The sequence below is a fragment of the Danio aesculapii genome, chromosome 7 (genome assembly GCF_903798145.1).
Source record: "Danio aesculapii chromosome 7, fDanAes4.1, whole genome shotgun sequence".
NCBI lineage: Eukaryota > Metazoa > Chordata > Actinopteri > Cypriniformes > Danionidae > Danio > Danio aesculapii.
In genome coordinates, this window is record NC_079441.1 from 4,256,360 (window position 1) to 4,400,538 (window position 144,179).

Consider the following 144,179-nt stretch of genomic DNA (forward strand, 5'->3'; position numbering starts at 1 on the left):
CCAGCAGAAAGAAGCAGACGAAGGTTTGAGAATATTAATAATTCACAGCTTTTTCTGTAACGTCATCTTCAGCTCGGTTTCTGTCTTCGAAGTTTGTCTAAAAAGTTCAATACATTTATGTCCTTAATAGAAAGTAAGTTATTCTGTTTATTTTCCACAGCTGTAATTTTATCCACAGCTGTACTTGAAGACCCCCCCACCATATCTGAAATGAGCGAATGTTCAGAATTACAACAGATGGCGACTAACCTTGATGCAGGTAAAGACAAATCACAGGCCAAATCACAGAATCGAATATTGCATGATTTAGACCGCATCAATGTGGTCACGTGATTGGCCCATGAACATTTCCTGCTTGTTATCAAACTATTTCATAACTGAAACAAGAGTCAATTCCATCATAACTTCATGTTGAAACAGCTCTCATAACATTATTGATCAATATGTGCCTCTTTTTGGATTCTCTGAAGTTACAGAAATTAAAAATGTAGCACAATTAAATACACTGGGACCATTGCTATTGTGTACGTCCCTCAAAATGGTCTATAACAACCCTAATACATATGTATGTGCACTTAAAAAGTCTCTAAAAGTGCTACTCATTTATGTCTTTAATAAAAGCTGAATTATTTTGTGTGTTATCCACAGCTGCACTTGACGACGTCTCTTTATCTGAAATCATCCAATGCTCAGAGTTAAAAGAGGCGGAGCTGCAGATTGAACTCCACACAGGTAAGAGACATTACATCCTTTTAACCAGACAAACTTTGAGGCTGGCTTCAGAAAGCCTGTGGGTAGTTTATTTAGTTTAAAATAGCTTGAACAAGATAGATAGATAGATAGATAGATAGACGATAGATAGACGATAGATAAACGATAGATAAACGATAGATAGATAGATAGATAGATAGATAGAACGATAGATAGATAGATTGATAGATAGATAGATAGATAGATAAACGATAGATAGATAGATAGATAGATAGATAGATAGATAGATAGATAGATAGATAAACGATAGATGGATAAACGATAGATAGATAGATAGATAGATAGATAGATAGATAGACGATAGATAAACGATAGATAGATAGATAGATAGATAGATAGATAGATAGATAGATAGATAGATAGATAGATAGATAGATAGATAGATAGATAGATAGATAGAACGATAGATAGATAGATTGATAGATAGATAGATAAACGATAGATAGATAGATAGATAGATAGATAGATAGATAGATAGATAGATAGATAGATAGATAGATAGATAGATAGATAGATAGAACGATAGATAGATAGATTGATAGATAGATAGATAAACGATAGATAGATAGATAGAGAGATAGATAAACGATAGATGGATAGATAGATAAACGATAGATAGATAAACGATAGATAGATAGATAGATAAACGATAGATGGATAGATAGATAGATAGATAGATAGATAGATAGATAGATAGATAGATAGATAGATAAACGATAGATGGATAAACGATAGATAGAGAGATAGATAAACGATAGATGGATAAACGATAGATAGATAGATAGATAGATAGATAGATAGATAGATAGATAGATAGATAGATAGATAGATAGATAGATAGATAGATAAACGATAGATGGATAAACGATAGATAGATAGATAGATAGATAAACGATAGATGGATAAACGATAGATAGATAGATAGATAGATAGATAGATAGATAGATAGATAGATAGATAGATAGATAGATAGATAGATAGAACGATAGATAGATAGATTGATAGATAGATAGATAAACGATAGATAGATAGATAGAGAGATAGATAAACGATAGATGGATAGATAGATAAACGATAGATAGATAAACGATAGATAGATAGATAGATAAACGATAGATGGATAGATAGATAGATAGATAGATAGATAGATAGATAGATAGATAGATAGATAAACGATAGATGGATAAACGATAGATAGAGAGATAGATAAACGATAGATGGATAAACGATAGATAGATAGATAGATAGATAGATAGATAGATAGATAGATAGATAGATAGATAGATAGATAGATAGATAGATAGATAGATAGATAGATAAACGATAGATGGATAAACGATAGATAGATAGATAGATAGATAAACGATAGATGGATAAACGATAGATAGATAGATAGATAGATAGATAGATAGATAGATAGATAGATAGATAGATAGATAAACGATAGATAAACGAAAGATAGATAGATAGATAGATAGAGAGATGGATGGATGGATGAATAGATAGATGGATGGATGGATTGATAGATAGATGGATGGATGGATTGATAGATCAATTAGCATGTTGTTAGCATGTTTGCAGTATGGATTAGTATGTTGGTAACATAATTCCAGTACAGGTTAGCACGTTATTATCATGATTCCAGTATGAATTAGCATGTTGCTACCATGTCTCCATGTTTTTAGCGTGTTTCCAGTATGTATTAGCATGCAGGTTACAGGTTAGCATGATTCCAGTCTAAATTAGCATGTCTCCAGCATGAATTAGCGTGATTCTAGTATGAATTAACATGTTAGCATGTTTCCAGTACAGGTTAGCATGTTGTTAGCATGTTTCCAGTATGGGTTAGTATGTTATTAGCATTGATTAGCATGTAAGCAGCATGATTCTAGCATGGATTAGCATGTTGTTAGCTTGATTCTAGTATGAATTAGCATGTTGTTAGCATAAATTAGTTAACAATTACTATTACTATTTATTTATATTACAATTACTATTATTAAATTACTCAGTGGTTAGCACTGTTGCCTCACAGCAAGAAGGTCGCTGGTTCGAGTCCCGGCCGGGCCAGTTGGCATTTCTGTGTGGAGTTACACTGTAGGTGAATTGATGAACTAAATTGGCCGTGGTGTACGAGTGTGTGAATGAGTGTGTGTGGGTGTTTCCCGGTACTGTGTTGTGGCTGGAAGGGCATCCGCTGCGTGAAACATATGCTGGAATAGTTGGCGGTTCATTCCGCTGTGGCTGTATAAATCAGAGACTAAGCTGAAGGAGAATGAATGAGTGAATGAGATGGTCCCCATTGACTTCCATTGTAGGGAAATACTGTGCAAGTCAATGGTGAGCAGTCATTCTGGAAGTGACCTCCTCATTTAAGGTTAATGAGTTCAGATCTGCTCCTTCATGCTGTCTATAAAGCCTGCAGATAGATCATTTTCACTATTCATATTTCTTTCCAGAAAAAGCTGTGGAGATGAAGCCCTCTCCTTCTGTGTCTGAACACCAAACCTCCGATCGAAAGCCTGAGGGGGGGAAAGCACATGAAGACAGCTCTTTATCTGAAATCAGCGAATGTTCAGAGTTACAAGAGATGCCGACTGAACTTTATACAGGTAAGACAAATCACAAAAAATGAAGACCACCTGACATGACGAGCCACATATCTGTGTGTGCGCTCTAGTCTAATTACAGGAGTCTGTCACACTTGTTCATTATTACATCTGTTGAAGGATTTCGAATGCAGTCTGTGTCATAAACCATTTCAACAGAGCTGATATGCAGCATTGGTTTATAAGATCAGCTGGCTTTCTTTAAGCAGTGCAGGTTACTGTATGTGATTTATTGACTGAACTCTATCATTTATCCTTCTGTTTTACAGATATCTCATGTATTTATGATCTGTATCGACCTCAAGCATCCTGTGTACAACCTGGGTATTGTATTATATCATTCTATATTGTGTTGTATTGTATTATATTATATTATATTATATTATATTATATTATATTATATTATATTATATTATATTATATTATATTATATTATATTATATTATATTATACCATATTATATTATACTATATTATATTATACTATATTATATTATATTATACTATTATATTATATTATATTATACTATTATATTATATTATATTATACCATATTATATTATACTATATTATATTATACTATATTATATTATACTATTATATTATATTATACTATATTATGTTATATTATATTATATTATATTATACCATATTATATTATATTATACTATTATATTATATTATACTATATTATGTTATATTATATTATATTATATTATACCATATTATATTATATTATACTATTATATTATATTATATTATATTATACTATATTATGTTATATTATATTATATTATACTATACTATATTATATTATATTATATTATACTATATTATATTATACTATATTATATTATATTATACAATTATATTATATTATATTATACAATTATATTATATTATATTATATTATATTATATTATATTATATTATATTATATTATATTATACTATATTACACTATTATATTATATTATATTATATTATATTATACTATTATATTATATTATGTTGTGTTGTATTGTATTGTATTACAGTATATTATATTATATTACATTATATTATATTACAGTATATTATATTATATTAAATTATAATATAATATATTGTGTTGTGTTGTATTGTATTACAGTATATTATATATTACAGTATATTATAGTATATTATATTATAGAATAGTATATTACAGTATATTATTGTATTTTGTATTATAGTATATTATAGTATAGTGTAGTGTAGTATATTATAGTATAGTATATTACAGTATATTGTAGTGTAGTATAGTAAATTATAGTATATTATAGTACAGTATATTACATTATAGTGTAGTATAGTATATTATAGAGTAGTATAGTATATTAGAGTATAGTATTTTGCAGTATATTATAGTGTAGTATAGTATATTACATTATAGTGTAGTGTAGTATATTATAGTATATTACAGTATATTATACTATAGAATAGTATATTACAGTATATTATTGTATTTTGTATTGAAGTATATTATAGTATATTACAGTATATTATAGAATAGTATATTACAGTATTATATTGTATTTTGTATTGTATTATATTATAGTATAGTATATTACAGTATATTATAGTGTAGTATAGTATATTATATTATAGTGTAGTGTAGTATATTATAGTGTAGAGTAGTATAGCATATTAGAGCAGTGGTTCTCAAACTTTTAAACCCGCGACCCCCATTGTAAGATCGTCAAGAACTCGCGACCCCCCACTACCAAAGCATATACAAACAATAAAAATAGCTTTTTTTAAGCTGTTCACAATATTTTAACTATATTTACTATAGATTACAGGGCTCGAAATTAACATTTTTGCTTGTTACCACTGGTGCTTCTAACTTTAAAAATGTAGACGCACCAGCCAAAATTTAGTGGCTCCCACCAATTATCGCACTGTTACTACAAGTTTTATAAACAGATTTAATGCATTTGAAAATCAACACTAATCAAAACTAACAAGCAAAAAAATAAATATGCATGCGTGAGGAAAATATGTCTTAATGAAATCCCGTTATCACAAGAAAAGACATTTTTATAACATAATTGAGTGACCAAAAGATACACGGACGGATATCCCAAAAGATATCCCACAGACTTTACAGTGAATGCTAGTTATTTTCATAGCAGACTTGAAGCCAATGGAGGTCTTTTATCCACTCTTCAATAAGTATAGCTGGTGGATTAACATTCAGCACATGATCAGTAATCAGATGTGCCAATATTTGTAGCTTTAGGTGTTTCTAAGACAAAATCTGTCAGTGTTGTTTTCATTCTCTCGTCTTCAGCGCTTTACATTTTCGCGGTTGTAGCTCCTGTCATCTGAAGACAGGAGGCGTTGACTGAGTGATTGACAGCTGATTTTAACCAATCATTCGTGTTCAGTTCTTAGAGCAGTGGGCCAATAAGAAGAGCGCGAAGGCGGGGCAAGCGTTGAAGGCTTTGTTTACTGCGGCAAGTTGACATGACAACAGTTTTAAACTGTTCCTGAGCGCTGCGTTCCAAGTACAAAGATGCATTCTGCCCGAATGTGTCCTAAATACTTTATGAATCAGTAATATCTTTTTAAAAATCTGAAAATATTAGCTTTCACTTGTAATACTGAAAAATATTTATTATAATCACTGAAAATTACACAATTTTTAAATAACTCTCGCGACCCCTTGAAATTATTCTGCGACCCCCGCAGGGGTCGCGACCCCCAGTTTGGGAACCACTGTATTAGAGTATAGTATATTACAGTATATTATAGTGTAGTAATTTAAAGTATATTATAGTATATTACAGTATACTTTATTATAGTATAGTATATTATAGTATATTACATTATAGTGTAGTATAGTATATTATAGTGTAGTATACTTTATTATAGTATAGTATATTACAGTATATTATAGTACATAACAGTGCATTATAGTATATTATATTATATATTATTATTGTAAATTATAGTAAATTACATAGCATATCCTAGTGTGGTATAGAATATTGTAGTATATTATAGTAAATTATAGTATATTACATTATAGTATATTATAGTGTAGTATAGTATGGTATGTTGTAGTATAGTATATTATAGTATATTACAGTATAGTATATTATAGTATAATATAGTATATTACAGTATAGTATAGTATAGTAGTTAACATGTTTGTATGATGTTTTTTCAGGCTTCCAGACATAGAGGCCATGTTCAGAGAGTATTGGGTTTCAGAACTGAAGACTGATCTGAAGATTGAACCCGATGACCACGAAGAACACTCTCCTTTGGGGTAAAGACACTTTTGATATAATGATAGACTTTAGAAAAGACACAATATGCGAACGGCCCCTAGAAGGCCGCCATCATTTGCGACCTCCAGCAGATGATATTGTCCAGACATGCTGGAGTCACCTGATTTGTTGACAAATGGGTTGCAGATCTATTTCTTGGCCCTTTGTGGGTCCATCACTGGACCTTTTCCTCTTTGCAAAGAAACTTGCCAAAGACATCTGCTTCTTACTCATTTTGCTGCTTGTGGGTTAAATTTGGGCGCTCAAGTGGCCGAGATATAACCGAGAGAATACGGTAATTCTTCAAAGTAAAAGATCCTTCAGATAATAAATAAAACGAAAATATTTAATGAATTCTAGTGCGGCCCATTACCAACTGATCAATGGACCGGGACTGGTACCGGTCCGCGGCCTCAAGGTTGAGGATCACTGATTTAGCAGATGCTTTTGTCCAAAGCCTTTAGACTGTTCTTAGTAGTAATCTAACCAAAAATGTCAATTTTTTTCCTCAGTCTTCCCAATCTAGGCAACACATGCTACATGAACTCAGTCCTGCAGTGCCTCCTGAGTATTCCCCCCTTCCAGGACGATGTGCTTTCCAGCCAGGATGAATGGAGAGATACAGACACGCTGCTCAGGTAACAAGAATAAAGCATGTTCTGGTTTTAATGAGTTAACAAACAAACATGTGTACAGCGCCAGCTCCTAAAACTGAGCTTTTGATTGATCTATTTAATGTCTTGTACATCCACAGAGTCCGATCTGTTGTGTTTTATTAACATCTCCAATCATAAATTTTGTATTGACTTGGGCAACACGGGCTCAATCTGAAAACGTAGTCCCGCGGACGTTTCTTGAGACCGCAAATTAAGTAGCCAGGGGTACGTATGGCTGCTTTTCATTTGTTTTGAACGAACGGCGGTGTGACGCCATTCCTTTTCGCGCTTACCGGCTGACAGCTTACTCCGTGTGGGCGGCTTTCCCGCCACAACAAGTTTGTCCAGTTAGCTCGCCGTGTATGTCGGCGGACTTGAGACGCAGAGAGGAGATGACCACGAGGACGACAGGGTTTGATTCTGGGGAAGAGCGGGTCCAGAAATCAGGGAAGACAAAAACAGAATCTAAAAAATAAAATGAACGAGGGAATAACAGGGTGAGAATGTGGCAAAATCCCAAAATGTAAAAAAAAACAGACGAGGGCTTTTCTTTTTCTGGACGGCTTTTGGAAATCGTTGGTTGGGTTTTAGGGAAGTAAGTGAGTAGGCGGGTCAATCGATAAAATTGGTTGGGTTTAGGGAAGGAGGAGGGTGGGTCTGTCGATTGGTCGGCTGGCCAGTCAGACAGATGTTTGGTCGACAGCAGCCTCTGGTGGGTTCACGCGAGAAACGCGGGCGCAAACGGCACTCGGGAGAGAAATTTGAGATACAAAAAAGCGCACACAGCGGCCTCTCGTGGATTTGCGAAAACAAAAACTTCAAAAATACGTACCTTCCGGGACGTATTTCGTGGGATCCAGAAAAGTCCACGGGACTGCGTTTTCAGAATCAGCCTGGGTTGCACTTTAATTGTATTGACTACACCTAAACCACACCTATAAAAACAATAACTATGGTACAGCTCAGAAAAAAGGACGCTTTATTTATGTGCACATGTTCAGTAGCTGAGCTGTATCCCTTCTAGCCCTAAACCAATCTACCAGGGGTGGAAGCCCCTCCCATTTTGAGGTTTCCCAAAATACTTGTGATATATTCTTGAAATTGTTTATCCCACAGTAATTCCTATTCAATTCTATATAGCTCAGACTAACCCAGTCATCTGTGTCTCTCCAGTGTGTTTTCAGACCTGTTTATGAGCCGGCTGGACAACAGCAACACCAGCCTGAAGATAAGGCTCTTGAGAAAAGTTAAAGGCTACATTGAAAATGACAGTGCGGATTTCATGGGAGACTTCCAGCAGGTGAGCGCACCTTAAACCAGAATCTTCAACTAGTTTTTCATGTTAGTGCCGTTTCACACCTGCTCAAGCCCAGTTTTAAACCTGTTGTGTTTCTCCTCAGGATGCTCATGAGTTCCTCGTGCTGTGCCTGTCCCATCTGAAAGAGGAAGGCCAGATCCTGAAGATGTCCTTTCCCTCGTACATTTGCCCCATAGCCAATATGGAGTTCAAGCTTGAAACGGAGCGCACCTGTGTCAGGTAATGACACCACACTCCTCCATGTGCGTGACGATCTAGCGTTTCATACATGCTTGAGCATTTCTATGAACTTCTTCTCATTGTGGTTTTAGTTGTGGTCTCCGGAAGACATTTACAGAAGACGCAAACTACATCTCGCTGGTCCTCGGCCAGAATGCAAGTGTGTCGGACAGCCTGCAGCAGTACATGAGCGTGAGTGTCAGTGCTAATCTCATTATACTGCATGAATAGCATGTCATTTCTGATAGGTTTTCTTTCTTTTCTTCAGACATCTTCAATTGATTGCATGTGCTGCAATTGTAACGGCACAAAGGCCTCTGTGACCCAGAGGTTTTTGAATTTCCCAAGGTACGACACATTGTTGAACAGCTACTAATCTAACTAAATAACCAAACATGAGCCGGGCTGTAATTTCTGATCATTTGAATCGCTCTACAGAGTTCTGGTTTTCCTGGTGTCACGCTTTGACATCCTGTCTGATTGTAAGCTGAGGAATCCACTGAAGATTACAGAAGAGTTGACGCTGTCCTCTGTTAAAGGTATGCCAGGTGTTTATAGAGCATTCTGAGGGTTGTAAACAAAACAACGGTCCCAACGTTTTTTATATCTATACCTTCGAGAATTCAAAAAGAGCCACATATTGATAAATAATGCTGTGATAGCTGTTTTAACATTATGATTGAATTACCTCTTTTGTATTGTGATGTGAATGTAAACACCTCTACCAGCTTACTCTATTTGCATTCAACGTCAATATCTTTTAATTTATATTCATATTTTGATGGAGCTTCTAGGTTTAGGTTTGTGACAAATTTGCTAATCATTTACAAGTGTATTTGCTGCAATTACGGTCTTATATTAAAGAGTTTCCTGGGAAAGGGAGACAGAAACGTTTTCCCCCAACTGCTGCAAGTATTGTTCCAATACTTGGTGGTTGTGGTCTTCGAATTTGGGAAGTATTTGGGAATTCTGAGACCAATCTGAAGGACAATCTCAGGAAGAAAATGTACCTTTTCTGTTTGCCTTTTGTTCATCAGGAGAGATCAGAGAGCAGCCAAAGTCTGATAAAAAGAGACCAGCGAGCCTTCTGTCATTTCTCCAGAGAATCCTGAAGAAAAAGAACAAAGTTGCACCCCTGATACCCAAAGAAAAGGCAGAGACAGCAAATCATGACATATAGATAGATGGATGGACAGACAGACAGACTGATTAATTGATTTATGGATGGATGCATGGATGGATTTATGGATGGATGGATGGATGGATGGATAGATAACTGTTTAAATGGGATAGATATATGGATGGATGGACAGGTGTGTGGATCGATAAATAGATGTATGCATAGAGGGATGGATAAATGGTAGATAGATAGATAGATAGATAGATAGATAGATAGATAGATAGATAGATAGATAGATAGATAGATAGATAGATAGATAGATAGATAGATAGATAGATAGATAGATAGATAGATAGATAGATGGATGGATGGATGGATGGATGGATGGATGGATGGATGGATGGATGGATGGATAGGTGTGTGGATAGATAAATCGATGTATGCATAGAGGGATGGAAAAATGGTGCATGGATGGATGGATGGATGAATAGGTGTGTGGATAGATAAATGGATGTATGCATAGATGGATGGATAAATATAGATAGATAGATAGATAGATAGATAGATAGATAGATAGATAGATAGATAGATGGATGGATGGATGGATGGATGGATGGATGGATGGATAGATGGATGGATAGATGGATAGGTGTGTGGATAGATAAATGGATGTATGCATAGAGGGATGGAAAAATGGTGCATGGATGGATGGATGGATGAATAGGTGTGTGGATAGATAAATGGATGTATGCATAGATGGATGGATAAATGGTACATAGATAGATGGATAGATGGATGGATGGATGGATGGATAGGTGTGTGGATAGATAAATGGATGTATGCATAGAGGGATGGATAAATGGTGGATGGATGGATGGATAGATAGATAGATGGATGGATGGATGGATGAATGGATAGGTGTGTGGATAGATAAATGGATGTATCCATAGAGGGATGGAAAATGGTAGATAGATAGATAGATAGATAGATAGATAGATAGATAGATAGATAGATAGATAGATAGATAGACGGACGGACGGACGGACGGACGGACGGACGGACGGACGGACGGACGGACAGACAGAGGACAGACAGACAGACAGACAGACAGACAGACAGACAGACAGACAGACAGACAGACAGATAGATAGATAGATAGATAGATAGATAGATAGATAGATAGATAGATAGATAGATAGATAGATAGATAGATAGATAGATAGATAGATAGATAGATAGATAGATGGATGGATGGATGGATGGACAGATAGAGATGGATAGATAACTGTTTAAATTGGATGGATGGATGAATGGATGGACAGGTGTATGGATAAATAAATGGATGTATGCATAGATGGATGGATAAATGGTACATAGATGGAGACTTGAATAATGAGTGGGTAGATTGACAGATGGGTGGATAGATGGATATATGGATGGAGAAATACAAAGATGGGATAGAGAGATGGATAGATCTTCAGTAGATCAATGGATAGATGGGTTGATGCATAGAGTTATGTATAAATGGCACATTAATAGACATGGGTAAATAGATAACAAGAAAAGATTGATAAAGTTTTAAGACTGAATAAGAGTCGTGTATATAGGAGTCTTATTAATAGATAGAAGGTAATAGGGTTAGTTGGATGGATGGATGGATGATTCACAGTTAGATATAGACATATGGGAGATTGATAGATGAGTATGAATGGACAGCAGGCACTTTTCTGTAACATTATGGACCGTTATCTAACACTTGTTTCTCACATCTTATACATGTTTCTTAAACAGGAGGAAGAACCAGTCGACACCAGGGTGGAGTATAGACTCACTGGAGCAGTCTCACACTTGGGACACAAATTGTTTTCTGGTAGGAATTGACCATACATGTTAAATTGTCTCATTTGTTCGTTCATTGACCAGTTGAGGTTCCAGAGTTATACAGTTTCTCTGTTGCAGGACACTACATAAGTCATATTCGTGATCCAAGTGACGATGGATGGCTGCATTGCAGTGACTTTTCTGTCAGCAAAACCAGCTGGGCAGAAGCGTCCAAAGAAATGAAGAGGAACTGCTACATGTTGTTCTACGTCCAGCGGTGATTAAATGCTCTGTGTTTTGAACATTCAGAATGGGCTCTGTGCACAGCTAGAGTTTTAAAGCCAGCAATAAACTTCAGGTTAAAGCTTTATGAGACTATTTTCAGCTTCACAGGGTTGTTTTTACAGCATCGATGTTGTAATGTAATTACAATACATTCAGTTAAACAGAGTTAAGCATTCATTTAGTTGGTCAAGCGTAAACAAGATGAAAGACCGTTGTAACCACTAGCGCCGTCAGTAGCAACAGGCTAGCGCAGAAATTCCATTGAAAATACTGGGGTAAAATAAATGTTCATATTTTAAAGACCTGGCAGGGGGAAATGGATATTAATACAGTGTTCCTTGTCTGATTTGAGTACCACCCCTGCTGAAAAATCCAGCTTAAACCAGCCTAGGCTGGTTGGCTGGTTTTAGCTGGTTGACCAGCCTGGTTTTAGAGGGGTTTTGGCCACTTTCAGGCTGGTTTCCAGCCATTTCCAGACTGGTCTTAGCTGGTCAGGCTGGAAAATGACCAGCTAAATCCAGCTAAAACCAGCTTGACCAGCCTGGTTTAAGCTGGACATAGCTGGTTTTGGCTGGGCTTCCAGCCTGGCAAGGTGGTCAAGCTGTTTTTTTGCTGGTCATTTTCCAGCCTGACCAGCTAAGACCAGGCTGGAAATGGCTGGAAACCAGCCTGAAAGTGGCCAAAACCCCTCTAAAACCAGGCTGGTCAACCAGCTAAAACCAGCCAACCAGCCTAGGCGAGTTTAAGCTGGTTTTTCAGTAGGGACTTCATATCAAATATCTAACAGGCAATGAAGATCACTGATTTTTAAAGAAAACAGATCTTAAACGTGACAATTTTATAATGGAAAGACAGTTCACCGGAAGTCCTGGTGTTACCTGGCTGAGAACTAAAAGTCTGTGTGCATATAACCCATTTAATTCTCACATGGTTCCATCTCTTGCTGTGGGATAAAAACACTGAAATCCTCTGTTTCTGTAGATAAGCAGCAGTTTGTAGCTGACAGTCCTGAAGAGGCGGAGAACAGCAGACTGAGCTTCAGAAGGTCAAGATTCAGAAGATTCTGCCAAAAAAAAAAAAAAACCCTGAGACCTTCAGAACACACATGAAGAGCCTCCTGACCCTCTTATAAAGGAATCACAGTTTGAATGTTTCTCCACCCTTGCTGTGTATGGAGGGTCAGGGAAAAGAAGAATGAAATTCTGGACAGTTTGGAACTGTATGAGTGCAAGGAAATGATGGCAGATTTGATGTGAACTGTAACTTGACCAATCACAATAAAAATAATTTTTCCAATCCTCGCAAACTCTGTCAGTTGTTTACAGAGCTCTGAACGTTCTCCTTCCAGTGCGTCAGCATATTTGAGAGTGTCTGAAGTATTAGGAATGAATTTAAAAAATAAAATGGTATTTAATTACTCGCTTTCCAAAGCCCTGAGGCTTTTATTTATCTTCAGAACACACTCGGTCACTTCAGAATCAACGTGGTTACATGCATTATGGTGGGAGAAGAGCTTTCAGAGTATTAGCATTGTAAAAGAAGCTACTTTTGACATGCATTACACAGACAACCCTAACCAGCGTAGGAGCTATTTTTCGGTTGCAATTCTCTTTCATGACACTAGAGGGTGTATCATGTGTTTGTGCTTTCAGCTCAGAAGGGTGCCCTGAAGAAGGTCAAGCTAATGTGCTTTTAACCATGATTAACTCGGATGTTTTGTATCTGTCGTTTGATGGGAGAAATGGACAGTAAATGTAAAGGAATATCCAACAGCTTTTTGTTTGCATCATCCAGCAACACACAAATTAAAGTCAAAAGGTTTGACTACAATTGGACCTGGATTTTGATTAGGAAATCTGCATCAATGGATCATATTGGAGACTGTAGGACAAGTGGACTGATCTGCAGGAGGACAAGCACATTGATGGCTGGTCTGGAATCAGTGGTTGAATTTGAAAGCCTGTGGATGTTTGTGATGGCAGAATCAAGGTATGAGAACTACCATATAACACTGACTTGACAAATGTGTACATGATGTGAACAAGCACCCTACTGGAAAAAAAAAAACAGATTAAACCAGCCTAGGCTGGTTGGCTGGTTTGAGCTGGTTGACCAGCCTGGTTTTAGAGGGGTTTTGGCCATTTCCAGGCTGGTTTCCAGCCATTTCCAGCCTGGTTTTAGCTGGTCAGGCTGGAAAATGACCAGCTAAAACCAGCTTGACCAGCCTAGCCAGGCTGGGAGCCCAGCCAAAACCAGCTTAAACCAGGCTGGTCAAGCTGGTTTTAGCTAGATTTAGCTGGTCATTTTCCAGCCTGACCAGCTAATACCAGGCTGGAAATGGCTGGAAACCAGCCTGGAAATGGCCAAAACCCGTCTAAAACCAGGCTGGTCAACCAGCTAAAAACCAGCCTAGGATTTTTCAGCAGTGAGCATTTTAAGATCCAAAATGGCAGATAAAGTGAAGCTTTTGGTTATAACTTGGCTTATCCTGGCGAAGTTCAAATGCCAAAACATGAGGTCAATGCTGAATGAAACATTGAAGTTAAAAGAAAATCAAAGTCTGAAAAGGCAGCTCATGTTAAAGGGACACTGAATGATATTTTGACCAGCATTTACAATAAAAGACATGTTAGAAACACCTCTGAGGAGTTTAAAGTTCAATCCAAAGGGGCAAGAAAAACCAAAAAGTCTTTATTAGCATAATTACCAAATGAAGAGGTAGAGAAACCTGAAACATGGTTAAAAGCCAGACCACTAGGTTGAAGAGTTTTCTGCTGTTGTCAATAAAGGGATGGACTAACATCAACAGGACAATCATTGATGGTGAAATCAACCATATTGGTATTTTCCAATTCAGGTATGGAGTCGTACATTAAGCCAACACAGCAATTAAACTAATATCTATTATTATTTTGTACTATTGCCTTGTTCAAATATAGAGGTTGTGTTTTCTGCTAGTCTTTTGCTATTTTTGCCTTCTAAAATGACAGGACGGTTAAGTATTGGCTGGGAGTGAAGTTAAAGAGAGAGGAGGATAGGATCAAGAAGGGTTAAGAAACATGAGCAGATTTATACTGTATGTAACCCTGGACAACAAAACCACATTTAAGCTGGTATATCCAGTTATATGCAGATGACAGTCATCTATGTGTCTGCTTAAACACCTTACCAGGCAGGTGAGCAACTGACCCAGGCTTTACAACCTATTTCAAGATGGTCTGAGCTGCCTCATTTAACGTTAAATGTCAAGAAAACAGTTTCTATGTGCTTCTCTATAAGAAATAGGCTTGTAAGGGATACATTTGAGGTGCTGATTAAAAATAATGTTATTAAAAAAGTGAATTTAAGTGCTTGACATAACTCTAGACGGCAATTTAACATTTGATAGTCATGTTAAAAATACAATGTAAGAAGGTTAAGCCAAGTCTGAACTGTTTTTGTTTTATTAGAAGGTTTTTATCATATCAAACAGTAAAATTATACATGCACACAATGATATTCTTTCACTTGACGTATTGCATTACATCGTGGTCACAAGCTTTTTTTTTAACTACGTTGAAGCCTATTGACGATATGTAAACAAGCAGTTAAAATGATGGACTTAAAGCCTATGTGATGGCCTCACATACAGATATCTATCGCCACACATGCATGAATAGGAAACATGCATTCTGCTGCTAGCATTAGCTTCATGTACATATAATGATACATTTAACACGTTAGAATGGGGAATACAAACTCTACAAAGTGATAATATAAACATGACATGTCCCTGAATATATATAGGTTTGAAAATAAACTTACCTTTAAGGATACACACATTAAATATGAAACCCTGCAACATATTATACATATATTATTATTATATTATTAATATATATATTATCATATATATTATTATATTTGAGACGTCACCAACAAAAGAGATATCGCTATTATTAGCCGTATAAAAATATAGAGATTAATTATGCCGTCCAAATGAGAGAAACAAGCCAATTACAGTCAGCTTTAGCTTTTCACAAGGGGCGTGAGTTGAGCAACGCGTGACGTCACTCAGTTAAAACAGCAACGCCCTTTCATCGTTGTAATTATTTAAATATTTTTCATTTTAACCCCAAGTTTAAATACCGCAAGGTGTATTAAATGTATGCAATATATTTTTACTGTAGAAAAAAATTTATATACCTAGATATATTACATGCTTGATAAGCCCGCGAAATGGCTGGCCGAGGATATAAAAGCTGGGTCAAGGGTCAGCGCTCGCTTTAGAGACGTTATTTTCTGACTGGATGTCCGCCTGAGTATGGAAGGTAAATCCTGCCAATTTTAAATAAATCAAATAAACATTTGAAATGAAAATGAAAATCAGATTAACAATTTCATTTTAAAACACTGTTCGCAAAATATCTGCCAAAATTGAAATCGAAATGAAATTATTTAATTTTCATTTTCATTTTCACTCTGACAACACATCGTCCCTGTCAAATTGATAATTAAAATAAAGTTTCCAATTTAAGATTTAATTTTCACTGCATTTCCGCGTCAAGACTGCCAATATTAAAATGAAAAGCCAAACTGAAAAATAAAATGCAAACACAATTTTTACAAAGCATGTTATTAATGTTCACGCTATAATAGTGACAAAATTCAAATTAAAATGTAAATTTAAGCTTTCCTTTTATTGACACTTTTTCATTTCAGTTTTCATTTACGATTTCATTTTCAACGTCAACCTGTTTGCAAAGCCTATGGTAATTAGTGGGAGGGGCGTATTTAAGTGACGTCGAGTGTTTCTACAGCTCGAGGGGAGAAGCCGCAAAGCCGGGTTTTGACAGCGAGAGTAACTAACGTTACTGTTACGTTTATTAAAAGGAATAAAATGGAAAAAAACGGTAAGCCAGCTTTTAAGAGAAGCAGCTGCTGCATAGGAACAGCAGGAGGAACGACGGACACAGGAAACACAACCGTCAAATATTCGTCCCACAGCAGTCCCTCAGAGTCGCGGGCTTCTTCAGCGGCAAGAGAAACTGTACAGCGTCGTTCCTCCTGCTGTTCCTATGCAGCAGCTGCTTCACTTAAAAGCTGGCTTACCGTTTTTTCCATTTTATTCCTTTTAATAAACGTAACAGTAACGTTAGTTACTCTCGCTGTCAAAACCCGGCTTTGCGGCTTCTCCCCTCGAGCTGTGGAAACACTCGACGTCACTTAAATACGCCCCTCCCACTAATTACCATAGGCTTTGCAAACAGGTTGACGTTGAAAATGAAATCGTAAATGAAAACTGAAATGAAAAAGTGTCAATAAAAGGAAAGCTTAAATTTACATTTTAATTTGAATTTTGTCACTATTATAGCGTGAACATTAATAACATGCTTTGTAAAAATTGTGTTTGCATTTTATTTTTCAGTTTGGCTTTTCATTTTAATATTGGCAGTCTTGACGCGGAAATGCAGTGAAAATTAAATCTTAAATTGGAAACTTTATTTTAATTATCAATTTGACAGGGACGATGTGTTGTCAGAGTGAAAATGAAAATGAAAATTAAATAATTTCATTTCGATTTCAATTTTGGCAGATATTTTGCGAACAGTGTTTTAAAATGAAATTGTTAATCTGATTTTCATTTTCATTTCAAATGTTTATTTGATTTATTTAAAATTGGCAGGATTTACCTTCCATACCTGAGAGGATCGATGCGCTGAGGTAAAGTTTCCATTTCAGTTCCGACAGATAACAATGAGGGAAAAGTTTGTTTTAAATCAATTTAACCACTAAAAGTTGCCTCGTTTTTCAGTGAATCTACCATAATGTTTGCAGAAATCATGGCTTTTAGTCTATTTGCGACCGTCCACTCGACAACACCGTCAAAAGCCGTTAAATACCGTTAAAGGTCAGATGACTCGGTTTTAGACGCCCTATGCCATGTTAATATTAGCGAGATTAAAATAATATTTTATTAATTATCACTTAAAAATATGTAAACCTAGAAATATTACTTGATTGAAAAGACTGGGCGAGATATAAGCTGGTGTCAGGGGTCAGCATGCGCATTTAAGAGTGAAGTGTTTTTTTCTGACTGGATCTCCACATGAGAGGATTGCGCTGAGGTAAAGTTTCCATTTCAGTCCCGACAGATAACATAACAGTGAGGGAAAATGGTCTCAAAGCAATTTAACCACAAAAACCTGCCTCGTTTTTTCAGTGAATGTACTAGAATGTTTGTAGACGTAATGGCTGTGGTCTTTTTGCTACCATAAACACCGTTAAAAGCTGTTAAATGGCATTAGAAGTCTGATGTGATTTGCTTGAAGAGACCAAGTGAGCTCGGATTAGCTTTTTTATTAATTGTTGTTATTCATTATAAGTAACGCGATAGTTTGCAAAATGTATTTTGCATTTCAAATAAAAAAACAATCAAACAAGAAAATCTTGGGTAAAGCCAAAATGGCTATATAAGCTAGAGATTGAACAAAAAAGGAATTTAATTTTTGAAAAGGTGTTTGAGGCTAATATATCAATCGAAACAAGGCTCAAATAAATAAATAAAAAATATTCTTTTACAAAGCTGTAGACTAAATATTTTTGAAGGGATATGGTATTAGAAGAACCTGTCATTGTTAATTTCTGTTATTGAAAATGAACTGTTTTTGCACTTAATGAAATGTTTTAAAAAAAAAGGTTAATTTTATTGGTAATATATTATAATATGTATTATAATATAGCACTTGTTAAGGACTGCTAAAAAAAAGTTGTATTTTGTTGGTTAATGTCTAATCAAATAGCTTATTCAGTTTTTCTATTAGCTTTTTACATTTGAAAAAAACAATTGCACGCGATATTGATAAAATCTTAAAATAAATTATACATTGATTTTCGGTGATAATTAAAATGTGTGAAAATCATGTTTATAATGTATTTATTTGAATATTTAAAGTAATTAAATTTATTTATTATATTTCATTCATTCATTTTCCTTTGGCTTAGTCCCTTTAATAATCCGTGGTCGCCACAGCGGAATGAACCGCCAACTTATCCAGCATATATTTTACACCCATACATTCTAATTCACACACATACACTACGGACAATTTAACATACCCAATTCACCTGTACCGCTTGAGTTTGGACTTGTGGGGGAAACCGGAGCACCTAGAGGAAACTCAGGTGAACGTGGGGAGAACATGCAAACTCCATACAGAAATGCAAACTGACCCAGCTGAGGATCGAACCAGCGACCTTCTTGCTGTAAAGCGAGAGCATTACCCACTGTGCCACCATTTCTTTCTTGTTCATGTTTAGGTTTTAAAGAATTTATGCTTAACCATTACTTTAAGTATTTTTCCCTTAGATTGACAGCAAAGAATCAAGAAGCAAACAGAAAAATAATACCCCTGACATGCACTAATCTGCCCCTAAAGTGGTTAAAAAATTTAGGCACAACAGCCAAAAATATATAAGTTAGGACCACCATTGCTACCAAGCAAAAAGGTTGTGTGTATATGTATATATATATGTATATATATATATATATATATATATATATATATATATATATATATATATATATATATATATATATATATATATATATATATATATATATGCCCAGTGATGGGTTGCGGCTGGAAGGGCATCAGCTGCGTAAAAACGTGCTGGATAAGTTGCCGGTTCATTTTGCTGTGGTGACCCCAGATTAATAACGGGACTAAGCCGAAAAGAAAATGAATGAATAAATAAATAAATAAATATATATATATATATATATATATATATATATATATAATTAAAAAAAAATTGTTACATCACAACTGTAATTAAAAAAAAAATTGTCAGTTGTATTTAAAGAAAAGTTATGCTGAATAAGAAGTGTATGTATACAGTTATATTTGGCTTTTGATACGTTATTTAAAATATGTGGCTAGGAAATTTATATTAACTTATTTTTTTTGGTGTGGCTAGTAAAAAAAGTAGAAAGTAGAAATCTGACCCACTGGCCCGATCAGGCCAGTACAAAAAATCCTCAGTGTTGAACCCGGGTTTTGCGTTAATGTCTGCTAAATACGCACATGTGGTGAACATTTTGCAATGAAAATTGGTCGTGTGTCAATAATTTTATGCATTCTCACAAATGCTCCCAAACATATTTTGAGGTTGCATAGATATAATTTTGGGCGCATATGCGACAAGCGGTTGCAATTTTTTATTTATTTTTTTAGCCCTGTCATCAGATAGAAATCAAGCACAGCAGAAGCAGCATCAAATATATTAAAGTGTTTAAAAAAATATACAGATGTTTAAATATTTTCCACTGGCTCTAAAACAAACAAGTCAAGCTGACATGATTCATTTATACATGTTGAGCTTTTGAATATGCGATCATATAAAATTTCAGGCTCAACCCTCGGCATGTTATTCACTGTGGCGATTTCGTCATAAATGAGGTCAGAACCTATAAAAAATATAGCAATGATGTATAAATGAATAAATTTTTACAATACATGTAAAAATCAATATTTCAATCATAAAAAAATTATTATAAATAATAATAATATTAATATTTAATAATTAAAATGTTCTGAACTCCTCCACACCTTTTTTCTTCTTGTGTCTCAGTAACAGGACCAGTATGATGAGGAGCAGTAAACAAAGACTCAATCCCACAGAAACGCCAATGACCAGAAGAGAAGATGATGATGAAGATGAAGCTAAAGAGAGATGACAGAGCTGTTCATAAAGCACATGCTGTATGATAATATTACCGAGGTAAATAATCTCTCATTATTCCCAGACCTCTGACTGAGATCCAGCTGTGCGGCGACTCTCCTCTCTCTGTTTTACAGTAGTAGAAACCCTCATCAGACTTTGAGACAGTAGTGATGTTCATCTCTCCTGTCTGATTCTGGATCAGTGATCCGTCTTTATAGAAATCAGCTGTGATGATGGAGGAGTTTGTAGATCGATGTAAACAGTGTAGAGTCAGAGTTTCTCCCTCAATCACAGGATCAGCAGAACTCTCCAGAATCACAGCACCATCTACACAACACACATCTGTTTAGTCTGAATATCTCAAAATAACTCAAATGAGCAGTTTTATGGATTTGTTCAACCTAGGCTTGTGGCGGTATTCGGTAATGCGATAAATCACGCTAATGAATATGCACGATATTGTTATCGCGGGCACTTCAAAATACCGTGAAAAATATTAGATCCGAATTTATATTCTTAGAACGCGCCTTAGCTTATTTTCCATCAACCGCTTGAAGAAACACTGCGTATATGCTGCGCAGAACTGATGTAAACAATCCCCACATGTAGAAGCCCTGTGTGCACGCCGCCGCTGCCACCGCACTATAATCCTCACATGAAGAAGAAGCATGGCGGAAGGAGGAACGCTGCCGACAATTTATCCCCCTTCAAAAAGGGTAAAGTCAGAGGTTTGGAAAGATTTTGGGTTCCAAAAAAATGCAGAGGGATTGCTGATCGAAGACGGTTTTGCACATTCACTTTGATATAATTGCTCAAGTTTAATTTTATATTGTGTATTGTTTTATTTATATTTATTTGTATTTAAATGTTTGAAGTACTTTTAGTTAATTAAAAAGTTATTAAAGTTACTAAGTTGACGAAACTGAAGTTTTTTTGTGTTTTTTTACCTGTTTCTCTAGTAAAATATCGTGATAATACCGTATACCGTGATAAAAGCTCAATCAATTAATCGCAGCATGAAAATGTGATACCGGCACATGCCTAGATCAACCTTTTTGCATCCAACTGGACTACTTATTAATCACCAATTTACAAAACATGAAGCGGTTATAAATTTATATTGTCCGATTTTTTTCAGATGTAGTTGGTCTGTGATCAGATGTACAGAAGGTAAATGTGTGTGTAATTGAGATGTGAATGTGTGTAGATGCTGTGATCTTAGTAACAGGACTCGCCATGTACAGTGATGTTCAGAGGATGGCGTTTCTCTCCAGATTCAGACTCACACCAGTAAACTCCAGTGTCAGATGTGCTGAGAGACTGGATTCCACATGTAGATCCTGTTTGTGCTGAACAATCTTGTGTGATTGTGTGTGTGTATCTTCTCACTGTCCATCCAGCAGAGTCACAGCTCAGAGAGAGAGAGTCAGAGGAGAAGTGTTGACTTCTGCTGGGGTCGAGCACCAGACGCACTGAAGCAGAAACACCTGAGGAATAAGAAAATCTCTGCTCATCTGAGATAGGTAATGAAACATAACTTAGATGCAACTTAAAGGTGCAGTAAATGACTATTGAAAAATGCTCTTGAACATGTATTAGATCAAACACCAAAAAACACTTGAGGCCAATCAGCCTAAGATGTGTAAATTTGAAACATGCATAAAAAGGAAAAGCTCATGGGAATAAAACTACATATGAAGAGTTACAATCAGGAAAGAGTTAAAACCTGTGTTCATATTGAAGTTCTCAAGCACTGGAGAAAAGGCCTGAAAACTGACTCAAGGTTTGCTTTGTTTTTATGCGAGATGTGAGTAATGGTGGTGCTGCATTTCACATTACTAAGATGTGCTTAATTTTGCTTGAATATAGTGATGGCCAATTCGCTAACGGGTTGTGCTTTTTAAACCGGATGTTTCAAGTTAACCGGTCGAAACAGGTTAATCAAATCAAACCACCGTTACTGGCATCTCCAGGAGACACTTGTACACAAATTACTAAGAGTAAATTTTACAAATTTACTCGCCTGTGACATGCTTTATTTATTGATGTGTATTCGATTCATTCATGTTTTTAAAAGCGTGAAAGAAAGAGCATGCTGGTGTGTGTGTGTGTGTGTGTGTGTGTGTGTGTGTGTGTGTGTGTGTGTGTGTGTGTGTGTGTGTGTGTGTGTGTGTGTGTGTGTGTGTGTGTGTGTGTGTGTGTGTGTGTGTGTGTGTGCTCGCGTGCGCTGTCCCTCTGAGACTAGCAGAACACACACTGTTTATTCATCTTAAGGTGAGCACCAATAAGGTGGTCAAATATAGGGCTGTCACGGTGAGGACGTTTCTCCTGCTGTAAATCTGGACACTTATTATCACAATAAGCGGTATTACAGGAAATACACAAAATACAGCAATTTTGATTATAAAAATGATTTAATCATTCGAATCGTACAGAAATTGCATTTAAAGCACAGATCAGTGGACAAATATTTTATTTTATCTCTACATCTCATGATGGCAGGTGAGGATGATGATGCTGTTTTTTGCGGTTACTCTTTTTCCTTTGCGGTTGGCTTGACAGTAGCGCAGTATTGCAGTTATCGTGACAGCCCTAGTCAAATACATGCAAAATGTGTTGAAACGCTGGGCTTAGTGATTACTCACATTAACCCCCATTTATCATGAAGAAATAACTGAACATAAAGAGTTAAGAATAAAACTGCATGTGAAAGTGAAAACTTGAACGGAACTGCAGGGATCTTAAAGCAACAGTACACTATATTCCTGCTGCTGAATGTTTTTATTAATGTTTTAATAACTACACATGCTCTGACATCAGCAGGTAGACTAACCTTAGCTTATCTAGTTACAGATAAACTTGCTTAAATGAAAGTGTGAATATGTAGCCCTTAACACATTTAAGCACAGAGTACTTTTGTATAACAGTCGTGGTGCTCCTGTAATTGTAATCCATCGTTGATTATAAAACATTACAGTGTATGTGGCATTACCTACCATACTGTCATACTCAGAAATGTTTAGTGCACACTCAGTGCATTTTTACTGGATCAGAAGGATTTACAGAGATTGAAACGTTATGATTATCAGCTGTTGAATCACACTAGAGGGCACTCCACACATCACCTCTGCCACACACCTAGACTACACTTACCATAATGCTTTGCAAGCACACACCTGATTCTAATTATACACACAGATGCAGGACACACAGATGCAGGACATTACACACACTATATAAGCAGCACTTCCATCATGGCTCAGTCTTGTTTCACTGATGTGTTTATTACTCAGTATTATTCTAATCCTGAGTTTAGGTAGACAATGATATTGAACTCACCCATTACTGAGAGAGAAACATCAGAGCTTAATTGAGATGAGTTTGGTCTTCCAGATCTCTGTCCTTTACACCAGTACTGACCCTGATCAGACTCCGCAGCTCCTCTGATAGTGAGAGTGTCTGTGTTTACAGTGTAATCACCATCAGACTGTAACTTTACACTGTTTCTGTCTGTATACCACTCATATGTCCAGTCAGTGTGATCAGACACAATCACACACTTCAGATTGACTGTCTCTCCAGTGAATACAGGTCTTTCTGGTGTCACAGTCACTGTAGATCTGGGTAAAGCTGAGGAGAAAGACAGAAACATATTTTTATTATCTATTATTATCAATTATTTTTAATTATTTTAGTTCTGATATTTCACTATATCTGCTCTGTTCTTTAGTTGCTGTCATTAGTTTTATCCTCATTGTCTTCAGGTGTTCAATTTACTTAATTTAGTCTTACACTGCAGTGCTGTATTTTATATATACAAAAAACTATACCATGAACGCTCTTATTAATTGTACCATCTTTATAAAGATCTACAAAAGCTTTATTTAAGCTGCTAGCAAATCAAGCTGCCAGCATAATAAAATTCTGTATTTTAATTATAACTTTAATAATAGCTAATAAACATAGAAACCTTAATGTGTGGCCTTCATGGTTCACTTAATTTGATTACCATTCTTACTAAATATGATTCTGATTTTATAGATGATAAATTGTATTTCTATACATGCCAGAGTGTTCCATTTTTGTATTGCAATTTATTATATAATGGCCATATCGCTCAAATGTGCCGTCACTATTTACAGTATGTAATCCAGAATTGCCAGAGAAAACACAAATCCCATGTTAGACGTGAGTGTGTTTAAACCCACAATGTTTTGACTGGATATTAAATCATAGAGTTTTGTGGGATGATGATATTCAACTCACCCTTCACTGAGAGATAAGCAAAGTCTGAATAATCAGTTGATCTTCCATTTTTGAGTCCTCTACAATAGTATTTATCCTGATCAGACTCAGCAGCTCCTCTGATAGTGAGAGTGTTTCGGTTTACAGTGTAATGACCATCAGACGACTTCACATTTATATAGTTTTTATACCATTCATATGTCCAGTCTCTGTGATCAGACTCGATCCCACACTTCAGATTGACTGTCTCTCCAGTGAATACAGCACTGTCTGGTGTCACAGTCACTGTAGGTTTGTGTTCTGTCAAGAAAGACAAAAATAAGGATGAAACATCTTTGTCTACATTTGAAATCTTTGTAATTTTTTTGTACTTCTGAAAAGCTTCAAATATAGACAGAGATAACCCTTTTCCTATTTAGGTGCATAATATTTGTTGTTAATGTACTCTAACCAAAAACCAAAACCACAGTACTAACAGTGTCTAGTCAATAAAGCAGTTTTCCCAGTAAAATTTGAACACAAAGCATCAGCAATGAGACAAATGTGAGATCCTGATGTATCTCTGTACACATAAAATACAACATAATTTACATTTAAATAAAAAATATACTGCAGTACCTTGAGTGAGTCCAGCGTGAAGGATGGAGATCAGCACTAAAAGCAGAAGAAACATCAAAATGATTTCTTTTTCATTCGTCATTTCAGCAGCCAGTGAGCTCACTACTCAATATTTAAGTGCCATATTAAAGTGTTGTTTGTGTTAGTGGTTTGCAGCACGTTTTCGGATACAGTATGTCATCCAAAGACAACCTTTGACAATTATCTTTTACATAAACCTTCATGTATGCCATAGGGTTATATACAGATGGCGTACTTGCCTTAAACATTTGACTCATTCAGCTATAAGCTATAAGTAGCAGCAGCATAGCAGATCTGTGCCGCCAAGATCAAACATGTCAACAATGATATAAATCAAATATATTCATATCAATACTAAATCTCACTGAGAGTTGACAGAACAAAGTCAACTAATGCAGATTTAGCAGTGTTTTACATCACAGGGAGGTCAGGATTCATTAATTACTGAGTCGATTCACTGATTCACTTCTGCTCAGAAGACAGAAGCAGATTTACAACATGAAACAAATGAAACACATGTTAAGATCTGACATCAGTCAGTGAACTGCTGTAACTTTGTGTCTTCAGCTCTTCTTTGCTTATTGTGTTTGTTTTCCATAATTTTGCATGTTGTTATTTCACTGTGAATCTATCTATCTATCTATCTATCTATCTATCTATCTATCTATCTATCTATCTATCTATCTATCTATCTATCTATCTATCTATCTATCTATCTATCTATCTATCTATCTATCTATCTATCTATCTATCTATCTATCTATAAAAATCATGAAACGCTTTCAAACACATTAAAAGCATAAACACTAAAAAAGCTCACAGAACCTTACACCAAATTAGATCTTCTACAGTTCACACTGAGCTGATGATTGATAATAAAGCTTGTTTGGTATGCTGTCTCGGAAGAGAGCCCCTCCCGTTTGTTTGCTAGGCGAGAGGGGAGTTTGAGCTCAGGTAGATCTGGAGAACTCCCCTGCTGTAGTAGCTAATGAACAGATAGTGATTGCTCTTAAGAGATAACTCTTTACTAGGAGCATGTCTATGGTGCCGATTTGGACTAATCAATTAACTTAAGTTGCATGTTTTTTGGCGATGGGAGGACACCGGGGAACCCGGTGGAAACCCATGTGAGCACAGGGAGAACATGCAAACTCCGCTCAGAAACGTCGGCTGGCTTGGTAAGGACTAGAACCAGTGACATTCTTGCTGTGAGGCAACAGTGCTAACCACTGGGCTACCGTGTCACCCATCTAGGAAAGGAGGAGTGGTAGGGGTGGAAGGGGGATTGTTCAAAACGAAGATGGCTGTCAGATGGAACTTAGGGTATTTATAGTGGCTTAGAAATCAACGTTATTAATAAACTTCACAAAGTGTTTGAGATTTACAAACCCTCACTTCCTGTTTGAATGCAGCATCATCAGTTCAACTAAACCCACACTAAAATACACCTTAAATGTACACTTGCATATATGAAAAAAATAGAACTAATAAACAAGGATGTACAGATAAATATGCTTAAACATGGCATGCACATACATACACCCATACTGTGTATATATACACACACACACACACACACACACACACACACACACACACACACATATATATATATATATATATATATATATATATATATATATATATATATATATATATATATATATATATATATATATATATATATATATATATATATATATATATATATATATATATATATATATATATATAAATAAATAAATAAATAAATAAACATGTACACATAAGAATGCATATACAAATACATTCATATTCAACAACATATGGTGATAATCTGTAAAGCATCTATAAAAAAACTATTTCATAATGAATAATTCACCATTTAAACCTGGAAATCTGGTTGCTTTTAAAGTACAGATCCAAAAAGTCTCTCTCTGTTTTAATTTTTTTTTATCCTGTCTCCTCTTGTAGAATTATAAATATGTTCAACACCAACTATTGTTAATGAACTGGGATTGCCGTGACCTTGATTTTTATAATGTAGGGCCATAGGATATTGTGGATTACAGGTACGCATTGCATTTTTATGCTCCGCTAATCTCAATTTTAATTTTCTCTTAGTCATTCCTATATAAAAGCATCCGCACGGACATTCCAGTCGATAAACAACAAATGTAGTATTGCAATTAATAAATGAATTGATTTTAAATTCACGGCCTGATGGTGGATCTCTAAACATGTTCGTCTTAAGTATGTTATCACAATGATTGCAATTACCACATCTGTAGTTTCCTGTTGTTTGACTTAACCAAGTATTAGTCTTCTTAGTGGAGAGATGGCTTCTCACAAGTTTATCTTGAATGGTTGGAGCTTTTCGAAATGCAATAGAGCGGGGACACAGGTAAAACTTCCCTGAGATGGGGATCACTCATAAAAATATTCCAATTATTTTTTTACAATTCTCTTGATTTTATTTTATTCATGCGTTTTGGTCGCATATGCGCCCGCAATTTTATCTATGTGACCTAAAAATATATTTGGGAGCATTTGTGCGACTGCATAAAATTGTTCCCGTGTGACCATTTTGCAGTCACACGGTAAACTGATCACCGCATGCGCAGAATTAGGAGACATTCACGCATTATGCATCTTTGCACCTAAAAACACCAAGCACAGCGCTCAGGAATACTTTAAAACAGTTGACATGTCAACTTGCTGCAGTAAACGAAGCCCGCAATGCCCGCCCCGCCTTTAAGCTTTTCTTATTGGCCCACTGCACTAGAACAGAACGCAGATGGATTGGTTAATATCACAGGGCTTAAAGTATTCCGGCACCATGCCGATGTCTTGAGAATGAAAAAGGAATAAAATACTGAAATTATTATTTTCTACATAATAATAAAAACCACCGCCTCCATGCCTTCATCTTGAGAGACTTTTTTTTTTTTTTGTTTATTCATGACGATTTGTTTTGTATAATGTTGTTCTTATTAGTAGCAGTATTATTTATTATATGCATATTTAAATTTGTTTTATTAAAAACAAGTTTAGATTTGTCCACCTGTCAGGTTTTGGACCTTATGGGCATATCACGTGTGTTTGGATATAACTTATTATTGTTCATTTATTCAATTGCTGGAAATTAGAACTGAATTTAGAAATAGTTTTGAAACAAATCTTTGCGCTTAACAAATGAGATTAATTGTGTAGGCTAATGGATGTCTGTGCGTAGCACACCGTTTCCTTATCCACACGAAAGTGAAAGTAAAGTGGCTGATTGGAGGAGGCTCATTCTTTATCCTCGCACTGTAGATGCTCTGTTTAACTGTTTTCTTGCTAGTGAAGCATTCAGTTTTTCCACTGCAATGTCTGCCATATCAAAAGCAAATGCGCCATGACGTGACACAACTGACTGTTAAAGGGAATTGGAGATGAGACTCTGATTGGTTTATTCTCAAAACACACCTATAACTCATATAGAAAATAAGCTCAACCCTGTTAGACCATGCGCCACAGCGCAAAGCGGATTTTTCTGTCCTTAAAATAACAAAAGTGGATTCTGACATGCTCTTAATGCTTTTGCGCCGGCGTTTTAGACTTTGCACCTAGATGGTTAAAATAGAGCCGTGTGTGTGTGTGTGTGTGTGTGTGCACTATGTTTGAAGGAAGTCTGAGATCATTCATGTGGTTGACGTACTTGTCACCTGCTGTGCTCAAATAAACTAGGTGTGAAAAGGGCTTTAAACCATGAACCAACCTCCACATTTATTAATAATTTTATAATTTTGCAGTTTATCAAACATATTTAGGAAATACAGTGTGATAGTTTTCAATCAATATATTTCACAAAATAGTTAAAACGATGAATATGTTGAAAATAAAGCCTTATGCCATATCTAATGTGTCCACATGCTAATGTGATGAAGGACAGCTGTGGTTTTTCTGCTGAGAACATAAAAATAACTGACTTCATCAAGGATGAGACGACTAATTATAAATAACAGAAACAGTGTCTGGGAAAGACATCAGTGCTGAGAAAAGCTTAAGCACCATTTGTTGACAGCTGCACATTTAATCTAGAAATGCTGGGTTACTCCAACCAAATGTATGTCAAATAGAAAAATTCAATCTCTGGGTTAACAAACGAGGGTTTGTTCATCGTCGTCATCTTTTTTTACTCATTAAAGTTGAAAGAACGCGGTATTTTTAGAGTAATGGGTTCATGTGTCCAATCTAAGATACATTTTAAGACCAACATACTTTTTGGGCCATTTTGAATAATTCGTTTTCACATAAATACGTACTATGTGGACAAACCCAATCCTCGGATCATTTTTACAAATAAATTTAAGTGACACTTTTTTTACCCAGTGTTGGGTTACAACAACCCAGGATGTTTTATAGTACACGTCGTATAAAGCACAAGCCATTAAATGTTGACATCCAGCGGCCTCTATTTTCCACTCACAGCACAGATAAATGGCTGATCTCTGAAGCGCTGTATCTGATCAACACTTCACACATCAGCTCTGAATCTGACTAATAAACACAAGAACATACAGCACAATCATTCTTTCATCTTCAGCTGAATGATTAAAACAGTATTAAAGAGCAGAAGAGTGTAGAATCTGATCAAATACTCATAGAGAAGGAGAGGCAGTGCACTGGAGCCCATCCTGACACACTAATGGACTGTTCTAGCAGAGCGCTGGGTGCTCAATCACACACTTCCTGGGTTTAGCAAGAGTTGAGGGAAGAGGAGAAAAAACTAACTGAAACCAAAATAATTTCTCTCTTTAAAGCAGCAGTTTTCATAAGCGAGTCACTTTTAAAAACTGAAGTGGCCAAGAGCTGCTCATGTGCTGGTCACTGAATCTTTCAAATATAAATATATATGTATATATATATATATATATATATATATATATATATATATATATATATATATATATATATATATATATATATATATATATATATATATATATATATATATATATATATATATAAATATATATATATATATATATATATATATAAATATATATATATATAAATATATATATATATATATATATATATATATATATATATATATATATATATATATATAAATATATATATATATATAGTTTGTCAAAAAATTTGGGGAATCTATAGTTGCATTATTAGTGTTTACATCAGAGAATGTGATCAAACTTATTATTCAAAGTATTATGTCATTGGGAATAGCTTTAATTACTTCAATAAAACCATATTTTATAATTGAATTATAATTCTATAATAACCCATTCTTGACAATATGCTGGTTTACTAATGTCTTATGCAAAACCCAATTCACGCACAATGACTTTCTAATCATTATTATTAACACCGTTCCAAATAAAACACCTCTGTCACATCCATTAACTCATGGTGGCCACTAGAGGACACTTTTTCTGAAATGATTGTCTAGTGTGCATATTTTTTTAGCCGGAAATATCCATATTTCATTAATGTGATCTTATTTCTGTGATTGTATTTGGGCTATTTGTGGTCGATCTTGGGTTAAATTTAGAGCAAATCAGACAGACTCAGGGTTCGTACGGGTGCTGGAAATCCTGGAAAATTGCTTGATTTTTATTTATTTTTTAATAAAGTGTTGTCAAGGTTAGAAAAGTGCTTGGATTTTAGACAAAGTGCTTGAACTTGCTTGAATTTGAAATGGGGTATATGCCCAAGCATGCTAATAGGACTTTTAATTTGCCAGTAACCTGGGTTAATCATTTCCGGTGAAGTGTATACCAATGCAAAATCGGCGCGTTTAAGGTCTGTTTTCTTTAAAAATCTGCAATCTCCACTGGCTGAGTGATATCTGATATAAAGTGGGTCTCAGATTGTACAAGAAGCACTGCATTAAATTACATTTTTCCCCACCATGTCTTTATAATATGAGCATTCATTTTACCCCAGTATATTTAATGGAGCTTCTGCGCTAGCCTGCCGATTCTGACGGGCGCGTGCGCGTAAACGGCTTTTTGTCTCGTTTTACGCTTGAGCAACTAAATGAATGCCAAAGTCTGTTTAACTGATAGAATAACATTACAACATCGATGCTGTAAAAGGAACCGTATAAAATGGAAAAAAACTCAAAATAACAGGTCACCGGAGGTTTATCAGTATGGGAAAAACACTAGCTCGGTATATACCCTTATTGCAGGGCTTGAAATTGCGACCATTTTGGTTGCATATGCCCCTGAAATTTTAGCTATGCAAGCTCAAAATATATTTGGGAGCATTTGTGAGAGTGCAAATTGTTGTATATTCTTGGACTCATAAGGATTTAATTTGTTGCATGAATTTTGAATAGCAATGCATATGAAATGTCATTAACGACTGGTCATGAAAGTTTGGTACTACACCCAAACACAATCTGACTGTAAGCTTATATTTCAACACTTAAAGTTGAAATGTCATATTGTGTTTTTTTAAAATAGCACAATGGATTTAAATATGAAAAATTACATAGAGCATTTATACAGTAAACAGAATTTAGCGTGGTTGTTAGGTCCTGGAAAAGCATAAAAACACACCTTAAAAGTTTGTTAAAAGTGCTGGAATTTGAAGTTGGAAAAGGTGTAAGAACCCTGCAGACTAAATAAAGCTCCACTGTCAACATCTTATTTTGGGCTAAAAAGCAACCTTGAAGGGTCAACGAGATTTAGCCCAAACAGCAACATTTATGGATGTGCTTACCATCAGTTTACTCTGTGTATTTTCATTTTGATTTGCAACAAAAGAGAATCAGAAAATATGCAAAAAAACACCCGAGACATGAACTAATCTGCCCAAAAACATTTTATTATGATCATAGAGATAAAGGTTAAAAGCTTTTTTTTTTTTTTTTTTTTTGCAAACAATATCATAAATTATATATTTATATATATATATATATATATATATATATATATATATATATATATATATATATATATATATATATATATATATATATATATATATATATATATATATATATATATACATCAGAGAGAAATCTCCTACAGCAAAAAGTGTATCAAAATACATTGTGTTAAAAAAAATACAAACATTTATTAAATATTATATTCAACAACAAAATGCCCAAAGACACTATTTAGACTATTGTAAAGCTGAGTTAAGTGCTGCCTGTAGAAAATGTATAAATTTTAGAGACAAATGTATTTGCTGATCTGCGCCTCTGATAATTCAGTGTATTATTGTCATTAGCAGTTTCTGAAGCAAGCGCTTGTGTTCATTTCTTCTGGCATCTGTTTTCCACTCAGAGACCTTTAAAAAGATCATGCAGATTAATGCAGTTAATGCCAATAACACTGATTATTTACAGTTTTACACATGATTAACCACTGATCTTACCTAATAACTGAACTGACTCTAAAAACCAACATGCACAACTAAATGCTTATAAGTTTCTTCCTGAAGGAGTGAGCATAAGTTGCATCAACTTCAGCATCAGCGCCTAAAAAAATATTAGAATAAATAAATTAATTTATTTCTCTATATAACTAATTAGGCTCAGGCTGTGCTGGATCTTTAATATGTATACTTCAGGGATGCTCATTTCGGATAATTTTGCCAACCAACCACCTGCGCTCGTTAACCAAATATTAACTGGTCGGATTAATATTAAATTATTATTGAATAAAAAAAATTGACGTGTCTATTTTTTGTTTAAATGTTGCATTAAATGTTGCATTTTAAAAATATTTTAACATGCGAACAACAGCATAAAGAACACAACAGAACATCTTCATCACCTGCAGCGTTTTCAACAGCATAGAAAAACAGAACAAACTAAATAAAAAGAATTAAATAAATAGTCCTGCCCTAGACATTTTTCATTTAAAGGACATATTTAGATTACAAAACAAAAATAAAAAAAAAAAGTTGTTTTTTTTTAAGATTCGGCATAGGCAATCATGTTTTTTTTTTTTTCTCGTCAAATAAAAATAGCAGGCTACCTCAAATCAATTGCTCAACGGAAAATAGGCCTATGCGTTTAATTAATGCTCCATTCTAATTCTTATATCACAAGCCTCTCAGCATTTTTAATATGACTTTAAGATTAAAGATCATGTCTTAAGCGTCTGGAGGTTCATGTGCGTGCGCTGCGTGTGATAAAAGACAATGACGAGGCTCATATGTTGACTTTGTAAAGTATAGGCTACTATAACGTATGTCAATTTTGTTGTTGACATATTAATTTGCATACATGTTTTATAAGCTGTAAAATGAAAGCATTAGTTTGGTGTAAAGTTATTATGCAGAAATCAAGAAAAGCTATGGATTTGTTTGATTTGTAGATTAAGCTATGCAGGCTATTTTAAAAACTGGTATTTTATATTAACTAATACCTGTAATTTTTCAACTGGAAAAAAGGTTGCTTTGTTAGTTGTAGACTAAATCATCAATAGCCTATTTATTGAGTTTATGATGCAGATCCAGGACTGAGACAATCAGCATCTGCGGATTTATGCAGAATTATTTCAGGAGTATCATAACTAAAACCTTAATACCTGTATATGAAGTAAAAAGTAATACCTTTTTAACTTTTAATGTTTATAATGGAAATCCAATTAGATCCACTTTATTTGGTAACAAAGCAAGTATAATAGATCTACTAAAGGCAGAAAATATTACTTTACAAACTGTATTGTAAATAAATCATAAGAATATTTTCATATTAGTCAATAATATTACTGTAATTTAAAAACGGATTAAATATTAATTAACACACATTTACACAAGTTAATAAATAGACTCAATGATAGGCTAGAAATCTGCGGACTTCTGCGTGCACAGATTCTGTGTGGGCCTAGTTATCATCAATAGCAGCAGATCTGTGTGTTTCTCTCACCTCTGTCTGTGTTTTACTTCACTTCAGAATATAAATTGTCTCCAGACTCGCTGCTCTGCCCTGATAGTGAACAACAGACAGAGAATGAATTAATAAAGAGCGTCCAGACAGAATTCACAGCTCTTCAGTTTTGTTTTTCCACATTTTATTATGTCCTTTATTCCAGTTATTTTTCCACAGTTTCCACACACAACAGCCCATAATAGTAATGTGAAAGAAGTTTGTTTGACATCTTTGCAAGTTTACTAAAAAATCACATACTGCACATGAGTATTCACAGCCTTTACCATGACTCTCAATATTGAGTTTACTGTAGCTGAGCTTCAAACTGCAATAAAAACCAAATACAGGTTGAATTTTTTTAAAAATAAGACATGCTGGTGATTCTTTCAGAAACTTATTTTACTTTTTCCAGTTTATATTTTGTTGTATTTATTATTGTTTCTTTTTTATTGCAGTTTCTGTTGAAAGGTTTAATTTTAAAAGCATTTTGACATGATCTGCTATCAGCTGATGACAGCACGTCAGATCATCTGCTATTTACCGCTGCGTTTCTCCTTAGATTTCAGTTTAATCAGAACATCAGCAAGTCCAAAACCTGAAATAGAAAAACAAGAGCTTGTTCATTAAATCCCACACAGATGCTGTATTGTCGTCGCTGTTATTGCATTTGCAAAGTAAAGTGTGATTTGTGTCAGTCAGTGCTGTTTGTGATCATAGTGTTTTTTTTCTTTGATTTTATTAAATCATCAGTAAACACAAATCATCAAGACTAGATGCAGTGCATTTTACCTTTGCTCTTGGTTTTCTTTTTGTCCTTCATGTTGATCTCTGCATAAATCAAATCACTGGGTCCTGCAGAATTAATATCTGACAGAAAATCAAGCAGGATATTCAGAACATGCTGGAATTATTATACTTCAGAAAGACTAAACAGGAAATCACCTTTGTCCATGTATTTTCTGATTTCTGAGTATGTCACAGTCGACTCTGACTCTGTGTCCGCTGCAGAAATAACAATGAATTAATTAGCTGATAATGTGTAATTGCTTATCAGTATCATTGGTTCATGACTGATGGCTCCATGTGTACGGAAGAGGGTTTTCACCTCTATCCATGGGTTTCTTTTTCTTAACAATGACCTCTGAATATGTCACATCTGACATGGGCTCTAAAACAGCAAGTGAACAAGTGAAGCCAACATGTATAAATGATGTGTTGATGATAATAATTCATATACATGAAGGGAGAGGTATATGTTAATAAATCTGACCAGACTGTAGAGGAAGGTTTTCCAGTTGAGATTCTCCAGATAGAGTTGGAACTTGTTTGGTTTGTTGAATACTGTAGATGTTTTGATCTACAGTAGAAAGTAATATTATTATTTATTAATTTTCATTTGCATATTTCAGATTGTATGCATTCATATTTTTGAAGATATTCTGAACATCTTCACACCTTTTCTCTTCTTGTGTCTCAGCAGCAGAAGCAGTAAAATCAGGAGCAGCAAACAAAGACTCAATCCTACAGAAACGCCAATGACCAGAAGAGGAGAAGATGATGAAGCTGAAGAGAGAAGATGGCAGACCTGTTCATTAACCACGTGCTGCATGATAATATTATAAAGGTAAATAATCTCTCATTATTCCCAGACCTCTGACTGAGATCCAGCTGTGTGGCGACTCTTCTCTCTTTATTTTACAGTAGTAGAAACCCTCATCAGACTTTGAGACAGTAGGGATGCTCATCTCTCCTGTCTGATTCTGGATCAGTGATCTGTCTTTATAGAAATCAGCTGTGAGGATGGAGGAGGTTGTAGATCGATGTAAACAGTGTAGAGTCAGAGTTTCTCCCTCAATCACAGGATCAGCAGAACTCTCCAGAATCACAGCACCATCTACACAACATAACACAACACACATCTGTTTAGTCTCAATATAGGGCTAAACTATTAATGTCAGCAGTGTTGTGTAGTCCAGCGGTGCAATAAGACTATACACACATCCGCATTTGTCACCAATTCAACAAAATGCAAAATAGACTTGATAGTATGTAATCAATCAATCAACTTTCAACATCAGCAGCAGCAACTTTCAAATATCACCATTGTTTGGCCAAATGTTTTTTGGTGTACCTTTGACTGCAGGCTAGAGCAATTTGAGGGAAAAAGAAATCAGTTTAGATGAGTCCTCTGAAGCCATCATTACTGTCTTTGCATTACTCCACATTCACAGTATGGTGAGTTGTTGTACATTATATATATATATATATATATATATATATATATATATATATATATATATATATATATATATATATATATATATATATATATATATATATATATATATATATATATATATATATATGTTTTATTTTGTATTGAACGTTTGGTTTGAGCAGTGTTGGTTGTGCAGTGTCACAGTCACCAGCAGTCTAGCCCATGCATATCTCTGGAGAACTACAAATCTGCCAGTAAAAGAACTACATATCCAGTCATGCACCACTCACACACCTGGCCTAGATCCCCATTATTGCAAACAGACACAGCTGAAGCTGTTCAGGACTTATTTATTTTGAGTTATTTATACATGTCTCAAACACACACACACGCGCACACACGCGCACGTTGCCGAGTCTTGCTTATTGAAAAAGACTCTGGATTGTCCTGTATACATCTGTTTGCCTTTGTGTTGACCGCTGCTTGCCTAACCATTCTGTTTAATAAACCTGTATTTGGATTCACACTTCCTTGTCAGCGTCCACTTCACATTATTAAGACTCGGCCACAAACATGGATCCAGCAGGTATTAAAATCATGCGTCATCGTCAGGAAGCCCGGTGTATAGAGGAGTATGTGGAGGACTTCATCTAGGTAGCCCATTTAACATATTTGGGTGATTTATGCTTTATGATATTTTTTTGTGGTGGTTTATCTCAGCCCCTTTATTCATGTATGCCACTACATGAGCCCCACTGGACAATAGAGTTTTACATTGACTTGGCACTGCAACTCAGTGGGTCCCCCTTCACCGTGGGGGAGGTGTAGGAAACCCCTAAAGGTTTTTGTGAGGAGCAATAAACAGCAAGACTCGCTGGTTATGGGACTTGCTGCTCACACTACTATTATGCTGGCATCTCCTGTACTCCTGTCCCTTGTTCACCAGCCTAGACCACAGCCAGCTCACAAGATGGTCATCTCCAGTTCTCCAGTTGCCAGATGCCCTTCCTGAGTTCCCGGAGAGGGCGCCAGATCCTCCCAAATCCCCCAAATGGTGGGCGGTAGATCCTTCCGAATCCTCTGAATGGCTGGCGCAACATTCTGCCCAATCCCCTGGCTGGCAGGCACCAGATCTTCCTGAATTCCTTGAATTCCGATTGGCCAGGGGTGCCAGATCCTCCTGAGTTCCCTGAATGGCCAGGGGCACCAGATCCTCCCGAATCCCTTGAAGGATGGGTGCAAGATTCTCTTGAATCCCTTGAATGGCCAGAGCCGCCGCCTGAGTTCCATAAATGGCCACCAGAGCTGTGTGACTTCCCAGAGCTGGGTGACTTCTCAGTGTTTCCTGAACCAAAACGTCCTGACCCACTGGAGTTATATGAACTGCCAGTGCCCCCTGAACCAAAGCCTCCTGACCCACTGGAGTTATATGAACTGCTAGTATCCCCTGAACCTAAGCCTCCTGACCCACTGGAGTTATATGAACTGCCAGTGCCCCCTGAACCAAAGCCTCCTGACCCACTGGACTTATATGAACTGCCAGTGCCTCCAGAACCAAAGCCTCCTGACCCACTGGAGTTATATGAACTGCCAGTGCCTCCAGAACCTAAGCCTCCTGATCCACTGGACTTATATGAACTGCCAGTGCCCCCTGAACCAAAGCCTCCTGATCCACTGGAGTTATATGAACTGCCAGTGCCCCCTGAATCAAAGCCTCCTGACCCACTGGAGTTATATGAACTGCTAATACCGCCTGAACTTAGGCCTCCTGATTCACCGGAGTTATATCAACTGTCAGCGTCTCCTGAACCCAAGTCTCCTGACCCATTGTGGTCATATGAACTGCCAGTGCCCCTTGAAACTAAGCCTCCTGATCCACTGGGGTTAGCTGAACTGCCAGTACTTCCTGAACCAGGGCCTCCTGACCCACTGTGGGTGTATCAGCCTTCTGAACCAAACTGTGGGCGCCTGTGCCTGCTGTATCAAAGCTCCTAGACCTACTGCATCTCCATACTTCAGGCCGTCCGCAGCTCCATGCTCCAGGTACACATCCGCTGCTTTACGCTCCAGGTACACCTCCGCTGCATGGTCCTGGCCCTCCGTGCGTCCCCCTTTTCCGCCTCCACTCCACCTCCACTCTCCAGATCACTGGAGAACTACAAATCTGCCAGCAAAAGAACTACATATCCAGTCATGCACCACTCACACACCTGGCCTAGATCCCAATTATTGCATACAGATACAGCTGAAGCTGGTTAGGACTAATTACACAGAGTATTTATATGCCTCTCAAACACACACACACACGTTGCTGAGTCTTGCTAAACTGTACTGACTATTCGCCTGCTTATTGAACACGACTCTGGATTGTCTTGTATACATCTGTTTGCCTTTGTGTTGACCGCTGCTTGCCAAACCATTCTGTTTAATAAACCTGTATTTGGATCCGCACTTCCCTGTCAGCGTCCACTTCACATTACAGGCAGAATGATAGTGTGCTCATTTTATTGGCTAGCAAGATTGTCATTTTAAAGAGGACAGTCAGGCTCTTTCTCTGTGCTTCATATTTGTATTATTGGTGTATTTATATGGCATTCATATTGCAGCCTTTGGCGATATGCTGACCTGAAAGGTTAAAATTGTGATTATGAATCAGTTTAGATTAATCTCAGTCATAATATTATCGTGAAATCTTACTATCTTTAGTTTCCAGTGTAGATATGTGACTATTGAAGCTGATCAAATAGAGTTTTGTTTTAACGGTCATTTAATTTCAGGTTCATCAAGTCAGTCTGTGATTTGGCAGGACTCACCATGTACAGTGATGTTCAGAGGATGGCGTTTCTCTCCAGATTCAGACTCACACCAGTAAACTCCAGTGTCAGATGTGCTGAGAGACTGGATTGCACATGTAGATCCTGTTTGTGCTGAACAATCTTGTGTGTTTGTGTGTGTGTATCTTCTCACTGTCCATCCAGCAGAGTCACAGCTCAGAGAGAGAGAGTCAAAGGAGAAGTGTTGACTTCTGCTGGGGTCGAGCACCAGACGCACTGAAGCAGAAACACCTGAGACAGAGAGCAAACGCAGACAAATATACTGCTGCTGTCACTGACATAAACCTACTGGGACATTTGAGATCAACAACAGCTCTGAAAGCTGATTTCCCTCACCAGTGACCCACAGTGGCTGTGCGTTGCTCTTTTTTGAGGAATAGGCTGGTTCTCCTCTCTCTGCTCTGCACGTATAAACTCCTGTGTGCTGTAGAGCAGCAGGACTGAGAGTGTAAGAGCCTCCAGCTCCTCTGCTGCTGTCTGACAGATGATCAGCATCTCTGAACCAGCTGAACGTCCAGCCTGTAGAGGAGCCTGGAACCTCACAGATCAGAGTCACTGAGTGTCCTTCAGTGAGCCACGGCTGTGGAGACACTCGCACTGCTGCCTGAGCTTCATCTGAACCAAACATGAGGAGTTACAGAGCCATAGAGGAGCAGATACAGACTCTGATAATACTGAACACACACACACACTCACCTGAAGACACAGTCAGAGCAACAGCATCACTGCGCTGAGAGCTTTGAGTGTCCATCTGTCCTGTACAGCTGTATTTACCACGGTGAAAGACCTTAACACGGCTGATCTTCAACTCTTGTGCTGAGCTTTGGCTCACAGTGTTTCTATGTTGGTTATACTGGTTATAATATTGGTTATATCGGCCTGTTTTCTCTATTTGCCATCTGTATGTCCACTCAGTGTTTCCTCCCCACTTTATCTCACATCTGAGAGTGACTGTTTCTCCTCTGAACACATGTTTATCAGGCCGCACCGTCACCACAGCTTTAGGACTCACTGCACAAACACAGATTACTGCGTTTAGTCTTGATTCAGAGTTGTAGAAGTGCTGTAGATACTAGGGGTGGGCGATATGTAAAGAATATCATATCCCGATTTTTTTCTAGGGAAATCACGATTCACAATTTTTATCCCGATTTTTTTTTTTTTTTTTTTTTTTTTTTTTTTTTTTTTTTTTTTTTAAGTTGGTTTTTTAAGAATATTTTGCAAATTACAAAGGTACAATACAACCAAACTAATGTCCCCATATAAAAATATACTCAGCATGTATGTATAAGAATATTTTAATCAAGTGAAGATTTAATGCAAGTGCTATTCTGCAAAGAAAGAACATTCAACAAGACATGCATTACAATTACTGTACCATCAAAATGAACATTTGTTTAACAAATCTAACAAATCTTAGTTTAACAAGTCTAACAAATCAGCTTATTAGACATAGATCCTCAGCAACACCTTCAAAAATGTAAATGGCTTATTTTTTTTACAAAGTTAAATAAAGTTTAAATAAAAATATAACTGTCAATGCAAGTGCACAGACTTTAGCATAACTCCCAAAATAAACATTGGCTTAGAAAAGAAAAATAAACATACAAACAGTAAACTACCTTTTGTACTCTAAGTACCATAGATTTTTGTGCAACATGTTTCAGAACCAAAAAAATAAAATAAAGATACAAAAATATTTCCTGACCTCATTCCTGAGTCTTGTAAACTTAGCAGCTTTGGAACATATACATTTCTAAAGATGACAAAGTATGACAAATCACAATCACAAATTCTTAGAAAGGAAGACCAGCTGATTCACTTTCTCAGGCTTAAGAGATGCCCTTTGGCAGGTGACGATATTGCCACCAGTACTGAAAGCCCTTTCTGAGGGAGCACTTGTGGCTGGAATGCAGAGATACTTTCTAGCAAGCTGGCTAATTCTTGGAAAGTTTGCCTCATGGACTTTCCACCATTCCAGCGGATCCACCTCACTTTCTGCATTTGGCGTGGACAAGTATCCCTTCAATTCTCCTTCTATTGCCTCTTTCACAGATGAGGAAACTGATGTGGTTGCAGATGGACTTGCAACACCTAAGGCTTTTAAAAAGCTGGAAAGTGTTTTCTTTGCTTTCTTGGGTGGTGTCTGATCCTCATCAAGGATTTGTGATGTGGAGGCTGAGGTACTAGATGTAGGCTGCTGATCTGATTTTGGATACTGTATGTGAATGGTCATCAAAGACTCCAGCTCAGCCACAGCTCTGGTTTGTATTCCCTCTACCTTATCTTTGGCAATGAATTGTGTTTTGAATCTGGGATCGAAAAGCGAAGCCATATCCAGCAGGTCATCAGTGGTGGGGTCCTGATATTTGTCAGTGAGGTAATTCAGAATGGTTGTCTTCATTGTTTTTGTTAGTTCAGTGTCTTCATCATTTAGGCTCAAAATGTTGCCTTTCAACATGTGAAGCACTGGCTTGACATAAGATATAAGATATGACCTGAGAGTGCATCTGTAAAGTCTCTCAGTGGACTCAGTGCCTTTTTCACAGACTCCATCATGTCAACATCTTGCCATGATGGGACCAAATGCCTTGCCTTCTTGTCTGCCTTCAGGACCTGAGAAATCGCCTTTTCCTGATCAAGCACTCGCTCAATCATGCTGAACCTTGAACCCCATCGTGTTGGGGACTCAGTGATGAGCTTCTGTTGAGGTAGCTTTAGCTCAGCTTGAGCATTACTTGGTTCCCTCTTTTTCTTCCAGCTGAAGGAGAATGTGCTGACAACTTTCTTGCAGACAGATGTTGCACGTTCAACACGAGGGTCTTTGGCACTTTTTTCTAAAAAAAAGAAGAAAAAAAAAGAACAATGTATCAATTAGATTTAACCTAATGCACAACACAATGTAAAAATATATATAAAATGTTTAAATGTATATAAACATTTCATTTACAAAACATTTACTCATACCAGTGCCAGTGGCGCCCCCAGAAAAATTTCATAGGGGTGGCCAAATGAGGTCACATCAAATCTTGGGGTGGCACACACGAAAAAAATTAATTCAGTGTAATGTTATATTTTTGTCTTAATGTAATAATGTGATTTTAACTAGCAATTAATTACTTCAGTAATTCAGCAATTATAATTCAGCAAGTATATGTGCAAACCTAATAAAAATCAAATCTAGTTTTAAAACACTTTTCAGGCCAGTTATTTTTCACATACTTTTATTGTAAAGCAGTATATGCCATGTCTAAAATGAATGAAGATTAATGAATTAAGTCATTTTGGTGGCTGCATTTTATTGATTTATTGTAATACTGTGAATTTACATAACTAAATTTAAATTAATAATATCAAAGGCAAAATCATATTGGGGTGACCAGAGTTTACACACAACAACCCCTGGCCACCCCTTGGGGGCGCCCCTGACCAGTGCAATTACAGCAAACTAATCTCATGATTTTACTATGTTCAAAGTTCCTAATGTAATTTGCAATGATTTATTATAATAGCTGAATATAATCACTTGAATATCGGAGACCATTATTATTTTTAGTTGCACTTACCGATGGCTAGGTGGAGTCTGTGCCCAAAACACTGCAGACGAGTCCAGCTGTTGAGCTCCAATGCCTTCACCATGTTGGCCCCACTATCTGTCGTCATACAGGTCATGTTTGCTTCTTTCAGTCCCCAACATTCAAGCGCATCCCTAAGACCTTGCGCTATGACCTCGCCTGTGTGGTCTTGTGGAAAATATGTTGTTTCTAGACACGCACTGCACAACTTCCACTCGTGAATAAAGTGAATCGTCAGACTTAAATACGGCTCTGACGTACGGCTAGACCATAAATCAGCCGTTGTAGCGAAAAACTTTACGTTTTGAATTTTATTTTGAATCTTGCTGCGGCACTCTGAATAAAGCTGTGGAATGGCAGTGGAGGAAAAATATTTGCGGCTGGGTATTTCGTAACGTGGATCTACGACTTTGAACAATCTTTTAAAGCCCTCATTTTCCACAGTCTTTATAGGAATCATATATTTGGTCAGGTAAAATGTCACGGCATCAGTTACGTCTTTCCAGCGCTTGCTCGTTCTCTCATACGGAGTTCCTTTGTGATATGTTTCTTTCGTTAGAGTTGTTTGTTTTAAGCCTTGTCGTTTCTGGTTGCTTGGTTGTACCTGGTGATGTACTCGCGTGGGGTCCTTTTAAAATTTGACTCTCCGCATATTCTTTCGGGTGCTTTCTCTTGAGGTGGTTAAAAAGGTTCGTTGTGTTGCTATCCGTCGTGCGAATATTATCATTGCAACATTTGCAAATAACTGTTGTTTGCGCTGTGTCTGTTAGCAAAAATCCGAACCATTTCCATATTACAGAAGTTGAATTTTTTTTTAGCAACCAACTCCGTGTTTCCCTCCATTGTCACCGACTCTGTCTATCGAACTGCAAAGGATATGACGTGTTGTGCACTTTATATGGCGATACAAGGATTCTTCCGAAAAAGTGGATCGTGCAGTAATTTTGATCGTCCACGATCAAATATCGTGTTATCGCACAGCCCTAGTAGATACACAGATATACTGAATCACACACTGGGTTTTCTCTCACCTGTAACATTGAGTGTCAGTTGATCACTGTATTGTGTGTAATAGACTGGTTTTCCTCTTCCAGCTCTACACCAGTACTGGCCTCCATCAGACACTGAATCAATCTTCATACTGTAGGAGTTTGTTTCTGTCGTCTTTATCTCAGAGTCGAGTGTGTTTTTGTACCAGTAAAAGTCCCATCCGGTGGACAGATCAGTGTTACAGGTCAAAGTCACTGTGTTTCCAGTCAGTGCAGCTCCTGCAGAATCTGATCTGAGTTCAGGCTTTGACTTTAAATCTGAAGAAGTACAAGAACAGATTCAGATCCTCAAAATGTGGACGTCAGACATTCCAACATGGCAGCACCCTAGCTCTAAAAGCAGTAAAGCATGGCCTTTTCTTCAAAATCAAGTTTGTTTAATATATTTTCATTAAAGTGGAAATCAATGTACACAATAATGTAAAGTTGACTGAGAGCTTCATTTCCCCTTTTATATGCAGTTCTGGATCTGAACATCGACTGAATGTGAATCACTTCAGATTTCTAATAAGAACAATCTGGTCTAGAATTCTGATACAGAGTATTGAGTCACAATTATTGATGACTGTAGAGATGTGAATATGAAGCCTCACCTGATACAGTCAGAGTAACAGCAGCACTGATGTCTGATCTCTGTGAGTCTGATCTCTCTCCTCTACAGCTGTATTGACCACTGACAGACACAGAATCAGCTCTGAAACTCAACTCTGCTGCTGATGTTGTTCTGTATGGATTGTGAGTGTCTCCATCTTTAATCCAGCTGTATTTGATCCACTGAATGTTTCCTTCTGTCTGTATGTCACATGTGAGAGTGACTCTCTCTCCAGTAAACACTCGCTGATCTGGACTCAGCTTCACTACAGGCTTCTCTGCATTAATACACACGAAATATTGATGAAAACAGACATGTGCTGCAAAATATCTAGTCTAGCTGAGTTTCATTCATTCATTTTCTTTTCAGCTTAGTCCCTTTGTTAATCTGGGGTCGCCACAGTGGAATGAACCGCCAACTTATTCAGCATATGTTTTACACAGCGGATGCCCTTTCAGCTGCAACCCATCACTGGGAATCATCCACACACACTCATTCACACACATGCACTACTGACAATTTAGCTTACCCAATTCACCTGTGCCACATGACTTTGGACCAGCAACCTTCTTTCTGTGAGGCGATTGTGCTACCTACGGCGCCACCGTGATGTCCCTAGCTAAGTTTGAAAAGCTAATGTAAAAAATACATTGAAAAAAATAAATAAATAAGTTGAAAGATTAATATTTTAGACAGTACTAATTCATTTGGGTTGTGGAGCTTCTTGTATTATCCTTCAGTAGTGACATTTGTATTAAACCAAATTAGTTGTAATTTAATATATTTTAACTGTAATATGTGCAATATATTCAGTTATAGAGCGTAATAAAGCTTCTACATCTAATCCAGCATTGGCACAGTAAGTGTGTAAATATAAACAGCATATGTTAAACTAATTATTGCACACTAATCCTGGAATTAAAATACTCCTGTTGTATTGAATTGTTGAATATTATGAAGTAAAACCACAGTTTTTTTGTTTTTAATGATAATAATATTCAGCTCACCCGTCACTGAGAGATAAACAGCAGATCTTGATTGAGATGAGTTTGGTCTTCCTGATCTCTTTCCTTTACACCAGTACTGACCCTGATCAGACTCAGCAGCTCCTCTGATAGTGAGAGTGTCTCTGTTTACAGTGTAATGAGCATCAGACTGTAACTTTACACTGTTTCTGTCTTTATACCACTCATATGTCCAGTCACTGTGATCAGAGTCAATCACACACTTCAGATTGACTGTCTCTCCAGTGAATACAGGTCTGTCTGGTGTCACAGTCACTGTAGATCTGGGTAAAGCTGAGGAGAAAGACAGAAACTTAAAGTAACTCAAACAGCTCCATGAGATATGATGAATGTATTTAGTAAATTCCTCACAATAATGTAGTTTGTGCAATATTTCATCGTAATATTTGCTCTGTTGTTGTCATTAGTTTAGTCCTGTCAGTGTTTTCTGGTCCTCAAGCACCTCTGACTCTCCACAGAAAGCAGAATGAAGAAGGAGAGCTGAAGACCCCAACTACAAGCTGATATGAGGAGCAGCTGAATCTGAATGAGCTTCAACAGACTGAAGACTTCAGCAACTCATTCAACAGCAGCATCTGTAAGTTTCTTCATTATCTAAACTCCTCTTTACTGAGCTAGTCTATTCTCATTATAATCATAAATATAATCTGCAACTAAACTAAATTCAAAGCCTCTAGCACATAATAAAAACATTATAAAAAAACTGTTCTATTACAAAAACAAGCATATTAGTTTACACAGCAAACAACACACAGTTTTACATGTTTGTAGCAGATATCTTCCCAATGATCTATAGCATGGGGAAATGTCTGATTTTGCAGTAACGTGGATAATGACCTTATGAAATGTCCACAGCACAGATACTCAGAAGTGTTTTTCCAGCACCGTATCTGATCTGCATGTTTTATTTGTAATCATGTGTGCATTTATTTAATGTGCTTTAATATTATTGTGTTTAAGCTTGGATTTATTTATAGACAATACGTTTAGTTTCTCTCCATTATACAGAAAGTATTCAGACCCCCTTAAAGATTTCACTCTGTTATATTGCAGTCATTTGCTAAACTTAAGTTCATTTATTCTTCATTATTGTACACAGCAGCCCATACTGACAGAAAAACACAGAGTTGTTGACTTTATTGCAGATTTATTAAACATAACTGAAAATATCACATGGTGTGAAGTATTCAGAGCCTTTGCTCAGTGTTTAGTAGAAGCCCCCCTTTTGATCCAATACAGCTGTGAGTCTTTTTGGGAAAGCTGCAACAAGCCTTTTACACCTGGATTTGGGGATCCTCTGCCATTCCTCCTTGCAGATCCTCTCCAGTTCTGTCAGGTTGGATGGTAAACGTTGGTGGACAGCCATTTAAGATCTCTCCAGAGATGCTGACAGATTCAGTTGTTGTGAAGTCATTCCTTGAATATTTTAGCTGTGTGCTTAGGCTCATTGTCTTGTTTGAAGGTAAACCTTCTGTCCAGTCTGAGGTCCTGAGCACTCTGGAGATGGTTTTTCGTCTAGGATACCCTTGTACTGCCGGATTCATTTTTCCCTCAATTGTAACCAGTCGTCCTGTAATTGTAACCCCATAGCATGATGCTGCCCCCACTCTGCTTCCCTGTTGGGACTGTATTGGACAGGTGATGAGCAGTGCCTGGTTTCTCCACACATACCGCTTAGAATTGAAGCCCAAAAGTTCTGTCTTTTGGTCTCATCAGACCAGAGAATCTTATTTCTCACAATCTTGGAGTCTTTTTGGTGTTTTTTAGAAAACTCCACTGAGGAGAAGCACGTTAGCATCCCTGAGCACGTTGGCATCGAGAGCAACACCGAGTAAGTACATTTAGACCTGTTTTCAGTTGCTGTGTTTGGTTCGAGAACACTTAGACTTATTTCAGCTGGTTGTGTATTGGTTGTTGGACATTTAAAATTGTTTTCAGCTATCTGTGTTTAGTACTAGCAAGCTTTAGCCACTGTTTCCTTTGTTTACTGTAAGAGCTTGTGTGCCGAGCCGGAGGTTTTTCGCGCCCCCGCCGCTGCAATTTCGGGTCTTTTTTAACTTGGAGGCGTGTCCAAACGCCAGGTAAACACTATATATTTGAACACATTAGGTTTAGCTAGCAGGAGAAGCACGTTAGCATCGAGAGCAACACCGAGTAAGTACATTTAGACCTGTTTTCAGTTGCTGTGTTTGGTTCGAGAACACTTAGACTTGTTTCAGCTAGTTGTGTATTGGTTGTTGGACATTTAAAATTGTTTTCAGCTATCTGTGTTTAGTACTAGCAAGCTTTAGCCACTGTTTCCTTTGTTTACTGTAAGAGCTTGTGTGCCGAGCCGAAGGTTTTTCGCGCCCCTGCCGTTGCAATTTCGGGTCTTTTTACTCTCGAGGCGTGTCCAGCTGAACTCAATCAGCAAAGCGCTCGGGGGTGTATATAAGCGACTAGTATCACCGCGGCAGCGGTCGCAGCAGCCTCGTGTGAAGCCCGCCTCGTGTGAAGACCAACGAGTGTAAAGACCATTGACTCTACCTGCGCGACTAAGACCGACGAGTGTAAAGACCATCGACTCTACCTGCGCGACTCCACCGAGCAAAGACACCGACAAAGCACTTGAGTACTTTTTATTACTTTATTGTTTTACGTTATCTCTGCACTCATTATTGTTTTCCTTGCACTTTATTATGTGTTTACTAATTCCTGTTGTTACTAACACTCGCAAAGCACGAAAGGTATGCTGCAGGTGCAACCCTCACAACCTTCGATCAATTCATGTATCCTCTATTTCACAACTCTCTCTCTCTGTGGGCCTCTGGAATTGTCAATCTGCTGATAACAAAGCAGATTTTATTACCTCCATAGCCACTCATTCTGACTTTAGTCTCATGGCTCTAACTGAAACCTGGTTGAGACCGGAGGACACTGCTACACATGCAGCTCTTTCTACTAATTTCTCTCTTTCCCACACTCCTCGTCAGACAGGGAGAGGGGGTGGGACTGGACTACTGATTTCCAAAGAATGGAAATTCACTCAGAGACCATTCCTGCCAAAAATCAGCTCTTTTGAATTCCATGCAATCACCATTATCCACCCCTTCCGCATAAATGTGGTTGTCATCTACCGCCCACCGGGTACATTAGGTCACTTCTTAGATGAACTGGATGTTCTTCTCTCATCTTTTTCTGATTATGACACTCCCTTGTTGGTGCTAGGTGACTTCAACATCCACATTGAAAGACCTCAAGCTGCTGACTTCCAGACTCTGCTTGCATCTTTCGACCTCAAAAGAGCACCTACTTCTGCTACTCACAAATCAGGTAATCAACTAGACCTTATTTACACTCGACATTGCCTCGCTGATCAAACACTAGTAACTCCACTACAAACATCAGATCATTTCCTTCTCTTTCTCAACATCCACATTACTCCTGAGCCGCTACACACTCCAACTCTAGTTGCTTTTCGCAGAAACCTATGCTCTCTCTCACCCAATAGACTATCCACCATTGTTTCTAACTCTCTTCCTCCATCTTGCAAACTCTCTGCACTTGATACGAACAGTGCCACTGATACACTCTACTCCACGCTAACATCATGTCTAGACAGACTATGCCCTCTTACATCCAGACCAACCCGGGCCAGTCCTTCTGCACCCTGGCTCTCTGATGTTCTCCGTGAGCATCGCTCAAAACTACGGGCTGCTGAGAGAAGTTGGCGAAAAACTAAAAATCCTGAACAGCTCATAACATACCAAACTCTTCTGTCTTCTTTCTCGACTGAGGTTTCTTCTGCAAAGCAGACATACTTCCGTCAGAAAGTCAACAGTGCCACCAATCCTCGCTTACTTTTTAAAACATTTTCCTCCCTCCTCTATCCTCCTCCTCCACCCGCATCCTCCACACTCACTACTGATGACTTTGCTACATTCTTTTGCACCAAAACTGCAAAAATCAGTGCTCAATTTGCTGCACCTACAACAAACACGCAAGATACACCACCAACACCACACACACTCACCTCTTTTTCCCAGCTCTCTGAGTCTGAGGTGTCCAATCTCGTGCTATCAAGCCATGCAACCACCTGTCCGCTTGATCCCATTCCCTCTCATCTCCTGCAAGCTATTTCTCCTGCAGTCATACCAACACTGACTCACATAATTAACACATCTCTTGACTCTGGTCTATTCCCTACTTCATTTAAGCAGGCTAGGGTAACCCCACTGCTAAAGAAACCCAACCTGGATCAAACGCTACTTGAAAACTACCGACCGGTATCCCTGCTTCCATTCATGGCCAAGATTTTGGAGAAAGTAGTGTTCAATCAAGTCCTAGACTTTCTTACTCAAAACAACCTCATGGACAACAAGCAATCTGGCTTTAAGAAAGGCCACTCAACTGAGACTGCCCTGCTCTCGGTCGTGGAGGATCTCAGACTGGCTAAAGCAGACTCTACATCATCTGTCCTCATCTTGCTGGATTTATCAGCTGCTTTTGACACTGTAAACCACCAGATCCTGCTATCTACGCTTGAGTCACTGGGCGTTGCAGGCACTGTTATTCAATGGTTCAGTTCCTACCTCTCGGACAGGTCATTCAGGGTGTCGTGGAGGGGCGAGGTGTCCAACCTACAGCATCTAAACACTGGGGTACCTCAGGGCTCTGTTCTTGGGCCACTTTTCTTCTCTATCTACACAACATCTTTAGGAACAGTCATCCAGAAACATGGTTTTTCCTACTACTGCTATGCTGATGACACCCAGCTATACCTCTCTTTTCACCCTGATGATCCCTCGGTTCCAGCTCGCATTTCAGCCTGCCTGTCAGACATTTCACACTGGATGAAAGATCATCATCTCCAGCTTAACCTCACGAAAACGGAAATGCTTGAAGTTTCTGCTAACCCGACTCTTCACCATAACTTTTCAATCCAGATGGATGGAGCAACCATCACTGCATCCAAAATGGTAAAAAGCCTTGGAGTAACGATTGATGACCAACTGAACTTCTCTGACCACATTTCTAGAACTGCTCGATCTTGCAGATTCGCACTCTACAACATCAGAAAGGTCCGACCCTTCCTATCTGAACATACAGCTCAACTCATTGTTCAAGCTCTTGTCCTCTCCAAACTGGACTATTGCAACTCTCTGCTAGCCGGGCTACCAGCTAGTTCTATCAAACCTCTTCAGCTGCTTCAGAACGCAGCAGCACGAGTGGTCTTTGATGAACCCAAAAGAGCACATGTCACTCCGCTACTCACCCGTTTGCACTGGCTGCCAGTTGCTGCCCGCATCAAATTCAAAGCTCTGATGTTTGCTTACAAAGTGACCTCTAGCTGTGCTCCTTCGTATCTGCTCTCACTTCTGCAGATATATGTGCCCTCCAGAAACTTGCGTTCTGTATCACTTTCCCGAACTCTCACATTCAATCTGTCCAGTTGGTGGAATGAACTCCCTAACTACATCAGAACAGCAGAGTCACTTGCTGTCTTCAAGAAACGACTAAAAACGCAACTGTTTAGTCTCCACTTTCCTTTCTAATCTGCAACTGCCTCTCTGGCTATACCTCTGGCTATACCACTAACTGTGCCCTCTCTCTCTCTCTCTCTCTCTCTCTCTCTCTCTCTCTCTCTCTCTCTCTCTCTCTCTCTCTCTCTCTCTCTCAAAAAAAAAAAAAAAAAATTTTTTTTGCTAATGCTTTGCTTAGACTTTTACACACCTGAAACTTGTCTATAGCACTTGTTCACTGTTGCTCTTATAGTTGTGTAAATTGCTTCCTTGTCCTCATTTGTAAGTCGCTTTGGATAAAAGCGTCTGCTAAATGACTAAATGTAAATGTAAATGAGAGGCTTCCATCAGGCCACTCTTCCACAAAGCCCACCAAACTGGTGGCTGCAGTGATGGTTGACTTTCTGCAACTTTCTCCCATCTCCTGACTGCATCTCTGGAGCTTAGCCACAGTGATCTTCGGGTTCTTTACGTCTCTCACCAAGGATGGCCAGCTCTAGGAAGGGTTCTGGTTGTCCCAAACTCCTTCAATTTGAGGATTATGAAGGCCACTGTGCTCTTAGGAACCTTAGGTGCAGCAGAAGTATTTTGTAACCTTGGTCAGATCTGTGCCTTGCTGTAATTCTGTGTCTGAGCTCTTCAGGCAGTTCCTTTGACCTCATGATTCTCATCTGCTCTGACATGCATTGTGCTTACAGCTGTGAGGTCTGATATAGACAGGTGTGTGGCTTTCCTAATCAAGTCCAATCAGTAGAATCAAGCACAACTCGACTCAGATGACGGTGTAGAACCATCTTAAGGGGGATCAGAAGAAATGGACAGCACATGAGTTAAACATATTCGTGTCACAGCAAAGGCCCTGAACACTTAAGAGCATGTGATATTCCAGTTTTATTTTAATAAATCTGCAAAAATGTCAACAATTCTGTGTTTTTCTGTCAATATAGGCTGCTGTGTGTACATTAATGAGGACAATTGAACTTAAATCAGTTTAGCAAATGACTGCAATATAAGAAAGTGAACAATTTAATGGGGTCTGAATACTTTCTGTACCCACTGTAAATCAGTTCAGAGTGACTCAGTGAATCAAATCACATTAAGTATTACATGGACCAATAATCTGTAAACAGCGATTTTTGATTAATTAAATTCAAATAAAGTCATAATCGAACTAAAGAGAAATCGAATTAAGACATGTGGAGTCTGCTGATTTTAGTCTCATTATTGAAGTGCAGTTCAGACCTGTAAACACCTTAATCAAACTATTGCCGTCAGGTAGGACTTTTCGACAGGATAGTCTATACACACATGGCTGTCTGACACTTATCTGCACCTACTGAGTGAGTGAAGACCACAGACACCTGCATCGCCAAATGTGTAGGTTTTTTTTTTCTGTTTATAGTTGCAATATCTCGTTTGTCACGGGGGCATGCATGAAATGTTCCTGAATGAAAGTAAAAGTGCCAAACTGCAGTTAAAGTCCACAAATAAAACTCCAGAGGATACGTGGGTAGCTCGGTGACGCAGTGACGTTAATTTAATTATGCGCTATAACATGTAAAACAGGATCATGAAAGGAACATTCAAAAAGCAACTCCTGTAAACACTTTAGTCTTATTATTGTCTTAATTAGATTAAAGCAAATAATTTGATTACTGATGTCCTTGTAAACGTAGTCACTGAGTTGTTGAGTGTTCCTGTTCACTCACAGGTCTTCTGTCAGTCATGAGTCTGATAATGCAGCTTTTACTCTTATTAATAACTGCACTGTGTGTGAATGAGGCTGTATTCAGCTCTCTAATGCTAGTTAATGAAACAGAAACCTCATTATGTGTTTTGGCCATTCATGTGTTTAAAATCACTTCTCTTGACTGGATGTGAAATCATTTACTCAATTATGGGAAAAATCATAATCACATTCACAAATCGCATCTGAGAACTTTTAGTCTGTAAATAAGATCTATTACAGCTCCACATTTCAGACATTTTACAGATTTCAACATCACGGCATGATGGCAAACTTAAACACACTAGCGAACAGAAAGTCCTCAACATGATTGAAAATACTCCAGTCTTCACTGTAAGAAATGAATTTGATTTGTTTCTTATTAAAGCTACAAAAATCTTTTAGTGAATCTGTGAGGGATTTTGTTTTGTTGTTTGATTAATAATGATAATAATAATAATAATAATAAACACTTTTGGCAGCAGGAACATACTGCAGAGCACGTGCATGTTTATTCTCAACTCCATATATTTGACCATTTAGATGCACAGCTTAAGGTATAAGAAGACTTTACATGTCTGAGTTTCTGGGGTAGGATATTATACAAACCTTTATGTTCATGTTTTTTTTTCTTTTTTTTTCATAATAATTTTGTGGCCAAAATCTAAAATTGATTAATTGCACAGCTCTAAAAGATTTGAAGACAAATAATATTCAACTCACCCTTTACTGAGAGAGAAACAGGGCTTGGATATGTGTAGAATGATCTTATGCGTCCACTACACCAGTACTGACCCTGATCAGACCAATCAGCTCCTCTGATAGTGAGAGTGTCTCTGTTTACAGTGTATTGACCATCAGACTGTAACTTTACTCTGTTTGTGTCTTTATACCACTCAAATGTCCAGTCTCTGTGATCAGACTTAATCACACACTTCAGATTGACTGTCTCTCCAGTGAATACAGCACTGTCTGGTGTCACAGTCACTGTAGATCTGAGTAAAGCTGAGGAGAAACACAGAAACATAAAGTAGATCAAACAGCTTTGTTTAAATAGATCTGTGATGATGAGGTTAATTTGTCGTCTGTGTGTGGACGATGTTAAAAACACAAAGGCAAATATTTATTTTTGAAGATGTTCTCTAAAACCAAGATCAAGAACACTGATCTCTGCACAGTTTCTGTCCTGTAAATCAGGGTTTAATAGGGGGTTTGAGAGGGAACTGCAGGAGGTTGAGTTCATGAAAAATAATGATTGATTGAATGGTAAAATATTTAAAAAAAACAAAAAACTATTCTGCTAACAAACAAAAGTGCACTAGAAAAGCATTGAGGCACACACTGATGATGATGATGATGATGATGATTGTAGAGATGTGAAATCTGTGAATGTGAAGCATCATAATAGAGTCAGAGTAACAGCAGCACTGATGTCTGATCTCTGTGAGTCTGATCTCTCTCCTCTACAGCTGTATTGACCACTGACAGACACAGAATCAGCTCTGAAACTCTACTCTGCTGCTGATGGTGTGTACTGTTTGTATTGATAGGAAGGGTCTCCATCTTTAATCCAGCTGTATCTGATCCACCGAATGTTTCCTCCTGTCTGTATGTCACATGTGAGTGTGACTATCTCTCCAGTGAACACTCGCTGATCTGGACTCACCTTCACTACAGGCTTTGGTCTCTCTGCATTAATATGAGGAAATATTGAGAGTTTCAACAGTGTCATGATCAGAGTTATGAACTCAAAACCAGCTTATGAGATAAAACACTACAGTATATTTAAGTGTTCATTAGCTTGTGGTGTGTGTTATCTACAACAAATAAAATGTTGACTGATCAAGATTAAATCAGTGTTTACACTCATGCCCGGGCTACATGGTCTTTAACTCACATCACACTACTGTCTTGTACAATATTTACATAATTTGGGAACTCATTCATAACGGATATAATACAGCTTTATCAGGGTTTATTTATCACACAGCTTATACAATACAGTTTTGTCGCTCTCCCTGATCACACACACACACACACACACACACACCTATTTTCCTTTTCCTCTTTGCTCACCTATATTACTATTCAGAACCGTCAAACAAAGAAAACACAAACGGCTCTTACAGCTGCTTTAAAGATGTCTAAAATATGAACAAAACATAATTCAGAGACAGATGTGGTATCTTGATGTGTCCCTGTATAAACTACAAAACACAAACTACAACATCATACACACTTCAGATTTACTGCAGTATTTCACAGTACCTCCAGTGTTTTCAGAATCATAATATATATCTTGAGTGAGTCCAGAATGAAGGATGGAGATCAGCACTGAAAGCACAAAGCAGATCATTAAACACATCAGCAGTTAAATCTAGAAGTGTTTTCTGTGTTTTAGCAGTTCAACATTGGAAGATAATCAAAGCTCTGTCATGAAACTCTATTAAGTGCACAGACTGGGGTCTGCTTTAGCTACATGGCTCAGCAGCCAATGAGCTCGCTCTTCATCATTTAAATGCCTCAATAGCTGTTTCCATCCAAAAAATGCGAATGAACTTTATGCGCAAAACTGGATTATCACATTAAAGACGTGCGAATAAAGCAGCGTTTCCATCCAACGTGTCAAAGCCACAAAATCGTCACTTCCTGATTAACTGGCGCCAAATATCAACAGTAAAAACTGAATTTACTGCAGTAGGAGAAGCTGTGTGAAACTTTTCTTCATCTAATAAATGACTTGCGCCTCAGAAGGCAATCCTGACACGCAGTGAACGCGCGGTGGTGTTTGAAGGTGTCAGACGAGGAGCACAGACGCTCTTGATTCTGGAGGTCATTCATAATATAATAACATTAATACTAAACAGTAAGGTGTTTTAGATTGACCAAAACAACAGTTCAGATGGTTTACAGTGTGCTCAGCCTGCTGGTTTGTCCATTTACACACATTTTCATCATCACATGATCTCTTATCACAAAATCACATGACCTTTTTTAATGAGCACACTGAAATTTGTGCGGTAAAAGTGTTTCCATCATAGTTTATGCGCATCTTTTCTTATAGAATAAAAAGTTTATCCTACTCAGTTATGCACATAAGTTTTTATGCACATTTTCTAAATTTATGCGCATCTTGGCGTTTCCATCAACCGGTTTTTATGCACATGGTCAAAATACACATGAAAATAAGTGGATGGAAACATAGCTAGTGCTGTCTGTGTCAGTGGTTTGCAGAACATCCAAAACATCCTCTGACGTAAGTGAAGATTTTTTACTTTTACTTTCATGTATTCAAACATGCAGCAATGTTTCTAAATCTGTGTTCAGAAGCAGCAATTAAGTTTAACTTCGTGCTTCAGTGGTGATATACGGATGTCATACTTTCCTTAAACATTGACATCATTCAGCTGTTTCATGGTGATGTTTCCATCAGCTGTGCTTGTGTGTTTGGCTGTATTCTGCATCAGTGATTATTAAAACATCACACTAATACATGCTGTTGTACAACACCTTCTGTTTGTGTGTTTGTGAGGGACACAAGCGTGGTCTTGGATCCTGTCTTTATATTGTGGAAAGTATCAGACTTCCTCATCTGTTGTGCAGTTAGGAGAGAGAGCGTGTTTAAGGCTGTGGAGGATTTGTTTCTGTTTGTTCTTCTGTTCTAGCTCTGTTTCATCTCGGTTCCTCTGAACACCTTTAATGAGTTTCAGTGAACGTTTAGGCTGATTGTTGCATTGTTTGGTTCATTTAGTTTTTACTCTTGGATCTATTTATATGGTAGTTCTTCACTTTAGAAACGTTAACAAGCGTCTCCTTCACATTGTTTCTGTTTATAGTTTATATGTAAAATGAAGCCTCCGCTTAGTTTGCAGTGATCATGATGCATACGGGTTATTTATCAGTATGTTGTTTGATCTGTAATGTCAGATTATTTATTTAATGTATGAATTGACTATTATTAGCTGTAATTCTCTAAATGAGAAAGGTTGGGTTGTTGGTTTGTTGTGTTATCCGGAGAGCCCCTTTGACATTGTGTATGGAATTATACAAGAGAATTGCAAAGATTTATTTAAAGTGTTCATTCAGCGCAGGTAAATTCTCTGACAGCACGTCTGTAAATATACTGACATTAGCAGATCTCAGTACTCGCTCTGCAGTAATAATCAAAGCAGCAGCAGCAGCGTAGCAGATCTGTGCTGCCAAGACCAAACACAACAACATTGATACTAAATCTCACTCACTAAAACACATGCAGATTAACTACTCCTCTTTATCTTCATCACTTCATCTCCTGCTTCTGCTCTTGATTTTTATTAATTAAAAATAGCTTAATTAATGATCAAAACACTACAGTGCTGCACTGAGATGTGCATCTTTCTGCTGAAGCTTTACTTTAGGAAACATTTCTGATGGTGGAACAGAACAAAAAGACCTTTTGAGAAAATATTTTACTCAGTTTAAACTATTTTAACATGTTATATTTAGTTTTTCCTTATTTATATTTTTACTTTAGAATAAATCAGTATTTGAGATCATGATAATAAAAGAGGGCTAATCTTGCGTTTATGATCCTACAGGACTCAACTATTGAACAAATATATGAACAGCAAAATCCTACAAAACAATTTTGACTCCGCATTATGAATCATAAGGTCTTTCCTATGGGATTCTGATTGCCTTCATTCTGTAGTAACAGTTTGTGGACTGAATGTCTGTCTCTCACATCTCTTAAAATTAATAATTATAACAGCAAACAGACATTATCATGGCAGATATCATGTCATGCACTCCCAGATCTCTTACTTTTCCTGCTCTAAACAGTCTGTGTCTCATATAAAGCACAGTATAAAACACATTATTTCATAGCAAATAAATAAATAAGTAAACAACAGAACAGATATATGTTTTCAAATCCTCCCTTGAAGTGGATGAAGGGGGTCACACACTAGAAGCACCAGCGTCGCACCACGCAGCGACATGCATTTCAGCATTCTAAGCATAGGTTTCTATCAGGGTACACACACCGGCGCTGCAAGTCGGCGGCTGTCCGCGGTGCGCAGCCACGACTCAGGACAATGTTCATATAGGACATCACACACCAGATGACAGTTGACAGTATCGCACACCAGACGCACACATTCACATGCTATTTAAAATGAAAGTAAGATGGCGCTCTGTGGCGCGGCTGAAATATGAACAGTGTCCTGAGTCGTGACTGGGCGCCGCGTACTCCAGATAATAAATTTGATTCTCTTTATTTCTGTAGTCTAGTGAAGTCAGCACACCTAATCATTGAAAGTTAATTAAAAACAGTGATTTAAGTAATATTGGTCATTCAGGCATTTGTTTCTTAAAGATTTCTCATTTGTTTTCTGCTTGATTATTTCAGTCACACATTTCAAGATAACGTTGTTCTCCTATTACGACCAAACAGTTAGACCTGTAAGTTCTTGTGCTTGTGAGATCATTGGTGTTGTTGAAGCACCTGCAGTGCTCATATAAACTAGGTGTGAAGACGTCTATAAACTGCAAACCCACTCTTCATTGTTTTTTATTAAAACAATTTAAGATTTACCATGCTAACAAAGGTCTGACCAGAATATTTCACAAAACAGTGTAAAAGCCATCTGTGTGTGTCTATACTAATATAATAATAATAATATAAAGCAAGCAGAGATTATTATGGCAAATATCAGCACACACTAGGGGTTGCACAGATTTGTCGAGTAGTTAAGTTTTTTGGAGGCGAGGCGGAATCGCCTGAATCCAGGCACAATAGATGCTGCGTTATTCTGTTTTTGCACAGTGCGAAGAAAAAGGCTAAGTAAACATAACACAGCTGCTGTTTAGGCCTAAGTGGCACCATTTTTATTATCTTGTTCCTGTATCTGTAAAAGCTCAAATGTCTTATTTTTACTTTCTGTATCTATTTGAACATGGAGAGAATGTTGTCTATAGACAAACTTTTGCTTTTATAAATAAATGTTCATTTAAAAACGTTTATGATTAACGTATTATTTTACTATCAGAGATGCGCAGATTAAAGCTCACTGAACCTGCTGTTAATATCCACAGTGACCAGAGCCGGCACGTCCATAGAGGCGACCCAGGCGGCAGAATAAAGAGGGCGGCGTCCGCGATAACCCCCCGGCCGGTTCTCTCTTTCGTCTGTGACAATCCCCCCATAGCCCCGTTCCTCGCTGTCGGATGCACAATTACACCCCCCTCTCGTTTTTGCTTTCGGTATGAGGGTATGTGTGGATTTCCTGCAGCTAAATCACAGATTGTGGCGTGTTGCAAAATATTTGTCTTTGTTAAAGGAAAGACACAGAGTTTGTGGTAACTCACATCAGGAGATCTACCACAACTATAAGCTCAACTCTTTACATTTTAAACATCAATGTCATTTTCTCCTACTGCAAGCTGTGCGTTTCATCTCTTTGTTGCCTTTTGACAAAAAAAAAGGATTTCCTGCAGCTAAATCACAGATTATGGCGTGTTGCAAAATATTTGTCTTGTGTTTTATTGATGTGTTTTATTGACCAGCGACTAGTCGACATCGACTCGACTGATAAGTCGTTTTCAGAAAATTTGTCTTCCAAAAGTCGTTTAACCTCTAGCACACACACACACTGTGTGTTGAAGGAAGTCTGAGGTCATTAGTGTTGTTGACGCACTTGTCGGCTGCAGTGCTCATATAAACTAGGTGTGAAGACACCTATAAACTGCAAACCAACTCTTCATTTACAAATGCATCAATATTTTATAAATTTATCAAACCAGTTTAGGAAAAACAGTGCAGGTAGTTTTCAGTCAACTTATTTCAGTAAAGAGAGACAACAGAAATAAATAATCTACAAAATAAACGTATCTTACATCTCCATATGTTAATGTGATGAACCACAACTGTAGTGTTTCTGAGAAGAACATGAAAATAACTCTGTTCATATGCATGCATAAAAATAACGATATGAGCAGCTAATAATAAATAACAGAAACATATCTGAGAAAGGAGAAGTCAGATCAGAGAAAGTCTTGAATATCAACACAACATAAATAAACTTGAATATAACACAAACACAGAACTGCTACATAACTCAAACCAAATTTGTGCAAATTATAGACCAAACCAATCACTGACTTAAACAAACAAACAAACAAACAAACAAACCAAAAGTTTTTAAAAAGAGTTTTTAGAGTGTTTGGTTTCATGTGTCTAATCTGTGAAATTCAGCCAAAGACTAAACTGTTGGGTTGTCGTAAACCAATGCTGGGTCACATATGGACAAACCCAAAATTGGGTTAATTTTAACAATTGAATTTAACTTGGAATTTTAACCCAATGGTTGGGTTTATCCATATTTGACCCAGCTTTGGATTACAACAGCCCAGCATGTTTTAAGTATAAAGCAAAAGCCATCAGATGTTGGCGTCCAGCGGCCTCTATTTTCCACTCACAGCACAGATAAATGGCTGATCTCTGAAGCGCTGTATCTGATCAACACTTCACACATCAGCACTGAATCTGACTAATAAACACAAGAACATACAGCACAATCATTCTTTCATCTTCAGCTGAATGATTAAAACAGTCTTAAAGAGCAGAAGAGTGTAGAATCTGATCAAATACTCACAGAGAAGGAGAGGCAGTGCACTGGAGCCCATCCTGACACACTAATGGACTGTTCTAGCAGAGCGCTGGGTGCTCAATCACACACTTCCTGGGTTTAAACCAAGAGTTGAGGGAGGAGACAATAATGTAGACCAAACCAAGGTCTATCAGTCGTGCTCTTTGAGTGATTCTCTAGTTTAGTCAGCTATTGCAGTGTTTATTGTGTGGTAATTAATTTTGATGCGTCATTTCAGGTTTTGAATGTGTTGTTGGTCACCAGTGTTGTGCAAATTACTTCAAAACTGTAATACATTACAGATGACTTGTTACTGTTATCTAAAAGTAATCCCTTACCTTACAATATTACTGGCTCAGAATTGTAATATGTTACATTACTCTGATATTACTCTTTAGTTACTCTTACTAAAATAACTACAGAATTAGAACTTATCATTATAAAATGACTAAATGTACTGCAGAGCATTTGACATCCAGTAGAAAGCGATATGATCTAGCAGAATTACTGTGACCTATCCAGGCTACTAACAATATAATTGGCTGTGTGAAGGCTCAAGACAATGCAAGAAAGGATGACAGTCAGAATCACGAATGATCTGTTTCAAGTATGGTAGATGTAAAGTGATTATCTGGCAATATCTCTGAACAGCTTGACTATATTCATATTAGACACAACAGGCCTATATATAAACTCCAATGCCATGACAAGATGCAGATTTCTTTTCTTTTCTGATTGTTGCCATTATTTTATTCACTGTAAATTAGGGCTGCCAAAATGAGCGCGTTACCGCATGTGATTAAGTTGAAATATTTATTGCGTTAAAAACAAATGACACAAATAACGCAGTTGCAGTTTTTTTTATTTCCTGTTGTGGCCAATGTGTGTTCAGGGACGACGCGTGCATAGAAGTGACCTAGGCGGCCACCTTGGGCAGCAGAATAGTTAGTGAACCCCCCGGTCTTCACTTTCATCCGCTACACCCCCAACCCCCCCCCCCCTTCCTTACGGTCCTCACTTTCATTCCCGACCGGTGACTTTCGGGTTGAGGGCGGCGTGATTGCCATTTGCCCAGAGCGCCAGTTCAGCTTGCTCCGGCCCTGCGTGTGTTTAACGTGCAAAGAAATTTGGATAAGACCAAGAACATGCTTTTAGAAGGAAAGTTTCAGTATAAAACAATTAATGTGGCATCATCAGGCTATCCAGCGTTTCCTCTAGAGTTTCATGCAATTTCAGGTGTTTCATTTGTAATCTTTAGACTTTAACTGCAGGTCAGCAGTTCACTCTCATTCAGAATATTTCCATTCAGGATGTTTTAATGGAATTTGATACTGCATGGGAAACGGAAAGAAAAACCTTCGCATTTCGGGACTCGCGTGATCCTTTCAGTTAATCAAAAACCGCTGTTTACATGGTAGACTCTTAATCAGTATTATCTTAATCCTAAAAGTGGAGTATTGGTGTCCATCTAAATGTACTGTAGTGAAAGTGGCAAATGAAGTCGCAAGCTGTCAAAGACGGCCCTATTCTCTGCCTTTAAGCTGCTTCCATGCGCCCTCACATTTCATAAGTTTGATCTGTTTCCCCCCCACATGCAACTTTTGTAAAGCGTCTGCTTCACGTTGCTGTGTCAGAATCCTTGCTTCTGAAATACAGCCAGACTTTTAGAACGCTTAGTTCTATAGTTTTGCTCTAGGGTTTAAGACGTAACATTTAAAGGGGGTTAAAATTTGTGGTGAGTTGGTGGCAAAATTTCAACAACAACAACCAAAATACTGCCAAAATAAGTGAATTTATTTACAATAGTGGAAAGGCAAACAGAAAAGAAAAGTATTATTTACAAGATCACACAAAAGAGAATAAATCAACGTATTATGGTTGGGGAAACGAGAATTAAGTGGCGCCAAATAAATGAAAGCAATATAACAAAACGCCCAAATCTAGCTAATATAACCCTCTAAACTATCTAATAGAAAATAAACAAACACAACATCTTCAGCGTTTTCACGCTATATCTAAACCTACTCTTCTAACCAAAAATATGGAGAAAACTTACAGCGGGTGGCGCTCACTTCTAATCTAGTGTGTTTAGACAGTGGAGTTATCTACGTGATGTGAGATGTCACGTGACCTCTAAACTCCTCAAATCCCAGGGAAAGGCTGACGCCAGAGATCAGGGGATTTTCACAAGCACACATACAAGACGGTAACAGCTATGAACACAACAAGAACAAGACCAAAATCAAAACTCTAAACTAACATCAATATCACATCACATAAGCCAAAACACACACAAAAGCAAGCAAACATAAGGCAAGCAAGATAGAGCAAAAGCAGAACGAGCTTCCCCGCTCGCGTCCCTTTAAACTGTGAGCTCCTATTCTGATTGGTAGCTATGTTGATGACGTCACCAGGTGGAATAGAGATTGGCATCTTCAGGGACGAATGGGAAACTGGAATGGGCGTACCTGAGAATTGACAGAGAGAGAGGGAGGGAGCGAGCGAGCAAAAGAGAAAGAGAGAGAGAGAACACACACACACAAGCAAAACATACAGCAATATACATATGACTGTAACAGAAACGATTGTGAGTGTTGATGAATCTGAAGGAATCCCTCACCAGGTCCGCTGTACTGCGCATGTATCTGTGTGTGTTTGTAGTTTACTTAGAGTCCAACATTGAAATCATTATTGTTTGTTATTGGCATTGATTGTTTTGAAATGTAAATGGCACTTACATGCCTGTGTGTTTATTTCTGTAATAAATAGTGTTTCGTGACTAATCATGATTAATTACAAAAAAGTGTGATTAATCACGTTAATTTTAATCATTTGACAGCCCTACATTAAATTCAAGTGGTTCACAACACAAAACTGTCATACACAAAGTGAGCATGATGAACAGCTTTCTCAATATAACCGATTTCCTCTGTTTGTGGACACAATAGCTTGCGAGCTCTCAATTATATGCTGCTCGCGTGCAAAATTTCTTGCGCCTTCTCAGTACTCTGCTCGCTGAGTGAGATTATATGCACACTCACAATGTGCGTCTTGTGTTCCCGCTTCCTTTCCTGCTTTATGATATGATTTATATTGCTCCACTATATATTAACAATAACCAAAATACTAAAATAGACTTGCACATGACATTTTTAACATAATAACTATAGCATTTTTGGCTATATGTTATATGATGAGGTGTTTCAAACACTTAAAGACACAGAGAATAGACGCTGGATGTAAATAACACATTTTATTTTACAAACATTTATTAAACATCCAAAAGATGCACCACACTAATCAAATAAAACAACATGTAAACAAGAATATAACTAACACAAGCAGAAATGTAACTGTGATAGAGAATAGGGAAACACTTGATAAGGTATTCTAGCCTACTGTACTATTCACTCTTCAAATAAATCTCACTATCAATCCCATTTTATCACGTCAACTCAAATTGAACATGTCTCTGCTGTCTTCCACATTGTTGATGAGATTGTGGAGGACATTTTCCCTGTCATTCTCTTCATTTTGAGGAGAAGCTCTTCCACGGGGCCCCTGAACACATATATTGGCATGTACAGTGTGAACAGTTCTATAGTAAAGTACTTCAATTATTCTGTTGTGGTAATACTAGCCATTGCTGTAGTTCTTTTTGTTTTCACAATATAGGGTAAAAAATTCTACAATTCACCACACTTTACTGTAGTAAAACTACACGGTATTTCATTTTATCAGTTCACTATTATTGATACTACAGTATGCGTAAGCATTCATTAACAAGTTGTAAATAATACTAGCCTAAAACATAGGCAGTATACCTGACACCTGAATTATTTTTTATTATAGAATTTACCTTAACCTTTTAGTGTTTAGTGTATTGTTAATAAATAGTGTAGCGATATATAAACCATATCAACATTAGGATAACAATTGAACAGGAGGATCTCTGGAGAGCAAAAGCACTAAAAGAGGAAACACAAGGCACAGGTTGTGAGTCTGCATCATCTGACGGAGCGAGAGCAGATCATTCGCACGTAAGCAGCGAGTGTTTAAAGTGCACGCAAGGAGTTTTGTCCACGAACAGAGGAAACCGAAGCGTTCACTCGCTCGTATTACATGAATGCACTCTCGACTTGTAATATTGCGCTTACGACATTTGTCAGTGAAATAACGCTATATGCACGTACATCCATCTTGCGAATGTACTGTGCGCTGCCATTTTCATCTATTTGCTACTTTTCCGCTGCGCGTTAGGGCTTAACGTTACTGCGAACAGGGCTGAGCCAATAGCTCTGGACCTCGAGCTCAGAGGCTGAAATCATGCCACGTTCAAAGTAAAAAGTTGCAATAGCCAGAGAGAGATTGACAACACACACGTATGTTCACTATGAACAGGTATTTTTTATTTGTTAATGTCTTGTGGGCGAAAAGTTTATTGTATTGAACATGTACCAAGTAAAATATTACTTAAAATGTATTAGTAATGCCTTACACTACTGCGTTACAGGAAAAGCAATACGTTACTGTAATACATTACTTTTGTAACACATTACTCCCAACACTGTTGCTAATCTGCAGCTCTGATAATTCAGTGTATTATTGTCATTAGCAGTTTCTGAAGCAAAGCGAGCGCTGGTGTTCATCTCTTCTGGTGTCTGTTTTCATCACTGCACTCAGAGACCTTTAAAAAGATCATGCAGATTAATGCAGTTAATGCCAATAACACTGATTATTTACAGTTTTACTATCAGGATTAACCACTGATCATCACTTATAACTCTTAAGAACTAGCATACACAACTAAATGCTTACGTGTTTTATCCTTCTGCTTCTGCAGGGTTAAGCATCAGCTTCAGCATCAGCACCTGAAAAATATTATAATAAAAAGTGATACAACTAAGACTCATTTTTATAACTATAAAGTGATTTTATATTTTTATATAGCTAATCAGGCTCTAGCTTATGGAAATATTTCATGCCTAAATAAAATTCACGCATCTGTAATTATAAAATCCTAAAGTGAAACGGAACGTACTCGTAATTTTACAAGGGTACAATTCCAAAATCTGCGATTAGAACAGACAAAGATACAACATTTTTTTGTTTGTTTGTATATGACTGATAAATTTACGACAGGTGTACTTTACAAACACCAAATACAGTTACACCACAGACATAAAGTCCTGATTACAAGTACGAATCAAACAGCGACACTCCACTGTCAAAATTACGTCACCGCTGTCACAGACATTAGTAAACAAGCGAGAGTCATCGATCACAACGGTGCGTTTGCTGGACACTCGAGCTCCCACACACCGTCTCAGGTAACATTTTTGTTATCCCCTCTTTGAGAAATGTCCGTCATGAGCTGTAATAAAGTTTGAGACTTAATGAGGTCCATTTTCGCTGTTTCTTGGACATTTTATAGAATCAAAATTAAGAACGGGCCGAGGATAGTGAGCATAATGTAAGTTAATGTTACAGGCAGCGAGCGCAGAGTCTCTCAGTGAATAATTTTCTCAGAAAAATAATTCCAGAGATTTCATTTAGCATTTGGCATCAAATTCAAAACATATACTCGGGAGATGTGTAGCTTTTAACCTATTACTTTTCCATGTTGCTCCAGGGCTAATTTCATATATTTGTTTATGAAATAATAAAATGTTTTGGGCGGTGCAATTTTTTTTACATTAAAAATGTTCATTTTGAGCAATTATAAACTCTAGATCAGGGGTCACCAATCCCTGCAGGGTTTAGCTCCAACTTGCCTCAACACACCTGGCTGGGTGTTTCAAGTATACCTAGTAAGACCTTGATTAGCTTATTCAGGTGTGTTTGATTAGGGTTGGAGTTAAAAAAAACTGCAGGACACCGGCCCTCCAGGAACAAGTTTGGTGACCCCTGCTCTAGATAATGGATAATAAAGCCCAGAGTGTATAATTTATTGCATAAACTGTGAATGTATTATTCAGCAACTGTTAATATTTTAGTTTGGGAAGGTCATTTTTGAGAAAGTGCCTCTGACCAGGCCTGGATTGGCTAATCGGGAGGACTGAGAAAATTCCTGGTGGGCCGGTCCGTTTTGGCCGCGAGTGCCGGTGTCCCTAGTCGCTTGCACTCTCAGCAGTCGCACTTTTTATTTATTTATTTATATATTTGACCATATTTGACTCTTTTTATTCATTATTTTGCTGCAGCTCCACTCTTTATTTATTTTCTCGCAGCCCCGTGAGCAAAATGCAGCCTGCAGGTTAATGATGATGTAACGTTCATTCAACCGCAAACAGCGGCAGCTTAGTGAATATTAGAATTCGAATAATTAATATTAATGAATATTACACCTGCTCAATGAAAATCTGATAATTCATTACATTAATAAATCTGACATAACTTAATCAGAAATCTAAAAAGGGGAGAAAAAGATTAAGCCCTCAATAGAAAGTAATACTGTGGTTAAAAGAGTCTTGCAGATAACAGTGCAATACTAATTTCTTATTACATTTGCACCAGCATAACAGTGGTTCAGTGGTCAGCACGTTGCATTATGCCACTGCCAACACGAGTTTGAACCTCACCTGAGTATTTTTTTTTTCTTCAATTTTAGTGTTAACACATATAATACTGTTTGGGTTACTTATATAGGTGTACATATCTTATTTTTATTTTTTGTGTGACCACGGAATCTATATTCAGATATTGCAGAAAAGGACATTGTGATGTTTTGAAGAATAGTGTTGGAGATTTAGCTCCACTTTAATGTTCTCATATTTATGAAAACATGAAGTTCTAAAGCAGCTGTGTCCTTGAAAAAGACGTGAGAGTGTCATTAGAAACTGACTTGGAAATGTCCTTAATATAGTCAGTCGTGAACTGAGGTGGGCCGGTCTAATGCTTGAAACTCCAGGGCTGAAAACGAGTCCCACTCCGGCCCTGCCTCTGACGGTGAGGGAAAGAAGGACACCGATATAGTCTCAGAAAACTTGTTACAGAAATCTCATTTTGCATGCTATCTTCATCAAATTTGAAATATAAACTCATGAAATACTTGGCTTTCAAATGATATTTTTTCTAGGACATTACATTAATATATTCCTGTGTTTGTATATAGAAAAACAAATATTTAACACACTTTTTTTTCTCATAATTCATAATGTATAACTTTTTATATTTTTTTAATATGTAACTTCACCTTTTACCACAGTACAGCTCAAAGTGTCTTCTTTCCAATGATACCCAGTTTGTGTTTGTAGCTTACTGGAGTCAGGAACGGTTACTATTTAAAGTTAGGTAGGTGTAAATCCCCAAAATGGAGTGCTGGCCAACAGGTGTATTGATCAGTCACAGTACTTCCTACTTCCAGTAGCTTGACTGACAGAGAATTTAGCCAATGGCCGCATGATTCACTCGACATATGAACATCTACTGGTCGATGGCTGTGATATTGCACTCTTTTTGTCATTGTTGTTCATGCATCCCTGCTGAAAAATCCAGCTTAAACCAGCTTAGGCTGGTTGGCTGGTTTTAGCTGGTTGACCAGCCTGGTTTTAGAGGGGTTTTGCCATTTCCAGGCTGGTTTCCAGCTATTTCCAGCCTGGTCTTAGCTGGTCAGGCTGGAAAATGACCAGCTAAATCCAGCTAAAACCAGCCTGACCAACCTGGTTTAAGCTGGACATAGCTGGTTAAGGCTGGGCTCCCAGCCTGACTAGGCTGGTCAAGCTGGTTTTAGCTGGTCGTCTCCCAGCCTGACCAGCTAAGACCAGGCTGGAAATGGCTGGAAACCAGCCTGGAAGTGGCCAAAACCCCCTTTAAAACCAGCCTGGTCGACCAGCTAAAACCAGCCAACCAGCCTAGGCTGGTTTAAGCTGTTTTTTTCAGTAGGGATTTGCAAAATAAAGTGTGATTGTTGTGTCTGTCAGTGCTCTTAGTGATTTATTAAGTGTTTAATGAAATCAGGATAAGACAAATCATCATGACTAGATGAAGTGTGTGTGTTTTACCTTTGCCCTTGCTTTTCTTTTTGTCCTTCATGTTGATCTTTGCATAATTCAGGTCACTGGGTCCTGCAGTATTAATATCTGACACAGAAAATCAAGCAGGATATTCAGAACATGCTGGAATTATTATACTTCAGAAAGACTAAACAGGAAATCACCTTTGTCCACGTTTACCCTGATTCCTGAATACGTCACATTAGTTGACTCTGGCATGGTGTCCGCGGTAAAAATAATAATAAATTAATTAGCAGATAATGTGTATTATTAGTTTAATTCATCATCAGTGTTATTAGTTTGACTGATGACTCTGTGTGTACAGAGGAGGGTTTTCACCTTTATCCATGGGTTTCTTTCTCCTAACTGTGACCTCTGAATATGTCACATCTGACACGGGCTCTAAAACAAACATGAATAAATGATGTTGATAATAAATTATATAAATAAAGCGACAGGTCAGAGAGATCAAAGGGCGCAGTTTAAACAATATTAGATCAAATTGACTTTTATTGTGTGAACAAAAACATTAAATTAAAAACACATCTATTTGTTAATGAAGCTGACAAGACTAGAGGAAAGTTTTTCAGGTGAGATTCTCCAGATTGAGTTGGAACTGGTTGCTGATTGTTACGGTGCTGATCTACAGTAGAAACTTATCTCATTATTAATGCATTTGCACTTGTCATATTTCTGATTACATGCATTCATATTATTGAACATGTTCTGAACTCCTCCACACCTCTTTTCTTCTTGTGTCTCAGCAGGAGAACCAGTAAGATGAGGAGCAGCGAGAAAACAGTCAATCCCACAGAAACACCAATGACCAGAAGAGGAGGAGATGATGTAGATGAAGATGAAGCTGAAGAGAGAAGATGGCAGAGCTGTTCATAAAGCACATGCTGTATGATAATATTACAGAGGTAAATAATCTCTCATTATTCCCAGACCTCTGACTGGGATTGAGCTGTGCGGCGACTCTCCTCTCTCTGTTTTACAGTAGTAGAAACCCCCATCAGACTTTGAGACAGTAGTGACGTTCATCTCTCCTGTCTGATTCTGGATCAGTGATCCGTCTTTATAGAAATCAGCTGTGAGGAAGGAGGAGATTGTAGATCGATGTAAACAGTGTAGAGTCAGAGTTTCTCCCTCAATCACAGCACCATACACATCACAATACACATCTGTTTAGTCTCAATATAGGACTAAATAACTCATATCAGCAGTTTTATAAATTTATGCAACCTCCTTGTGTCCCACTGGGCTACATGTGCATTAATCACCAATTTCCAAATCATAAAGCATGTGTAAATTTATGTTTGTTTTTGTCATATTTTTCAGATGTAGTCAGTCAGGATCAGATTGAACACCAAAATCAGCCTTAAGATGTGTAAACATTCAAACATACAAAAAAGGAAAAGGTCAAGATATTATACACACAGCTGCAGGACATTACAAACACAATATACAGTTGTATTCAGAATTATTAGCCCCCCTGTTTATTTTTTTCCCTAATTTCTGTTTAACGGAGAGCAGATTTCTTCAACACATTTCTAATTATAATAGTTTTAATAACTCATTTCTAATAACTGATTTATCTTTGTCATGATGACAGTAAATAATATTAGACTAGATATTGTTCAAGACACTTATATACAGCTTAAAGTGACATTTAAAGGCTTAATTAGGTTAACTAGGCAGGTTAGGGTAATTAGGCAAGTTATTTAATCATGGTTTGTTCTGTAGACTAATGGAAGAAAAATTAGCTTAAAGAGGCTAATAATTTTGACCTTAAAATGGTTTTAAAAATATAAAAACTGCTTTTATTATAGCCGAAATAAAACAAAGAAGACTTTCTCCAGAAGAAATAATATTATCAGACATACTGTGAACATTTCCTTCCTCTGTTAAACATCATTTGGGAAATATTTAAAAAAGAAAAAAAAAATCAAAGGGGGGTGAATAATTCTGACTTCAACTGTAAGCAATGCTTGCATTCAATGCTGAGTCTTGCTTCACTGTTGTGTGCATTACACAGTTTTATTCAGTTATGAGTTTATAAAAAACTAATATTGAACTGACCTTTCACTGAGAGAGAAAGGTCTGGGTAAACTAACATTTTATTATCTAATGTTAATGATTTTATCTGATGTTTCACTATTTCTGCTCTGTTCTTTAGTGCCGTCTATAGTTTTGTCCTCATTGTTTTCTGTTCCTCAAACACCTCTGACCCTCATTTACTCAGTTTAATGTTTGTGCTGTAATATTGCTGTGCTGTATTGTAGAGTTAATGCTTAACAGATAATGAATTTGCTATTTGCTAATGCTTAGTAAATGATTCATAGTGTGTCGTTATTATAAAGTGTTACTATACATGTTTTTAGAAAGATCAGAAAAGCTATATTCATGCAGCCAGCATTTTAAATAATGTATTTTAATAATAGACAAACATAGAAACTCAAAAATGTGGCCTTCGTGGTTCACTTTTATGTAATGTGACATTATCATTCCTATTAAATATGATTATGATTTTATAGATGATTTTATGAGTATGAGTGATGAGTTTTATTTCTATACATGACAGATTGTTCTGTTTTTGTATTGCAGTTTATTGTGTAATGGCCATATCACTTAAAGGGCACATAGTTTACCTCTTTTTTCTGATTTAATATTAATATTCTGGTTCTTCTGAGTGTGCCAGTTTAAATTCAGTTTAAAACACAATTCAGATTGTTTTATTATAATGTGTTAAAAAGTGTCATGTTGGGGGCGTGTCCACAGTTCGCTGATTTAGGGGTGTGTTGCTTCACATGTAAATTAGTTTCGGCTTCCCGCCAACGTAACAAGGGGGCGGGGCCATGAGCTCACCCGCTCTGCGTTTGCAACAGAGTCTGACAGGTAGACGGAGAGAGGGAGCTAGAGTGAGAGGTACAGCATTCAGTCGTACATGTACGACTCGGACACAGACAAGGCAGAGAGTACAAAATCATTTGTGTCTTTGTACAGTTTTACAGCCAACTGTGTGCTAGTTTCAAGTGCCGAGCTTGTACACCGAGACTAATAACCACGCACACTGAATTAACTTTGACTGAGGCACCGGATGCGCCGCTCGAAGCCGCGACACGGCACACCAGACACTCTCTGTGGCGCGGCAGAAACATGAAGTGTCCCGAACCGTCGCGCCATGCATTTTTGAATTCTAAACATAGGTTTCTGCAGTGGTCCGCGGCGCCCAGCCGTCGACTTGAGTGTACCCTGATAGAAACCGATGTTTAGAATTCTAAAACGCATGCTAGATAAGATCACAGGGAGCTTCTGGGATCGTGAGAAATGCAAATGGCTGAAGTATAAGGTAGACTCAATGAGAAGTACACATGTTTGCAAACCTACCTAAAGATACAACCAATAATTCTGATCAGAGCGATAATGTGGAGAATATTGATCTTGTGTTGAGCCCAATGAGCCTTGCATCTAAAAATAGAGCTAGCGTGTTCCTTTAGTGATATCGCTTCGACTCACGCTGAAAATGGTGGACATGAATCAACAAACTGAGGATATGATGACGCGCCTGTCAATCAATATTGGTGGGCGGGGGGACCGCTCTCCTACGTCAGGTAGCGGGCGATTTGAAAACAGCTCCAATTGGTCCACCGTTTTTTATGTTGTTAAATTGAAAAAAAAGCACTGGGGGTGCTTAAATCACCCCAATATGACGGTCTATACACCATACATGCACATATGTCTGTCCAAACAGCTTGAAAAGTAGATTTTTTTACCATAGGTGCCCTTTAAAGGTTTCGTCACTACAGGATGTAATGATCCAGAATCACCAGAGAAAACACGCAACCCATATGAGACGTAAGTGTGTTGTATAAAATCACAATCCCTTGACTGGCTATTAAAATTAAAGTTTTGGAGGGCGATGATATTCAACTCACCCTTCACTGAGAGATAAGCAAAGTCTGAATAGTCAGTTGATCTTCCATCCTTGAGTGCTCTACAATAGTATTTACCTTTATCAGACTCAGCAGCTCCTCTGATAGTGAGAGTGTCTGTGTTTACAGTGTAATGACCGTCAGACCACTGTAACTTTATGTAGTTTTTATACCACTCATATGTCCAGTCACTGTGATCAGACTCAATCACACACGTCAGATTGACTGTCTCTCCAGTGAATACAGCACTGGCTGGTGTCACAGTCACTGTAGGTTTGTGTTCTGTCAAGAAAGACAAAATAAAATTAATGAAACAACTCTCTTTCTGATAAAAAAAAAAATAAATAAAAATGACAAAGCTGTTTCTGCAGATCTTTTTTAGGGAAAATACTTTTAAAAGTATTGTCTATCTGAAGCTTTTTAAAAGTACAAGAGCAACCTTTTTCCTTTTTTAGGTACATATTTGTTGTTAAAATATTGATTGTTTATGTATAAAAACTAACTGTTAATAGCTATTAGCTAATAGTTTATTAGTTAAAGTTATTAGTAGTTAATAAATTTATGGTAACTAATAACCTTAACTTTTCCAAACTTGAATTGAATTAAATTGTACTCAATATCAAAACACAGCATCTGTTCAGTAAAGCAGTGTTTCCTAATGTCAGATTGACTGGGAAACTGCAGGAAGTTGAATAACTTAAAAATATTGGAATATAATAGAAATACAATATTTATTCTTGTAGCAATCGTAAATATAGGATTTAATAAAGTAAAACAAACCTTTCTGAAAACTTTCCATAATTACAAATGCTTTCCTAACATCAGAATTGATAATTAAAAGCGTGTATGTTAATGACTTCAAATCATTTGCAAATCAAGTTCACGTGCCTGCAATTAGCATAATCTCCACCTAGAAATTCACTAACTACATGTGGCAGAAAAAGACTCTGACGATATACAATTTGGCTGTACAAATGCGACACGACTGAACCTTTTACCAGCCATTCATTCAAATATCAGCCACTTAATACATATTAAACCTCTTTAATATTAAAAGTACATAGATGCTGCTGCTTTCAGTAGTATGGCAATAAATATCAACTGAAATGGTGTTCAGACTCACATTGGTAGCATTTAACTCCGTATAAAGCACATAATCAGTACCTGAGGTGATCATTGTCAGTAATTTATGCTGCCGCAACATCACATTAAAGATAAACATTTTAACATGGTGTAATGTAATGACTAGCTATTGGTGGAGTGGAGAGACAGTGATAGAGCCAATTTAGTGGATGGGGATGATTGGGAGGCCATGATCGGTAGGGGCCGATGGAGGGAAGATGGCCAGGACACCAGGATTATACTGTTTACCAGAAGTGCCATGGAATTTTTATTGACCTCAGAGAGTCAGGACCTCGGTTCATCAACTTCTCAGTGTTTCCACCGTCATAGATTTTTAAAAGGTCCATTCTACACATTGAAAGTCGAGGAATGTTTATATATTATTGTCCAAGTCATGGAATAGCAGGGATTTTGTCACTGTCACTTTCAATTTTAGCTTCCAAAATGTAATTTTTGTATACAATTTTCTCTATATAATATTTAATCAAATGCAGTCACCAGTCAGTGCCTGTCAAATTGGGCTACACCAGGACAATATACATTTGAAGAGCTTTGGCTTTAAAATGATCCCTTTAAAGACCGCTGTTAATAAGTAGATGACAAAACAGCTAAATGTAAAGTGTATAAAATGTCTGTTGAGCTATTAAATAGGAGAGAAAGAGAACTTTGCAGCCACACAAACAGCAAGTACCTTAAATCCATTGTTTTCATACTGTAGTGGCTAATAAAACTGGAAGTGAAGCACTGGTTTACGTTATATTGTAAATTGATTTCCACTGTAATAAAATTTATATATATATATATATATATATATATATATATATATATATATATAACAAACTCGATTAATGTAAACATTTTGTAATTATTATTTTCACCTGTCCACCTGTCTGTTCGTTGGTTTGTCTTCCCTATTTATTGCCCTTGTGTGTTCTGTCCTGACCCGTCATCATTAATTCGGTGTCCTTGTGTCTTCATGTAGGCTGTCATGAGATTAGTCATGCCTGGTCCTGCCTAGAATTTCGAAGTCTGTATTTTGCCATGTTTTTCCACGACGGGGAGGTTTAAGTTATATTGTTTTCCTTCTATTTAATAAAATAGTTTTCATTTGCTGCAATTGGGTCCTCGCCTCATCTCCTTCAACCCCCAATCCTGACACAAGGCATATTTACTTATCAAATTGATCTCTTAACATCCTGTATGAAGTGCTTAAAAACCTGCCATGTAAAAAACCGTGCCAATCTTACTTTGAACTGAAGCAAGGGGCTGTAGTAGTGAAAAGTGAAAGTACCGGACATTGTTGAGGCCAGGCAGTCAAGTAAGGCAGCGTAGTACAGAGAGTGGACCAAAGTGCATCAAACTAACGGCGATTAATAGAAAAATAGAATAAATATATTTTTATAAACTAGACACAACTTTGATGCTTGTATTTTCAGCAGCTCCACGTCCACAACCTGACACATTGGGTTAAATTAGGCTTTCCAGTCTCCGTGTTCAGTTCACTACTTCCACTGTATCTGTTCACCTGAGGGAACGGAACCAACCCCTGAACGTCAAACAGCGATATTCTAAGTTATATTAATATTGGAAATCCATTTACAAAATAATGTAAACTTAATGACTGCTTCTCTTCCACTTTAAAAGTGAAAACCATTTTAACATTCAAATTACAATATTTTGATACATTGTTATTTTGGCATATTATTTTAATATTATATTTGTAAAGGCACGAGTGTTGCTTGTTTGTTTATCATTTGATGTAATGGAAGTGCTATTTTTAGTCAGTGAAACAGAGAAAAATCATGGAATTTGATGTTTGGCTTAAAGGGAGATTTTTGACATCAATAAAAAATAAAACACTTCAAAAAAAAGTATTAACATGTTATTTTCCCAGTGCATCAAAATAATGTGTAATCAGTTTGACAAGAAAAACACCAGTTTTAGGCTGCATTTACAAGTGTTCGGCATCAGATGTACATTTCTATTGTACTAACTAACATTTGGAAAACACAGAAAATTGTGTCAGAGACGCTTTACGGACAATGTACACAAGAGTTGATTCTGCTTGTGTTTCGTAGATGAGACTCAATGTGTTTGTTTATCCGCATGTTGTGACCATGAACTAACACGGAACTAGATTTACATCCCTGCAATGATCACAAACACCTGTTTCATTATATTTACATTACACAGGGTTTGCAAAAGGTGCTTAAAGTGCTTGAATTTGACTTTTAGATAGATATTCAAGGCCCGGATTACCTGGAAAATGGGCTTGTTTTGTTGAAAAGTGCTTAAGGAGAATTTGTATGCAATTTTCACACCGTAAAAATAAAAATGTTTGCAAACTTTTGTGACAATTTAATGCACAAACTAGCGGTATTCCAAAGCGGTGATTTGACTGACATGAAAAGTGACCAATCACAGTCGACCTTGTCTAGTTTTGCGTGAAACGTAAGGGGCGGGACAAAGGCCATTCTGTGTTACAGTGACAGAAAAAACAACTCAAAAGCAAATGTTTTATTGGACTAATGCTTTTCACTATAGAGATGTCAATCTTATTAGCAGGAGTAATTAAACCGCGGACATGCTTCCTGCCATTTCAACTGTCACGATCACCAGCGATCGTAACTTCATAGATCGCTGGATCTCCTTCACAATAACCTATGGACTACAAATCCGCCATTCATGGACTACATATTCATGCATGCACTCCGTTCACTCCTTCCTCATTTTGACTGATTACACTTGCACCACCTGAGAATTGTCAAAGACAGATTACAAACACTACTTAAGCAGCACACACACTCACTTCCCGTGCTGAGTCTTTTTTTCTGTAAAGTGACAATACAACGCGTTTCTCCTAGTCTTGTTTACCTGTGTTTTGACCCTAGTCTCGTTTATACTTTAGTCCCTGTTTACCGCTTGCTTTCTGACCTCTCGCCTGTGTTTATACTACGATTCTGGACTTCCTTTATACATCTGTTTTCACCTGTGTTGACCTTTGCTTACCTGACTATGAATAAACCTGCACGTGGATCCAAACCTCAGTTGTCTCTGTCACCCCCCGTGTTACATCAACGATCTACACACACGTTTTGCACGTTAGTCACTTCTAAATACAGTCAGTCTGAATGTCGGCACGGGAATGCATGTATTGCGCAATTACTCAGTTCTGCAAATGTCGCGAGTGCTTTATTTAACATGAGAGCGCAGTCATGCACGTTAGCCGCAAAAACAAATATGCAAGCTCTTAAATAGGCTTTCAAATGAACTGCAAGTCCTCTCATCATCGCGTGTGTGCGCACTCAGACTGTATGCAATCGCTATTAAAGTAGACATTATTTATGTCTCCTTGACTAAATTTAGTCAAAAACTATTAAGTATTTAGAATAAGATCGATGCATGACCGATGACGATGCTAACGGACTTATATGGCTGTATAGTGAAGTGAAACTTAGCCTAGCATAACTTTTAGCAAAGATGGAACTTTTTTTATTTCTTTACGACAAAATAATTATGCTGGAAATGTTTCTGTTTGAGGTACTTGTGTGATTTTTATACATAATAGATGTATTCTGATCTGTCTTAAAGCATCAGTAAATTGTGCAGGCATTACAGGTCAAAGCAATCTGTTGTTACATTTATCAAAACAAACAATAAGGCTCTTAAAACACTGCTTCATATAAACAAATGTAGTGTTGTCATATTTCAAACACCTCAAGTGAAACAAAGTCATTTGTTTGATTATTTCCTTACTGACTGTGTACTTGTCTTTTTTTGTAAAATTATTCCAGTTTAAGATCAAGTGTAAAATAAAATCTCCATGTGATGTTATTTGATGCTATTTAAGAAACACATTTGTCATATTGTAAAGACAAGAATGAGCAAATAAGGAAAATAGTGTAAAGTATGTAAATAAAAGGCTCTTTTCATCATATACTTCAATTAAACCTTTCAAAGCTTGAAAATATTGTTTAAAAATGGACACAACTGTCTCTACGGCCTTATAGTATTGTATATTCGCACTCACTGCTTACTTCTATTTTTAAAAAAAATATATTTATTATCTGTATTTTGTCCTGTCTCTGTAATTCTGTTGCACTGTAGTAGCTCTGTCACGAAAACAAATTCCTCGTATGTGTGAACATACCTGGCAATAAAGCTCTTTCTGATTCTGATTATAGAGTATTTGGTAGTTTTGCGAGTGCTATTGAAAAAGCTTAATCGTCATGAAAGAAAAAAATCAACCATATTTTGTTAATGCAAATTCCTATGTAGTTTGTGATTAAACAATAAACCATTCAAACAAGTTTACACTTGAAAAAGGGCCGGAATGAGATTTTTAATTTCCAAAAGTAACTAACTAGTACTGCGAGTAGTTTTTTAAAAGAGTAATTTGAACTTTTACCTAATATTAGTATTGTTTACTAATTTAAATAGTATTTAAATGAGTAAATAGTATTTTTACTCAAGTACAAATTTTCTGTTCTCTTTCCATCTGTTAGAGAACATCAACAACAACAAAAAATTTCAGGACTCCATTTCAGGAGTCTTGGTTTATTATTAATTATTAAGATATTATTCACTAATTATTATATTTTATTAATGTTTTTTTTATTTGTATTAATCAATAGATAATTCCTATGCAGTATTTTTATAAATTGCTGAAAAGACATTTCAGGAGTCTTGGTTTATTATTAATTATTAAGATATTATTCACTAATTATTATATTTTATTAATGTTTTTTTTATTTGTATTAATCAATAGATAATTCCTATGCAGTATTTTTATAAATTGCTGAGAAGACATTTCAGGTGTTTGATATGTTGCGTGTCAGTCTTGGTTTATTATATTATTAATTATTAAGATATTATTCACTAATTATTATATTTTATTAATGTTTTTTTTTTAGTTGTATAAATCAATAGATAATTCCTATGCAATGTTTTTATGGGTTGCTGAAATACATTTCAGGTGTTCAATACGTTGCATGTCAGTCTTGGTTTATTATATTATTAATTATTAAGATATTATTCACTAATTATTATATTTTATTAATGTTTTTTTTTTAGTTGTATAAATCAATAGATAATTCCTATGCAATGTTTTTATGGGTTGCTGAAATACATTTCAGGTGTTCAATACGTTGCATGTCAGTCTTGGTTTATTATATTATTAATTATTAAGATATTATTCACTAATTATTATATTTTATTAATGTTTTTTTTTTATTTGTATTAATCAATAGATAATTCCTATGCAATGTTTTTATGGGTTGCTGAAATACATTTCAGGTGTTCAATACGTTGCATGTCAGTCTTGGTTTATTATATTATTAATTATTAAGATATTATTCACTAATTATTATATTTTATTAATGTTTTTTTTTAATTTGTATTAATCAATAGATAATTCCTATGCAATGTTTTTATGGGTTGCTGAAATACATTTCAGGTGTTCAATACGTTGCATGTCAGTCTTGGTTTATTATATTATTAATTATTAAGATATTATTCACTAATTATTATATTTTATTAATGTTTTTGTATTAATCGATAGATAATTCCTACGCAATGTTTTTATGGGTTGCTGAAATACATTTCAGGTGTTCAATATGTTGCATGTCAGTCTTGAAAATAAAAATAGGTGCTGGAAAAAGTGCTTAAAAGTCCTTGATTTTGATTAGGCTGTGCCTGTATGAACCCTGCATTTCACCTCAGTTGATAAGATTGGATTTTAATTGTCTGCTAAATGCTTAGATGTAAACATAAAATATAAAGTGGAGTTAAGCATGAACACAAAACATCAGCAAAGAGACAAATGTGGTGGTATCTTGATGTATCTCTGTACACAGAAACTACAACATAATTTACATTTAAATAAATATACTGCAGTACCTTGAGTGAGTCCAGCGTGAAGGATGGAGATCAGCACTGAAAGCAGAAGAAACACAGATATGATGCATTTGCATTTATTAAACAGAGTGCAGATCATTGAAACAGAATAAAAGAAAGTATTTTCTGTCACATATATGATCAATTGATAGTTGATCTGTCACAAAACTTTATTGGGTGCACAGACGGATTAATCTAAACCAATCTGCTTCCAGCTACATGGTGCAGGCGTCTGTTTGCTGTTACGTCAGCAGCCAATGAGCTTGCTCCTCAACATTTAAGTGCTGTTGTTTGTGTCAGTGATTTGCAGCACGTGTTGTGGATGTCATCAAACACGTCAACATTGATTTTAGATGCTCCTTTCGGTTAATTCGGTTAAACCAACAACCGCAGCTCGTTAACCGAATATTAACCATTAACATTACATTCATATTTAATAACAAAAAAAATCTCTATTTTGTGTCTGACACATTAAATATTGCATTTTCAAACACTGATTTATTTGAACATGCGAACAGCAGCATGCTGAACATCTTCACACAGCTGCAGTGTTTCCAACAGCATAGAAAAAACAATAAAATAAACAGGCCTGCCGTGGATATTTTCACTTAAATGACTAATTTAGATTACAAAATGAGAACACTGACTGAATCCTTTTTTAGAACCGACAGTCTGTTTGTCCAATCATGTTTTTTTTTTCTTTCCGTCAAATAAAAATAGCAAGCTACCTCAAATAATCGCTCCATGGAAAACATGCATTTAATTAATGCTCCGCTGTAATTCTTATATCACAGACCTCTGTCAACATAGAAGCCTTTAGTTTAAAGATTATGTCCTGAGCGTCTGATTTGACCTTAGCGCTTCTGTTGTTTCATTTCCTCACTTGTGATTCATGCGTGTGATAAGACAATGCCGAGGCACATATGTTGACCTTTTTTTAAAGTATAGCCTATAGACCCTTTTCTTGGTTGCTGCATGGAGGGCGCCAAAGTGATCAGAGCCTTCCGGTAGGGTGCTTAGAACTTCCGTTAAGAATTGTTATCAGCCAGAGCAGCGTTTCTCAACCGGGTGTTTTCAGTGGCTTGGGAAGTGGTTTTGTGATTCAAAACTTTAAAGTTGATAGAAAGACGTGTGTTAAAGCCGTCACACAACAAATTATATGAAATTAACCCGAAAATAACTGAAAGACATTTAGCAAATTATAATTTCGAAATCAGGCATGATCAGACGGTCTATACCTGATGTCGAATTGGACATTCTAGGTTGACACGTTCATATTTATTAAATAACGAAGAATCACCTAAATGTAATAACTGCCAGACTGCTCTCACCATCAAGCATCTTTTGTTGGAACGTAGAAGTTTTAATTTCATTAGACAAAATTTTTATAAGGAGAGCACTTTGATGGATATTTTTAAAAAGGTTCCACCAGGAAGAGTTTTACATTATTTATCAAAACTAGAACTGAAAAATCATATTTAACTTTGAATAAATTTTTTGTAAATTTTATCTATTTATATTTTATATATTTGTCTAAGTAATTTTTTTATATAATACAAATTTGTTTTTATCATGTAATATTTTAATGTATATCCATTTGGCCACGAAATAGCCATAAGTTGCTGATGTGACAATAAATATGTAATAAATAAAGCCGTTATACAGTGCATCCGCATAGTATTCATATCACACACAACACACAATACCTCACTGCATTATAAAGAGCAAACCATGTTACTAGCATGAAACTCACAGGTATGTAAGCCATGCAATTTCCAAAAACGATCAATAAAAGTACGTTACTGATGATTTTCTGCCGGATTTGTATGTTGATTCTAATCGGGAGAAAATTCATTTAGTTAGTTTGTGTTGTGCAGTATTTACCATGTTTTTCTGCTATTTTAAAATGCCATTTTATTTTCACTTTGTGCCGCTCTTTCAACCAATGTGTTATCGGGACAGTACGTGTGTGTGTGTGTGTGTGTGTGTGTGTGTGTGTGTGTGTGTGTGTGTGTGTGTGTCAAACATTTCAGTGAATTACATTTGTTTGGGTTGATTATATAGTTGAAAGAAAGAGAAAATGTTGACTCTAGTGATGATGAGGCTCCAATTAAACTGCACAAGATGCAGTCTGATAACGAAGCAAAAATGCCTCGCAGCAGTTGTTTTCCATCCCATTACATCCCATTTTTAAAATAACCAGTCCAGGGGTTGGCGCTAATCGACAACAGTATTAGTTCAAACGTTAAAAGCCTAAGACCCATGCCAGATTGTTGTTTATTAATTTCTCCTCTGCTTTTATTACTATAAAGCCACATTTGTTGGTAGAGAAATTAATTTCTCTTTTTAACTTGGATTTTAATGTTTGTGGATGGATTCTGGATTTTTTAGTAGGACGTCAGCAGTGTGGCAGAGTCAATGGTGCTCTTTCTAACTTTCAGCATTGTTCCACTGGGTCCCCTCAAGGTTGTTGCCTTTCACCTCTTTTGTTCATTATGTATACTAATGATTGCCGGAGTATGTACGGGAACTGTCATATCATAAAATATGCTGATGATTCGGTGATTGTGAGTCTCCTCCACGATCAGGATTATGGGCATGGTCCTGTTGTGGAAGAATTTACTTCCTGGTGGGATAGATTTTCTCTCCAGTTGAATGTAAATAAAACAAAAGACATGGTGATGGATTACAGGAAGGCTTCTCCTACCCCCAGCATAACAAATATTAAAGGCTTGGACATTACAATTGTGGACACACATAAATATTTAGGGGTTGTTATTGACAATATGTTGACATTTCAACCTAACACTCAGGCTGCCTATAAAAAAAGTTCAACAAAGACTGTTCTTTCTGAGGAAACTGAGATGGTTTCAGGTTTGTACCTCTATGATGACACTGTTTTATAAACAACTTATTGAATCTGTTTTATCCTTCTGCATTGTAGCTTGGTACGGTAATCTAAGTGTGTCAAACAAGAACAGGTTGAGTAGTCTGGTGAAGGTGGCAGGCAAGATCATTGGTTTTAACCAAACTGGTCCAATGGTAATTTACAATACTAGTGTTTTAAAGAGAGCTCAGGGTATCCTATGCACCCCGGATCACCCGTTGTACTCGGTGTTTCAGCTGTTGCCATCAGGACGTCGTTTTAGAGTTCCTATTTGCAGGACAAATGGAGTCAGAAATACTTTTATAATGGTGGCCATTCGGTCATTAAATGAGCCCAGGTGGGAGGGAGATGCACCTTCAATATGATGTATTGGATGTTGTGGGGTAATATTTTATTAATGTGTACATGGAACTTCGCCTGTGTTACGGCACCTTGCTGCAATTTTAGTTTCCCTAAATGGGATAATAAATTTGAGTAAGTAAAAGCAAGTAAAATAGATTAAAACTATTGTATCAAAGCTGTCCGAATGTGACTCTTTATAAGCATCAAGCTACTGACAGGAAGTTCAAAGCATCTTCTTTGCGCACACAAGCAAAAAAGCGTAATGGGTAATTTTGCGTTATAAGAAAAAGGTGTATAGGCTACTGTAGCATATAATATGTATTATTTACATACAGTATTGCATTGAGTTGTGCACTTGTTTTATATTTTATAGTTATAAAAAGAAAACCTCAGTTTGGTGCGGAGTTATAATTATGCAAAAATCAAGCAACTCAATGGATTTGTTTGATTCGTAGATTAGGCTATGAAGGCGATTTTAAAAACGCATCATTTATAAGACCTGACTTCATCAGTGAAGAGACAACTAACTATAATTAACAGAAAAACACATCTGAAAAAAAGTCAACACTGAGTAAAGCTTAAACCATAAGTTTTTGGCAGCTGCAAGTTAAATCTAGAAATGCTGGGTTACTCAAATCAATTTATGTCAAATAGACAAATCTAATAACAAGAGCAGTTGATTTTGTTCGTTGTCGTCTTTTTAAAACATTTTTTACTCATTTAAGTTGAGACAACACAGTATTTTTACAGTGACAGTTTCATGTGTCCAATCAATGAAATTCATAATTCATAAAATCACACTTTTAGGGTCACTTTGAATAATTCATTTCTAATGAATACTTCTAAATGTGGTGAAAGACTAAAATGATGGATTGCCTTAACCCTGTGGCTGGAAACCTGTGGCCCGCGATCCACATGTGGCTCTTCAAAGAAATACATGGCTCCTCCAGCTGTCTCCCTTTAACAATATTTTACACTTGAATGAAATTAAAAATACAATTGTTCTGTGTTGTCTTTAAAAATAGGCAAAATAAAACGTTGCTGCTGCATACTTTATTTTGAATTATTTTAAGTAACTCTTTTTTTTTTTTAAGTAGAAAAATATTAATTTATTTTACATTGGTTTACTTTTCAGAAAAAAAAGATTTATTTATCAGAATTTAAATAAATTGTCCTTTATTTATGGACTTGCTCAACATGTATTTAGTATAAATCAAAAGCCATCAGATGTTGACGTCCAGCGGCCTCTATTTTCCACTCACAGCACAGATAAATGGCTGATCTCTGAAGCGCTGTATCTGATCAACACTTCACACATCAGCACTGAATCTGACTAATAAACACAAGAACATACAGCACAATCATTCTTTCCTCTTCAGCTGAATGATTAAAACAGTATTAAAGAGCAGAAGAGTGTAGAATCTGATCAAATACTCACAGAGAAGGAGAGGCAGTGCACTGGAGCCCATCCTGACACACTAATGGACTGTTCTAGCAGAGCGCTGGGTGCTCAATCACACACTTCCTGGGTTTAAACCAACAGTTGAGGGAAGAGGAGAAAAACTGAAACCAAAATAATTTCTCTCTTTAGACCAGGGGTCTCCAACATTTTTTTTTTATATGTGAGCCACTTTTAAAAACTGAAAGTGGCCAAGAGATACTCATGTCATGGTCATTGTGTGTGTATATATATATATACCACAGTTGGGGTCAGAATTATTAGCCCCCGTTTATTTTTTCTCAACACATTTCTAAATATAATAGTGTTAATAACTCATTTCTAATAACTGATTTATTTTATCTTTGCCATGATGACAGTAAATAATATTAGACTAGATATTCTTCAAGACACTTCAATACAGCTTAAAGTGACAGTTAAAGGCTTAATTAGGTTAATTAGGTTAATTAGGCAGGATATGGTAATTAGGAAAGTTATTGTATAATGATGGTTTGTTCTGTAGTCTATTGAAAAAAATATTTGCTTAAAGGGGCTAATAATATTGACCTTAAAATGGCTTTTAAAAAATTAAACACTGCTTTTATTCTAGCTGAAATAAAACAAATAAGACTTTCTCCAGAAGAAAAAATATTATCAGACATGCTGTGAAAATTTCCTTGCTCTGTTAAACATCAATTGGAGAGAGAAAAAGAGAGAGAGAGAGAGAGATTAAACTTATCAGGTTAGCCTTAGTACCTCACATTATGTTGTTAACCAGCGGTTCTCAGGAACATTCTTGAAGCCCTACAAAACTGCTAATTTTGCCTGTCTCTATAATGAAACGCAACTGATTTATGTCATGGGCTTAATAGTACATAATCTAAGATATGGGCTTGGCAGCATAAACCCACTCACTATGTGAAGACCATATCTTAACAACTACTTCAACCAACTAACAGTTAACAAAAGTCAAAATCAATTAGTTCGTCCAATGAGGCTATTCTACTTTTCTATGTAACTGAATTTAAAAAAAAATTGACTGGTCTCGAAGGAAAGAGAAACAACAATCACTTCAACAGCGACTAATTTTTAAGACTGGTCTATGTAGTTTATGCAAATAGCACCTGAAGTGGGTGTCATTAAAAGGGATCCAGGAATATAGTTGAGAAACACTGATGTAGAATACACATAGTAATATGTGTGTGTGTGTGTGTGTGTGTATATATATATATATATATATATATATATATATATATATATATATATATATATAGATAGATAGATAGATAGATAGATAGATAGATAGATAGATAGATAGATAGATAGATAGATAGATAGATTTTTTTTAAATTCTTACCAATCTTGCTCCACCACATGCCCTCGCAGTCTAGTTTCCTTCCCTATTCCTGGAATTGAGTCACTTAAACATGGCCTTTTCTGCTTCTTTGACTTGTAAGGACTTTTTTTTTCAAGCTGCCTGTGAAACACATGTACACACATTTTTGCACCTGTTATCTTATCCACTACATGCACTACAGGTATGAAGACTACATGCAGTCTTCATACCTTGTCCCTGGGACCACTGAGACACTTTCATGTCTGTAAAATACATATACACGAATTACTTAATATAGAGATAAAACTCCATTTTATTATGTTACTTCGTTGTAGATTTGACACAGAAGTTTAAATTGGGTTAAAGAGTATACATAGTAATAGTATATAGGCCTGCACGATTGTTCGATTTTAAACCTGATTTGAAAAGGTCCGGTTTTCTCCACCGTGTCTATCATGGAGCAGCTGTGATATCTGCACATTATAGAGTGTAACAGTGGCCATTTATCTATCCACGTCACTCATCAGTGAATAACACCAGAGCTGTGCTGACCATGCAGTCCTTTCTGTTGAGTGCGGGAACATAATGACCAATCATAGGCTTTTAAGAACTCTCGACAACGCTCAGAAAGCAAGGGGATAACATTGACATTTATTCATTTGCTATAAATGCTCTTGTTGTTCTGCTTGATACAGTTTTATAATAATAATAATTCATTTTATTCGTAAATGGCGCCTTTCTAGACACCCAAGGTCACCTTACAATTAGCATCAACAGCCATGCTAAAACAAATAATACAACATTTCCAATCAAGCGTTGACCAAACAAGTATAAACACACATCGCGAATATAAAATAACACGATAAAAAATTGTTAAAGGAAAGCCTGCTTAAAAAGATGGGTCTTGATGAGATTTAAATGTGTCCAGACTATCACTGCTCATTAGATCCAGGGGAAGCGAGATCCATAGCCGAGGAGCCATAGAGCTAAAAGATCTGTCTCCCATTGTGCTTAATCGAGTGCAAGGTGGTACCAGGGAGAAGGAGTTGGCTGATCTAAGAGTGCGAGATATGATGTAAATATGAAGTTCGGTGAGATATTGAGGAGCAAGATTATGAAGTGCCTTGAAATTTAGAAGTAATATTTTAGCCAAAATCAATACGAAACTTCACTGGAAGCCAGTGATGCTGATAGAGGAGTGGTGAGACATGCTTGTGAGATGGAGATGACACGAGCTGCATGGTTCTGAATCGGTTGGAGTTTACGGAGAACTTTAGAAGGAAGCCCAGAAAGAAGTGCATGACAGTAGTCAAGACGTGAAGTGACTAATGCGTGGATATGAATAGCTGTGTTATTGGTTGTGAGAGAAGGACAGAGACAGGTGATATTGCGCAAGTGGAAATATGCAGTACATGTGATATCATCGATGTGACCTTTAAATGAGAGTGTGCTATCCAAGATGACACCCAAACTCTTTACCTGCACAGAGGGAGGAATCGTGCTATTATCAACGTCTGTTGTGAAATTATCAGCTTTATTCTAAAGACTTTTAGTGCCGATGAGAAGGGCTTCAGTTTTATTGTTGTTTAATTTAAAAAGTTAGCTGAAAGCCAGATTTTTATTTCAGCTAATCGTCTGCTCAAAGCAAGAGGAGGAAAAGAACTGGAGGGCTTGGTGGACTGGTAGAGTTGAGTGTCGTCAGCATAGCTGTGATATTGTGTGTTGTATTTTCTAAAAATGTGACCGAGAGGCAACAGATTTATGATAAACAGGAGTGGACCCAATACGGAACCTTGTGGGACACCAGTAGTGACAATCTGAGATCTTGCTGGAGACATTCAACAAGAGTGTTTTGTTTGAGCAGGTAAAATTAAAGGTACAGTACACATATCTGACGGACAACATTGTATTACAAATAATATATAAACATTTTAATACAAGAATTATTGTGCTGTGAAGTAAAATCTGGAGCTGTGGATCTACACTGGTCTCACGGTTCGGTAACGATTATCATGCCAACGATTACATTCAGTTTGATATCTCTGTGCATTGGCGATGCTTTCCAAAAAGAGTGGAGATTTCTGATAACAGCCTAATGTCAGCCTGGATGTCTAACTTAGCCCAAATTGTCAACATTCTCAAGAGACAATGAGCTGAAGTAGCGCTTTGGTTTACTTAATATTGAGAAAACAAAGTATTTCTAATATATTTTAATATTCAAATGTGATATAGTGTTGTAGGTCTTGGGTTGTAGGTGCAGCTGACAGATCAAATTCCCCCATGGGTAATGGACGCCAGCGGCGCACCAGTGGGTGTTGGAGAGTAGTGCTGTATGAGATCTTGTGATAGAGGGAGATTACTGCGAGAGTTCCTTCTATAACCTCACACAATTTACTTAGTCAATACATAAATACAAATATTTTGAAGGATTGTGTGTGTCTCTGTTTGATTTTGAATTATGATTAAATTAAGATTGATAAAATCAATCCAAGTGTCACAATAGAAATATTTTAAAGTGCTGGATGATAATATTACAGAGGTAAATAATCTCTCATTATCCCCAGACCTCTGACTGAGATCCAGCTGCGTGGCGACTCTTCTCTCTCTATTTTACAGTAGTAGAAACCCTCATCAGACTTTGAGACAGTAGGGAGCTCAGGGTTCTCTCCCGGGACAGCATGCCAAACCTGCTTTAAATGCCAAGCATATCTAAGTGGGAACTCTTGAAATATATGTATTGCCTAGAGATAGAGAAACCAAACTTCTCTAAATGTGATATACTATTTAAGCATGGTTGCACAAGGAGACACAGCATACTGAAAAGACGCAGTGACATCAAAAATAACTTTCACTTCTTGCCTAAGGTTTGTGTTGAGCAGGGAAGTGAAATGTGGACGAATGTCTCCAGAAGCTGAATGTCCGATCAGGCCTCAAAACCTAACTGGTCAGTTCTGGTAATAGAGAAGGCTTGCAGAAAGAGGATGTACGTTCTGGTGCAGCCGCCAGAGGAGTGCAGGATGACTGACAAGTGACGAATTCCGCTTTTAATATGAGTTGGGTATAAATACTGCATTAAGGGATATGCAGAGTTGTTGCAGACCTCATTCATTCATTTGTTTTCTTTTCGGCTTAGTCCCTTTATTAATCGCTTAGTCTCTTTATTAATCTCTTAGTCCCTTTATTAATCTCTTAGTCCCTTTATTAATCTCTTAGTCCCTTTATTAATCGCTTAGTCCCTTTATTAATCTCTTAGTCCCTTTATTAATCTCTTAGTCCCTTTATTAATCGCTTAGTCCCTTTATTAATCTCTTAGTCCCTTTATTAATCTCTTAGTCCCTTTATTAATCTCTTAGTCCCTTTATTAATCTCTTAGTCCCTTTATTAATCTCTTAGTCCCTTTATTAATCGCTTAGTCCCTTTATTAATCGCTTAGTCTCTTTATTAATCTCTCAGTCCCTTTATTAATCTCTTAGTCCCTTTATTAATCGCTTAGTCCCTTTATTAATCTCTTAGTCCCTTTATTAATCGCTTAGTCCCTTTATTAATCTCTTAGTCCCTTTATTAATCTCTTAGTCCCTTTATTAATCTCTTAGTCCCTTTATTAATCTCTTAGTCCCTTTATTAATCGCTTAGTCCCTTTATTAATCTCTTAGTCCCTTTATTAATCGCTTAGTCCCTTTATTAATCTCTTAGTCCCTTTATTAATCGCTTAGTCCCTTTATTAATCTCTCAGTCCCTTTATTAATCTCTTAGTCCCTTTATTAATCGCTTAGTCCCTTTATTAATCTCTTAGTCCCTTTATTAATCGCTTAGTCCCTTTATTAATCTCTTAGTCCCTTTATTAATCTCTTAGTCCCTTTATTAATCTCTTAGTCCCTTTATTAATCTCTTAGTCCCTTTATTAATCTCTTAGTCCCTTTATTAATCGCTTAGTCCCTTTATTAATCGCTTAGTCTCTTTATTAATCTCTCAGTCCCTTTATTAATCTCTTAGTCCCTTTATTAATCTCTTAGTCCCTTTATTAATCTCTTAGTCCCTTTATTAATCGCTTAGTCCCTTTATTAATCTCTCAGTCCCTTTATTAATCTCTTAGTCCCTTTATTAATCTCTTAGTCCCTTTATTAATCTCTTAGTCCCTTTATTAATCTCTTAGTCCCTTTATTAATCTCTTAGTCCCTTTATTAATCGCTTAGTCCCTTTATTAATCTCTTAGTCCCTTTATTAATCTCTTAGTCCCTTTATTAATCTCTTAGTCCCTTTATTAATGGCTTAGTCCCTTTATTAATCTCTCAGTCCCTTTATTAATCTCTTAGTCCCTTTATTAATCTCTTAGTCCCTTTATTAATCGCTTAGTCCCTTTATTAATCTCTTAGTCCCTTTATTAATCTCTTAGTCCCTTTATTAATCGCTTAGTCCCTTTATTAATCTCTTAGTCCCTTTATTAATCTCTTAGTCCCTTTATTAATCTCTCAGTCCCTTTATTAATCTCTCAGTCCCTTTATTAATCTCTTAGTCCTTTTATTAATCGCTTAGTCCCTTTATTAATCTCTTAGTCCCTTTATTAATCTCTTAGTCCCTTTATTAATCTCTTAGTCCCTTTATTAATCGCTTAGTCCCTTTATTAATCGCTTAGTCTCTTTATTAATCGCTTAGTCCCTTTATTAATCGCTTAGTCCCTTTATTAATCTCTTAGTCCCTTTATTAATCTCTTAGTCCCTTTATTAATCTCTCAGTCCCTTTATTAATCTCTCAGTCCCTTTATTAATCTCTCAGTCCCTTTATTAATCTCTTAGTCCTTTTATTAATCGCTTAGTCCCTTTATTAATCTCTTAGTCCCTTTATTAATCTCTTAGTCCCTTTATTAATCTCTTAGTCCCTTTATTAATCTCTTAGTCCCTTTATTAATCGCTTAGTCCCTTTATTAATCTCTTAGTCCCTTTATTAATCTCTTAGTCCCTTTATTAATCGCTTAGTCCCTTTATTAATCTCTTAGTCCCTTTATTAATCGCTTAGTCCCTTTATTAATCTCTTAGTCCCTTTATTAATCTCTTAGTCCCTTTATTAATCTCTTAGTCCCTTTATTAATCTCTTAGTCCCTTTATTAATCGCTTAGTCCCTTTAATAATCGCTTAGTCCCTTTATTAATCGCTTAGTCCCTTTATTAATCGCTTAGTCCCTTTATTAATCTCTTAGTCCCTTTATTAATCTCTTAGTCCCTTTATTAATCTCTTAGTCCCTTTATTAATCGCTTAGTCCCTTTATTAATCTCTTAGTCCCTTTATTAATCGCTTAGTCCCTTTATTAATCTCTTAGTCCCTTTATTAATCTCTTAGTCCCTTTATTAATCGCTTAGTCCCTTTATTAATCGCTTAGTCCCTTTATTAATCTCTTAGTCCCTTTATTAATCTCTTAGTCCCTTTATTAATCTCTTAGTCCCTTTATTAATCTCTTAGTCCCTTTATTAATCGCTTAGTCCCTTTATTAATCTCTTAGTCCCTTTATTAATCTCTTAGTCCCTTTATTAATCGCTTAGTCCCTTTATTAATCGCTTAGTCCCTTTATTAATCTCTTAGTCCCTTTATTAATCTCTTAGTCCCTTTATTAATCTCTTAGTCCCTTTATTAATCGCTTAGTCCCTTTATTAATCTCTTAGTCCCTTTATTAATCTCTTAGTCCCTTTATTAATCGCTTAGTCCCTTTATTAATCGCTTAGTCCCTTTATTAATCCATACACTCACTCACGCTCATACACTACGGACAATTCACCTATACCACATGACTTTGGACTGTGGGGGAGACCGGAGCACCCGGAGAAAACCCAAACGAACGCAGGGAGAACATGCAAACTCCACACAGAAATGCCAACTGGCCCAGCCGAGGCTCCAATCAGCGACCTTCTTGCTGTGAGGCGACAGCGCCACCTACTGCGCCACTGCGTCGCCCTTGTTGCAGACCTCCCGAATGTAATTCTTGCCTTGCATTAGTTTAACGTAAGGGACTGACATGACTGTGAGGTAGACGAAGCAGGAAGGCTCATAGTGGATTCTTGATGTATGGTAAAGTGAGAGTTTTTTTTTAATGATGGTGCTACTCACTGATGTAACGTGCAAAATGATGATTTCTCACTAATTACTTTGCACTAATTCAAAATCAAATGCACACACGCACACACAACCCTTCAAAATATTTGTATTTATTTATTGACTACGTAAATTGTGTGAGGTCATAGAGGGAGATGGGAATCGCTGCGAGAGTTCCTTCTATCACAAGATCCCGTACAGCACCTCCGTGAAGTTGGCACCCCATATAAACAAATAATCCCCAAAACTATGCCATTCGTTTGTGCTACGTTTGTGCTGGTTTGGGGTCTGAGATATTAAGCATTATTTGTTTGACCGTGTGATGTCACTCTCCACCCCATGTTGCTCAAATGATTTCAAATCAGCACAGGTTGTTTGTGCTGGTTTGTACCGTTAAAATAAACACTATATCTGTTTATTGTTTAGATATTGCCTAATCAATATAGCCGTGACGTCACTCTCCACCCCAGGTTGTCTAAATCCCACAAAACTGGTGTCTTTCACTTTTTCTGGTTTGTGGCGTTAAAATAAACACTTTATCTTTGTTTATTGTTTAGATCAGGGGTGTCCAAACTTTTTGCGCTGAGGGCCAGATGCAAAAACAAACAAAACAAAAAAAACGTTGTCCCGGGCCAAATTTTACATACATCACACAGACATGCATTTCGATAGATAGACAGACAGACAGATAGACAGATAGACAGATAGACAGACAGATAGATAGATAGATAGATAGATAGATAGATAGATAGATAGATAGATAGATAGATAGATAGATAGATAGATAGATAGATATGTTGTTGATAGATATGTTGTTGATAGATATGTTGTTGATGCCAAATTCTGAGCCGACCATCTGAATGTGGCAGCAGAAATGGAGACTCATCAGACCAGGCAACGTTTCTCCAATCTTCTATTGTCCAGTTTTGGTGAGCCTGTGTGAATTGTAGCCTCAGTTTCCTGTTCTTAGCTGACAGGAGTGGCACCCGGTGTGGTCTTCTGCTGCTGTAGGCCATCCGCCTCAAGGTTGGACGTGTTGTGTGTTCAGAGATGCTCTTCTGCAGACCTCGGTTGTAACGAGTGCTTATTTGAGTTACTGTTACCTTTCTATCAGTTGGAACCAGTCTGGCCATTCTCCTCTGAATTGCCGCTCACTGGATATTTCCTCTTCATCAGACCATTCTCTGTAAACCCTACAGATGGTTGTGAGTGAAAAACAGATGAACAGCAGTGACATACATCATATCATCCTGTAAAATAATAGTATCAAGGTTTTAAATTAGCTCAGAATTTTCCAGCCTTCCTGCTGTCAACTCTGCAGATTGAAAAAAAAAATCAACATCGTCCTCAAGGGTGAACAAGGCAACTGCGCTTTCAGAAGCATCGAACACATCAGTACTGGACAGCACCCAGTCAGAAGATAAATCAGCACTGGACAGCATCTGCTTTTGGTTACTGGAAAGTCATTTAGCACAGCCGACTTCTGTCTAATTTACTTTAAAAACTGCCCATGCTGCATGTGTGTTGTCTTTGTTTGAATTATGATGACCCTGCAGTTGTTGCCTGTAATGCTGAATGTAAAGAGCGCAGGCGAAGCCTTTGAAGTTTGTGGTGTGAAGAAAGGGTCTAAGATCGCTTCATTGCTGAAAGGACTTTTTAGTCCACAGAATTGTGAACACCAAACGTATTGAGGTCACATTGGGCAGATTTCACTTCTGGTTCCCTTTTAGGTCGGTTTGGTTCTGCTAAAATGAACTACATGTGAAAACACCCAAAACTGTTTTATTATTATTTATCATTTATTATATATTTGTATAAATTATTGTTTAGTATTTATATTAGACACACTTAGAAGTAGTTTTGAGATTATAGATGATGCTTTAAATATTAACATGACACCACAGTGCTACAATTATTGACCAATGTAAAATACATCACTATTGCTATTTGGTGAACAGACTCATAATTTCACTAATATAAAGTCCAAACACAAGCAGAACTAATGTTTTCAAACCATGTTTAATTTATAAACACAAAAAAGACACAAGTAAATCAAATATTACAAACACAATTTAATAAAAAATGAGCATGTTAATAATAAAAGTTAAACCAAAAACAGTGTACAGGTATGCAATATAAAACAGTCATACATTCATAATCATATCATACAGCCATCAATCAGAAAAACAAGATTCATAAGAAGATTACAAAGGTGTTAAAGAAAAGATTTCCTAATGATATACAGAGTAAGTGATTGGATAGAAGACGATGATAGAAATGTAGAAGATAAAGTGTCTACAGAATGTGAGTAATGGAAGTCTTCAGTGAGAAAGGGAGAATCCTGGCTACAGAGATCTGGATTTATTGAAGCTTATATATGTCACCGTACCTCGCGTTCTTGCTCTCTTCTCCTACCTTGCATTACAGATGATCTCTTTTTACCTGCTTTTATTTGCAGTCACAGGAGCACCGGTGATTTCTGCTAATTCTTTCCACCTGCCTGTTATTCCCTTTTTCCCTTTATTTATAGCACGTCATTTCTCTTCATGTTTGTCAGTAGGTTGTTGCTTGTGTGTCTGTGCGAAGCATTCCGTTACTCACCTTGTGTTTGTGTCCAGGACTGCCAGTGAGCGAGCGTCCCGTTGTTCTTGGTTTTGTCCTTGACGCACCCTCAGCGTTCCCCCAACTGGGTTACCTTGGTTTTGTTACTTTCCCTGAGACTCGCTCCTTAAATAAAGACATTATTTTTCTGCATTTGAGTTCACCTCTTCATTGCTCGTGACAATATAGGGTTGTGTTTGGTAGAGTTTAAAAACAGGATGACAGTGGTCAAGATCAAGGCTTAAACCAAAGTCCACTATCATTTATGTTTAAGACGAGACGTAAACAAGCAAAGTTACAGAGATGAATAAAGAATGATTTAATGAGAGATTAAACGTGAAGAAGGAAGAAGAGGAGTCAAAGATTATAGCCAGATTTGTAATGTTGGTGGAAGGCTGAACCAAAGAACCAGCAATATTAACACTGTCAGCACAGAACTGAGCAATATTGGTTTGATACGATGACAAGAAGATCTGTTTTGTCTTCATTACATTAATACATTTGAGTTATTGTCATCTAAGCATTTATATCATTAACACATGCTGAAATACGGAGACCCGGAAGAGACGTGATGGTGGGGGAAAAATTGGTGGAAGAAAAAAAACGATAGGAATGAGTGATAGGAAAACATATTTGTAAGGTTTTTTGCGTTCCCTCGCAAAGCTGTTTCTCCACAAACACTTCCTGTTCTCTTCATTTATGTAAACCCTGCTGTTTTTGCTGAAATTCTCCCGTATTTTACCATTCTATCCCACTTTCTTTCCATTAAAGCTGTGTGTCGATCATCACCTTTCATAAGCAACCTCTGAACCAGTGAATGCATGTATAAGCACTGCCTGACAGACGCGCTCCGTATGATAAACTGATCCCAGATCAGCTTCTGTTTAAAGTGACACCTGTTATCAAACAAGTGAGCAGCAAATGAATCTCTCGTGTTGTTTAGTTTGATAACAGAGGTGTCTCTGTAAGAATGCACAGATCTATAATGAAAGCACTCCAATACTTTAGAAACTGTTTGTGCTCATTTAAGAGAAAATGAGCTGTTTAATATAAAACATGCAGGATGGAGATGTTTACTTATTATTCAGTCTATTTCTCTGTTTAAACATACACCCGAATTCATAAGTGTCCTGCACTTTTGCTCGTCTGTAAATGGTGTGTACTGAAGCTGATCTGGGATCAGTTTATTGTATGGAGCGTGTCAGTCAGCGCTTATACATGCATTCACTGGTTAAGAGGTAGCATATGAAAGGCGACGATCGATGCACAACATTAATGTAAAGAAGGTGAATGCAGACATTGTAATATTCATTTCAGCGTGCTTTTAATATTAAAAATATATCAGAAATATGGGAAAATACTTAAAGGGCCCATAGTTTACCTCTTTTCTGATTTAATATTAATATTCTGGTTCTTCTGAGTGTGCCAGTTTAAGTTCAGTTTAAAACACAATTCAGATTGTTTTATTATAATGTGTTAAAGTGTCATGTTGGGGGCGTGTCCACAGCTCGCTGATTTAGGGGTGTGTTGCTTCACATGTAAATTAGTTTCGGCTTCCCACCCAACGTAACAAGGGGGCGGGGCCATGAGCTCACCCGCTCTGCGTTTGCAACAGAGTCTGACAGGCAGACTGCGAGAACGAGCAGAAGTGAGAGGTACAGCATTCAGTCGTACATGTACGACTCGGACACAGACCAAGCAGAGAGTACAAAATCATTTGTGTCTTTGTACAGTTTTACAGCCAACTGTGTGCTAGTTTCAAGTGCCGAGCTTGTACACCGAGACTAATAACCACGCACACTGAATTAACTTTGACTGAGGCACCGGATGCGCCGCTCGAAGCCGCGACACGGCACACCAGACACTCTCTGTGGTGCGGCAGAAACATGAAGTGTCCCGAATCGTCGCGCCACGCATTTTTGAATTCTAAAGGTTTCTGCAGCGGTCCGCGGCGCCCAGCCGTCGACTTGAGTGTACCCTGATAGAAACCGATGTTTAGAATTGTAAAACGCATGCTAGTTAAGATCACAGGGAGCTTCTGGGATGGCGAGAAATGCAAACGGCTGAAGTATAAGGTAGACTCGATGAGAAGTACACATGTTTGCAAACCTACCAAAAGATACAACCAATAATTCTGATTAGAGCGATAATGTGGAGAATATTGATCTTGTGTTGAGCCCAATGAGCCTTGCATCTAAAAATAGAGCTAGCGTGTTCCTTTAGTGATATTGCTTCGACTCACGCTGAAAATGGCGGACGTGAATCAACAAACTGAGGATATGATGACGCGCCTGTCAATCAATATTGGTGGGCGGGGGGACCGCTCTCCTACGTAAAGTTGCGGTCGGTTTGAAAACCGCTCCAATTGGTCCACCGTTTTTTATGTTGTTAAATTGAAAAAAAAAGCACTGGGTGTGTTTATATCACCCCAATATGACGGTCTATACACCATACATGCACAAATGGCTGTCCAAACAGCTTGAAAAGTAGATTTTTTACCATAGGTGCCCTTTAATGATAGGATGATAGTGGGATAGAATGGTAAAATACGGGAGAATTTCGGCAAAAGTGAATGAAGAGAACAGGAAGTGTTTGTGGAGAAACAGTTTTCCTATCACTCTGTTTTTTTTTTTCTTCCACCAATTTTTTTTTTTCTTCAACCTTTTTTTTTTTTCCCACCATCACCACCACGTCTCTTCCGGGTCTCCGTACTGAAATGGCGTTTGTGGGCAGTGGAGAGTTGTGTTGAGAACTGATGTAATTAATTAAATGTGTACATGATAAAAAGTAAAGACCCAACAACAAAATCCCAAGGAACACCATGAGATAGTCAGACAGGTTTGAATAAACTAAGATAGAGCAGTGCCAGAAACACAGAGAGCATCGAATCGTGAGATAAGAATGCAGTGAGAAACTGTAAAGCAGAGGAAACCTCTAACAGAGTCAACAAGCTAACAGAGTCGAGAGGTCATGAGGAGGTTATTGAGAACCTTAAGAAGAGCTGTCTCAGTGCTGAGGAGTGTGTGAAAACCAGACTCTAAACACTCATATTAGTTATCGGATTAATATCAGATTGACATCTCTCTCTTTGTTAATATTAGCTTTACTCTTCAACAGTGGAGCTGTGATAAACACTCACAGACACATTTATTTTCATCATGTAAGGCACATGTTGGCTCAGTAAAGAGTGAGAAGGTCCCTGGTTTGAGTTCTGTTAGGGTCTTTCTGTGTGGAGTTTTCATGTCCTCCATGTGTTGATGTGGGTTTCTCAATCTAAACACACTCAGTGTAGATGAGCTGGAGAAACTGAGCTGTCTGTATGAATGAGAGTGTGAACGTGTGTCTGAAGTCTTGTGATGATCTGATCTTGATCTGATCCAGAGTGTTTCTCAGACTCCACGTGCTGTTATCAGACTTAATTTTCTTACTCTGTTAGGGCAAAGTGACTTTGGTCTTCAGTAGATTATGAAACTGAAACACACACATATTTATTTTATTGTTAAGTTCTGTTCAAGGTTTTATTTAAACTCTCATTATTGTTTATAACGAGCTCCATTGGTTGTGAATATTGATCTGTGTAATGTAAAAGAGCAAACAGTATTTGTACCTCTCGCTCTGATGTGTTTGTAGATCAGTACAGCTGTCATGAGCAGATACACACAAACTGCCAGAAGAAAACTGACAATCTTGTAGACAGAAATCTGATCTAAAGCTGAGAATGAAAACGAGAAACAAGTAATTTGAGCAACATTACAAAGGGCTCGTGAAAAAGTTCTCCGAGAAATCCTAAAGTTTTGAGCGCAAACCTAAACCTGAAATTGCAGGAGCAGAAGACAACATTATTTTCAAGAAAGGACATTTTTTTGTGGAGAGTAAAAATCCTAACACTCTCTTCATTTCATTGAGTTGTATGATGTTGTAATTATGAGGCACTGATGAGTTCAATATGTTCTGTTATATTATTGTCCATGTTAAATATCTGAGATAATGAGCAGCTGGCAGTTAAGCGATAGACTTGATTTCATCAGAACTGCAGTGAGTCTCACCTCTGACTGAGATCCAGCTGTGCGGCGACTCTCCTCTCTCTGTTTTACAGTAGTAGAAACCCTCATCAGACTTTGAGACTGTAGGGATGCTCATCTCTCCTGTCTGATTCTGGATCAGTGATCCGTCTTTATAGAAATCAGCTGTGATGATGGAGGAGGTTGTAGATCGATGTAAACAGTGTAGAGTCAGAGTTTCTCCATCAATCACAGGATTAGCAGAACTCTTCAGAATCACAGCACCATCTACACAACACAACACACACCTGTTTAGTCTCAATATATGAATAAACTATTAATATCAGCAGTTTTATGAATTTCATAACCGTCTTGAGCCTCACATAAAACGGTTAAAAATTGATGTTAAATGCAGTCCGATTTTTAACCACTGGAAAAAGTGTTGCATGCAAAACTGTTGCAAACAATTTATTTGTGTTGAATTTAAACAAACAAATTACATTTAATAATGTTCAACTTAATTTGTTTGTTTAAATTCAGCCCAAATTAATTTTTGCAACCACTTAACGAAAGAAAATTGAGTAAATCCAAGGAATCATCTTTAATTATTTTTTTTCAGTGACTGACAAAATAATAATCAGGTTAATCAATTCAAGTCTGTGATTGGCTTTACAGAAAACGATGACTTAAGAGTGTGTGTAATTGAGATGGGAAAGTGTGTGTAATTGAGATGGGAAAGTGTGTGTAATTGAGATAGCAAAGTGTGTGTAATTGAGATGGGAATGTGTGTAATTGAGATATGAAAGTGTGTAATTGAGATGGGAATGTGTGTGTAATTGAGATGGGAATGTGTGTAATTGAGATATGAAAGTGTGTAATTGAGATGGGAATGTGTGTGTAATTGAGATGGGAATGTGTGTAATTGAGATATGAAAGTGTGTAATTGAGATGGGAATGTGTGTGTAATTGAGATGGGAATGTGTGTGTAATTGAGATGGGAATGTGTGTGTAATTGAGATGGGAATGTGTGTGTAATTGAGATGAATAAATAAATACGTATACATAAAATACGACATTGTTATGGTAAGTGTGTAGATATAAACAGTGTATGTTAGACTAATGATTGCACACTAATCCCAGAATTAAAATTCTATTGATTTGAAAGAGTTTATGAGGATAATAACATTCAGCTCACCCGTCACTGAGAGATAAACAGCAGAGCTTGATTGAGATGAGTTTGGTCTTCCTGATCTCCGTCCTCTACACCAGTACTGACCCTGATCAGACTCAGCAGCTCTTCTTATAGTAAGAGTGTCTCTGTGTACTCTGTAATGAGCATCAGACTGTAACTTTACACTGTTTCTGTCTTTATACCACTCAAATGTCCAGTCTCTGTGATCAGGCTCAATCACACACTTCAGATTGACTGTCTCTCCAGTGAATACAGCACTGTCTGGTGTCACAGTCACTGTAGATCTGGGTAAAGCTGAGGAGAAAGACAGAAACATAAAGTGACTCAAACAGCTCTTTCAGTCAAAATATTCATTTAATATTGTTTGGCTGTATCTGTAATAAGGATAATTATTTTAACATCATTGCCAGTATGTGGAAAATTTAGAAACACAAAGCCATATATTTCTTTTTTATATGTATTTAAGACATTCTCTAAAGCCAGAATCAAGACCACTGATCTCTGAACAGTTTCTGTCCTATAAATCGGTGTTTCCCAAAATGGGGTTCGAGAGGGAACTGCAGGAGGGTGAAATAATGAAAATTAATGATTGATTAAATTGTTAAAATATAAATAATATGAAAGAACTGAGCCTCAAATATAGATGATGAATACTGATTGTAGAGTTGTGAATGTGAAGCCTCACCTGATACAGTCAGAGTAACAGCAGCACTGATGTCTGATCTCTGTGAGTCTGATCTCTCTCCTCTACAGCTGTATTGACCACTGACAGACACAGAATCAGCTCTGAAACTCCACTCTGCTGCTGATGGTGTGTACAGATTGTATTGATAGTAAGGATTGTATTGATAGTAAGGGTCTCCATCTTTAATCCAGCTGTATTTGATCCACTGAATGTTTCTTCCTGTCTGTATGTCACATGTGAGAGTGACTGTCTCTCCAGTGAACACTCGCTGATCTGGACTCACCCTTACTACAGGCCTTGGTCTCTCTGGATTAATACACACAAAATATTGATGAAAACAGAGAAATGTGCTGCATTCGATTAAAGATCTAGTCCAGGGGTCACCAAACTTGTTCCTGGAGGGCCGGTGTCCTGCAGATTTTAGCTCCAACCCTAATCAAACACATCTGAACAAGCTAATCAACGTCTTACTAGGTATACTTGAAACACCCAGGCAGGTGTGTTGGGGCAAGTTGGAGCTAAACCCTGGAGGGACACCGGCCCTCCTGGACCGAGATTGGTGACCCCTGATCTAGTCCATCTGAATTTGCAGATATTAATTTTGTGGACCGTTTACATAGATGTTTTCCTCCCAAATCCTCATCTAAAACAACTGAAATGTGCACAATATGTTGCTTATTTAAAGATCATAATAAAGCTTATAAAACTACACCACCGTAACGGAGCAAAGAAGTGTGTTAAATTAATGCCTAAATGGGGACAGCGCCCTCTACAGTGTGCGTGTTGTAAAAAGCGCGTGGAGTAGAGATCGCCTACAGCAGAGTTAATGAAGCATTGCTGCGGGTAAGTCACACGTTTCTCCCGGTTGGAAAATGACCATTTATAAGTGTTTAAAGCTCATAAATATCTGCGTTATTGTGACTGAATGTTTCGGTGAATATGTTGGGACACTGTTGAGTTGTGTTTGGCGTCGAGTGTGTTGCTCAATCTTGAGTTATAACGTGTTTAGATAACTAGGCCTGATTGTAATCAGTTTGTGCGCTGTCTTGTGTTTTATATAGAAGTGGCCATTTTCTTTATGAACCAGCAACTATTTACACGCGCTGTCTGTCTCCATTGTACAGGTATGTTGTTAAATGTTATTAATTAATTGTAATTCTTTCTTTTATTATTCAAAACGAGTTGCTAAAAGTCTCCACTAGGTGGGGATGTTTACTTTCTTTTTGAGTTAAATTGTATTACTCAGTGATTGTACATGAAGTATTGTCATTCATTTATTTGTCATTTATAATTCAAAGTGTGTTATGTTTTACATATTCAGACTGTTAAAATTTACACTATACGATCACAAAGTTAAAAATAATTCATTGGCATTGGCAAATAAAATATATATATATACAACAGTTTTAAATAAAACAGAGCAGAGTTAATGAAGCGTTTCTGTGGAAGTGGTCATTTTCTTTATGAACCAGCAACTATTTACACGCGCTTTCTGTCTCCATTGTACAGTGTGCAGTAAAAAGACAGCCCAAGCAAGACCGTCACACCAGCATTATCAGAGTTAGTGTGGAAATATGAATAATTAAAGCTTTATTAAAGCAGATTTTATTTAACTAATACTTGAACTATAGAATAAAAGTACATGAGACACTAAAATATTAAAGACACCACAGAAAAAATAGATTGAGCTCAATTAAGTGTAGAATTGTGTAGTACGAGATCATTTAATTCTGAAATGGGTATGTGTTATTAACGAGAGTTTAAAAGGATAATAATACTGAACTCACCCTTCACTGAGAGAAAAACATCAGATGATTGTGTTGAGACTGATCTTAGGAGTCCTCTACACCAGTACTGACCCTGATCAGACCAATCAGCTCCTCTGATAGTGAGAGTGTCTCTGTTTAAAGTGTAATGACCATCAGACTGTAACTTTACTCTGTTTCTGTCTTTATACCACTCATATGTCCAGTCACAGTCATCAGACTCAATCACACACTTCAGATTGACTGTCTCTCCAGTGAATACAGCACTGTCTGGTGTCACAGTCACTGTAGATCTGGGTAAAGCTGAGGAGAAAGACAGAAACATGAAGTGACTCAAACATTGTTTAAATAGATCTGTGATGATGAGGTTAGCTTGTCGTCTGTATGTAGACAATTTTAAAAACAGAAAGGCAAATATTTATTTTTGAAGTATTTAAGACGTTCTCTAAATTCAGGATTAAGACCACTGATCTCTGCACAGTTTCTGTGATGTACTGTATGGATTGTGAGTGTCTCCATCTTTAGTCCAGCTGTATTTGATCCGCTGATTGTTTCCTCCTGTCTGTATGTCACATGTGAGAGTGACGGTCTCTCCAGTGAACACTCGCTGATCTGGACTCACCTTCACTACAGGCTTTGGTCTCGCTGGATTAATACACATTTGAAATGTCAATGAAAAAAGCATCACAGTATGATCATCATCATCATCGCTGTTATGAACTGAAAACCTTCTTTTGACAGGAACACAAAGTTCTGTTTGACACTTGTTAAATTGGTCAACAGTCAAGTAAAATGTGAATATTTACGCTGTCTAAATATTCTTTTGCATCCACTTAGTTTAATCTTAAACTGCAGTATTGTGTTATATATAGATACAGAAAAACATTATCATTCTTATTAATTTAAACATTTCTATAAAGATAAAAGCAATCAGCAAATCTGCAGAGGCTGTTTAGACTCCCAATTTATTCAGATTTATATGACATATAAAGATAATTTCATTGTTAAATGTCATCTGTTTATTATTATTATTATTGTTGTTGTTTTTTTTTTCTTTTAATAATTATTTTTTAGGGGGGGTTTCACCTTTAATTTTGATAGGACAGTTAAGGTTACAGACGGGAAAGTATTGGAAGCAGAGAGAGGGGAAGGGTCGGCAAAGGATCTCGAGCCGGGAATCCAACTCGGGTCGCTGTGAGCACTATGGTGCTTTATGTCGGCGCACCTAACCACTTGGTTATTGGTGCCAACATTATTGTTGTTTTTAATCATCGTTAAATCCTACACAAACAAATGTCAGTTAAAATATGTATGCAAAATATTTCAAGGGGTGGTCCACAGTGTATTTTTAAGGCTTAGTTGTGTTTAGAAGATGCAAAGCAATGTGTGCTCATGCTTGTAGAAAATCACATTATTTGTTCATTTATCTTATTTTGTTTATATACAGCTACTCAGCTAACATGAAAATGGCTGTCATATTCCCTAGTTCCTCTGAAAGGCCCGCCCTCAAGAGGCTCTGATTGGTCAGCTAACATAATGTCAGAGAAGCTGTTAGCAACTAAATCAGATAGTAGAATGAAGCTGAAGCTCATGCCTGCTCTTTAAAATAAAATCTGACAAGTGTCTTTCACATATATTTGGGTTATAAGCGTGTGTAAGTAACATAAAACGTTCTCATATCTTTTAAGAGTTTGTTGTTTGAGAGTTAGAATGCAGTGAAAGCGTCTGCATAGAGAGACACTGAAATCGACCGCATAGAGAGACATGGCAGTGCTGTAGAAGACTGTGGGTGTTTACAGCGGTTTGACTGATAAATATAAATTTGTAGCTAAATTGTTAGCGGTGCCAAACAGCATTTCCCATTGTTTACATCCTTGTTTACGTCCTCGCTACAACATACCGTTAATGCTAGAAACTGTGCCTGTAGTTGATCAATTTTACCAAATAAAAGTACCCCCCCCAATACACCCCCCACACTCCTCTAACTTATACTCCTCACAATCACTGCACTATTTAACATTTGCACATTTAAAGTTTGCACATATTCATTGCACTGATTCATTTACTTGAACTGTACATACCCACTGCACATGGACATTTGTAATTTGTAATTATGTTTATCTATCTGCACTCCTGATTATTAATAGCATCCTGTACATATATTCATTTATGCAAATCTCTGTTCATAGCTAATACAACCTGTATATAATGTTCATAGTACATCCATCTGTAAATATTACCATAGTTTTTCTATAACTGCACTTTATAACTTATACCTGTATCCTGCACTTGCTGCTATTGCACTGCTGGTTAGACCTAAACTGCATTTCGTTGCCTTGTACTTGTACATGTGTAATGACAATAAAGTTGAATCTAATCTAATCTAATCTAATCTAATGATTGCACACTAATCCCAGAATTAAAATGTTATTATTGAAGTTTCTCGAATGGATTTAAAAGAGTTTATGAAGATAATAATATTCAGCTCACCCTTCACTGAGAGATAAACAGCAGAGCTTGATTGTGATGAGTTTGGTCTTCCTGATCTCCGTCCTCTACACCAGTACTGACCCTGATCAGACTCAGCTGCTCTTCTGATAGTGAGAGTGTCTCTGTTTACTCTGTAATGACCATCAGACTGTAACTTTACTCTGTTTGTGTCTTTATACCACTCATATGTCCAGTCTCTGTGACCAGACTCAATCACACACTTCAGATTGACTGTCTCTCCAGTGAATACAGCACTGTCTGGTGTCACAGTCACTGTAGATCTGGGTAAAGCTGAGGAGAAAGACAGAAACATAAAGTAACTCAAACAGCTCTTTCAATCAAAATATTCATTTAATATTGTTTGCCTGTATCTGTAATAAGGATAATTATTTTAACATCATTGCCAGTATGTGGAAAATGTAGAAACACAAAGCCATATATTTCTTTTTTTATATGTATTTAAGACATTCTCTAAAGCCAGAATCAAGACCACTGATCTCTGAACAGTTTCTGTCCTATAAATCAGTGTTTCCCAAAATGGGGTTCGAGAGGGAACTGCAGGAGGGTGAAATAATGAAAATTAATGATTGATTAAATTGTTAAAATATAAATAATATGAAAGAACTGAGCCTCAAATATAGATGATGAATACTGATTGTAGAGTTGTGAATGTGAAGCCTCACCTGATACAGTCAGAGTAACAGCAGCACTGATGTCTGATCTCTGTGAGTCTGATCTCTCTCCTCGACAGCTGTATTGACCACTGACAGACACAGAATCAGCTCTGAAACTCAACTCTGCTGCTGATGTTGTTCTGTATGGTTTTTGAGTGTCTCCATCTTTAATCCAGCTGTATTTGATCCACTCAATGTTTCCTCCTGTCTGTATGTCACATTTGAGAGTGACTGTCTCTCCAATAAACACTCGCTGATCTGGTCTCACCTTCACTACAGGCTTTGGTCTCTCTGCATTAATGCAAAAATTAATCAACATTGATGAAAACAGACATGTGCTGCATTCGATTAAAGATCTAGTCCGTCTGAGTTTGCAGGTATTCACTTTGTGGACCGTTTACGTAGATGTTTTCCTCCCAAATCCTCATATAAAACAACTGAAATGTGCACAATATGTTGCTTATTTAAAGATCATAATAAAGCTTATAAAACTACACCAGTGTAACGGAGCAAAGAAGTGTGTTAAATTAATGCCTAAATGGGGACAGCGCCCTCTACAGTGTGCGTGTCTACAGATCGCCCACAGCAGAGTTAATGAAGCATTGCTGCGGGTAAGTCACACGTTTCTCCCGGTTGGAAAATGACCATTTATAAGTGTTTAAAGCACATAAATATCTGCTTTATTGTGACTGAATGTTTCGGTGAATATGTTGGGACACTGTTGAGTTGTGTTTGGCGTCGAGTGTGTTGCTCAATCTCGAGTTATAACGTGTTTAGATAACGAGGCCTGATTGTAATCAGTTTGTGTGCTGTCTTGTGTTTTATATAGAAGTGGCCATTTTCTTTATGAACCAGCAACTATTTACACGCGCTGTCTGTCTCCATTGTACAGGTATGTTGTTAAATGTTATTAATTAATTGTAATTCTTTTATTATTCAAAACGAGTTGCTAAAAGTCTCCACTAGGTGGGGATGTTTACTTTCTTTTTGAGTTAAATTGTATTACTCAGTGATTGTATATTAAGTATTGTCATTCATTTATTTGTCATTTATAATTCAAAGTGTGTTATGTTTTACATATTCAGACTGTTAAAATTTACACTATACGATCACAAAGTTAAAAATAATTCATTGGCATTGGCAAATAAAATATATATACAACAGTTTTAAATAAAACAGAGCAGAGTTAATGAAGCGTTTCTGTGGAAGTGGTCATTTTCTTTATGAACCAGCAACTATTTACACGCGGTTTCTGTCTCCATTGTACAGTGTGCAGTAAAAAGACAGCCCAAGCAAGACCGTCACACCAGCATTATCAGAGTTAGTGTGGAAATATGAATAATTAAAGCTTTATTAAAGCAGATTTTATTTAACTAATACTTGAACTATAGAATAAAAGTACATGAGACACTAAAATATTAAAGACACCACAGAAAAAATACATTGAGCTCAATTAAGTGTAGAATTGTGTAGTACGAGATCATTTAATTCTGAAATGGGTATGTGTTATTAACGAGAGTTTAAAAGGATAATAATACTGAACTCACCCTTCACTGAGAGAAAAACATCAGATGATTGTGTTGAGACTGATCTTAGGAGTCCTCTACACCAGTACTGACCCTGATCAGACTCAGCAGCTCCTCTGATAGTGAGAGTGTCTCTGTTTACAGTGTAATGACCATCAGACTGTAACTTTACACTGTTTCTGTCTTTATACCACTCATATGTCCAGTCACAGTCATCAGACTCAATCACACACTTCAGATTGACTGTCTCTCCAGTGAATACAGCACTGTCTGGTGTCACAGTCACTGTAGATCTGGGTAAAGCTGAGGAGAAAGACAGAAACATGAAGTGACTCAAACATTGTTTAAATAGATCTGTGATGATGAGGTTAGCTTGTCGTCTGTATGTAGACAATTTTAAAAACAGAAAGGCAAATATTTATTTTTGAAGTATTTAAGACGTTCTCTAAATTCAGGATTAAGACCACTGATCTCTGCACAGTTTCTGTGATGTACTGTATGGATTGTGAGTGTCTCCATCTTTAGTCCAGCTGTATTTGATCCACTGATTGTTTCCTCCTGTCTGTATGTCACATGTGAGAGTGACGGTCTCTCCAGTGAACACTCGCTGATCTGGACTCACCTTCACTACAGGCTTTGGTCTCGCTGGATTAATACACATTTAAAATGTCAATGAAAAAATCATCACAGTATGATCATCATCATCATCGCTGTTATGAACTGAAAACCTTCTTTTGACAGGAACACAAAGTTCTGTTTGACACTTGTTAAATTGGTCAACAGTCAAGTAAAATGTGAATATTTATGCTGTCTAAATATTATTTTGCATCCACTCAGTTTAATCTTAAACTGCAGTATTGTGTTATATATAGATACAGAAAAACATGATCATTCTTATTAATTTAAACATTTCTATAAAGATAAAAGCAATCAGCAAATCTGCAGAGGCTGTTTAGACTCTCAATTTATTCAGATTTATATGACATATAAAGATAATTTCATTGTTAAATGTCATCTGTTTATTATTATTATTATTGTTGTTGTTGTTTTTTTTTTTCTTTTAATAATTATTTTTTAGGGGGGGTTTCACCTTTAATTTTGATAGGACAGTTAAGGTTACAGACGGGAAAGTATTGGAAGCAGAGAGAGGGGAAGGGTCGGCAAAGGATCTCGAGCCGGGAATCCAACTCGGGTCGCCGTGAGCACTATGGTGCTTTATGTCGGCGCACCTAACCACTTGGTTATTGGTGCCAACATTATTGTTGTTTTTAATCATCGTTAAATCCTACACAAACAAATGTCAGTTAAAATATGTTTGCAAAATATTTCAAGGGGTGGTCCACAGTGTATTTTTAAGGCTTAGTTGTGTTTAGAAGATGCAAAGCAATGTGTGCTCATGCTTTACTTGTAGAAAATCACATTATTTGTTCATTTATCTTACTTTGATTATATACAGCTACTCAGCTAACATGAAAATGGCTGTCATATTCCCTAGTTCCTCTGAAAGGCCCGCCCTCAAGAGGCTCTGATTGGTCAGCTAACATAATGTCAGAGAAGCTGTTAGCAACTAAATCAGATAGTAGAATGAAGCTGAAGCTCATGCCTGCTCTTTAAAATAAAATCTGACAAGTGTCTTTCACATATATATGGGTTATAAGCGTGTGTAAGTAACATAAAACGTTCTCATATCTTTTAAGAGTTTGTTGTTTGAGAGTTAGAATGCAGGGAAAGCGTCTGCATAGAGAGACACTGAAATCGACCGCATAGAGAGACATGGCAGTGCTGTAGAAGACTGTGGGTGTTTACAGCGGTTTGACTGATAAATATAAATTTGTAGCTAAATTGTTAGCGGTGCCAAATAGCATTTCCCATTGTTTACATCCTTGTTTACGTCCTCGCTACAACATACCGTTAATGCTAGAAACTGTGCCTGTAGTTGATCAATTTTACCAAATAAAAGTACCCCCCCCAATACACCCCCCACACTCCTCTAACTTATACTCCTCACAATCACTGCACTATTTAACATTTGCACATTTAAAGTTTGCACATATTCATTGCACTGATTCATTTACTTGAACTGTACATACCCACAGCACATGGACATTTGTAATTTGTAATTATGTTTATCTATCTGCACTCCTGATTATTAATAGCATCCTGTACATATATTCATTTATGCAAATCTCTGTTCATAGCTAATACAACCTGTATATAATGTTCATAGTACATCCATCTGTAAATATTACCATAGTTTTTCTATAACTGCACTTTATAACTTATACCTGTATCCTGCACTTGCTGCTATTGCACTGCTGGTTAGACCTAAACTGCATTTCGTTGCCTTGTACTTGTACATGTGTAATGACAATAAAGTTGAATCTAATCTAATCTAATCTAATCTAATGATTGCACACTAATCCCAGAATTAAAATGTTATTATTGAAGTTTCTCGAATGGATTTAAAAGAGTTTATGAAGATAATAAAATTCAGCTCACCCTTCACTGAGAGAGAAACAGCAGAGCTTGATTGTGATGAGTTTGGTCTTCCTGATCTCCGTCCTCTACACCAGTACTGACCCTGATCAGACTCAGCTGCTCTTCTGATAGTGAGAGTGTCTCTGTGTACTCTGTAATGAGCATCAGACTGTAACTTTACTCTGTTTGTGTCTTTATACCACTCATATGTCCAGTCTCTGTGACCAGACTCAATCACACACTTCAGATTGACTGTCTCTCCAGTGAATACAGCACTGTCTGGTCTCACAGTCACTGTAGATCTGGGTAAAGCTGAGGAGAAAGACAGAAACATAAAGTAACTCAAACAGCTCTTTCAATCAAAATATTCATTTAATATTGTTTGCCTGTATCTGTAATAAGGATAATTATTTTAACATCATTGCCAGTATGTGGAAAATTTAGAAACACAAAGCCATATATTTCTTTTTTATATGTATTTAAGACATTCTCTAAAGCCAGAATCAAGACCACTGATCTCTGAACAATTTCTGTCCTATAAATCAGTGTTTCCCATACTGGGGTTCGAGAGGGAACTGCAGGAGGGTGAAATAATGAAAATTAATGATTGATTAAATTGTTAAAATATAAATAATATGAAAGAACTGAGCCTCAAATATAGATGATGAATACTGATTGTAGAGTTGTGAATGTGAAGCCTCACCTGATACAGTCAGAGTAACAGCAGCACTGATGTCTGATCTCTGTGAGTCTGATCTCTCTCCTCGACAGCTGTATTGACCACTGACAGACACAGAATCAGCTCTGAAACTCAACTCTGCTGCTGATGTTGTTCTGTATGGTTTTTGAGTGTCTCCATCTTTAATCCAGCTGTATTTGATCCACTCAATGTTTCCTCCTGTCTGTATGTCACATTTGAGAGTGACTGTCTCTCCAATAAACACTCGCTGATCTGGTCTCACCTTCACTACAGGCTTTGGTCTCTCTGCATTAATGCAAAAATTAATCAACATTGATGAAAACAGAAATGTGCTGCATTCGATTAAAGATCTAGTCCGTCTGAGTTTGCAGGTATTCACTTTGTGGACCGTTTACGTAGATGTTTTCCTCCCAAATCCTCATATAAAACAACTGAAATGTGCACAATATGTTGCTTATTTAAAGATCATAATAAGCTTATAAAACTACACCAGTGTAACGGAGCAAAGAAGTGTGTTAAATTAATGCCTAAATGGGGACAGCGCCCTCTACAGTGTGCGTGTCTACAGATCGCCCACAGCAGAGTTAATGAAGCATTGCTGCGGGTAAGTCACACGTGTCTCCCGGTTGGAAAATGACCATTTATAAGTGTTTAAAGCACATAAATATCTGCGTTATTGTGACTGAATGTTTCGGTGAATATGTTGGGACACTGTTGAGTTGTGTTTGGCGTCGAGTGTGTTGCTCAATCTCGAGTTATAACGTGTTTATATAACGAGGCCTGATTGTAATCAGTTTGTGTGCTGTCTTGTGTTTTATATAGAAGCGGCCATTTTCTTTATGAACCAGCAACTATTTACACGCGCTGTCTGTCTCCATTGTACAGGTATGTTGTTAAATGTTATTAATTAATTGTAATTCTTTCTTTTATTATTCAAAACGAGTTGCTAAAAGTCTCCACTAGGTGGGGATGTTTACTTTCTTTTTGAGTTAAATTGTATTACTCAGTGATTGTACATGAAGTATTGTCATTCATTTATTTGTCATTTATAATTCAAAGTGTGTTATGTTTTACATATTCAGACTGTTAAAATTTACACAATACAATCACAAAGTTAAAAATAATTCATTGGCATTGGCAAATAAAATATATATACAACAGTTTTAAATAAAACAGAGCAGAGTTAATGAAGCATTGCTGTGGAAGTGGCCATTTTCTTTATGAACCAGCAACTATTTACACGCGCTGTCTGTCTCCATTGTACAGTGTGCAGTAAAAAGACAGCCCAAGCAAGACCGTCACACCAGCATTATCAGAGTTAGTGTGGAAATATGAATAATTAAAGCTTTATTAAAGCAGATTTTATTTAACTAATACTTGAACTATAGAATAAAAGTACATGAGACACTAAAATATTAAAGACACCACAGAAAAAATACATCGAGCTCAATGAAGTGTAGAATTGTGTAGTACGAGATCATCTAATTCTGAAATGGATATGTGTTATTAACGAGAGTTTAAAAGGATAATAATACTAAACTCACCCTTCACTGAGAGATAAACAGCACATGATTGTGTTGAGACTGATCCTAGGAGTCCTCTACACCAGTACTGACCCTGATCAGACTCAGCAGCTCCTCTGATAGTGAGAGTGTCTCTGTTTACAGTGTAATGACCATCAGACTGTAAATTTGCACAGTTTCTGTCATTATACCACTCATATGTCCAGAAGCTGTGATCAGACTCAATCACACATTTCAGATTGACTGTCTCTCCAGTGAATACAGCACTGTCTGGTGTCACAGTCACTGTAGATCTGGGTAAAGCTGAGGAGAAAGAAAGAAACATAAAGTAACTCAAACAGCTTTGTTGAAATAGATCTGTGACGATGAGGTTAATTTGTCGCCTACATGTAGACAATTTTAAAAGCACAAAGGCAAATATTTATTTTTTAAGTATTTCAGACGTTCTCTAAATTCAGGATTAAGACCACTGATCTCTGCACAGTTTCTGTGATGTACTGTATGGATTGTGAGTGTCTCCATCTTTAATCCAGCTGTATTTGATCCACTGAATGTTTCCTTCTGTCTGTATGTCACATGTGAGAGTGACTCTCTCCAGTGAACACTCGCTGATCTGGACTCACCTTCACTACAGGCTTTGGTCTCGCTGGATTAATACACATTTAAAATGTCAATGAAAAAATCATCACAGTATGATCATCATCATCATCGCTGTTATGAACTGAAAACCTTCTTTTGACAGGAACACAAAGTTCTGTTTGACACTTGTTAAATTGGTCAACAGTCAAGTAAAATGTGAATATTAATGCTGTCTAAATATTATTTTGCATCCACTCAGTTTAATCTTAAACTGCAGTATTGTGTTATATATAGATACAGAAAAACATGATCATTCTTAATAATTTAAACATTTCTATAAAGATAAAAGCAATCAGCAAATCTGCAGAGGCTGTTTAGACTCCCAATTTATTCAGTTTTATATGACGTATAAAGATAATTTCATTGTTAAATGTCATCTGTTTATTATTATTATTATTATTGTTGTTGTTGTTGTTTTTTTTCTTTTAATAATTATTTTTTAGGGGGGGTTTCACCTTTATTTGGATAGGACAGTTAAGGTTACAGACGGGAAAGTATTGGAAGCAGAGAGAGGGGAAGGGTCGGCAAAGGACCTCGAGCCGGGAATCCAACTCGGGTAGCTGTGAGCACCATGGTGCTTTATGTCGGCGCACCTAACCACTTGGTTATTGGCGCCGACATTATTGTTGTTTTTAATCATCATTAAATCCTACACAAACAAATGTCAGTTAAAATATGTATGCAAAATATTTCAAGGGGTGGTCCACAGTGTATTTTTAAGGCTTAGTTGTGTTTAGAAGATGCAAAGCAATGTGTGCTCATGCTTTACTTGTAGAAAATCACATTATTTGTTCATTTATCTTACTTTGATTATATACAGCTACTCAGCTAACATGAAAATGGCTGTCATATTCCCTAGTTCCTCTGAAAGGCCCGCCCTCAAGAGGCTCTGATTGGTCAGCTAACATAATGTCAGAGAAGATGTTAGCAACATTAGCTGCCTCAATCGGATAGTAGAATGAAGCTGAAGCTCATGCCTGCTCTCTAAAATTAAATCTGACAAGTGTCTTTTACATATATATGGGTTATAAGCATGTGTAAGTAACAAAATGTTCTCATATGTTTTACGAGTTTGTTCTTTGAGATTTAGAATGCAGGGAAAGCGTCTGCATAGAGAGATACTGAAATCAACCGCATAGAGAGACATGGCAGTGCTGTAGAAGACTGTGGGTGTTTACAGCGGTTTGACTGATAAATATAAATTTGTAGCTAAATTGTTAGCGGTGCCAAACAGCATTTCCCATTGTTTACATCCTTGTTTACGTCCTCGCTACAACATACCGTTAATGCTAGAAACTGTGCCTGTAGTTGATCAATTTTACCAAATAAAAATACTTGCAGGTTGTGGCTCACAATCCACAGATTCATCAGTGGGAGGAGTTTTAGCCAAATCCAGCACTGAACTGGGAGAGATTGTGGAAGTTCTCCTTTGTCAAATGCTAGCTATATCTTTTTTTTAACAATTTTCAGGAACATAATTAAAATAAAATTAAACTGTAAGCACTTCTCTCTTTGTGTTGTGTCCTTTGGAAGCCCAAATAAAGAAACAGAAGAAGCTCTGTACAAATAGCAGCGTTTAGACAGCATTTTAGCTTTCTCTGCTATTACATTACAGTGCCTCTGGCCACGCCCCTTTGCTGCTCAGGGTGTGTGCACATGGTGGATGCACGTTACCAGAAGCCTTGTGATCTCACTAGCCTGATGTATTTTTTAGTCCCAAAACTATGTTCGCTGTAGGCTTTGCTAAGCTAACTCTGTAAAAGCCTATGTCTTCCTTTTCATTGAACTTTGAGCGTCTTACATTCAGAGATGATGTTTATGTTCACACAGCTACATTATACATTAAGTTTAAAATATGGTATCGTAGTGGACCACCCCTTTAAGGCAAAATATGAACTTGAAACATCAGCAGAAACATACTTCAGTACCTTGAGTGAATCCAGAATCCAGGATGGAGATCAGCGCTAAAAGAAGAAGAAACACAGATGTGATGTATTTCCATGTGCTTTCATGTATGTTATGTTTGCAGCAGCAGTGTGTTTTAATCTCTGAAAGCATGTCTGTAAATATACTGGCAGTAATAATCAAAGCAGTAGCAGTGTAGCACATATGTGCTGCCAAGACCAAACACAACAACACTGATATATTCATTACCATTCTGAATCTGATAGAGAGTTATCCTGATAGGTCAAAGTCTGAATACAAACATTTGTATCTAAACTTCATCACTTTGTCACCTGGGCTTGCTACCACCTTATGGGGTGCAATGCGTGGTCACGGTTCTGGAGTCAGACATAATGGCTGTGCTTTCCTAGGCTGCTTCAGTGGTGAGGCTGGAGATGGCTTGCCCCCCAGTCTCACCGCTGGACCGACTAGAGGGGTGCGATGTGCAGGCTGATATAAGAGGAATCTTCCAGCCCCATGTCCCCTTCTTCCCAGGAGAACACATTGAGCTCACACAGGCATAGAGGGCGTTTTTCTCCACCCGGTCCTCATGTGCTTCCACCCTCACCTCCCTTGATGGCGGGGCGGCTAGCAGGTATGAAGTTATTCCTCACCTGGAGGGGAAGCTGAAAACCCCATCCAAGGTAGGTGGGTTATCGGTGTCTCTCACGGCCAGAGCCCACACAGCTGCAGGCCATGGCCCCTCTGCTCTGCATCACGGTACCAACGCAAGTGTTGGCCGTGCTGCACAAGGGTGGTTCTTCCCCAGGCTTATGCATAAGCACGGTGGCTGACTATGCTCTGGTTATCTTCAAGTCCGGCCCCCGTGACCTGGGAGGATGATGACCACACAGTGTTCTGAAAACGTCACTCTTGGCTTACCCTGGTAGATCTGTGCCACACTGACAAAGCTTTCTTTCTTGGCATGCCCATATCCCAGGCAGGCCTATTTGGTGACACTGTTGGGGGCTTTATCCAGGAGTCCTCGATGGTGAGATCAACTGTGCGCAATGGGGCAGGTCACTTTTTGGTGGGCTCGGAAGTCATCTTACTGCCAGGCCCATCTGTGCTGGCTGTTCCTCACTGAGAGCATTATTCCTACTGCTCCAAGATCGCTCTACCATCACAGCCCATTCCACTGGCTAGTGATTGCGTCGAGCCCCGCAGGAAGTTACTGCTCTCGACCCAGGTCACCGTTAAGTCCGGTATTCAGACCGCGAAGTGACCCTGCATATGAATGAAGCGCGCTGCACATGGCCGGTGGTATCCAAGAAAGAGAAGTTTCTTCTCCATCTGGGTGTGAAAGCCCAGACGCTGCCAGCATTGGACGTGCACTTTGACACAGACTCAGAGGATATCAGAGGACGGCCTCCTGACCTTCGCATGTCTAGCCTCTTCGTGGGATCCTGTGAGGAAGGTAAGAGCCAATCTCATATTTTGTAGCTCGCGCCACTTCCCGAGGTGAGCACTTCCCATCCCAAAGCTACCCCACAGCAAATAGATTGCTGTTCTGGTGAAGGATGTAATCGAGCCAGTCCCTCCAGCCAAGATAGAGAACTGATCCTTTTGATCAGGTATCTTCACAGGTTGTCGATCAAGATGTTTATGCAGAAACGCATTCCTCACTGCGTCCGTCCGTGGGGTTGGGTTGGAGCTATTGACTTGAAGGACGCTCGGTACCATGTATCGTTCTCCCCCTCCTCATACCGTTTTTTCCCAGTGGACTGAGCATGGCAATACAGGCTCCTCACCTTTGGGCTCTTCCTGTTTTTGTGCATGGAGAATGCCCTGGCTCGTGGGCATCTGCATTTTCATTGATTGGTTTATTTTACAATCTTTGGATCAGTCAATTATGCACAGAGACCAGGTGCTTCAGCACCTTCGACCTTTGGGTGCGCCTTACCATAGGCGCACTAGGCTAGTGCTGCCCTGTCTGATACAATTTGGCAGGTTACAGTTGTCTCATTGAAGAGCCCCAGTTGTATCTGTCCTAGATACACGTCTCTATTCCCTCCTTCAGGGAATGTGGGTTATGGACATAACCGGGACGTTTTTCTGGCCAACTTCTGGCTGACAGAGGACTGTTAATGCAGCTTTGGCTACTAGATAGATTGCAGCTTTTTAACAGGTTTTTAGATATTAATAAACTCTACTGGCTGTGTTTAAACCTAACAAAATGATGTTCTCTGACAGGATCCGGCATTCAGGTATAATGGTGGAACAGAGAAAAAACTACTTGAAAAAGTGTGTGTCTTGTTATTATGATGAGGGTTGTAGTTTTTGATTTCTTGCTAACATTTAAGCGCTGTTGAGCACTTTCTTTAACAGCGCTGATTTGCCATTGTGTTCATGAGCTCAACAGAAATTGCGATTGGATTCTGAATGACCTCAATATGGATGTAATCAAACAAAGGGGGACCAAACATGATGTTGTGTCTACAGTATGTGTGCGAGAGTGTGTTAGTGTGTGTGTCTTATATTCATCACACTGTGAAACTGTTCATAAATAACACTGTGCGTGTGTTTGTGTGTGTGTGCGTGTGTGTGCACTGTGATAAAAGGAAGTCTGAGATCATCTTTGTTGACGTACTTGTCCTCTGCAGTGCTGAAAGAAACTAGGTGTGAAGACGCATATAAACTGCTAACCAACACTTAATTTAGAATGTATTCATATTTCTGCAATTTATCAAACCAGTTTAGGAAAATTACAGTACAAGCAGATTTAGACCAAAATATTTCACCAGAGAGAGACAAAAATGTACATGTACAAAGTCAAATCTTTTGACGTATATGTATGTCTCCATATGTTAATGTGATGAAGCCCAACTGTGAACCCCAACTTTTTCTGCAGGAAAATAACTATGTTCATATGAATGCATAAAAATAATGATGAGAGCAACTAATTGTATACAAAAAATATATATATCAGAGAAAGAAGTCAGTTCTGAGAAACGCCTGAACATCATTTGTTGACTGATGCAACTTTAATCTAAACATGCTGCGTTACTCAAACCAAAATATATGCAAATATAGACCAATCCAATCACTGCCTTAAACAAACAAACAAACAAACAAACAAACAAAAAGTTAGGTATTATGAAAGTGTGAAAAAGTTTGGTTTCATGTGTCCGACCAGATACTTTTTGAGCCACTTTGGCAGATTAGTTTTCACTTAAATACTTTAAATGGGAAGAAGGACTAAGATGCTGGGTTGTCGTAAACCAACGCTGGGTTAAATATGGACAAGCCCAACATTGGGTTAATATTAAAAATTAAATTTAAATGAGACTTTTTAACCCAATGATTGTGTTTGTCCATGTTTGACCCAGCGTTGGATTACAACAACCCAGCATGTTGTAAGTATAAAACAAAAGCCATCAGATGTTGGCGTCCAGCGGCCTCTATTTTCCACTGACAGCACAGATAAATGGCTGATCTCTGAAGCGCTGTATCTGATCAACACTTCACACATCAGCACTGAATCTGACTAATAAACACAAGAACATACAGCACAATCATTCTTTCATCTTCAGCTGAATGATTAAAACAGTATTAAAGAGCAGAAGAGTGTAGAATCTGATCCAATACTCACAGAGAAGGAGAGGCAGTGCACTGGAGCCCATCCTGACACACTAATGAACTGTTCTAGCAGAGCGCTGGGTGCTCAGTCACACACTTCCTGGGTTTCAACCAAGAGTTGAGCAGGAGACAACAGTGTAGACCAAACGTAGGACTATCGGTTCTGCTTTTTGAGAGATTCTTTAGTTCAGTCAAATATTGCAGTGTTCAGTGTCTGGTAATTAATCTGGTGGGTCATTTCGGCTTTTGCATGGATTGTTGGTTGCTGTCTGGTGTCTGAAGTGCTCCATTTAATATTTTAATGCATTCTTTTTTTATGAGGTTTGTGAAAGTAAAGACACAGAGTATAGATGTCTTCCTCACTGTGGTAAAACTCACAGCAGAAGTCAAACCACAACTATGAGCTCAACTCTTTATTTTGGGCCTCTGAAACACCTCTGTCATTGTTTCCTACTGCAAATTGTGTTTCATCTCGTTGCTGCCTTCTGTTGATCTGGATTTAGTAATCATTCTTATTTTTCAATGAACGTGAACTGCCATAGTTTATTAAAGACACAACCCCCCAATGCACGACAGCTGTTGCATTCAGCAAACCTCCTAATACCTGCAGCCCGAGGACTTTAATGAAAATCTATGCGTCAGAAGTGGCGGATCTGTTCAGCAAAAGATTTGACTGTGTGTCACTGCATCCCAAATGGCTTAAGATAATACAAAACAATATAACTAAAGGAATCTCCATTGTACTGAGCAAAAGCGCTTCTCTTTCCAACAGAACAGTCGCATCATCTGATGTAAGCGTGCTCAGGTTTGGAAGGTGAAAATACAGTGTGAGTGCAGGCTGAGGGGAGAGAGGGGAGGGGGGACAAGCGCACCTGGGCAATACACCCTAAATCCATGTTAGGGATGACTTCTTTGCAGAGATTATCAATCCACCTCACAGGTGTGGGATATCAAGATGCTGATCAGACATGATGATTATTGCACAGGTGTGGTTTAGGTTGGCCACAATAAAAGGTGCAGTTTAATCACTCAGCACAATGCCACAGATGTTGCACATTATGAGGGAGTGTGGAATCAACATGCAGGGATGTCCACAAGAGCTGTTGCCCGTCAATTGAATGTTCATTTTTCTATCGTAAGCCGTCCCCAGTGGAGTTTCAGATCATTTTGCTGTACATCCAATCGGCCACGCAACCACAGACCATGTGTACCCACACCAGCCCAGGTCATAGCGCTTATACAATGTAGATTGTGTCAAAGCAGCTTCACATAAAAGGTCACAGTAAATTGGAACAGTGTAGTTCAGTTTGTAGTGTTTAAGTTCAGTTCAGTTGAGCTCAGTTCAGTGTGGTTTAATAATCACTACTGAGAGTCCAAATATTGAAGAGCAAATCCAACGATGCGCAGCTCTACAGATCCCGAACCATGCAAGCCAGTGGCGACAGCGGAGAGGGGAAAAAAACTTTGAGAGAAACCAGGCTCAGTTGGGCACGACCATTTCAATTTCTCCGCTGGCCAAACGTCTTGTGCAGAGCTGCAGTCTCAGTGGCGGAGGCTGGAAGCTGGCCTCAGCGAAGACTCGTCTGTCTCTGGAGCGTCACAGGAATCAGTCTCATGTTCTCCACTCCTCCATGACCACCACAGTAGCTGCTCAGGATACGGCCTGATCCAGGATATGGAAACCTTGGGATCATCTCGTCGTTGGTCTTGGATCGAATCAGTGACTCTGCATAGTCTGAGAGCCTCTGGAAGAGTATCCCCAGGTGGAAATGGAGAATAAAGAGAATAATTAGCGTAGCTGCTGTTCATAGTGTATATCAACAAGATGCAGAACCTGTGTTTATCTGCAATAATTGGTTTGCATAAACAAAGAATTTCTGCGCAAACTGTCAGAACCCATCTCTGGAAAGCTCATTGCATGCTGGTTGTCGTTATTGGGGTTTCGACCTGACTCTAGTTTGTCATCATAATGAAAGGCACTTTGGTTCTTTTCTTCTCTGGCACTTTGTAGAGGTGTTCTCTTCATGGATGAATCCTGTGCAGAGGAGATGGGAAACAGCATGTGTGGGATTGAGTGGAAGAACGGTTTGTTGATGTCAGGGTTTTGAAGGTGGCGGTGGCGTTATGGCATGGGCAGGCTTATGTTAAGGACAGCGAACAGAACTGCATGTTGTTGATACCCATTGTTACCCCATTGTAGTAATGAATCCACCTCATGTTGCAGGATGGTAATGGACGCTGCCATGTTGTGAGAATTTGTACATAATTGCGGGAAGTTGAAAACATCCCAGTTCTTTAGTGGCCAGTATATTCACTGGATGTCACCCATTGAGCATGTTTGAGATGCTCTGGATCAGTGTGCTCCAGTTATTGTCAATATCCAGCAACTTCACACAGCCATTGAAGAGGAGTGGACCAACATTTCCTATGTGAAGGAGATGTGCTGCACTGCATGAGGCAAATGGTGCTCACACCAGATACTGACCGTTATTCTGATGTAAAGGTGTCTAATTATTATTCATACACAAAAGCAGAGACACAGTCAACAGTCTTCCAGATGAGGCATACAGTAACTCTCTGGTTTTGTAATGACATGAACACATCTAAAATTAGTTCAAAAATGAGATCTGCAATCAGATCTGTTTACAAGCAAACAAGATGAGCTGTAATTTGGATGATTGACATTATGATTGATCATAAATAACCCTATATGCATGTTTATAGGTAATGAATCACTGACATCTATATCATGTTCTATTAGTGAAGATCAGAAAACAGATGAACAGCAGTGACATCCATCATATCAGAGCGTTCTGTAACAGTCGAATGGGAAGGAATCACATGAAGATCTTGAATTAGCTCAGAAATGTTCAACCTTCCTGCTGTCAACTCTGCAGATCTGGAAATAAATCAACATCATCCTCAAGGGTGGTCAAGGCTACTGCACTATCAGTAGCAACAGAGAGCAAAGGACACATAGAGAGTTCAGCACTGGACAGCGCCCAATCAGAAAATAGATCAGCACTGGACAGCGCCCAATCAGAAAATAGATCAGCATGGGACAGCGCTCAATCAGAAAATAGATCAGCACTGGACAGCGCCCAATCAGAAAATAGATCAGCACTGGACAGCGCCCAATCAGAAAATAGATCAGCACTGGACAGCGCCCAATCAGAAAATAGATCAGCACTGGACAGCGCCCAATCAGAAAATAGATCAGCACTGGACAGCGTCTGCTTTTTCAAAGTCAAAGTCAAAATCAGCTTTATTGTCAATTCAGCCACATGTACAAGACATATAGAGAATCGAAATTGCGTTACTCTCAGACCCAAGGTGCTTAACATTAATATAAAAAAATATATATAAAAAATTAGTAGAGTTTAAGAAAAAGAAAATGTACAGTATATACATTGCACATAATGTGGTCTAAAAAATATACATAGGTAATAAAATTGTAAACAATACAGTGACATTAAGGGCATATAGCAAATATAGTGATGCTTTTTGATCACTGGAAAATCTGTGGTTGAAACATTTAGCACAGCCGACTTCTGTTTAATTTAGATTAAAAACTGCTCATGCTGCATGCGTGTTGTGTCTTTGTTTGAATTGATTAAAATGCAATGGTTGCCTGTAATTTTAAAGGGCACAGGCAAAGGGTTTGAAGTTTAGGTCGGTTTGGTTCTTTTAAAATGAACTATATGTGAAAACACCCAAAACAGCTTTGAAACTTTTTTTTATTATTATTATTATTATTATTATTATTATTTATCTCTTATTATATATTTGTATTAATTATTGTTTAGTATTTATATTAGACACACTTAGAAGTAGTTTTGAGACTATAGATGATACTTTAAATATTAACATGACACTACAGTGCTACAATTATTGACCAATGTAAAATACATCGCTATTGCTATTTGGTGAACAGAATCATAACTTCACTAACCTTGCTTTTAAGATTAAAATATCACAAATATAAAATCTACACAAGCAGAACTAATATTTTAAAACCATGTTTAATCAATAGCTCAAAAGGACATGAGGTAAATCAAATATTACCATCACAATTGAACAAAAAATGAGCACAATAATAATAATAATAATTTATTTTACAAAGTATCCTTCTACAGACTCATTGTTGCTTTACCAGAAATAAAAGTGAAAGCAGACAGTAAAAAACAGTGTACAGGTAAACATAAAAAACATAATCAAACAGTCATAACCATATCATATACCAATCAATCAGAAAAACAAGATCCATAAGAAGATCACAAAGTGTTAAAGAAAAGATTTCCTAATGATATTCAGAGTAAGTGATTGGATAGAAGACGATGATAGAAAAGACAGACAGTGAGAAAGTGATAACCCTGGCTGCAAAGTTCTGGATATATTGGAGCTTATATAGGGTTGTGTTTGGTAGACTAAAAACAGGATTACAGTGGTCAAGATCAAGGCTTGAACTAAAGTCTACTATCATTTATGTTTAAGAAGAGACGTATATGTTACAGAGGTGAAATAAGGCAGATTTAGTAAGAGATGAAATGTGAGGCAGAAATGAACAAGAGTCAAAGATTATAGCCAGATTTGTAATGTTGGTGGAAGGCTGAACCAAAAACCCAGCAATATTAACACTGCCAGCACAGAACTGAGAAATATTAGTTTGATACGAAGATCTGTCATCATTATGTTTGAGTTATTGTCATCTAAGCATCTATATCATTAACACATGCTGAAATGGTGTGTGTGGACAGTGGAGAGTTGTGTTGAGAACTGATGTAAAGCTGGCTGTCGTCTGCATAACAGTGAAAGTTGAGGCCATGATGGATGATGATTCCTAAATTAAGCATATGAATGGTAAAAAGTAAAGTTCCAACAACAAAACCCTGAGGAACACTGAGAAATCAATGAAGCAGAAGACTGAGACTAGCAGATAGGGATAAAATGTTGATGGTTTGAATAAACCAAGATAGAGCAGCGCCAGAAACACAGAGAGCATCGAGTCGTGAGATAAGAATGCAGTGAGAAACTGTAAAGCAGAGGAAACCTCTAACAGAATCAACAAGCTAACAGAGTCGAGAGGTCATGAGGAGGTTATTGATAACCTTAAGAAGAGCTGTCTCAGTGCTGAGGAGTGTGTGAAAACCAGACTCTAAACACTCATATTAGTTATCGGATTAATATCAGATTGACATCTCTCTCTTTGTTAATATTAGCTTTACTCTTCAACAGTGGAGCTGTGATAAACACTCACAGACACATTTATTTTCATCATGTAAGGCACATGTTGGCTCAGTAAAGAGTGAGAAGGTCCCTGGTTTGAGTTCTGTTGGGGTCTTTCTGTGTGGAGTTTTCATGTCCTCCATGTGTTGATGTGGGTTTCTCAATCTAAACACACTCAGTGTAGATGAGCTGGAGAAACTGAGCTGTCTGTATGAGTGAGAGTGAACGTGTGTCTGAAGTCTTGTGGGGATCTGGTCTTGTCCAGGAGTGCGTTTCCCAAAACCATCGTTAGCCAACCAAGGTCGCAATTTCCATCGTTACATGAATGCAACGACGCTACATGCAAGTTTGTTGATTTGCCGTTTTCCAAATCATTGCATTGGCAAACTCGAGCACTCGCAACTATAGCTCTGGAGCTGTAGTTAGATACATAGTTCCTGGCTGTGTTCTATTTCCTCTTATCCCCCCTATACCCTATTCATTTAGAACATTCTAACATTCACAGTTAATAATAAAGCATTAAAGTCATCTCTCTTAGGTGTCATTTGCTTTCAAACTATCTTTACAGTTCAGTTTTAGCAATCTTCATGTTCACAATTGTGCTCCCTTCGCAGTGCACTTTGAAAACACTGATGTCATTTTGAACACAGCCTCATGGCGAAAGCGTCTCCAAAGCTTGTGAAAACAAAAAGCATGCGTTAATTCTTTTCATTTATAGTAGGTTATTTATTAAGTATCTGTACTGTATATGACATGGGCCTGCTGGTTAGAACTTTCTGCTGTGGTTTACAAGTGTCAAATTGTAAAAGTAGACTTTATAAATAAATAAATAAATAAATAAATAATACCCTACTTAATAATATTAATAATAATAATTATTATCATCATCATGGTTAATATTATCAATATTATTATTAAAGTATGATTTTTTTCATTTCTACTAAATAATAAATATTACATTTGATTTTATAATAAATCGCCTCATTATTTATTTATTTATTTATATGATATTAGAATACGTGTTAGCTTTTGTAAGTGATTTTATGCTTCAGAATAGAATATGTGATGTTCAACTTCTCAATAATATTAGTAAAGCAAACACAGGCTCTATATGTGCCATATATTTCAGTTAATATGGAAAGAGAGTGCATGTTTTTACCAAAACTAATATTGGATTTTATTTTAAATGTGTGTGTGTAAAACAATATAATTTGCACAAAGAAATGATGGGTTCTTCTCTAAAGAAGTAGTTCCTCCACCCTGTTTAGAGCATCATTATGGGCGTTTTACGTTATAATTAACATGGTTCAAGCGATGGATCTGCGACAGAGAATCTACAGGTTTTGGGAAACACTCGTCACTACATCGTTCTTTTCCCAAACGATGCATCGAACTACGAGAGTTCAGCCGCGAGTTACGTCGTTGTTTAGGAAACGCACCCCTGAGTGTTTCTCAGACTCCACGTGCCGTTTGAGGAATGGAGGAATTATCAGATCGAAGTTTCTTCCTCTGTTACGGCAAACTGACTTTGGTCTTCAGTAGATGATGGAACTGTGAAATAGACACACACACACACACACACACACACACGCACACATTATTTTATTTACAAGTTCTGTTTACAATTTTCAAAATGCCATTATTATTATTGTAATGACCATCATCTGTTTTGATATTGATCTGTGTAATATAAAAGAGCAAACAGTATTTGTACCTCTCGCTCTGATGTGTTTGTAGATCAGTACAGCTGTCATGAGCAGATACACACAAACTGCCAGAAGAAAACTGACAATCTTGTAGACAGAAATCTGATCTAAACCTGAGAATGAAAACGAGAAACAAGTAATTTGAGCAACATTACAAAGGGCTCGTGAAAAAGTTCTGCGAGAAATCCTAATGTTTTGAGAGCAAACCTAAACCTGAAATTACACTGAAGAACAGAAGACATCAACATTTTAAAACTATCACCATTTACTGTAGTAATGAAAAAAAAACCCTGAAATTTTATATTTCCTTCCATCTCATATTAATTACACCACAATTTACTCTGCATACTTTTATTAGATATTATTACTATTATATAAAATTATATTATTATGATGATGATTATTATTATTATGTCATTATTTTACTCACTTTCACTGTATTAAGAAAAAATAAACAAAATAAAGAGGAGCATCATGTCTGAACCAGAGAAATGTGCACCAAAGGTGGAACAAATAAAACTGTTCCATGAAAAATCTCAGGTTTTGAAGGAGACTTTATTGTAAAGTTAAAACCTTAACACTTGCTAATGCAGTCTTCATTTCATAGAATTGTCTGATATTGTAATTATGAGATGCTGATGAGTTCTTCAGTATGTTATAGTATACGTTATTGTCTGTGTTAAATATTTGAGATAAACAGCGATCAATAAGCGACAGAATTAATTATATTGATGATCTGTGAGAGTTGCAGAACTGCAGTGAGTCTCACCTCTGACTGAGATCCAGCTGTGTGGCGACTCTTCTCTCTCTATTTTACAGTAGTAGAAACCCTCATCAGACTTTGAGACAGTAGTGATGCTCATCTCTCCTGTGGTCTGATTCTGGATCAGTGATCCGTCTTTATAGAAATCAGCTGTGATGATGGAGGAGATTGTAGATCGATGTAAACAGTGTAGAGTCAGAGTTTCTCCCTCAATCACAGGATCAGCAGAACTCTCCAGAATCACAGCACCATCTACACAACACAACACACACCTGTTTAGTCTCAATATAGGACAAATGCAATGGTTACTAAAGTAACCCTGGCTCCCAGAGGGATGACGGAAATGCTATGTGGAAATCTTCCACTGTGGGGATTTCGTCAGAATCCATTCACCTGAAAGAGTAAAAAACGGGCCAATGAAATGCCAATGAGTTGGCGGGGTCAGCGTGCACAGCTGGTGTCAATTATAATTAAGTGAAGTTTCATAAACCAAATTTAGAGAGGAGCACGTGATATGATTGAGCATGTCTGGCCACTCATCTGTAATCAGTAATAATCCAATCAGAGCGATCCTAGTTTACTATAAATGGATAATTTTCTCCCTAATGTTTTATCTTCGTTTGGAAGAATCCCCCCTTCCACCCCTTCTCTCCTCCTTTCCTCCCTTTTCTAAAAGGGGGAGCTCTCGAGACCTACCTGATCTCGGATCCCCTGATATGCTTATCGACCGGGCGGGAGCCCTGGGCTCAAATATCTCCGAGGTCAGGGTTCTCTCCCGGGACAGCATGCCAAACCAGCTTTATACGCCAAGCATATCTAAGTGGGAACTCTTGAAATGAGAGGAATGAGGGTTAAGCTACGGTCACACCGGGCTTTGTGTGTGCAAAATTCTGTCGTGTGGTGCTGCAAAAAGGGGCGGGATTAAACAAGATGATTAGACATTAAAAAAGCGAGCGATTGCTCCATGTTTTCAATTTCTGTCCAGAGAGGTCATGTTTTGATCCTCGATTGGTCTCACGCAGTCAAGTGATGCGATTTCGCTGGTCAGAGTTCACCAAGCTTGAACTTTGCACCGCAGTAACTTGCGAAACTTAACGCATGACCCTGCATTTCCAGTCTGACGCATTCGCGTGCGTATGAATGGAAGTCTATGGGAGGAAAAGCCCAGTGTGACTGCAGCTTCACTTTAGTTGTTTCCTGAGATAATTCTAGTATTGATTTGTCACTGATATCAAAAAAAAAACAAAAACAAATGATAGCCAAACCTAGTCCAGCATTATTAAGGTGTGGAAATGTAAGCAATGTATGTTAAATGAGATTATATTGAATTATCGTACACTAATCCGTGAATGAAACACTAAGTGAACACTAAAACATTTAAAACATTTGACAGTATATTATATAATAATGTAATAATATATAAATGACTAAATGTAAATATTAGGAGAACAACCTGTTCACCATATTAAGTGCTGTGTTGTTTAGTAAGAGGGTATTTAATGCTGAACAAAACTAGTTTTTTGATCATAGAGAGAATTTATGAGGATAATAATATTAAACTCACCCTTCACTGAGAGAGAAACAGCAGAGCTTGATTGTGTTGAGTTTGGTCTTTCAGATCTCTGTCCTCTACACCAGTACTGACCCTGATCAGACTCTGCAGCTCCTCTGATAGTGAGAGTGTTTCTGTTTACAGTGTAATGACCATCAGACTGTAACTTTACACTGTTTGTGTCTTTATACCACTCATATATCCAGTCACTGTGATCAGACTCAATCACACACTTCAGATTGACTGTCTCTCCAGTGAATACAGCACTGTCTGGTCTCACAGTCACTTTAGAGCTGGGTAAATCTGGGAGGAAAGACAGAAACATGAAGTGACTCAAACAGCTCCATGAGTGATGCTATTTTGTAGATATAGTAAATTCTTTACAATAGTGTAGTTTGTGCAATATTTCATCGTAATATTTGCTCTGTTGTTGTCATTAGTTTAGTCCTGTCAGTGTTTTCTGGTCCTCAAACACCTCTGACTCTCCACAGAAAGCAGAATGAAGGAGAGCTGAAGACCTCCAACTACAAGCTGATATGAGGAGCATCTGAATCTGAATGAGCTTCAACATTCAACAGCAGCATCTGTAAGTCTCCTCAGTCTCTTCATTATCAAAGCTAGTCTGCAATGAACTCTCCCTCAAGTCTATTTTATGAGGTTTTTGTTTGAGTTATTGCTTTTAGGGCATAAAATAAACAGTAATGTTTTGGTATATGGCAGTGGTTCTCAAACACTTTACACAAAGTACCACCTCAGAACAAATATATTTTTGGAAGTACCAACTTAATGGCCAGCGTTGTCACTGGTGTTTCGCAGTGATGGATTGCAGCTAGAAGGGCGTCCGCTGCGTAAAACATTTGCTGGATAAGTTGGTGGTTCATTCCACTGTGGCGACCCTAGATTAATAAAGGCACTAAGCCAAAAAGAAAATGAATAAATGAATAAATAATAAAAATATCCTATGACTCAAAGCGGAATGCGTGTAGAATACGTTGTTGTCCATTTTTATTTTCGAGATCAACAAAATGTTTAGATGGTGCATCCATCTGTTCAATACTTGATGAATCAGAGCCCCTTGAGTTTTCAACCGCAGAAGATCTGCCAACTTTTATAGTTTTCCTATTTGAAATAGTCTCTCTTTAGGTTTGATTATTTGTTGAATCAGCTAGACTCTGTCTCCAAGGCTTTCATAGAACCATTTAATTTGTTGGTGACATTACAAGTGTACTCTTGACAGTTGTTTGGTTTGGACCTTTCCAAAATCCCATTATTGTTTTCAATCTCGAAATTAAGTCTTCCCAAAAAACGTAAACACCTCCTTAAACTCCTTATACACAATAGATTGAAGTGCTGATATGCACTGTGGGGGTTAACTTGATTTAAAGAGCTTTTTTTTTTTGAAAATGCTCTTCCATGTAGTGTGTAACACAGCTCTAAGTGAAGTGAAATATCCAGCTAAGGCTTAAATCTGTAAGTGTACAGTGTTTAAAACTATTGATTCATCTATAAAAGAGTCGACTCATAGTGCTTCAAACGAGTCGTCTTGGTAACGAGTCATTAGGTGTTTCGTTAGGTGTTTCGTGTAATAAGGACGCGACTACGAAACACAAGCCCCGCCCAGTAGTTGCCGCGCAAGCCCGGGAGATTTGAAACCTGCGGCCCCGCCCACTGACACAGAAACAAAGCATTCATTCAAACCTCAGCATTATAACCCAGCCTTGAGCAGTGCTTCTGGAAACTACATGCTTACAAAGAAGAATTCATCAGGCCGTTTGTTAAAGGAAGGATCAGAAAAGACCTACTGATGGACTATGTCTGAACATGGATCAGTTTTTTCCTCCATTTCACAAGTGTAAGTATGTGCGATTTAAAATTGTTGCCTTGTTTACTCTAGCTTGCAAATTTAGTTGTGTTTTGTTGCTTGTAACCGCGTATACTGTATCAGGTTAACTCTTTATATTCTCATATCGCGTGCAAAGCCACGTTGAAAACGCGACGCATGCCGCTTTGTTTACGGATCGTCAGCTGTTCCTACACACATGCAACATCAAGTTTCAAAATATTTCAGCTCAGGTTCAAGGAAGGTGTCTAAATTGCACCCAGCAAGCTAAACTGGCGCTCTAGTCTAGGCGAACGGTGAGGGTAGTGTGTGGGTAGTGTGTGGGTAGTGTGTGTGTGTGTGTGTGTGTGTGTGTGTGTGTGTGTGTGTGTGTGTGTGTGTGTGTGTGTGTGTGTGTGTGTGTGTGTGTGTGTGTGTGAAAAAGAGCAGGTAGAGTGTGAGGGGCTAGTATCAATCTCTCCCCAGTTCTTCTTCTGAGGAGGGTAATGTGTGTATGTGAACAAAGAGCAGGTGGAGTGTGACGGGCTAGGAGCCTCGTGTTGATCTCCTCGCCAGTTCCTCGCCGAGTTTTTGCTCAATATAATAGTTAGTTGTCTGTATTTTCAAGTCCATCGTCTGTATTTACATTCAAAATATACGCCTTACACTATGAAGCGCGTGTGCACTGTGACTACTTTTATATTGTTGATTAGCTGGTGGGCATTTCACTCTGTCTCGAGCTGAAGGCTGTCACTGTCGACCAATCGCAGCAGGCTGTCATCGGCCCAATCAGCGCAGATTAGCTTCGCGCTGAGGAGGGGGTTGGGAACAAATGAATCGCTGAACGATTCATATGGGAGTCGCTGGGATAATTAGGTAAAAATAAATACAGATTATAAGACCATCAAAGTGTTTTTTGACCTTGCATGCATATTAGACTGTTGTTGGAGACCCTTACAACCTAAATATGACCCTATTTCATGTATAATATGGGCTCTTTAAAAAAAAGAACACAAAATTATATGAACAGAGAAACTGACTGGAGAAGGGATGCAGCTTTTGAATATACTATACTCAATTATACTCAAATGGTGTTTAAAACAAACAAACAAAAAAAAGAGATCCGATCTCGCAGGAGAGAGAAAAGGATCATGAGCGCATGTATGCTGTCTCTGCGCTTCATGAAAATGCCTCCAAATAGCACATAAATCATTGATACTAATAAATTTAATGATATTTTCATGTGAAAGCATGAGTAAAAATGACTTTCTGTACAGTTAAAGTCTCCACATAGAAATATTCTTTAGTATTGCAATTTTGTAGAGTGTGTTTTTCAAAGATTGCTCTTGTTTTTAAAAGTCTTCCTTTCCCCTCATCAGCTTGATACAAGACTAGACAAAGATGTTTAGTAAATAAAATGCCCACACTACCACTGTGTGTTGTGTTATGACGAAGAAAAGCATTCTCATTCCACTATTGCATCCAGTCAACTTAATTTTTAACATCACTGTGCGTTTCCTGACTAAAAATAAATCAGTTTTTCTGTTTAATTACCTCAAACCTTTTTTTTTTTTTGCAATTTCATGCACCATTTAATGATTCAATGCACACTTCAGCCATAGTCAAACATAAAAAGAAAAACAAACTATTGTGATTCATCTTCATAAAGTTTATGCTTTTTCACTTCCATTATTCAAGTCTGCATGAAGTTTTTGCACTATTTTTGTACATTGGGAGGTAATGCTCCTTTTCAATACTGAAAACAATAAAAATGATATAAATATGACAGTGGGCAAATAAAGCACAGAATAATTAAACACACAAGGTTAAAGACTTTTGATTGTGCATCTCGAGTGAACCTGGAATCTCCTCTTAGCCTTCATTTACACAGAAAGACCATCACACACAGTCATCACGCGGGATCCAAATGCACACTTCATTAGATTTGTTTAAATGATTTACATGTGCTGAATGCATAAGGCAAACAAGAAAGTATAGTGTGCTTTATTAGGCCTACTAAATAAACAACTGTTATACTTATTTTATATTATATATTTATTTTAATTATTTTCAAGAGTTCACACTTAGCTGACGATTGGTTATAGAGCTTGTTTGGCATGGGAGAGAGCCCTGAGCTTATAAGATTCTCGAGCCCTGGGCTCCCTTCCGTTAGCAGGGCGAGAGGGGAGTTTTAGCTCTAGACCTCGATGAACTCCCCTGACTTGTTTCTGGCTAATGATAGATATAGCAACACAATCTCACGGCAATTCGTAACTTTTTAATTTAGTGGCTAATTCGTACGAATTCGTACGATCTAATTCGTACAATTTAGTACGATTTGCTCATCCGCCAATGACGGTTGGGTTTAGGGGTGGGGTTAGGTGCCACGCCTCCTTTTTAAAATCGTACAATTTCATACGACTGAACTCGTACGAATTAGCCACTAAACTGACAAAACGTAAAATACTTACGTTTTCTCGTGAGATCAGGGTGGATATAGGGATGGCTAAAAAAAGATATTCTGCTTACTAAGAGCTCGACTATGATGCTGATTTAGTATGATCGACTTAGGTTGCGTGTTTCTGGACTGTGGGAGGAAACCAGGAGACCTGGGGGAAACCCACGCAAGCATGAGGAGATTGAGCAAACTCCACATAGAAATGCCGACTGGTTCAGTAGGCAGTTCAGTAAGACTTTAACCGGTGACATTCTTGCTGGGAGGCAACAATGCTAATCACTGGGCCGCTGTGTCACCCAATCTAGAAAGGAAGGGTAGTAGGGGTGGGTGGCGGGATTCTTCAAGGCTAAGATACAAAATTCTGGTTATTTATACTGTGTTAGGAATCGTCTGATCGGTGAATCATGTGTTAGCTAATGCGGGACCAGCCGTGGTCAATCATAAGCACATGATCTTCTAGAAATTAGTTTATAAATAAACTTCAGTTCTATCTGGCTATTAGATAGAATTCTATTATTATTAGTCCAAACCGAATGACAACAGTGAGCAAAAGCGAGAAGACAGGTGCTATCAAAATAAAAGTCCCCCTCAACAATGGGAAATTGGCAAATTGAAAACTGTATTGGCCAATGTCGATATTTGAAAAAGCCTAGTCTGATATATCGGCCGACCACAAATCTACAGTAAATGCACTGATTGCAAATAAAAACACTGTTTATAAATATTACAAATAGGATCCATCTTTATTTGTGCAGTATTATGACACAATAATCGTTTTATCTTGGTTATTGTTTTTCGTAATCATTGCAGGCCAAATTTGGAATCGAATTTCAACTAAAAAAGGCAAAGAACAAAATCATAGACTGATTTGAAGACAAATTCTATTAAACTCACCATTCACTGAGAGATAAAGAGAAGATATTTTCAATGAGACTGAACTCCTATCTATGAGTCCTTTACACCGGTACCAACTTTGATCAGACTCAGCTGCTCTTCTGATGGTGAGAGTGTCTTTGTTTACAGTGTAATGACCATCAAACGACTGTAACTTTACTGTGTCATTATACCACTCATATGTCCAGTCACTGTGATCAGACTCAATCACACACTTCAGATTGACTGTCTCTCCAGTGAATACAGCACTGTCTGGTGTCACAGTCACTGTAGATCTGGGTAAAGCTGAGGAGAAAGAAAAAGACAAAAACAAAGTGACTCAAACAGCTCTTTCAGTCAAAATATTTGTAAATGTTGTTTGAAATCTCTGAGGAAGTCTCTGAAGTATTTGCTTTGTTTTCTCACTCCAAAAGATATTGAAATTAGAACTGAGAATCAATAACAGCCGGATTCCATAAGCAGAATCGGAACTGGAACCTTTACAGGACGCAATAATCTAGCATCTCCAGCTAAACAACACGTGTGATGTACGAGTGTGGTGTTTAAAACCATAATCTCTTGACTGGAAGAGATTTGGAGGACGATAATATTTAACTCACCCTTGACTGAGAGATGAAGTTCAGAGCTGAAATATGATGTGATTAATCTTCCAGGACTCCATGCTTTACACCAGTACTGACCCTGATCAGACCAATCAGCTCCTCTGATAGTGAGAGTGTCTCTGTTTACAGTGTGATGATCAGAGAACTTTAAATAACTGTCTTTGCTGTCTTTATACCACTCATACGTCCAGTCACTGTGATCAGACTCAATCACACACTTCAGATTGACTGTCTCTCCAGTGAATACAGCACTGTCTGGTCTCACAGTCACTGTAGGTGTGGGGACATCTGTCAAAAAAAAAGACAAAACAAAGTGACTTATACTTCTGGTTTATACTTCTGCGTCAAGCGCACGCGTATACTACGGCGCAGCCTACTTGTCGACGCATTCTCTTCATTGGCACCTAAATTGTTGAACTCTCTACCCTCTGAAAAAAACGTACTATTTTAGGGTAGCTTTGACTACTATTATTATTTTTATTATTCATTCATTCATTCATTTTCTTTTCTGCTTAGTCCCATTATTAATCTAGGGACGTCCGGAGCACCCTGAGGGAACCCATGCCAACATGGGGAGAACATGCAAACTCCATACAGAAATGCCAACTGACCTAGCCGAGGCTTGAACCAGCGACCTTCTTACTGTGAGGTGAAACCGCTACCCACTGCGCCACTGTGCCACCTTTATTATTTTGTTTTTAATTATTTTTTTACTATTAAATTTTGTTTGCATTCATCCTTGTGTCTTTTACTGCTGCACATTTTATGTCTATAAAGTGCCTTGAGATGCTACCTTTAAAGGCGCTGTATAATAATAACATTTATTATTATTATTATTAATACCTATAAAAGCATTATTGTCTGTCTAAAATTTACTAAAAATTACAAAGCAAAACTTTTCTTTTATTTTATTTATTTTTAAATTTTTTGCTAAAGTATTGACGTTATTTTTCGATGTGGAAGTGCGCTAGTTTTTGCGATTGTTTTAGAACTTCCGACTCAGCTGCCTATGGGAGAAATGACTAGGAATAAAAAACGGCACAAAACGGTCAAACTACTGGCTCTACACGCAAGTGTTTTCATGACTATACAGACAACGTAGAATAATACAATAAGAAAACATCAGTTTGCAACATCAACCAGCAAACCGAGCTCTTTTTAACGTCTAAAAATGAATGGAAGTGAATGAGACCGGAAGTCTTGAGCCAAAAAGATTCCAATGGCTGCCCCTGCTTGTACGTGAAGAATAAGGTGAATACTCCCAAAATAACAATAAAGAAAAACAATAATAAAAAACCTGAAAAAACACAGTATCTGTGCAATAAAGCACAGATTCCCAAACTGGGGTTGGCTGCAGAACTGCAGGGAGTTAAATAAATAAAATAATGCTCATAATAATACAAATCTAAAATGTAAATAAATAGGAGTACAGTCTAAGTAGTTGATGCGTATAATAGGCATAAACACTGCTTCCTGAACATCAGATTTGATAGTCAAACATATTTGTATTTGTAAATTTGGCTTGTATACACGTTCATTTACATATTCACAATTAGCGAGATTTCCTCATATAACTTATAGTTATGTGTCTAGAACAGACTGCGTCTGTGTGTCCTTGTTATGTGGGTCTGTGTTTTATTTAATTTATTTATTTACTTGTTGCGCTTGAGTTATAGGAGGAGTTTTTCCTACCCGGCCTGTCTAGGATTGGATGACGCCCGTGATGTCACGGGGATTCCCAGTATATAAGGCTGACAGCAATGGCGGTTCAGTCTCTCTCTCAGTCTCTCGCTCTCCCGCAGTTCGGTGGTGGCTTGCGCTCAGGCGGTCTGGCTGGCACTGCTCCGCATGCCAGGTGATCCATCTACATGCCGCTCTCCTTAGAATTTTGTTATTGTTAACCTTTTGATTATTTAGTATTATTAATGTGCTAATAGTTTGTTTGTTTTGATACTTTGTTTTAATAACAGGTAGTGGATTATTTTTCATAGTCACGTTTTGGTATTTATTTAGTTTAGTGAAGGTAAGCAGTGGCCCGGAAGACTCAACTGTTTTTTATTCAACCCAGGCTCATTCTGAGAATGTAGTCCCGGGGACGTTTCTGGAGACCGCGAAATACGTAGCCGGGGGTACGTACGGCTGCATTTCATTTTTTTAAGCGAACGCTGCGGGGCGGTGTGACGCCGTTCCTTTCGGCTTTCCCGCTGCAACCAGTTTGTCTGGTTAGCTCTTCGTGTACTCTGGCGGACTCGAGGCGCAGAGAGGGGCTGACCACGACGACGACGACGACCGGGTTTGAGTCCGGGGAAGAGCGGTTCCAGAAATCAGGTAAGAAAACAAAAACAAAATCCAAAAAATGAAGCGAACAAGTTCGTCACAGGGTGAGAATACTTTAAAAATCCAAAAACGTGGTAAAAATCAGACGAGAGCTTTTCTTTTTCTGGACGGCTTTTGTGAATCGTCGTTGGTTGGGTTTAGGGACTGAGGAGGGTGGGTCAGCCGATTGGCCGGTCGCACGGTCAATCATTCTGTCATCCAGGCAGACAGGCAGAAGGTCGTTTGACAGCGGCCTCAAGCGGGTTTACGCGAGAACGGTGCAGGGAAAAAGCGTGCACAGCGGCCTCTCGCGGATTCGCGAAAACAAAAACTGCAAAAATACGTACCTCCCGGGACGTATTTCGCGGTCTCCAGAAACGTCCCCGGGACTACATTCTCAGAATGAGCCTGGGTTGTTTTTATTCCTTTTACATTATAAGGTTTGTCTCAATCATATTTCATAAATGCATTAAGACTAATATGCTACATGCATTAAAACAATTAAATATTGAATAAAAACAGCAAAGAGTTTTTAACTCTGCAGCTTCAACATGTCAGGCTGTCTTCTAAAAATGTCCAGCTGGTGGCACTCGAGAATGATTTTGGTGGTACTGTGTTTTTCCAGCTGAGGTGCTTTGGTCGCTATGAATGAACCCTCGGTACAGTGCAGAAGGATGGGTAATCTGTGTATTTGTTCCAGCACTCTTGGTAACTCTTTACGGTAAATGTACATGAATTACCACAAATTCATGCATAAACTCAGGCTGAACCATGCATTATTATCTCATGAATTATCAGAAACTATGTGGACAAAGCTATGCTTATGCTATGCTCAACAAAGAGAAGAATGTGGGATCTCGATGAATCTCTGTAGACATAAACATAATTCACAAGTTCACTGCAGTACCTTGAGGGAGTCCAGAATGAAGGATGGAGATCAGCACTAAAAGCAGAAGAAACACAGATATGATGAATCATTAAACACAATGCAGATCATTAAACACATCGAGAGTTATAACTGGAACTGTTTTTTTTCTGTTTGGCAATTTACCATTGCACAATTTCTCATGAAACTCTATTTTCATGAGAAAGTCCCATTCAATCTGCTTCAACTACTTGGACCAGGTGATTGGTTACTGTCATCTAAGCAGCCAATGAGCTCGCTCCTCAATATTTAAATAACCCTGTGTTGTTTATGTCAGTGGTTTGCAGCATGTTTTTGGATATGTCATTCAAATACAACCTGTAATGTCAGTGATGATTATCTTTTACTTTTAACTTTCATGTATTTAAAGGGTTTTGAAACACCAAAACACATTTTTTGAGATGTTGACAGTCATATATGTGTCCCACGCTGCTATAAACACTATTAGGACTAACTATATTATTTAACTAACAAGTGAAAATTGGTTGCGTTATTTCGAGCAAATTTTTGAAGCTGCATCACTGCGATTAGATCCTTGTGTGTATTGCAGTATGTAGACTGGATGTCTGTACCGACTGGAACAATGTGACATTTTTGAGCTTTCGGCATTAATTCAAGAGAAAGACTTGGTTCAAACCAAATCAGCGTGTTCTATTGTGTATGAGGTGCAACTTCATTAATATTCATGATAGCTTCGAAGACTGTTTTTAGCTGTTACAGTGTTCAGACGGCAGAGAGACGCCATGTTGTGTTGCCAAAACAAGTGGGAGAAGAAGAATTTGGAGACACGGTCGTCAGTTTTGCGTTTATAAATGTGCTGCAACGAAGGTTTTGTTTTCATTTCCTGCTATGAGAGCGCAGCTGGACTGGAAATGGTGAAATCCGGATTTGCCACTCGTCTCCTTTTAAAAAAGACGCGGCTCCAGTGAGATATATCCAGCTGCAGACCCGCAGAACCACACACACGTTTCAGGCACGCACAATGTAGCACACACAATCTAGGCAAACCATATATGGTAACTAACTAACTCCTTACGAGCATTATCGCCACCTATTGAATTTTACAAATATGGTTTCCCCATATCAGTCATTATTATTATATCATAACGATCATTATATTAAATTTTATTTTATTATATTATATTATATTATATTTTATTATATTATATTTTATTTTATTTTATTTTATTTTATTTTATTATATTTTATTTTATTATATTATATTATATTATATTATATTTTATTTTATATTTTATTTTATTTTATTTTATTATTATTTTATTATATTATATTATATTATTATTATATTATGTTATATTTTTATTTTATTATATTTTATTATATTATATTATATTTTTATTATATTATATTTTATTTTATTTTATTTTATTATTATTTTATTATATTATTATTATATTATATTTTTATTTTATTTTATTTTATTATTATTATTTTATTATATTATATTATTATTATATTATATTTTTATTTTATTATATTTAATTTTATTTTATTTTATTTTATTTTATTATTATTTTATTTTATTTTATTATTATTTTTTTTTAATCATGCCTTAGACTGGATGAGACAGCTTTGTGGACCAGATCGTATGTTTAACACTCTTGGCTTGAACGAACCAAGACCAGTTGAGTTAAAGTGAACCATGGGAGGAACAACTTTGATTGAGCTTAGTTTCGTGCCACTGCTTGTAAGTTGTATTCATCTCCTTGTGTAGAATACAATTGTTCTTAAAACAATTTTAAGAAATGTGGTGAAAATAAAGTCTTGTGACGGATCTTATGTGTCCATATGTGTTCAGAAATGATCAGATGTGCTCCAACATTAGGCACATTCAAATCAAGACTGAACACACATCTGTTTAGCTGTGCCTTTACTGAATGAGCACTGTGCTACGTCCCACAGATCGCACTATTCTGTTTTTCTCTTCTTTTTCACTCGTTTATAACCTGTTTTAACACATTTTATCTGTTTTATTTTTAATCATTTCTATTATTTGTTTTTTTATTTCTCTTATACTTGTCTCTTTTATTCCTGTTTATGTTAAGCACTTTGAATTGCCACTGTGTATGAAATTGGCTATAGAAATAAACTTGCCTTGCCTTATGTTAATGTGATGAAGAACAGCTCACAGGTTTGGACATTAATGTTATATGTTTTGTAAGGATATGAGTATACTTGTGAAATCTGAGCGAAACTGTTTAAAATAAGTGTAAACAATGTTTCATATATGTCTACAGATTTATTTTTAATTTATTTAAATGTTTCACTGTTGAAAAAAAATCTGTTTTAGAGATCATGCTAATCTTGAGCCTTCAGTACTCTACTATTGAACAAATATTAGAACAGCAACTCATACCAAGCATTTTTGACTCCATATCATGAACTCTAAGCTCATTCTTAGTGAATTCTAATCATCTTCATTGATGTGATCTTCATTGAGTGAAAGCTTGTGGACTGAATGAATGAATCTTGTATTCATCCCATTGTGCATGTATTCATCACATAGCATTTAGTGCAAAGTGTAAAACCAGTCAATTTTTACCTTACCGTTTTTTTTTCTTTTTTTTATAGTCCGTTTATGAAATAGTGAAATAATTAGTTTATGAAATAAACTGCTCATAAATAACGCTGTGTCTGTGTGTGTGTGTGTGTGCACTGTGTGTTGAAGGAAGTCTGTGGTCATTAGTGTTGTTGACGCACTTGTCACCTGCAGTGCTCATATCAAGTAGGTGTGAAGATTTCTATAAACTGCAAACCAACTCTTCATTTAGAATCGTCCTAATATTTTCACAATTTAGCAAACTAATTTAGTAAAATTACAGTGCAAGCAGTTTTAGATCAAACAATTTCACCAAAGAGAGACAACAACAAAAATGATTTTGTACTTATTTATTTTTATTGTCTCTCTTTGGTGAAATATTTTGATCTAAAATTGCTTGCACTGCATTTTTACTATAAATCGTGAATATATTACGACGATTGTAAATGAAGGGTTGGTTTGCAGTTTATAGAAATCTTCACACCTAGTTTTTTGAGCACTGCAGGTGACAAGTGCGTCACCAACACAGATGACCTTCCTTCAACACAGTGCACACACACACACACACTGTTATTTCTGAGCAGTTTATTTTATAGGCACTATAAGAAATAAACTGATAAGGTAAAAAATTTCAAGCAACCCAGCATGTTTAGAGAGTAATGTATAAAGCAAAAGCCATCAGATGTTGGCGTCCAGTGGCCTCTATTTTCCACTCACAGCACAGATAAATGGCTGATCTCTGAAGCGCTGTATCTGATCAACACTTCACACATCAGCACTGAATCTGACTAATAAACACAAGAACATACAGCACAATCATTCTTTCATCTTCAGCTGAGTGATTAAAACAGTATTAAAGAGCAGAAGAGTGTAGAATCTGATCAAATACTCACAGAGAAGGAGAGGCAGTGCACTGGAGCCCATCCTGACACACTAATGGACTGTTCTAGCAGAGCGCTGGGTGCTCAGTCACACACTTCCTGGGTTTAAACCAAGAGTTGAGGGAGGAGACAACCATGTAGACCTCCTGTCTGTAAGCAGACTCAGCCTCATTCAGGACGGTGACGAGTCTGCTTACAGACAGGAGGTTGAGGAGTTGGCTGTCTGGTGCAGTCACAACAACCTGGAGCTCAACACGCTCAAAACAGTGGAGATGATAGTGGACTTCAGGAGAAACCCCCCTGCTCTCCCCCCACTGAGCATCATGGACTGCATTGTGGCAGCAGTGGAGTCATTCAGGTTCCCGGGCAGCATCTCTCAGGAACTGAAGTGGGACACTCGCATTGACTTCATTGTCAAAAAAGCTCAACAGAGGCTGTACTTTCTCCATCAGCTGAGGAAGTTTAACCTCCCAAATAAGCTGCTGAAACAGTTCTACACCTCCGTCATTTAATTAATCTGCACATCAATAACTGTCTGGTTTAGTTCAGCTACCGAATCTGACCTTCGAAGACTACGTTGAATAGTTCGGACTGCTGAGTGAATCACGAGTACAACCCTTCCTACTCTTCAAGGACTGTACTTATCCAGAGCGAGCAGAAGGGCTGACAAAATCACTCTGGACCCCTCACGCCCAGCACACTGCCTCTTTGAACTTTTACCTTCTGTTTGACGCTACAGAGTTTCTTCCCTCACGCAATCCATCTCATGAACACTTTGATGATGGTAATTGTGAAACAAACATCACTACTTTTTATACACAGATACACTTATTTAACAACACACTTTACTTGCCAATTTGCACGACACAGCTGTAAATGTAGCATTGTATATAGTAATAAACATGTACATACATTTGTATATTTGCACTCACTATTTACTTCTATTATTAAAATATATTTATGATCTGTTTTTTGTCCTGTCTCTGTCATTCTGTTGCACTGTAGAAGCTCTTTCATGAAAACAAATTCCTCGTGTGTGCGAACATATACCTGGCAATTGTAATGTGAAGTGGGACACTGAAAATGGAGGTGTGGATTTAAATGCAGGTTTATTAAGAATAATCAGACAAACAACAGTCAGCACAGGAGCAAACAGATGTGTACAGGGAATCCAGAGTCGTGGTCATAAAACAGGCGGATGGTCTAAAGGCAGGAAGCAGGCAACAAAAACAAACAAAACATGAAATATAAATCCATGAAACATACATGCATACATGCTTACATACATGCATGCATACATACATACATGCATACATACATACATGCATACATACATACATGCATACATACATACATACATGCAAACATACATACATGCATACATACATACATACATACATGCATACATGCTTACATACATGCATGCATACATACATACATGCATACATACATACATGCATACATACATACATGCATACATACTGTATGTATGTATGCATGTATGTATGTATGTATGTATGCATGTATGTATGCATGCATGTATGTATGCATGCATGTATGCATGTATGTATGTATGTATGCATGTATGTATGTTTGCATGTATGTATGTATGTATGTTTGCATGTATGTATGTATGTATGTATGCATGTATGTATGTATGTATGTATGTATATATGTATACATACATACATACATACATACATACTTACATACATACATACATACATACATACATACATACATACATACATGCATACATGCATGCATATATACATACATACATAGTGTCTCCAGACTGCTCTGCCCTGGTAATGAACAACATCAATTAAATAATGTAAAGCACTTGGAATTGCCATTGTATATGAAATGTGCTGCAGAAATAAGCTTGCCTTGCCTATATAATGAGAATAAAAAAGAAAACACAACTCAAAATAGCAGTGTGGTGCCAATGTTATTTGAGTTGCCTTATATTATAGTGTTCACAGCAGTTTAGCAGACGATTACAGTATCGTGGTGGACAAAACTAAATGGATTGCAGTAGGAATACAAGTGCTGACTGACTGAACAAACCAACACATCATATTTGAAAGGTATATTTATCATGTTTTTCCTATTTTTTCTAATACAGAATAAAAAAAGTCTATTTTATTAACATTTATAATCATGTACAATATATTATTTAGTAGGCTTTATAGGTTTAGGAAAATACTTAACACTAAATAATTTAGGAGAAATGCCAGACATTTTGAGAAAGGCTGCTAAAAAAGCTGTAAGATCAGTCATTTTAGGCTGCAAAAATCTGACAAATGTTCAGAAAGAAATCCTGGAGGGACTGTTAAACAGTGACGTCTGAATATGTGAAGATGTGTTGCTGGTTCTTAAACATACAAGTCAAACTAATGAGAATAAATGACATTTGTTGAACTTTAAACAAGTGTTCATAACGTTTCAGACAAAACCTTTGTTTCTGTTATCCGCTTTGGTTACGTCGTCATACACATGATAAAGACCTGTTGGAGAAAAAAAAAAGCTGATTATAAAAGATCATGAATAATATAAAAGTTATTTATAAAGGGACATGTTAAACAGATCAAACATTGGGCTTTAAACACCACTGGACCTCATTGACTTAAAGGGCACCTATGGTAAAAAATCTACTTTTCAAGCTGTTTGGACAGCCATATGTGCATGTATGGTGTATAGACTGTCATATTGGGGTGATATAAACACACCCAGTACTTTTTTTTTTCAATTTAACAACATAAAAAACGGTGGACTAATTGGAGCGGTTTTCAGATCGACCGCAACTTTACGTAGGAGAGCGGTCCCCCCGCCCACCAATATTGATTGACAGGCGCGTCATCATATCCTCAGTTTGTTGATTCACGTCCGCCATTTTCAGCGTGAGTCAAAGCGATATCACTAAAGGAACACGCTAGCTCTATTTTTAGATGCAAGGCTCATTGGGCTCAACACAAGATCAATATTCTCCACATTATCGCTCTAATCAGAATTATTGGTTGTGTCTTTAGGTAGGTTTGCAAACATGTGTACTTCTCATTGAGTCTACCTTATACTTCAGCCGTTTGCATTTCTCGCGATCTCAGAAGCTCCCTGTGATCTTAACTAGCATGCGTTTTAGAATTCTAAACATGGGTTTCTATCAGGGTACACTCAAGTCGACGGCTCGGCGCCGCGGACCGCTGCAGAAACCTATGTTTAGAATTTAAAAACGCGTGGCGCGACGATTCGGGACACTTCATGTTTCTGCCGCGCTACAGAGAGTGTCTGGTGTGCCGTGTCGCGGCTTCGAGCGGCGCATCCGGTGCGGGAAGCCGAAACTAATTTACATGTGAAGCAACACACCCCTAAATCAGCGAACTGTGGACACGCCCCCAATATGACACTTTTTAACACATTATAATAAAACAATCTGAATTGTGTTTTAAACTGAACCTAAACTGGCACACTCAGAAGAACGATAATATTATTATAAATCATAAAAAAGAGGTAAACTATGTGCCCTTTAAAGGAATACTGGCACTTAAGTGTAACTTCTGAAAAGTGCATTTTTTTTGGGAGACAAACTCCATTATTTAAATATATTTCAGTATTAGTACAATACAACTGAAGCCCTACAATACAACCAACTGCAGTACAACTACTGCAATAGTACTAAAGTGATACTACAGTACAACATGCCATACCGCTATTGCAATACAACTGAAGTACTTCTACAGTACAACAACTTTTCCTGCTTGGTGGACAATGGTTTCCAAATGAGGTTTCAGCACTTCAGTAGTATTGCTGAAGTACTACCACAATATATTGTATTGCACTTTTCAGAAGTAGAACTATCTACAGAAATGCATCTACAATACTGCAATACATAACAAAACCAAATTGCACTTTTAATACTTATAAGTGCAATAAATTATAACATGTATTGCAGTAGCACTGCATTATAGTAGTAGTACTTCAGTTGTATTGCAGTAGTTGTACTAGTTAGTTGCATCGTATGACTTAAGTTGTATTGCAGTAATAATGTAAGTATTAATTGTAAAGTAATAATCGTGCCCAAAAAAACAGCACGTTCACAAGTTGACTAAACTGTAGTATTTCTTTAAAAACTGCAGTTTTATTTTTATTTTTTAAACTGCAGTGATTTCTCCGGGTGCTCTGGTTTTCCCCAGTCCAAACACAAGCTAGAGTGGAATTGAATAAGCTAAATTGGCCGTAGTGTATGAGTGTGAATGCAAGTGTATGGGTGTTTCCCATTGTTGGATCGCGATTGGCAGGGCATCCGCTGTGTAAGACATATACTAGATTTTTATTTATTTATTTATTTTTTTATTAATATACGTTCAAGTACAAACCATTACGGCATATACAACAATCCAATACTTATAGTGTTAGTGTTAATATAAAAGTACATTACTAGGAACATAACAAACAAACAAACAAAAAAAAAAAAAAACATAAATAAATACAATTAAATAAAAAGTAGGGGCGTGAGAGTCTTAATCAAGTAATAGAAACGATTTCAAGGCATGTGAAAGTTTTCGGGCATTTTTGTTCCTCATGAAGTGTAAAGACCTTACGAGCATCTTCAGATCATTCCTCCATCCATTGAAATTGGGTTTCACCTTTACAAATTTAGATTTACAAACATATACTAGATAAGGGATTTAATAAAGCGACAAAGCCTTCTTCTTCTTATAATTTAACAGCGGTTGGCATCCAGCGTTTTGGTGCATTACCGCCACCTTCAGCTCCGGAGTGTGGACCAGATGTTAGGTTTACAGACTAATCATTTCCCCCCACTTCCCTCTTTCCTATCCTTTCTCATATACACACATGCATACATACATACTTACACACACATATCTCACCCCTACTCCTATGTTATAATAATAATAATCATAACACTCATAA

General features: G+C 37.3%; 5 protein-coding genes and 1 long non-coding RNA gene across 6 annotated transcripts; 1 reads left to right on the forward strand and 5 right to left on the reverse strand.

Annotated features, from left to right (window-relative positions):
* Positions 1-658: 658 nt before the first annotated feature.
* On the forward strand, positions 659-13,323 carry LOC130231558 (ubiquitin carboxyl-terminal hydrolase 37-like). Its single transcript, XM_056460907.1, has 13 exons — positions 659-732; positions 3,231-3,383; positions 3,650-3,704; positions 6,575-6,676; positions 7,190-7,315; positions 8,507-8,633; positions 8,734-8,870; positions 8,963-9,062; positions 9,139-9,218; positions 9,309-9,409; positions 11,782-11,860; positions 11,950-12,088; positions 13,078-13,323. The coding sequence occupies exons 2-11, from the start codon at positions 3,245-3,247 to the stop codon at positions 11,814-11,816; spliced, it is 1,002 nt and encodes a 333-aa protein (XP_056316882.1). The 5' UTR covers positions 659-732; positions 3,231-3,244; the 3' UTR covers positions 11,817-11,860; positions 11,950-12,088; positions 13,078-13,323.
* Positions 13,324-35,394: 22,071 nt separating this feature from the next.
* On the reverse strand, positions 35,395-54,650 carry LOC130232605 (Fc receptor-like protein 5). The gene is made up of 13 exons (XM_056462582.1): positions 54,602-54,650; positions 53,811-54,092; positions 45,843-46,133; positions 44,837-45,112; positions 44,226-44,501; positions 40,316-40,630; positions 39,956-40,234; positions 39,599-39,850; positions 36,219-36,461; positions 36,023-36,130; positions 35,838-35,924; positions 35,510-35,735; positions 35,395-35,434 (listed from the first exon to the last, which is right to left on the reverse strand). The coding sequence occupies exons 1-12, from the start codon at positions 54,648-54,650 to the stop codon at positions 35,632-35,634; spliced, it is 2,562 nt and encodes an 853-aa protein (XP_056318557.1). The 3' UTR covers positions 35,395-35,434; positions 35,510-35,631.
* Positions 41,579-43,628, reverse strand: LOC130231567 (zinc finger BED domain-containing protein 4-like). The gene is made up of 2 exons (XM_056460915.1): positions 43,186-43,628; positions 41,579-42,456 (listed from the first exon to the last, which is right to left on the reverse strand). The coding sequence occupies exons 1-2, from the start codon at positions 43,289-43,291 to the stop codon at positions 42,074-42,076; spliced, it is 489 nt and encodes a 162-aa protein (XP_056316890.1). The 5' UTR covers positions 43,292-43,628; the 3' UTR covers positions 41,579-42,073.
* Positions 54,651-65,214: 10,564 nt separating the features above from the next.
* Positions 65,215-68,930, reverse strand: LOC130231605 (uncharacterized). Its single transcript, XR_008838062.1, has 4 exons — positions 68,874-68,930; positions 68,719-68,796; positions 65,534-65,586; positions 65,215-65,402 (listed from the first exon to the last, which is right to left on the reverse strand). It is a non-coding gene; the product is annotated as an uncharacterized LOC130231605 (long non-coding RNA).
* Positions 68,931-69,004: 74 nt separating this feature from the next.
* LOC130232606 (Fc receptor-like protein 5) lies at positions 69,005-102,508 on the reverse strand. Its single transcript, XM_056462583.1, has 9 exons — positions 102,430-102,508; positions 102,162-102,292; positions 100,224-100,446; positions 99,542-99,832; positions 98,392-98,634; positions 72,648-72,926; positions 69,660-69,800; positions 69,452-69,571; positions 69,005-69,111 (listed from the first exon to the last, which is right to left on the reverse strand). Exons 1-9 carry the CDS (start codon positions 102,506-102,508, stop codon positions 69,005-69,007), a joined length of 1,614 nt encoding a protein of 537 aa, XP_056318558.1.
* A 1,974-nt stretch (positions 102,509-104,482) lies between these two features.
* Positions 104,483-114,468, reverse strand: LOC130232607 (obscurin-like). Its single transcript, XM_056462584.1, has 7 exons — positions 114,381-114,468; positions 113,948-113,983; positions 111,402-111,683; positions 109,861-110,142; positions 105,163-105,444; positions 104,659-104,770; positions 104,483-104,561 (listed from the first exon to the last, which is right to left on the reverse strand). Exons 1-7 carry the CDS (start codon positions 114,466-114,468, stop codon positions 104,483-104,485), a joined length of 1,161 nt encoding a protein of 386 aa, XP_056318559.1.
* Between the last annotated feature and the right edge of the window lie 29,711 nt (positions 114,469-144,179).

Excerpts from the sequence above, each read along its gene's own strand:
- LOC130231558 (XM_056460907.1), top strand. The coding sequence starts at position 3,245 with ATGAAGCCCTCTCCTTCTGTGTCTGAACACCAAACCTCCGATCGAAAG. Across the intron at positions 9,219-9,308 it reads AGGTTTTTGAATTTCCCAAG|AGTTCTGGTTTTCCTGGTGT; the intron begins GTACGACACATT and ends ATCGCTCTACAG. Across the intron at positions 9,410-11,781 it reads GACGCTGTCCTCTGTTAAAG|GAGGAAGAACCAGTCGACAC; the intron begins GTATGCCAGGTG and ends TTTCTTAAACAG.
- LOC130231567 (XM_056460915.1), bottom strand. The coding sequence starts at position 43,291 with ATGACCTGTATGACGACAGATAGTGGGGCCAACATGGTGAAGGCATTG. Across the intron at positions 42,457-43,185 it reads CAGACTCCACCTAGCCATCG|AAAAAAGTGCCAAAGACCCT; the intron begins GTAAGTGCAACT and ends TCTTTTTTTTAG.
- LOC130232605 (XM_056462582.1), bottom strand. The coding sequence starts at position 54,650 with ATGGAGACCCTTCCTATCAATACAAACAGTACACACCATCAGCAGCAG. Across the intron at positions 54,093-54,601 it reads TACACACCATCAGCAGCAGA|CTTTACTCAGATCTACAGTG; the intron begins GTAGAGTTTCAG and ends GTTTCTCCTCAG. Across the intron at positions 36,462-39,598 it reads TCTGAACATCACTGTACATG|ATGGTGCTGTGATTCTGGAG; the intron begins GTGAGTCCTGCC and ends TATGTTGTGTAG.
- LOC130232606 (XM_056462583.1), bottom strand. The coding sequence starts at position 102,508 with ATGGAGACACTCACAATCCATACAGTACATCACAGAAACTGTGCAGAG. Across the intron at positions 100,447-102,161 it reads GGTATAAAGACAGAAACAGA|ACAGGAAGAAACATTCAGTG; the intron begins GTAAAGTTACAG and ends TGTGACATACAG. Across the intron at positions 69,801-72,647 it reads TGCTTATCTCTCAGTGAAGG|CTGATTTCTATAAAGACGGA; the intron begins GTGAGTTGAATA and ends CCTTCCTCACAG.
- LOC130232607 (XM_056462584.1), bottom strand. The coding sequence starts at position 114,468 with ATGTGTTCTCCTGGGAAGAAGGGGACATGGGGCTGGAAGATTCCTCTT. Across the intron at positions 104,771-105,162 it reads TGTTACTCTGACTGTATCAG|CTTTACCCAGATCTACAGTG; the intron begins GTGAGGCTTCAC and ends CTTTCTCCTCAG. Across the intron at positions 104,562-104,658 it reads AGAGACTGGACATATGAGTG|GGTCAGTACTGGTGTAGAGG; the intron begins GTATAAAGACAC and ends GAGTCTGATCAG.